Source organism: Pipistrellus hanaki (genome assembly GCF_964339955.1).
Source record: "Pipistrellus hanaki genome assembly, chromosome: 5".
Lineage (NCBI taxonomy): Eukaryota > Metazoa > Chordata > Mammalia > Chiroptera > Vespertilionidae > Pipistrellus > Pipistrellus hanaki.
The window spans coordinates 18,667,120-18,809,431 of record NC_140507.1 but is presented as its reverse complement, the minus strand read 5'-3'; the positions used below and the strand labels follow the sequence as shown (position 1 = coordinate 18,809,431).

The 142,312-nt window shown below is 45.9% G+C and overlaps 5 protein-coding genes and 1 long non-coding RNA gene across 11 annotated transcripts in view; 3 read left to right on the top strand and 3 right to left on the bottom strand.

Moving 5' to 3' along the window:
• SYNPO (synaptopodin) overlaps positions 1-33,027 on the top strand; it is a 34,446-nt gene extending 1,419 nt beyond the window's left edge. The window contains exons 1-3 of one of the 3 annotated variants that reach the window (XM_084884042.1): positions 4,503-4,634; positions 22,913-25,254; positions 30,356-33,027. In XM_084884042.1, the coding sequence (XP_084740168.1) occupies positions 23,245-25,254; positions 30,356-31,039 (2,694 nt within the window). In that variant the 5' untranslated portion in view covers positions 4,503-4,634; positions 22,913-23,244 and the 3' untranslated portion in view covers positions 31,040-33,027. Of the gene's footprint in view, positions 1-4,502; positions 4,635-17,667; positions 17,890-22,912; positions 25,255-30,355 lie in introns of those variants that run through there. The other 2 variants (XM_084884041.1, XM_084884040.1) reach the window with 2 other exon arrangements.
• Positions 33,028-33,595: 568 nt separating this feature from the next.
• On the bottom strand, positions 33,596-44,061 carry LOC311622763. The gene is made up of 3 exons (XR_014795021.1): positions 43,928-44,061; positions 41,145-41,290; positions 33,596-33,694 (listed from the first exon to the last, which is right to left on the bottom strand). It is a non-coding gene; the product is annotated as an uncharacterized lncRNA (long non-coding RNA).
• Positions 33,689-50,218, top strand: MYOZ3 (myozenin 3). 3 transcript variants are annotated; one of them, XM_084884078.1, is made up of 6 exons: positions 33,689-34,738; positions 36,643-36,704; positions 42,202-42,356; positions 43,438-43,512; positions 43,934-44,096; positions 47,227-50,218. In XM_084884078.1, the coding sequence occupies exons 2-6, from the start codon at positions 36,644-36,646 to the stop codon at positions 47,571-47,573; spliced, it is 801 nt and encodes a 266-aa protein (XP_084740204.1). In that variant the 5' UTR covers positions 33,689-34,738; position 36,643; the 3' UTR covers positions 47,574-50,218. The 3 variants fall into 3 exon arrangements, with proteins under 3 accessions (XP_084740204.1, XP_084740206.1, XP_084740205.1); XM_084884080.1 differs by having other exon boundaries at positions 43,383-43,512; XM_084884079.1 differs by having other exon boundaries at positions 33,689-35,074; positions 43,383-43,512.
• A 6,841-nt stretch (positions 50,219-57,059) lies between these two features.
• On the bottom strand, positions 57,060-66,977 carry RBM22 (RNA binding motif protein 22). Its single transcript, XM_084884065.1, has 11 exons — positions 66,818-66,977; positions 66,330-66,383; positions 65,535-65,564; positions 64,798-64,930; positions 63,245-63,345; positions 62,967-63,139; positions 61,964-62,164; positions 60,640-60,804; positions 59,655-59,743; positions 59,344-59,475; positions 57,060-58,150 (listed from the first exon to the last, which is right to left on the bottom strand). The coding sequence occupies exons 1-11, from the start codon at positions 66,869-66,871 to the stop codon at positions 58,020-58,022; spliced, it is 1,263 nt and encodes a 420-aa protein (XP_084740191.1). The 5' UTR covers positions 66,872-66,977; the 3' UTR covers positions 57,060-58,019.
• A 5,755-nt stretch (positions 66,978-72,732) lies between these two features.
• DCTN4 (dynactin subunit 4) lies at positions 72,733-106,630 on the bottom strand. 2 transcript variants are annotated; one of them, XM_084884756.1, is made up of 14 exons: positions 106,443-106,630; positions 103,673-103,743; positions 100,946-101,124; positions 93,710-93,753; positions 91,501-91,608; positions 89,636-89,656; positions 88,584-88,657; positions 88,237-88,349; positions 87,844-87,953; positions 84,960-85,033; positions 81,496-81,550; positions 80,185-80,292; positions 78,280-78,377; positions 72,733-75,290 (listed from the first exon to the last, which is right to left on the bottom strand). In XM_084884756.1, exons 1-14 carry the CDS (start codon positions 106,575-106,577, stop codon positions 75,077-75,079), a joined length of 1,404 nt encoding a protein of 467 aa, XP_084740882.1. In that variant the 5' UTR covers positions 106,578-106,630; the 3' UTR covers positions 72,733-75,076. The 2 variants fall into 2 exon arrangements, with proteins under 2 accessions (XP_084740882.1, XP_084740883.1); XM_084884757.1 differs by lacking the exon at positions 89,636-89,656 and having other exon boundaries at positions 106,443-106,629.
• An 11,883-nt stretch (positions 106,631-118,513) lies between these two features.
• SMIM3 (small integral membrane protein 3) lies at positions 118,514-138,902 on the top strand. Its single transcript, XM_084884084.1, has 2 exons — positions 118,514-118,751; positions 137,536-138,902. The coding sequence occupies exon 2, from the start codon at positions 137,547-137,549 to the stop codon at positions 137,727-137,729; it is 183 nt and encodes a 60-aa protein (XP_084740210.1). The 5' UTR covers positions 118,514-118,751; positions 137,536-137,546; the 3' UTR covers positions 137,730-138,902.
• The last annotated feature ends 3,410 nt before the right edge of the window (positions 138,903-142,312 follow it).

Below are 142,312 nucleotides of genomic sequence, written 5' to 3'. Positions count from 1 at the left end.
GTCAGAAAACCGAAGGAACACTTCATTTCTCTGCGGGCGTTGCTGACGCCCCGGTTGGCATCTCACCAGCCATCCTGCCCACTCTTTTTTTCTGAAATAATTCTTTCCGGGCTCTGATCACCCACCCCCGAGACCACCCCCCGCCACCTCCCACACTTGGGTCACACAGGGAGCTGGGCAAACACAAGGAGGGGCAGGAAGGAGGAGGGCACAGCAGCCTTGAACTTGCAGGTGGGCCCTCACACCAGAGTCAGCCCACATTCCCTTCCCCTGGAGCCTGAAAGCCAGGGCCTTGCTTCCTTCCCTCTCACAGACCAGGGATGGGAGCCAGGAGACTCGGGTGCTGGTCTGGAACCCAGGCCAACTAGCCAAGCCCCAGCAAACCCCTGCCCCTGGGTGAGCCTCAGTTTCCTCATCTGTGAAAGTATGTAAAGCTACGAGCCCTATCTACCTCATAGAGCTGCTGTGAGCTGCAATGATCTTAAATGGGGCAAGGTTTTGGAAATGTGAGAGCAATCTAGAAAAGCTTGTAAAGATGTTAATAATTAAAATGCTCATCATCGGCTCAACAATACAACAGCTATTATTTGTTAAGCCGTTATGAGCCAGGCCCTCTGCGCTAAGAGCTTTGCACATGTCATTTCATTTCTTCTCATGAGTACCCCAAGAGGGTCATACTGTTATTATCTCCCATACACACACGAGAGGACTGAGGATCAGAGAACATATGTGATTTGTCCTAGACTCATGGCTAGCAAGCAGCTAAGCCATGATCCAATCACAGCTTTTTTTTCTTTTTCTTTTTTTTAAATAAGGGTCTTTGGCCGTGGCCACCACTGTATTCTGATTTATAAGGGAGAAGTGTGGTGGAAGAGACCATAGAAGGAGAAGGGAGAGGAAGGGACTACATTTAACGAGTCCTGCTGGCTTCTCATATGGAGCTAGATCTGTAGTGTCTCCTCACTGACCTCACTACAGCCTCTCAGGGCAGGAATGTTCCCATTGTACAGGTGAGGCGACTGAGGCTCAGAGGCTGAGGCCCTTTGCCCAAGGTCACCAAGTCCGTGCTGGAGCTGAGACTAAGGTCGTGCTCTTGCCTCACAGTCTAGTTCATTCCTCTCTCAAACATCCAGCCAGATGGTCCTCCAGTTCTGCCCTGAACATTTCTGGGGACAGAGAAGACAGAATGGCCTCGGGAGGATGGAATGGGCAGGGAAGACTCCTCAGAGGTGGAGGCGGGAAGGGAGCTGGCTCTTGCAGGAGAGTAGGAACCGCATGCTCTGGGGCCAGAGCCACACTGGCCTTCTGCTCCCTGGGGAAAGGGAGTGGTCAGAGTCCCTTCTCTCGCCCAAAGATCCGGAGGGAAGAGGCCGATGGAGCTGCCAGGTTATTAGTGGATTAGGGCTTCCTTTTAAAGCTTCCTCCCATTCCCCTAGGGATTATAAGCATCTTCAGACAATTACACCCGTCCTCCCACCATTATAACTGCCTCTCTTGACAGCTTTAAGTATGGGTCGTGACATCTTCTGCCTTGGGTACCCACCACTTGGATGGGTGGGTACAGTGCCATTGCTCTAAGGCCTGAGTACCAGCTGAGCAGGGCAGAATGGGGTCCTTGGCTGGAGAGTCAGGGAGCACAGACAGATGAGGTGGGCAGCAGTTCAAGCCCCCAGCTGCTGCCAATGTGGGAGAACATGTGAGGAAGGAAAGTGGCATGTAGGGCTCATTATTAGGCCTCAGCCCGAACTTCTTAGTCCACAGCTCACCAACAGAGCCCCCTGAGGCAGAGAGGATGTCCTCTCTGCAAAGTCTCAGCCTGTCATAACTGGAAGGACTCATTGAGATTGCTGTGGAGATAATCTGGGGAGACTCTGAAGCCCAGAGATGGCAATCAACTTGCTCAAAGTCACCCAGTAAGTCGGTGGCAAAGCTGGAGCTAGAACCCAGGGCTTCTGCCTCCCAGCTCAGCTGCCAGGCTCTGGGCTAAATGCTTTGTATGGGTTACTTCTGTCATCCTCTAACTAAACCTAAAAAATTCATATTTTCTTATCTGTTTCACAGATGAGGAAACCAAGGTTAAAAAAAAAAAAATAACGAGTGGAAGGGTTACTTCATTTTACCCTCCAAATAGCCCTGAGGAGTTCATACATTTCTTATCTCTGTTTCATAGATAAGGAAACTAAGGCAAAGTCTCAGGCCTGAGGCTGGAGGAGCTAGGAGTTGAACCCCCCGGGAAGTGTGGAAAGCCCATGCTTTCCACTACCCTCTGCATCGCCTTGTCTCCATGGAGCTGAGGCAGCAGGCTGTGTTCTTCCACCCACTGGGCTGGGGAATGGCTGATCAGGCTCTGGGGGAGGGGAGGGGACTCTGTGAAGCCATCTTCCTCCCCCGGGGAGGCACCAAGACTCACACTGACCTCACATGTGGCTTTGGGAAAGTGACTCGCCCTCCTCTTCAGGCCACGTGGTATGGGGGTTTGGGGTACCTTCTGGGGTGAATCTGGGTTGTCAGATGAGCCCCGCCCCTGGCCATATCTATCTAGAGGAGGCAGAGGAACCCGTGCCCACGATAAGAGCTGACGTTGGTCACTGGCCAAGGACATGGCCCTGCTCCTCAGTCCTGTGGGGGAGAGGGCAGTCAGAGAGGCAGGGTGCCACCCACTTCTCCCGCTCCCCAACTCTACAGGGACCGTCATAGGAGGGTGATGGTGTAGGAACAGGGCTCACAGATTCCTATATGCTTCACATGTACACTAACACATACCCTCTCACACCCCCACAAACATGCATGTAAATACACATAGTGTATATATACCATGTGGTATGCAAACATGTGTATACTCACATCTGCACACGTGCATGCGCTCAGGCACCCACACACCCATGCATGGGTATACATCCATCAATATCCTCCCACAAACCCCCCCTGACCCATACATGCCTTTCACATGTATATGATTTGCATACTTAGCTACAGTCCCACCTGAAACATGTAAGCACACAGATTCCCTCCTCCCTTAGATACAGGTTAAATCATGATCTTTCCTCTATTTTCTCTTGCTCACACACCTACACTCTGCAACCTCTCTTACATATGCACACGTTTTCCTTCACAGGCATTTCCACTCTTGCACGCCCACTGCCACACACCCATGTACAGAACGAACCACTTTCTGTCCTCCTTCCTTTCCCCATCTCTTTCTCTTTCATACCCACCCACACAGTAATCCTAGCCTTTCTCTCTCCTCTCACCCACACAGTTTGTTTCCTGGTTTCCCACAGGCTGGGCTGTAGCCACTTTCTTAGCACACGCACTCCCAGGGCAGGCAATGTTCCCTGCCTCGTGCCAATCTCCAGGGCCCCTCTGTGCCTCCCGCCCCCACCCGGGGCAGCCCCAGCACAGGGGCGTCCACAGTGCCAGCGGGATTCTCTGTGACCCAGGAGGCAGAGTGGCCAGGGAGGGTTTGTCCTCTGTCACCGGACCTGCGCTCCGAGCCCGCCCACTGGGGCTGGGGAATGTCCCCAAACCGGGCCACCTGCAGCTCCGTGTTTGGGTGCACACCAGCACATTTCTGACTTCCTTCGGCAGAAATCTAAACACAGAAAGAACCTGACATAAAAGACAAATGAAAGTGGAACCACCCTGACTGCAGGACTGGGGTACATGGAACCCAGGGAAACTTGGGTGAAAACCCAGGCCAGCACCTTCCCAAGTGTGGTTTTGTTTCAAAATGGTTGGGAGAGGGAGGGGTGCTTGTTCTCAGTCCTGTTTCCAAGCCTCGGAAGTCCCCCCTTCACTGGGAAGGGGCGCCAGAATGTGGGAATCTCGGCTTTTAGCAGCATCCCATGTGATTCCCATGCACACTGATTGCTGCCGGCCACAGGGCTCTGCTGGGCTCAGTCCCAGTGGGGTTTAGCTCAATGAAAAGATGGGGAACTGAAGTCCAAGAGGCACGGGACTTTACTGCCCTTGTACTTGCTGGCCAACTGGTTAAGCCAGGGGATAGCCCCAGGCTGCAGGGAGGAGCGGAGAGGGTTGGGGGGGGGGGCGGTTGACAGCCCCCCTCAGTTCTCATCTGCCTAAGTTCTGCTCTAGTTCCTGGGGCTGGGGGGGGGGGGGGGTGGAGAGGACCCTGAACCTGGTCTGAAAGCGGGGAAGCGGGAGGTGGCACTGGTTATGGGGAAAGAATCACAAAGACAGATTTAAGTGGGGGTGGGGGAATGGGGAAAAAGGTGGAGATGAGATGGATGGGAAGTCTTGATGAAACTGGTGGAACAGAAAGCAGAAGGGGGTGACATGTGAAAATGAGAAGGAAACAGAGAAGCAGACAAGCAGACAGCAGAGAGGGAGGCAAAGGGGGAGGAAAGATGGAGAGACTGGAGACCCGCCGCGGACTGGGGGGCCTGGGACGGGAGGCCGGACCCAGTGGGGGTGGGGTAGGGGAACGACACACCTCGGAGGCTGGGTGGGGCGGGGCGGGGCGGGCGAGAGGCGGCGCTAGGGCCCGGGGGAGCGGCCTGCAGGAGCGCGGCTCCTCGCCGTCCAGCCCTCCGGCTCCGGTCCCGAGCCGCCCGCTAGTCTGTGGAGGCGGCTGCAGCGGCGGCGGTGGTGGCCAGCGGGGAAGGGGCGCCCAGGTAGGAGGGGTGAGGGTCTCGGGGCGCCCAGGCGGGAGGGGTGAGGGTCTCGGGCGGGGCGCCCTGACGGATGCGGCCAGGTGCGCAGAGCGGAGGCGCCCCGTGAGCCCGGGGAGCGGAGGCTGCAGGTGAGTGAGGGGAGCCGGCGGGGCAGGGGAGCCCGCGCCCAGCGCACCGCGCCCTCCCCACCTGCGCGGCTCGAGTGGCTGCTACCCTCTGGGCCTCAATTTCCCCTTCTAGTCTGTCCGGTGCGGCGGAGGGCGGGCAGGGGAGATCTCCGGGCTCTGGAGCAGCTCAGGAGCGGAGGAGGCTACTCCCGGGGCGGCGTGGGCGCCCCAGCCCTGCAGCCTCACCCCGCACTCAGGTCCGGACCCCGGGCGAGCAGCCCGGTCCCCCGGTGGGCAGCGCCGGAGGGGTGCTCCCCAGCCCCCCCGGGGGAAGGTGGCCAGCCGGGCGCGGGCAGACGCAGGCTGGGTTGACCAACGGGGCACGGGCGCCTGCGGGCAGCGGAACGGCGTGTGCTCAGCCTGGCCCCCTCCCCGCGGGCGGGGCAGCTGGCGGGTCCGGGCTGTGCGCGCCCAGGCCAGTGGCACCGGAGCAGAGGCCTGAGCTGTCTGACGCGGGGACCAAGGCCCGCGCCCCACCTGGGGAAACCGAGGCCCATCTGAACTCCTAAGGGAGAGGGGGAGCTGTCCTGTGGCTCCATGTCTAATGCGCACAGCATCACTGCTCTTGCTCCATCTGCCAGGTGAACACGGAGGCCCTAGCGGGGGCCCCACTCAGGGCCCTGACAAGACACCCCCACCCGCCCTGCCCCCTGTCTGCGTTGTCCACAAGGGACAGGAGTGAGCAAGGAAGCAGCACACGCCCCACTACCCACCCTTTCCCGAGTGGCAGGTGGCACTGGAAGGAATCAACTTGCTGTGTGATCCTGGGGCAAGACCCTGCCCTCTCTGGCTCCCAGGGAGAGGGTGGGAAGGGGGCCCCCAAGGGGAAAACTGCGGTGTTTGTGGGGGCTGTGGTGGTGGTCGGGGTGTGCCCCACCCCTGCCGTGTTGCAAGGTGTAGGATGAGAGAGGATGCTGATCAGAGGGACTAGGGTTCGCTGGCATAAGGGACTGGAATCTTTGCTGGAGCCAGCCTGCCTGTCACCAGCCTGAGGCCTGGCCCCATCCTGTGCTGGGGCAGAGCCTTACCATGTACCTCAGGCAGTGGGATGGGCCCCTTACGGGAGGGAAAATGGCCTGCTGCTTGAGGCGGGTCTCCATATGAGATCTTGGGTTGGTTCCTCCTCTGGTCCTCAGTTTCCCCAGTGAGGGGAATGGACTAGGACCACTTCGTCTGATACTCCGAGAACTTCCCAAAAGCAAGATGTTTGCTGCTGTGCCACCTGGTTCCCACTTTGCAGGCCCCTGCCCTCCGACCCCTACCCCACCACTCCCAAACTAGTACCCAAATTAAATGGTTGGAATCAGCATTTACATGGTTAAAATAAGTCTTTAACTCTTTCCCTCCCTTGTTAGCTGTTGCCCTTCCCCTACAGTGAACAGAAAGAAAAAGACCCTGCCCTAGCTGATTTGACTCAGTGGATAGATCTTCGGCCTGAGGACAGAAGAGTCCTGGGTCCAATTTCAGTCAAGGGCACATGCCCAGGTTGTGGGCTTGATCCTCAGTAAGGGGTGTGCAGGAGGCAGCGGATCAATGATTCTCTCTCATCATTGATGTTTATCTCTCTCTCTCTCTCTCTCTCTCTCTCCCTCTCCCTTCCTCCCTGAAAATCAACAACAACAAAATTTTTTTAAAGAAAAAGGCCCTGTGACACCAGGTGCCTGGTTCCCAACTGATCCCTAGCTCCTTCAGTCATCATTTTACCTAATCTCCCCATTTTAGAGTTGTGGAGACTGAGGCTGGAGAGGGGAGGAGATTTGTCCAGGGTGATTCTGTGAGTAGAGGGCAGCAGAGCTGCCTTTCCTTGGAACAGAGCTGCTTTTTTTTTTTTTTTTAATCTTTTTTAATTAAAAAAATGTTTTTATTGATTTTAGAGAGAAAGGAAAGGAGAGGGGGAGAGAGAGAAACATCAATGGGAGAGAGAAACATCTATCGGTTGCCTCCTGCATGCACCCTGATGGGGGATGGAACCACAGCCTGGGCATGTGCCCTGACCAGGAATCAGACCTGTGACCTTTTGGTGCACAGGACAATGCTCCAACCAACTGAGCCACCCAGCCAGGGCCGAGCTGCTGCTTGATAAGTGGGAGGGGGCACATATGGCAGAGGAGCCTTCTCTCCATCTCCTCTTCACCCCACCCCACCCCGAGGACCAGCTCCGTGGTGGGCATGCACCCCCAGGCCCTGCATCCATCCCCCTGAGCCCGCGTCACAGCTCTGGGAGGCAGGCTGAGCAGGGGTCAGCACGCTCCCTCCGCCTGCCAGGCTGTCACCCACAAGGCCCCGCTCACCTCCAGCCCAGGGGCCTGGCCCGGGAGGCACCTTTTCCTTCAGAGCAGCTCCCAGGCTTCCAGACATGAGCTCATCGGAGCTGCTGATGCCAGGAAGGGAGGGACTGAGGGGGAAGCAGATTGGGGCACTGCGGGCCCCCGGGGAAGTGGAGGGGTGCTGCTGTGGAGGACTTGCAGGCCCTGCCCCCCCCCCCCCAATGTAGTGTGGCAACAGGGAGTCAACAGGGATGGGGATGGGGACAGCCTTCAATGCAGCAACCTAGGTGCTAGCCACTTGCTTGCTGTTTGACCTTGGGTGAATCCCTTCCTCTCTACGGAACTCAGTGTCCCTGGCTGGGGGTGGGGGTGGGGGGTGGGGGGTGGGGTGGCGGTTAGGTGGTTAGGCAGGCATGGAGTTGCAGTCAGGCCCCTGCCCTCAGGAAGCTACATTTAAATTGGGGAGATGGTTAAGAAAAAGGGAAGCCAGGAAAAAGCAGCAAGGTGGTTTCAGACAGATACAAGAGGCACCATGCAGAGTAAGCCATGCCGCTGAGATGGAGAGGGGCTGCTTCGTGTTGGTGGTTAGAAGGGAAGGGCTCTCTCTGGAGGGGCGTCGGAGCAGAGGCCTGGGTGTTATCCGAAGGTGTGGTCGTGGCTGGCTCGTGGCGGAGGCAGGACCGGAACTTGGGTCTAGGAACGGGAGGGATTTGGTTGGGAGAAAGTGTTTCTGAGGGTGGTGAAAGGTCTGAGCTGGGAACTGCAGGTAGGAGGGGGCGGGGCATCGGCTGCGGCTGTGAAAAGCCTTCACTCCCCTGGGCTTCGGACTGCAGGCAGACCCCCCACCCAAAGGAGCCGGGGCCGCGATCTGGTCCCACGGGTGGCTGGGCCCTGTTGAGTTGGCCCAGTGTGTGTGTGAGCGCAGAGTCCTCTGTGAACTGTCCCGGAGGAGGAGGAGTCCATGTGGGGACAGCCTCCCGGCCCTGTAATTCCAGAGGCTTACAAAAGCCCTCTCTCTCCAGAATGAAATCTTTACCAACTGGCCCCGGCCTGAAATTCCACCATCCTCGCTTCATCTTTTCCACTCGGTGAGGCAGCGCTGCCGAGCAGTGTGTGACCCCACGCTACCCTGCCCTGCGGCCCCGGGCTGCTACCGAGGGGCCAGATTCCATCTGCTCCTGTTCCACCGGCTTCCCCCGCCACCGCGAGGCTCCCGCCTGACCCCGAGGGAGATGCGGGGAGACCGGGGCTTGTTATGTAACCTCTCAGCCTCCTGTTCTCTCATCTAGGAGATGCAAACAATAATTGATCTTATCTTGCACTGTTGCTCTGAAAATTAAATAAGTGAATACATGCTAAAAAAAAAAAAAAAAAAAAAGAGACCCACCCTATTACTTATTAAATAGTAGTATTATCATGTCTCGATCTCTGTTAAAATAGGAAGCCCTTGAGGAGATGGACACTCGCTCAAGACTCCTATCTCGGTTTAAATTACTTCTTGGCGCTGGGCCGGGAACAGGTTTTGCGGCTGGGAGGACGGGCAGGGCCCGTGGAGAGGGCCTGGCCCGCACTTCAGGAATGGCTGCCGAGCCTCGCCGTCTTCGCTCACTGGCTCGTGCTCTCGGACAAGTGGCTGTGCTTCCTCTGAGCCTCGGGCCTCTGCTCGGAGCCGCTGAGAAAGGGGCTAAGAAGGAGATGTGGGGGCCGTGGGGGTCAGCAGGAGGGGCCATCCAAGGGAGGCTGACGAGCCCCACAGGCAGGAGAGTGGGCTGAGCCGAGACTCGCATTCACCCTCTGGAGGAACGTCTCTTAGGGATGACGCGTGTTCGGAAGACAAGAGCCGGCGCTCTGGAACGATAGTTCATGGTTAGGGTAATGGACTTTGTGCCAGGGGTGTTCCAATTTCTTTACATGTCAACAACACGTGAGGTAAAGTCCTGGGGTTCTGAGCTCGGCCCTGGAGCCCGCCTCTCTCCCCCCTCTCCTCCTCCCTCAGGAGTGGGTCAGGGAGGATCAGGTGTGCCTGGCAGTGCTGTGGGCCTGGGAGGCCCTGCCAGGGCCTCATGAGTGGGCGTCATTGTTGTGGTGGAGCTTGGGTGGATCCCGTGGAGTCTGGCGAGCCTCCCGTCACTGTACCCATGGGGGAAACTGAGGTCAGAGAGTCCAGGGACAGGCCCGAGGTCATAAGCAGGAGGCACCCTTATTCTCTGGGTCCCCTGTCCTGCCCCCGGCTGCCATAGTACTTATGGGCACTATGGGGCGTGGGACTTGGGGACCCAGCCACCCATCCCCAAGGGGGGCCTGGCCTCAGTGAAGATTCCTACTGCGGTCCCGTTGGGAGGGCACATGGGTTGGGGGATGGGAAGGGTGCTGATGAAAAAATAGACTGTCACGCGCACGGAGAGCCAGCATGCTGCCACCCAGCCTGTGCCAGCTGGCTCCCCCGTGCCCAGCTGCCAGGTCCCACTCAGGGTTCCCGCTGGGGCCCCACCCACCCCACCCCATCCCACCCTGGCTCTGGGCCTGAGGCTAAATGCTCCCAGCCATCCTCTCCTCTGCCTCCCCCACCCCTGCCCAGCCTCCAGGCAGATGGTGCCCTCACCCAGCCTGGGTGGGCCCGAACCTCAGCTGTTGGCGTTAAGCTGTTCCCCGGGGGGTCTGGCATCACCACACACTGGCTGTATGGCCTTGAACGAGGCCCTTTCCCTCGCTGAGCCTCAAGCGAGGACAGAGGAACGCCACCAGTGAAAGCTCTCTACAGCGTTCAGAAGGTTTCTCCGGCCCCGCCTCTCACACAGACCCACCAGCAGGGCCTTAGCCGCAGTCAGAGAGGCCACGTGACCTGGGCCGCTCAGTGCAGGGTGGCAGGGCAGAGCGAGGGCTGTGTGCCCGGATAATCTTGCAAATCCAGGTCCTGTACAACTTCTCCTGGGAAAGCGAGGTCACTTGAAACCACAGAGGTGAGGGCTTTGCAGTAGTAACGTGAGCAGTGTTTTTATTCATTTATTCCCTTATTCAGCCAACAGGTATTTATTGAGGCCCAGCTACGGCGTGGGGGCAGAGACATAGCAGAGAAATGACGACCGAGGTCCCTGCCCTGTGGGGGCTGCTTAGGATCAGACGAGGCAGACGGATGCTAAAACAAATAACGATGGAATTACCACTCTGATGGGAGTCTGGAGGAGAGGCGGAGGGTGCGGTGGCAGAGGAATGTGGCCTCCGAGGGCAGACAAGCCCTCCCTAGACCTGGAGACAGACCAGAAGGGACAAACAGAGGGGTGAGGGGAGGAAGGGGCCTAGGCAAGAGCAGCAGCCAGTGCAAAGGCCCTGGGATGAGAGGTGCCTGGCCACTGTCTGAGCATTGGAAGGAAGGCCAGTGTGGCTGAGGGGGAAGCACCCTCAGAGGAGCAGGGATGGGGTGGGTTGTGTGTGTGTGTGTGTGTGTGTGTGTGTGTGTGTGTGTGTGTGAAGGAACAGTGGGCTGCACAGAAAAAAAAAATAGCATCAAAAGCTATAGAGTCTTCCCCTCTCTCCAAAGTTTTACTTATGAAACCCACTCTGTATGTATTCACCACCTGATGAGGGAGCAGGAGGAGGTGGAGGGGCGGGTTGGAGGATTGGGCTTCTTTAGAACGGGAGTCCGGAGGGAGGGGAAGATAAACCGCTCTAGTGGGAGAAGAGGGGGGCGGGCTCCATCTCCTCAGGCCCTGCCCTCGTCCCTTGAGAGCCCCTGACCACGAGCCTCGAAGAGCAGTTCAGCTCTGACCTGGTCCCCTGTCTCACGGGTTTGGGAAGATGAGCTTGGAGGGAGGTCCAGAGCCCAGCGACCGCCTTCCCTGCTTGTCCCTGACTCGATGTCCTGCTCTCTGCGCCGTGGGATCCCTGAAAGGGTAGCCAGGGCTATTCTTAGCGGAACGAGTGGCCGCGGGAGAACATTATTTATGCCTCTGAGTCACAGGATTACGTTCAGGGCTCCCGGACACAGCCTCCCCCGTCACGGCCTTGGCAGGTGCGGGCGCTTCCCCGGAGCCGCAGCCCCTCCCTTCCGGCCCCGACCGGCCCTGCGCAGTGCCTGCAGCCCCCACGCTGGGAAGTGGGTCACGAAATACAACGGTAAGCAGGACTAGCAGAGAGCGGCTTTGGCGATATCGTGTCTTCGTGCATCAGCACATTCTTATGGAGCATGTGTCACATGGGGTGGGTGTGGGAACACTGGTAAATGAGAGAGCACCCCTGCCTTCCAGGGGCTCGCTCCAGCCTGTGAGTTCGTGGTGTTCCATCGTCACAGAAGCGTGGGTGCTGGGCCTGACACCCACTGTGCTGGGTGCTTTGCACATGAGACCCGGTCCTCCCACTCACCCTGCGGGGTAGGAAGTAGGAGGCCCGTTTACAGAAGAGGAAACCGAGGCTGGCACAGAAGGAGCGTTTCGGATCAAATGGCAGATGTGGAGGTGGGGCTTTGGGAACGCCCTGCACTGCCCAGGGAGGGGGTCCTTAGGACTGAAAGGGCACTAACTGGGTGGGGTGGCCCCCGTTCTCTGAGAACCTTGAGTTGTTGAAGTCATGTGTGTGCAGATTTTTTGTAAACCTGGAGTGAAAGGTCAGGTACGCCCAGGGCAGGAAGTCAGAACCATATGGGATGAGGTGGTGAGGCCAGAGGGGGCACATCTCAGGCGGCCGAGCCAAAGACCTGCCTTCTGCAAGGCGCCCTGGGCCTGCTCTGCGTCAGCCTTCTGGTCTGGAAAGTTCTGTAACTATTCCTGCTCTGCTTCCGCCTCTGACGGATGTGTCGGTGCTATGAGACCATTAAAATGTCGTGCGTGTTGAAGGGCTAGTATATAATCAGTGGCTATATTTATGTACAAAATCTATTTTCAAGTGCATTTTTTGTTATGATTTGCTTACAAACACGTTTATAAAATCGTGGGCTCTAAAGCCCAGTGGTCCCCAACCTGACCACTTCAGAACCCTCCCGGGAGGCTGTGCACACGCGCATACCGAGGTGCTGGGTCTGGGGCGGAGCCCAGGAGTCTGCATTTGGGGCACACTCCCTGATGCATTCTGCGGGGTTCTGATTCGGGCTGGATCGGGAACGGCACTTGCCTGAGGCCTCACAACGAGTTGGAGACTTACATCCAGGCCTGCAGCTCCCAGTCCAGCCCTTTCCTCCTGCTCTTCAGCTGCCCCGAGCATCCAACGATGAAGCCAGAGATGACGGCAATGAGCAGTGATGGTGGGAGCAGCTGGGAGCATTTACAGTGCTGAGCTAGGCATGTTACATGGCTTATCCGTTTCATTGCAGGCGTGTTAGAAAAGGGGACATTTTCCACAGCAACAGGGACATCTGAGCATGAGGCGCAGATAGTAACGCACCCTGGGAAAAGGGAACCGTGCCTGAGGCACAAACATGCTGGAGAATCGCATATGAAACCACACCGTGGATCTCTCACCATCCTCCATAGCCTGTGCCCTCCAGGCAGGGGTGGTCCGGTAACTCATTCACCTGGAGACAGGGCAGTCTGGCAGGAGGGGGACAGCTGTGCCCGCCCACAAGGTGTGCACCTGCTGCGTGTGCATCCATGCCAGTCCGCCGCCTGAGCACCTGTGTGTCTCCACGTGCACACCTGTGGGTGCTCAGTGCACACACATTCGTGTGGTTATGTTCTGCGTGCGTGTGTGTGTGTGTGTGTGTGTGTGTGTGTGTGTGCACACTCTGCTTCGTGTAGTGCAGGGGGGAACCAAGCAGCACCTCTGTTTGTGGGCATGTGTGCAGGGGAGCATGTGCTGCCTCTGGCCAGCTCACGGCAGCATAGAGAAGCTACTGAGAATGCATGTGTGCTGCAGGTTGTGTGTGTATGTGTGTGTGTGTGTGTGTGTGTGTGTACAAATGGTAGCAATGCAGGCGATCCCTGAGATCCCAAAGGGCAGAGAGAGAAGGGCCATTCGAGAATCTGTTTTCCTCACTTGTGTCCGACCTCCACATGACGTGCACCATCCTCACACCTGCCCGGTGAGCGCCTGCCCCGGTACCTTAGCACCGGCTGTTCCCTCTGCCGGCTCTCCTCCCCTAGACGTGCATATGCTTCCTTCCCTCTCGCCTTCTTCACTTCTTCCCTCAGATGTGACGTCGCAGTGATGTGTTGCACACCACGCCTCCATTTACCGCCAGTCCCTGCTCCATCTTTCTTTATAGCATTTACCACCTGATTGTGTGTCAAATATTTATCTTGCTCCCCTAGTAGAGTGCAAGCAGGGATTGCCTGTCCCTCATCATGGCTGTGAGCAGTGCCCAGCTGGTGTGCGATAAGTAGTGGCCGATGACAGAGTCTGGGCACCACCTAACTTACTGGTTCTCTTTAGCTTGTCTAATGTTTGTTACTGAGAGATCCACGTTTACATCTCCCTGAGCAGCAATGTACCGTTCACAGGATCGGTGTGTTTATTATGCTCCTTTCCCAATACACAAGTGAAATCTACGTGACTAATAAGGTTTTCATGATCAGGGTACCTCCTGTGTCCTTCGCTTCCACTAGCGGTGTGGGAGCACCCCACTCCAGGAACCACTGGTCCAGGCCAGTCCCTTCTTAGAACGCTCGAACAAACGAAGCCCAAAGGCTCAGGAATCAGTCCAGGGTCGCACCCAGACTGTGGCAGGACGCACGCTGGAGCCAACTCTCCTGACCTCCAGTCTGCCTTCCCTTTGCCGCTGGAGGGCCGAGGGGCCGGTGGGGCCGGGTGAGTCAGCCTCTCCGCTGGCACAGACTTCTGCTGGAGGGGAGCCAGACATGCTGGTAATTAGTAAATGGCATGGGGCATGGCGGGGTCAGCAGCCTCCGCACGCCCTCTGGGCTGCAGGGCGGTGTACCCGGGGATGGGAGCCGACCTGGCCGCACCTTCCCTCCCAGGAGTCCTGGACCCGCACATCTAGCGGGAAGCAGACCTGGCATTCAAACCCTGTCCTCTCTGCCTCAGCATAGTGGGTGGACGGTGATGCTGGGGTCCCCTGGCAGAGAGGATTCTGGGGGATGAAGGGATGAGGATGAGGGTAGTTGTGCTGTGCCTGATTGGGCTGAGCAGGAAAGGGAGACCAGACCCAGAGAGGACTGGAGACAGACAGACAGACAGACAGACAGAGCCCTTCCCTGGTGTACAGAGCTATACAGAGGTGGGTTGTGCAAAAGGCTGAAGTGACATCCCTTTCAGGAGTGCACAGTGCTATACACTACAGAAATGTCTTCATTTAGTTTGCTCAGCAGTGGGTCTGACGAGCAGAGACTATCGCCCCTGTGTGCTGGCGAGGAAGCGGGGGCTCAGAGAGGGGAAGGGATTTACTAGCGGCTGCACAGCATGCCTTGGGAACAGGCTGCACTCTGGTTGGATGTAGTGATTGAGGGCTGTCGGGGGGAGGGCAGGCCCGCTGCATGGACATGGGAGGGAGAAATGGAGTGGAAACTGCCAACTACTCACTGGGCAAATAGCCTTGGTGAACCCCCAGATCTTCCTGCGCCCCCGTTTTCTCACCTGTGCAGTGAGTGTCACGGAACTCCCCTTTTACAAACTGTGAGACCGAACAACATGATACAGGAATGACAGCGCTGAGACAAACAGCCTGAGCATAAGCAGCATTCTGAGTAATACAAGTGACATTTGCCTGGCGCCTGACAAGTGTGCCTACCAAGGCCACCTGCCATGGCCGAGGGGCGGATTCCCGGCGAGCTGAGACCCCAAGAGAGTGAGCACAGCCTGGAGGAGCCTCCAGGGTCGGAGCTGGTGGGGGAGGAAGTAGACAGGGGAGGGGTTGCTGGTGAGGACACCTTCTGTGCAGAAGAGGCAGACACAGCCTCAGCCCAGGTCCGGTTCCCTCCACTGTTTACCCTGTGCTGGGCGCTGGGCGCTGCTGGGCACTACGACTCCAGCCAGCGTGCCTGGGGCTGGGGCGTCATTGCCATTCCTCCTGCGTTCTTCTCCCGGGCTATTTATTTTTCTGCGAGGAAGGAATGTGGGGAATTTACCACAGGGCGCTGGCCTCCGCTCTTGGCTGCTGGGAGGCTCTTCCCTAAGAGGGAAGCAGCCGAGACAGACGGCTAAGGCTGCGGAGGTGGAAGCAGAGGCGGCGGAGGGTCCCAGCTGAATCAGTGGCCCTGGGCGGTGGGGAGGTTATGTAACACGCCCCCCCCCCCCCCCAGAGTCTTGGGGCAGCCAGCTCAGTGCTTCTGGCCTCTGGGCACGATGAGCCCTAAAGTCAGAGCTCCCAGGGAACTCTGCGGGGCCCAACCCATTCACCCTCAGCCTCTGGCAACCCCCGGTGCGCTCCTCTGCAAGGGGCCCTTCTGTGCCCCTGGCCTTGGTTTGGGAGGTGGGAGACTCAAGGAGATTGCCTTGAGCCTTCCAGCCTCTGCTGGGCCGCCCCGTTATTGGGAATGCCTCTACATCTCCATCTTTCAAGACGGAGGGCATATGCCACCCCCTCCAGGAAGACCTCCCAGGTTGCTTCATCCTAACTCCTCTCACTCTTGAGGCTCTAGATTCTCCCAGCACTTAGTGGAATATTCTGCCTCTTAGGTCTAACACGGTGGTTTAAGGTCTCATCTCCCTCTTCACCCCACAGACGTGTTACTCCCCCGGTCTCTCCGCTTTCCCCATGAGCCACCCTCCAGATCTCTGATGTGGACTCTAGACAATCTGGGATCCAGATGAATCGAGGATTCATCTCCCCGGATGAGTGGATTTGGGCGGTGAGAGTGCTCATCCTCCAGTCATTTATCTAGTCAACACTTGGCTATTAAGCCCTCGCGGGGGGGACAGCCTCTGCCGAGCGCGGGGCGTTCAGAGAAGATGGAGCCCAGCTGCAGCCCAAGCTGCCCCAGGGCCCGGAGCGGGAGCTGCATCTTTGTACAGAGCCCAGCGTGTGCCAGGCCCTGGGCTGGGGGCGAGGCCCAGCGCTGCCCCTGGCAGAGGCAGGGTTTAAGGGCAAGCGTCCCTTCCCCTACCGCCACCCCTAGCCAGCTCACCGCCTCTTTTGTCTCCAGCTTAAGTGTTTCCTCTGGAAGGGAGGTGTGGCAGGGAGCGCCTGGGGCGGCTGGCTCAGCAGGGCTGGACTGGGAGGTGGGGGTGGGGGGGCCCAGGTTGGGCTCTGGGTGAACCAGCCCTTTCCAGTTTGCTGTGCACCTGGAGCTGGGCCTGCCTCTCTCTGCGGACCATTTCCAAGTCCCTGAGAATCGAATTGTAGATTAACGTTTAGGTCAGAGGGGAAGGCAGGAGGGCCATGGTGGGCCCCACAGCAGGGTCCTGATGGGCCACGGGGAACAGAGCGTGTGGCCCGTGGGGATAGCTGCCAGCCAAGGCCGCAGCCAGCGTGGGAGCCACTGTCTTCAGTTCCCCCCAAACCACCCACTGTCCGCAGAGAGGCATCGGGAGCTGGGCACAGCCTCCTTCCCCTCAGCCTTGGTTTTGGGCTTTCTCAACCTGTCGTTTCTGCCAGGGAGTCCTCCCGCTCTGAGGCCCATAGGCCAGGTGGAGCAGAAGAGCACTGGTCTAGGAATCGGAAAGGATTGACAAGGGCTTCCTGGAGGAAGTGGCAGTTGAGCTGGGCCTGGGGCAGTGGGTGAGGAGTGAGTGTGCCTCGCGGGCAGAACTCTTCAGGAGGAGGTGTCCAGGCTTGGGATCAGTGAGGTCCCTCGCTGGCTGCAGGGCCTGGGGTGAGTTTGCTAATTATCCGGACCTCGTTTCCTCCACTGTCCAATGGCGTAAGGGAGCTTCCCTTATGACCTGCAGTGACGACTCGATGAGAAAATACAGGCTCGACCCTTAGCTTGGCAGCAGCTGGTGCTCCCCACGCATTGGCTGTCGTCATCCTCATCTCTGGGAGCACCATGGAAGGTGGGGGGCAGGGGAGCAACAGCGGTGACACAGTGGGGGGGGCCCTGCAGTCTGTGGGCAAAATTAGATTCAGACCCAGATCGCTGCAAAGCCAGACATTGGAAGGAGGCAGCCTGGCCTGGACCTGACCCTGGGCCAGCCTGGGTTTGAATCCCTGGAGCAAGCTGCTGGCCGCCCTGAGCCGTTTCTCCTCTGGCCCAGGGATGGGGGCCTGGGACTCCATGGGTGGCTGGGAATGAAGCGAGGGCCTGGCCTGTGGTGAGCACACCCTGAAGGGCAGCTTTCCGTAAAATGAAGAATGTGCGAAGCGATGAGGTAACTGAGAGCTGCCGATAAAGCTCTGGGGGGCCAGGGGGAGTTTTGGGGAGGCTGGTGGCATTTGGGATGGGTGGGAAGGCCGGGGATGGAGCGAGGAGGATGAGACAGAGAAGGGCTCCCCGGGGAGGTGTCTGTGCAAACCCCGCGGCAGAGGCAGGGACTCCCGGGGCGGGTGTGGGAGCCACAGGCCATCGGACCGCTCCCGCCACTGCGAGGGCACCGGGAGCCAGGCACACGCTCCCGGCAGCTCTGACGTCAGGGGCTCTGCATGCCACCGGGAGGGCTTGCCACTGGATCCTCCGCGTCCTGGGGAGGCAGGAGAGAGCCGGGCGGGGAGCCGGGCGGGGGACGATGAATCTGGCCCGTGGAGTGGGTAGATTGACGGGGGAAGAGATTGGGGGTGGAGGGGCCGTTTAAAAGGCTGTTGCAAAATCGGTTTTCCTGATAAAGAGCGGGCTGAGTCATGTGTGGAGGAGAGAAGCACATCCAGCTCCTCCGCGCTGCTGGCGATGTGGGATCCTCTCCCCGGCAGCGAGGCCGTTGGCTGCCGTTCCCAGAGGCTGTGAGAGCCGAGGCCGGCTCCGCACCGGAGGGGAACCGGGCCGCAGGGAAGACCAGGCCACAGTGAGTAAGAGGAGCTCTCGGAGGGCCTTCGTGGTTTGGGGCGAGTGGGTTAGGGCATAGGGCACCCCTCTCTGGTCTCAGTTCCCCTCTGGGCACCCCTCTGGGAGAGGCCAGGCTGGAGCTGGCTCTGGGGCTCCCCACCCTTGTTCTAGGCATCTCTTCTGTCCTGGCAGTCCCTCCCTCCGTAGCATGAACTATCCTGAGCGGTCTGGCCGGCTGCCGGGACTGTCAGGTTGCACTCACCAGGGCTTTGGCAGGGATGGGGAACTCTCCAGAGGATGACGGCTGTGTCATTTCCTCCTTTCAGCGGGAGGATGTGGGGCAGGGGCTGGCAAGGTGGCCAGACCATTACTCAGCCCGGTTCATCTTCCTGCCCCCAGCGGAGCCAGAGGTGGTGCGGCGGCCAGCCATTGGTCCCTTCCGGACTCCGGCAGGGGGGCCGTTTACCCGGCCTGTTTACCTGTCCCCTTGCCAAGCCTCCCGGGCAGCCAGAGTGGGCTGCCTTCAGCCAGTCTCTGTTCCCACCTCCTGCGCCCGTCCCACCGGGGAGGATACTCCCATGGACGGCAGCATGTGAAGAGACATTTCCTTGAATTCTCTCCCTGTCCTGACCTTCTGCTCTGGCCTCCCTTCCCCTGCCCCACCTCCCTCCTTCGGGTCCTTTGTGCAGACAGGCCTGACAGTGGACAGAGCAGGCTGCTGTCTGCAGAGATGCCGAGGGGGGAGGGCATCGCCCTGCCTGAACACAGTTAGAACTCAGGACTCGGACCCCAACACACATCCTTCCCAACCTCGTCTCTCATGTCCCAGCAACCATTTCTGCCTCAGCTCTTCTCCCAAGAGGAAGAAGGGGGAGAAAGCCAGAGTCGTTCCTGGCAGCTGACCATGCAGGGGAGAGGGCACTGCCAGGGCACTGCTGGTGAGATGAGGAAACAGAGGGTTTGAGGGCCTGGAGCCTCTGCCCGCTCCTCCCCCTGCAGTCAGGGTCTGGAAGGCAGAGTGGTTAAGAAATGAGACTCAGCAGCCTGACTCTGAGTTCTGAATCTCAGCTCTACTCCTTACAAGCTGTATGACCCTGGGCAGGTCTCTCTGACCTCTGATTTCATCTGCAAACTGGGAAGAATAACAGTATTCTCTCTGGGGGACTGTGGGAAAGACTGAAAAGACGAGTACAAAGGGCATAGCACAGCACCTGGGCTGTAGGAAGGGCTCAGTAATGACAACCCCATTGCATCCTCATTCTCATGCGTGCTCAGGGCTTCCTGTTCGCCTCCCCAACTTGGGGTTTGAATCCTGGTGGATCCTGGTCCTTGCCCCCTGCTTCCCTCCGGCAGCCCTTCCTCATGCCTGCCCTCACCCCGTCCTCTCCTAAGGCCCGTCCTCAGAGCTCCTGCTCCATTGTCCAGGTGGGCCTTTCAGGGGCCAGTGCCCAGCCTGGCCGTGCAGAGCACAGAGAAGAGGGGAGGGCGCTGTTGTGATTCACACAGGTGCAGGTCTTACCGTACCAAGCAGATTGGGGGCTCAGTGAAGTGCCCTTCTGACACCAGGGAGCGCAGGCTTGGGCCCAGTGGCTGGGCACTGCCGGGGGTGGCTGTTCCCCGGTCTGAGGAATTCTGGATGGAGCTGCCTCCCTGGTGCCCTGCCCTGGGGACTCTGGGTGCCGGGAGCTGGCCTGGCCCCTTCTTTCAGCTTTGTTTATGCAGGGTGGCAAAACTCATCTGGATTGCTAGCTGGGTCTGGTTCAAGCCTTCTGCTACATTCCTTTTCCATGGAGTCACTGTGGGCTGGGGTGGAGGGCACGGGAGCTCATTAGAGGCTGGGCTTTCTCAGCCCCTGGCCTTGTCTGCCATGCTCCTCTTGTCCCGAGACAACGGGGGGGGGGGGGGGGGGGGGGGCCCTCTTCGTCTCCCTGGGGGCAGCCCAGGTCCTGGCCCACCGCCTGCTCTGCAGCCCTCCCCTCTCTAAGCCGCCCAGGCCAGCTTATCCCCCCGAGGGCCTTCCTGCCCCACCAGCTGAGGACTTTCTAAATCCATGGCCTTTGGAGCAGCCTGGGGACAGGACTGAAGCAGGGAAGTGGGAGGGGCGAGTTCAGGGTCGATTGGAGCCCCGGTTGTTCAAATTGACACGCTTTCTGAGCCTCGCCCTGAGGGAACCTGCCAGCCAGAAGGGCTGGTGCTCTCGGGAGTCACGCAGAGCCAGGGCTGAGCCAGCTCCCCTCCTTCCCGGCTCCCCTCGCTGAACCTCGTTTTCTCATCACTGAAGAGTGGGTAGCAATAGTTGGTGCTTCATAGGGTTGTCGTGGGAGTGAAATAGGTCAGCCCGTGTAAAGCACACGTGTAGGCACACAGGAAGAGCCGGTGTCAGTGACGGTGGCTGCCATTGTGTCCTAAGAAGCGTGAGTGGGACTGGACACGTTGACCGGACCCTGTCTGTGAACCTCTGCAGGGCTGGAGAGACGAAGCGTTGTCTCTGGGCTGCGTTCGGGGGCAGAAGTTAATGTGAGGAGCAGCTTTCCAGCTGAGGAGTATCTGTAGGCGGAAGGCACCTCTTCAGGGTAGTGAGCTCCATGTCCATTGAGTGTGTAAAGAGAGGTGTGTACCCTCAGGGGCATGGCTTTAGGGAAGCAGGAACTGGACCCGGTGACAGCCATCTCTGAGACTCTGTAATCTGGGGCAATAATCCCTGCCCCCTGCCCCGAGAATGCTGGAATCCCCTGCTGTGTGGCCTTAGGCCGCCGCCTCTCTCAGGACCCTGGTCTGTGGAGTAACTTTCCTTTGCTAGAACCACCTCTGACCCCTCCAGGGAGAAGAGTGGGTCCCCGATTCCACGTCATCCAGGGTAGCCCGAGCCCTCCCCCACACACCCTGGCTTTATCCCCTTCTCAGTGAGGAACTGGCTCCGAGAGGTGCAGTGACTTGCCTAGGTCACACAGCTAGCACGTGGCAGAGCCTGGATCTGGGCACGAGGCCTGGTTTCTAAGCAGAACAGAGGAGGTGGGCGCTGCATGAGCCGAGCAACCTCTCAGGGCCCACCTAACCTCCCCCAGGTGGGCGCAGGCGTGTGTGGGGGGGTGTCTGTTGGGGTGATGGTGGTGGTGGGGGACCACATCCTGATGGGAAGAGGAAAGCAGGTTGGGGCCGGACAGCCTGTGGCTGCTGGGCCTGGTCCCAGTGAAACTGCTGTCTGCAGCCACTGCTGTGTGTGGCGTCCCTGCTGGGGGTTCTCCCTGCACCCCTCATCTGTTAAAATGGGGGTGGGGTGAAACTGCCCCTCTGGAAGGGCCCTTCTAGCTCTGAGAGTCCCTGAGTTCTGGGCTTCGCTGGCAGGATACCTAGGAACACTGTCCCGGGACACTCACTCAGCATGTCACGGCCAGTACTAATGAGGGCAAGGGAGAGGAAAGGCCAGGTCACATTCCTCCAGAACTAATTAGCTCCCACAGTGGGGGTGGGGTGGGTGGGGAGGAATTTTCTCAGCCACTGAGTGAGCTGCTAATCCTGCCTGTCCCCTCCACCTGTCCATCGGCCCGTTTGTTCGTGCACCCATTTGTTTAGTCATTGTTCAAGAGCATAAATTGAGCACCGACTGTGTGCCAGGTGGGCAGTGGGGATATACAGAGAAATGGTTGCAGATTAATAGGGGTCTGACTACAGCCTGCCCCCTGACCTCAGGCCCTGGGCTCTAGCTCCAGATTGAACCTGAGCCCTGTTGACTGTGCTCCGACAATGTCCCAAAGGGACTTTTTCAAATAAGCATGGGCTGTGGACCCAAAGGGACCTGTTCTGACTCCAGCTCTGCCACCCTTTGCTGTGACTTTGGGTGAGTTATTTACAAGTCTCCAGACCTCACTTTCTGCTTCTGTAGAACAGGGGCCAGGAATGCTTGTCCCCTGGTGTTCCTGTGAGGATAACATGAAGCAATGCAATGTTCCATTCGAGTTGCTGCTGAAATTAGCCCCATTTATTACTTTTATATTACAGTATGAGAATTTAAAAATAATTGTTTACACGAAAGTGGGAAGAAACTGTGCAAGGACATAGAAGAAACCAATGACAGTTGTTACCTGACTTGTGATGGGGCGCTCGGGGTGGAGAGATGCTTTTCACTGTGTACTTTTTGTCTTTGAACACTATGTACTTTTTTATATTTTAATTTTTTTTTTTTTGGATCATGTGAATGTATTGCCTGTTCTAAAAGGAGAAGTGTTAGTGTTCATGCTAATGACTATGCTATGGGCTTGGCAGTGTAAAGGCCCTAAGAAAGGCACGAGAGCGTGTCCCGGGCTCATTGTGCATTCAGTCGTGCTTGCTGAGCGCCCAGGCTCTGTGCTAGGGGCAGGGTTAGAAAGCTGAACCAGCCAAGCAAGGTCACTGTCACCTTAGAGTTTAGTGGAAGGGGGGGAGGCAGACAGTAAACAAGGAAACAGATAAAGAAGATAATTGTGAATTGTGGTGAATGCCATGAAGAAAATAAAAAAGAGGTGGGATAGAAAAGGAGAGGGCTGGTTACAGGAAAAGGCCCCTCCAGAGAGGTGACAATAAGTCCTGAATAGTAAGAAGAAGCCCACCTGGAATGCCGCCTGGGAGAAGATCATTCCAAGCAGAGGGAACAGCAAGTGCAAAGGCCCTGGGGCAGGAACAAACTTGGCATTTTCAGCAAATAGAAAGCCAGCAGGGCAGAGCCTAGTGAGAGAGAGGGAGGAGTCAGGCTACAGAGGGGCCAGGACTGTTAGCGTGAAGCGTTCTCCCGAGTGTGCCTGAGAACTGGATCAGCAACCTGCGGGCTCCAACTGAGGGGCTGGCTGATCCTGATATGGTCCTCAGGGCAGGTTTACACAGCTGGTGGTGTGTGGGCTGGGCCAGGGATCTTTATGAGGAGAGAAACAGGGAGTAAAGATCAAGATGCCGGAGGAAGAGGTCATCTGTGGGAGGGGGTCACGGTGACTGTCTGTTCGTCTGTCTATTGTGCACCCCTGTGGCTCTGCATTCCCGTTTGCTAACCCGGCCTCCGTCCCTCCCCGCAGCGTTGGGCCGGAGCACAAGCCTCACCGAGAAGGACCTGAAAGAGGCCAAGGCGCGGAGCCAGCAGATCGCAGCCCAGCTGACCACCCCTCCCAGCTCTAACTCCCGAGGCGTCCAGCTCTTCAACAGGCGCCGGCAGAGGGTGAACGAGTTCACCTTGGAGAGCCACGGCCGGCGGGCACAGAAGCCCAGCCAGGAGTCCCCGAGAGCGCCCTCCCGCAGCCCCACAGGCCATGCCCCAGGGCTCAGCCTGAGTCCCGCCTCGCTTCCCGAGCCAGGCCCTCCGAGGAGCCCCCCCGGCCAGAGCCCTGACCCAGGGGTCCCCGGTCACAGCATGGAGGGGTGCTCAGAGGAAGCCAGCCTGCTGCGGCACCTGGAGAAGGTGGCCAGTGAGGAGGAAGAGGTGCCCCTGGTGGTCTATTTAAAGGAGAACGCAGCCTTGCTGACGGCCAATGGGCTCCACCTGTCCCAGAACCGAGAGACCCAGAAGAGTCCACCCACTCCGCCTCCAGCTGAGGTCCACAGCCCAGCTCCGGATGTCAACCAAAACCTGGCCTCCCCTAGTGCCACACTCATCACACCAGCTTCTAACGAGAGCCACAACCCGCCAGCCACAGATGTCAACCAGAACCCGGCAGCGGCCGGCACCCCTCAGAGCCTGCCGTTCTCTAGCCGTCAGCACAATTCCTCGGAGGCTCAGCTCCCAGCGCCCGGCACAGTGCCAGACTCTACACCCAGCACCCAGGGCGCCGGCGGGCAACCCCGGGAGCAGGTGAGACCCAGCACACTCCTAACCGACAAGGCGTCAGCGCCAGCCGCCAGCGGCACCTTCCCCAGAGACGCGGCTCCCAGCTCCGGGTCCCCGGGCCCAGGCTTCATGTCCAGCTCCCTGCTCGTCGATGTCCAGCCCGGCGCCCCAGAGGTGTCAGCAGGACAGGAGACACCGGGGCGGGCAGCGGCCACCACGCCCACCACGCCCACCAAGATGTACAGCGAGGTCCACCTCACGCTGGCCAAGCCCGCGTCCGTGGTCAACAGGACGGCCAGGCCCTTTGGGAGCCAGGCACCAGGAGGCACTGGCCCAATGGAGCGGAGCCCCATGGTGGAGAGAAGACATCTCGGGGGGAAGGCCCCGGCTTCCCAGCCCCCCAGCATGGCCGACAGGAGCCCTCGGCCTCAGAGACACGCCATGTCCCACAGCCCCATGGTGGAGAGGCGGCCTGTGGCACAGCGCAGCCCCGCCCTGGAGAGACGCCCCGTGGGGAACTTCACCCCACCCCCCACGTACGCCGAGACCTTGTCCACGGCCCCCCAGGCTTCCCGGGTGAGGTCTCCCCCCTCTTACTCCGCCTTGTACCCAAGCTCTGACTCCAAGCCTTCCCACGTGAAAGGCCAGGCGGTTCCCGCCGGCAAGACGGGGATTTTGGAGGAGTCCATGGCCCGGAGGGGCAGCCGGAAATCCATGTTCACCTTCGTGGAGAAGCCCAAGGTGACGCCAAACCCAGACCTGCTGGATCTGGTGCAGACAGCCGACGAGAAGCGGAGGCAGAGGGACCAGGGGGAGGCCGGCGGGGAGGAGGAGCCCTTCGCGCTGGGGGCCGAGGCCTCCAACTTCCAGCAGGAGCCGGCGGCACCCAGGGACAGGGACAGCCCCACCGCGGCCGAGAACGCTGTCCCCGAGTGGGCCTCCTGCCTCAAGTCCCCGCGCATACAGGCCAAGCCGAAGCCCAAACCCAACCAGAACCTGTCCGAGGCCTCGGGGAAAGGGGCAGAGCTCTACGCCCGCCGCCAGTCCCGCATGGAGAAGTACGTCATCGAGTCCTCGGGCCACGCCGAGCTGGCCCGCTGCCCTTCGCCCACCATGTCCCTGCCCTCGTCCTGGAAGTACTCCCCCGGCAGCCTCCGCGTGGCCTCCCGAAGCCCGGCGCGGACCCCGCCCGCCTCCCTCTACCACGGCTACCTGCCTGAGAACGGGGTCCTGCGCCCGGAGCCCACCAAGCAGCCGCCCTACCAGCTGCGGCCCTCGCTCTTTGTCCTCTCCCCCATCAAGGAGCCAACCAAGGCCTCGCCGAGAGCCGCCTCACCCGCCAAGCCGAGCTCTCTGGACCTGGCGCCCAGCCTGCCCAAGGCGACCGTCCCGCGGTCACCAGCCCTGCCCCGGCCCTCCCGCTCCTCGCCAGGCCTCTACACAGCCTCGGGCCAGGACGGCCTGCAGCCCACTGCCATGAGCCCCACCTACAGCAGCGACATCTCCCCCGTGTCTCCCTCCAGAGCCTGGTCTCCCCGCGCTAAGCAGGCCCCCAGGCCCTCCTTCAACACCCGGAATGTCGGGATCGAGGCTCAGGTGTGGAAGCCTTCCTTCTGCTTCAAGTAACGGACCCACAGGGATCCCACTGCCTGTCGGGGCCCCACCTCTGAGGGCAGGATGGAAAGCAGTGTGGCAGGAAATGGCACAGGGCTGAGAGTGAGGAGTACGGGGACTCGGGGCTCAAGGGCTGATGCTGCTACGGCCAGCTTTGTGACTGACGCTGGGCAAGTCCCTCCCCTCTCTGAGTTGCAGCTGCCAGTTCCCTGCTCGGAGGGTGGTTGGACTCCATGTCAGAGGGATAGGAAGCCTGCTGACGGGCGGGAGGAGGGTCGTGGAGGCAGGCGCCAATGAGGCTGGGGCTTCCTCTGGCCTCTGTGAGCTATCGGGACGCCGGCGTCTTGCTGGGGAATGGCCCGGAAGGGGACTTCACACGGGCTTCTGGAGCAAACACCCTGCCAGAGCCTGTGGGACAGCGGGGCCACCCTCATGTGGCCCAGCTCCTGGCACCTTTCTACCTGTTGCTGGATTCTTACTCCACGGTTCTGTCTCTTCCACCTCTGCCTTCTGGACACGGTTTCCTCTCCGCTGCTTCAGAGAGCTTTGCCTCGGCCTCCACATTCTCTCCTGCTGGATGAAGACTTAGCCCACTGCTGTCTGACGCTTTTCTCCTGCCCTCTGTCAGCTGCCTCCATGCCTCTCCAAACATCTGGCTCCACTTAAGGGACAGCTAAAGCAGCTCATCCCAGACCTCCACCCTGGTTCCACCTGGCTTGCCCTCACTGCTCTGGGGTAGGGGAGGTCCCAGGGAACCCCTGAGGGACAGAGAGCCCTGTAGAAGGCTGTGCAGCGAGGAGAGAGTCCCCTGGCAATGCATCTGATGGCTGTTTTGGCTGCAACCTCAGCCAAGATGTGCCTGACTGAAAGCAGCCATCTCCATTCAGTGGGAGAGAGGCAGGAGAGGAGGGTCTGGTCCATCTCAGCCTCTCATTTGCTGAGTGACTTTGGCCAAGTCACTTTCCCGCCCTGGGCCTCAGTTTTCTCAGTTACACAATGAAGGCTCCACCAGGTGTGTCTGTCTGTGTGGGCTGAGAGACAGGCTGGTGCTTTGGGAGAAAGGCCTTGTAAGTGATGACAGTGCCCTGGGAGGAGAGGGAAGGAGATGGGCAGTTGCTGTAGGACAGATGGAGATAGGACAGATGGAGATGAGATGTTTGCAAGGTGGTTCTGGGGAGGGTGTGGCTGGAATGAGCTGCTGGAGGAGCCGAGAGATCAGAAGCCTAGACTGGAATGGCTCAGGGGCAGGATTGCTGGGGCAAGGGCTGGGGCGGGAGCACACAGCTCAGGGAGATGGGACGGAGGAGACTTTAAGGATCTGAGGAAAAGGCTGGAACGTAAGAGTTGACTCCATGTGTACCTTTGGGTCTCAGTTTCCCCATAGTAGTATGAGCACTTTACCACCTCTGAAAGCTTTATGTGCTGCAGCTCCCCAACACCAGGCTTTGTGGGGGGTGAGAGAATACAGAGGCAAGAGGCAGAATTCAGATGGAAGATTCCCAAGGCTGGGGCCCGAGCACCACCCACTGACTCTTTTCCAGCCCTATTTCTGGGCTCCCCGTGGGGAGAGGGGTGGTGGAGGCGGTGCCCATGCTGGGCTGAGCCTGCCGTTTTCCTGAGCTCCGGGCTCATCTCCATGGGAACGGGGTGCCTTCCCAGTGAGTTCATTCTGCCCAGAATGCAGGGGCATGCATGGGGAGCCTTGAGTGAGCTCAGCAGCTCCATGCAGCCCCCTCTCAGGACAGAGTGAGGCGCCTGCCCTAGACCCGCTCCCTTGACCCTGGAAGAGCCCACCCTCCATCCTGCAACGCCTGCGGCCAGGCTGGCCAAGCTCTTACCCACTTTGTCTTCTCTCTTGTTCTCAATACACTCTGCCTCAACTCTGTCTCGCTTCCTTTCTTCCATGCTCTCCGGCTGGTGGTCAGGGTTGTCTCTCTCCTCCCTGATTCCGACCTGGGAAGTGGGATGGGACTGTTCAGTTATGTGTGAACATGTGGTGTGTCTCCTGTGCTGCCTGCATCTGCTGTGTGTCTGGATCAGCCATGGGCACACACAGATGTGTGCTGGCTTGGAAGCAAGGTGCCCTCTCTCTTCCCCAGAAGTCAGAACCCAATGGACAGCACATTCCTCTGTTTTCTCCTTCCTCAGAGTTTGGCTAAAAAGACTGTAGAACCTGGGGGAAATCCACAACCTCTTACAGTTCAGGTTGGTTTGAGCTCTTTAAAAGTGGAATTGAAATGCCAGAGCATACATTTTCCTGTTCCCTCGGGTCCCCTTCTCCTCTCCCTACAATGTAAATCTGGCCATTTCCCACGCTCACCACCACCTGCCTCCAGATAACACCAAATTTCTGCCCCTGGTGGAGAGGAACATCCTGCCATCGAGAGTCAGAACTGGATTCCAGTCCCAGATCTGCACCCGACTTGTGTGTGACCTTAGACAACCCTTCCTACCCCTGGGCCTCAGTTTCCCCTTCCATGCAATGGAAGAACCTCAGAAGGCAGTTTGGGAGCTAGGTCTGGTCTCAGTTCCTGTCTGACTTTGCTCTCCTCATGCCTGCACCCCACTCATGTGCCCTGCTTTGGGGCTGGTGCTGGGTTAAGTGATGCACTTTGTGAATTTCCACTCAAGTGCTTTTCAAAAGTAGTTTTGGTATATACAGAAATTCAGGGTGCATTGAGATCTTTGCCAGAAAGTGAACAGCTCTGATTTCCTGCAGCCTTTTTGTATTATGCATCTTCCCCCTCCGCCCAAACACACACACACACACACACACACACACACACACACACAGTCAGTCAGTATCCAGCCATGGCAATTCCGATGAGGTCAGGCTCTGGCCCACCTCCAAACGAGGAGGAGCTGCTCACCACTGCCCCCAACATTCCAATACAAGCCGTTATTCCTTCCACTTGCTGGCCCCAGCTTTCCCCCTGTGGCCACCAAAGGCAGAGACAACCCTTAGAGAGTTCAGACAATTACCTCAGCTCCCCCTGCCTCAGACTACTCTTCTGGCTAAAGAGCCCTGGTTGCTCGGCCTCAATGCGTGTTGATGGGCTTTGATCATGAACTCTTGGCCCCGCTTCCCTGAGCTGGGCTGACAGCAAGCTTCCTGGGATGTTGCACAGACAGAGCAGCTCCCAGCGTCTCTGGCTAATGTAAAAACAACTCTGATCCTGGGAGTATAAGGGGTGGATCCCATGCCGGGCTTTAACTTTCTTACTGGGTGACTGAGGCCCAGGGTCACTCCAGCATTACCATCCCATGAAGAACTGTTCAGACTGCTGTACAAACTGCCATCAAGAGTCAGAACTGGATTCTAGTTCCATATCTGCACCTGACTCCTATGTGACCTTAGACAACCCCTTCCCACCCCTGGGCCTTTTTCTCCTTCCACGCAAAAGGCTCAAATTCTAGCCGCTACATTGGGGAAAATCGATACTTTATGTCCATTGTTTGCTTTTGATTGGGATAAATTCGATTCTTGATCAGATGAGAGGTTGAAGGGCTTGGATGTGGCTGACAGAATTAGAGAATGGATGTATGAGATATTGAGTAGGAGGCACTGAATGGACTGGCTAGTTCTGGACTCTGAGGGATGATTGGTGGTGAATTTGGATTGGATTGAAGCCTGAGTGGACTGGTTTATTGCTGGGATCTGATTGGATGAACAAATTGATTTAGCAAATCCATGCTGGGGAAGGATCCCCACTCCCTACACTTTCGTATCAGTTCAGACTGTTTAAGCATGATATAGCCTTCAAGCAGCAGTTTCTCTCTCTCTCTCTCTCTCTCTCTCTCTCTCTCTCTCTCTCTCACACACACACACACACACACACACACACACACACTCTATCTAGTGGGCAGAACATACTGGATAGTTACTTACATCTTTGAACTTCATCTTCACCACTGGAAAATGGGTGTGATAATGCCAGCTATGTCACCAGTCTGTTGTGAGAATCTAATGAGAGACAAAAGATGAGACTGAGCCTTGTAGACTGGAAAGTCCCTAAGCAGGCAGGAAATAAATATGATAGTATAATTTATAAGCTTAAAGATGTCCACACTACCCACCTCATGTCAAAAGAAGTCCAGTGAGGGGAGCATGCTGTCTAGAAAGGAATGACACAACTTCCTTTTGTGTTTCCATCTGTCAGTGGGAACTTCCTTCCTGCTCAAGATGTTCAAGGAAAAATGAGAAGGCGACCATGGCAACATGGCAATGAGCTGGGGCTGAGAGAGTCTTTGCCTAAGCCCAACCTTAATAATAATAATAATAAATGTTTAATTTTAGAATAGATAATACATCCATATGGTTCAAAAATCTAAACTTACATAAAAAGTAGCACATAAAGCCTTATTCCCACCCCTGTGGCGGTGTGCTTTGCCCCACTCACCCCATTTCCTAACGAACCACTTTGGTTAGTTTCATGTGAATCCTCCCAGTATTTCTTTATGATGAATGACATCTAGTGAGCACTTTCTTTCTCCCAGGAAATCACATGTAATACTCTTTACATTGGTCATCTCATTTAATTCTCACAACAACCCTATGGGGTACATGCTAATATTAGACCCCCATTTTACAGAGAAGGAAACTGAAGTCCAGGTTTCCAGTTGCCCAAGTTCATTCAGTAAGTATAGGGGTCTGTCTCCAAAGGAGAGTTCCTAACCACTAGTCACCTGCCTCCCTGTTAAGTGCAGGGGCACGCAGTGTGGGCTTTTTCTTTTAAATAAATATATTTTTATTGAGTTCAGAGGAGAAAGGAGAGGGAGAGAGAAACATCAATGATAATGATTGATTGGCTGCCTCCTGCATGCCCCCCACTGGAGATCCAGCCAGCAACTCAGGCACGTGCCCTTGACTGGATTCGAACCTGGGACCCTTCAATCCGCAGGCTGGCGCAGGGCCAGCGTGGGCTTTTTCAAGCATCTGGGCTGAGAATGGGGGCATGTACGTTTTTAGTCGCTGGCTTTCCTAACTATAACACGGACAAATTAAACTCGGTCCCTTCCAAAATCCCGGCATGGAGGACCCCAACACTAACGCTTGCCCCCACCCTCTCTGCTCTCTTCACAGGACCGCCGCGAGAGCCTGCCCACCTCCCCGCCCTGGACGCCGAGTGCGTCCCGGCCCCCCAGCAGCCTGGACGGCTGGGTGAGCCCACGGCCCTGGGAGCCCGGCCGCGGGGGCAGCATGAGCAGCCCCCCGCCGCTGCCTCCGCCGCCGCCCATGTCCCCCTCGTGGAGCGAGCGCTCGGTATCCCCGCTGCGACTTGAGACACGACCTGAGACGGAGGTGCGGCCCCCCAGCCGCCAACTGCAGGCTCTGCTGGCCCGAAACATAATCAACGCGGCCCGGCGCAAGAGCGCCTCCCCGAGGCCGGCGGGCGCCGAGAGCCTGCGGCCCTTCTCCCCGCCCAGGGCGCCGCTGCCGCCGCCGCCACCACCGCGCATGCGCTCGCCGCAGCCTGCCCGGCCCGGCCCAGTGGCTACCTTTGGGGCCACGTTCGCCCCAATCCCGCGGAGCCCGCTGCTGGCCGGGCCCTCGCCCTGCGCCAGCCCCCGCAGCCCGCCCCCCGCACCGTCCAGGCCCTTCCCCTATCGCCGCTCGCCCACGGACTCTGATGTGTCCCTTGACTCCGAGGACTCCGGGGCGAAGTCGCCTGGCATCCTGGGCTACAACATCTGTCCCCGTGGGTGGAATGGGAGCCTGAGGCTCAAGCGTGGCAGCCTCCCCACTGAGGCCTCCTGCACCACCTAAAGCCTCCCGCTTCCCATCCCGGGAGGGCCGAGCTGGAAGAGATCTTAGGAGAGATCAACCTTAGGAGATCTCCGCACCACATCCCCAAAAGATCTGGCCTGTTTGGACAGCCCCCGAGGGGGTCAGGGGCCAGAGCTCTGGGCTTGGAGTAGTGATCCAAGCTTGAGTTCTAGCTCTAACAATATCATTCAATCCCTGTGCGAACCTGGGAAAGACCCTTCCTCTGACCCTCAGCTTTTCCAATGAGGCTTTGACCAAAGCAATCTCCAAAAGTCTAAATGCCACACACACACACACACCCCTTGGGCCCTGGAAGAGTTGCTGCGTTCCAGGGTTCCATACTCCTCCCTTCCTTCCTGGCTCTGCTCTTTGGAGTCAGGCAAATGAGCGGTATGTTCAGAAGGTCCTAGGCCTATGTTCCCTGTCCAGGTCCTGGCTTGACCATCCTCCTTCCTGGCTCCAAGTCCCAGGCAGTAGCAGCTGTTTTCCATCCCTGCCCAGACAAGCTCTATTTTTACCACCGTGACCTTTAGTGAGGTCTCTCAGGCCAGCTCAAGGTGCCCCGCTCCTCTGGAGAGAAAAGGCAGGAAGAGCCCTCCTCCCAGCCCCTCATGCTTTTCTCCATCCCAGCTTAAACTGCAGCCCAAGAAGAGAGCTCTACAGCCATGATTTCCCCCAGGCCCAGGTCTTAGGCCTCTAGGAATGCTATAGGTGCCTCCAACCCATCTATCCCTTCCGGGCCCTTTCACAGCAGCCCTTTCAAAGCTGAGCCCTTTCAGAATTGGCATGGAGCTCTCTGCTAGCCTGTGGCTTTACCTGAGAGCCCTGAGTTTGAGGTTGACCATGTGGAAAGAGGGAAGCAAAGATTTCCTTGTTAGAGGATGTATGCAAGCAGTGGCCAGGATGCACAAAGATTCTAGTAGAAAATGGATTGGCTCAGATGACCTCTGAAGGCTCTTCCAGTCCTGAAATGCATTCCACAGCATTAGAAAGGGAAGGAGAGTACGGGCGGAGAATTGGCTGGGCAGAATTCAGGGACAGGTGAGCTTGGGTGGGTGAGTGAGAAGTTAGACCAGAGCCAACCTGTTTCTGGTTTCTTAGGAAGCACCCACTCTTCAGTTCCAGGCCCCAGAATCCATATCATAGCCAGATGGGTGGGCACTGTTCTATCTATCTCTTTCCCATTGTACTCTGGCCTTGCTAGTACCCGGTGCCCAGTGACCTTGTGGAACCTGGCAGCAGGCTCTAGCATGCCCCTTAAATCCTGGTGGCTCTGATTCTAATCCCCAGAGAGAAATGGGGAGGAACTGGCTAAGTTCCATAGTTTCCAGAGCTGGCTGGTGATGCCCTCTAGAGGTTCAGGATATTTACTTTAGGATATTAAGGGTGGGGTGTTAGAATTGGCTGAAGATCAGAGATGTGTAGGTGAAAGGATACCAGGATGTTGCTAAAGATGAAGGATAGAGTGTAATTGTGAGTTAGGGGTAGACTTACCCTAACCCAAACTCACTTGTTAGACCTGGAACCCTTAAGTGAAGCTAGGAGAAGCCGGGGATCAGGATGTGACTAGGGTGCTCTACAATAAAGAAGTGATCCCAGAGGGTTCCTAGAGAATAAGGATTGGGAACACAAACTCTGTTGGTGGGAAGATGAGGAGGTCAATGATGAGTGACCACATTTACCAAAGTCGTCACCTGCTTCAGGGTCCCTTGTAACATAGAAGCCAAACTAAGGCCTGTTTCAAAGAAGAGACATTATTAGGCCACTGGCTGAGGAAGTGGCATAGAACATCTACTTCTCCCTGCATATACACAAAGAGCCAGCAGGAGGCAGCCTTGGAAAGCTGCAGTTCTGTCTGGTTCTTCCCTTGCTTCACTGCCTTCTCCCCCATCTTCTCCTCTAACCCACTAGAGATTGCCTGTGTCCCGTCTCTTGTCTCCTATAGAATTCAGCTCTGGCCCTAAATAAATGCTTCCTGAATCCTTTTGCCGCCTGGGTCATTTTCATCTGTGTCTAAAGCCCTTTCTCCCCAACCATGGGACAGTCCATGGGACTTAGGGTGGATGAGAATGTCTGATGCACATGGGATGGGAACTTGAGAAGTAGCATCCATGAGAAGAGGGAGGGAACAACATAAAAACTCCAGGCCATAGGAGATGTCACTAAGTTGAAGTCCTGGTTCTATTGTCACTAGCTAGGTGACGCAGGGTAAACCCATTCCTTTCTCTTTAGGCCTCAGCTTCCCTGTCTGTGCAATGCATGAGCTGGGCTAGCTGATGTCTCAGGGTGGTATTGCCCAGCCCTGACCACAGGCACTGTCACTGGAGTGTGCAGGGCCAAGCTGGGGCAGGGCCCAGTGCTCTGGGCTGCTTCCTCAGAAGCAGGTCAGAGCTCCAGGCAAGAGCAGGAGGTAATGTTCAAGTCCAGACAATCCTAGTGAGCGCAGGACAAACGATTAGGAGTGCTCCTGTCCTGATGGGGGCATCCTTGCCTAAAGAAGGGAACTGTGGTTCCACTCCCAGGTGAGGCCATGCCTGCCCTAGGAACATTCCTCACCTTCCTTTCTGGACGCTCAGGCCCTGCAGAGGCTGGGCGGAGGAACCCAAGTAGCGGAAGCCACGCTCAGGCCATCCACAGCAAAGTCCAGGCTTCTTCCTAAGAAGGTTGTCAGAAATCTGTCTTTAGTGTTTGTCACACAGGTACAGATATCCCTGCTCAGACCCTGCTGCTCCCAACCTTCCAGAGTGTTTCTCTTTAGCTGGACCCTTCCCTGAATGCAGTATCCCTCCTACCCAATCCGGTTACCTTCCCAGTCACCTAAGCCAGAGACACCGAAGTTGCCCTCTCCTCACCTCCTGCATTCTGTTTCTCACAAGGACCTAGTGATTCCCCAAATTCCCCTCAAGTTCCTCTCCTCCTATGGATGCCCGCTGTCACTGCCCATTAAGCCATCCCCATCCCTCCCCATCGTGAAGGCCTGCCTCCAGTATGACCCTTTCCTCCCCATTTTCCACATGACAGCCAGAGATATCTTTGGAAAAATGCCAATCTGACCACTCCATCCCACCACTTTAAACTCTTCACGGCTCTTTATAAAGCACACTTGCCTTTTGAAAAGCTTGCTGTGATCTGGCCTCTGCCCACCTGTCTCCCCATCTCTCAGCACTGCCCCACCCCCCAGTTCTGGCTCTGCTTGCCGACCTCCTACCATTTTTATACATGACCCGGCCTCTGCCTGCGATTCCTGTGTCCTCTCTCTGCCCAGTGTACTCCCACTCAGCCTTCAAGGCCCAGCTCAAATGTCTCTTCCTCTGGGAAGCCTCCCCTACCCCCAGGCTGAGCTGACGGTGCCCTCCCAGAGCATTTCCCATGATGCATCTCAGAGGCTTATTTACAGGTCTGGCTTGGGCCTGGCTGAGCTCCTTGAGCACGGAGTCTGCCTTGTTTATTTACAGTCCATAGAGGCTCAGAGAATGTGAGAAGTTGGAGGGAGGGAGAGAAGGAAGGAGGCAGAAAGAAGAAGAGGAGAGAGGAAAGAAAAAGTCAAACAAAGATATTAAAGGACAATTCATCCATCATCCATCCATCCATCCATCCATCCAAAATATATCTATGGCAATCCTATCAGGCTCCATTCTAGGCACTAAGGATACAATTAGCAAGCTCAAGTGACCGGAGACTGACTCTCAGCATTTCCAGGTGACTCTGGTGTGTGCATGTGTACGTGTGTGTGTTCATGTTTGTGCAAACCCTTCTGTCGGCAAGGGCCTGCTGCTGGGGCACCTGTCTTCCCTGGGGCCTGGTGCTTTTAGCATCTGTCCCTGGATCCAGTTGCAGCCCGAAATAAGGCTGTGAGCCACAACAAGGCAGGAACAATTCTCGTCAGCTGAAGCCAGAGCTGGCTGCAAGACGCACTCAGCTCTCTGACTGCCCTTCTGCTGCACGGACACTGACCACTCAACCTTCAGCTTCCCGACAGAGGTGTTAACCTTGAGAGTCTGATATTCTCTCTGCCCACCTGGTCCCAGCTCTCAGGTACCAGGATCCTAAGGGGATGTGAGGAGCTGTGGGGAGTGGGTGGAGGAGATGAACCAATTCCCAGAGCCCCTTCCTGTCCAAGAAGAGGAAGTGCCCTGCAGAGTCTGGGGAGTGTGGGGCCTCGTGGAAGCCTGAATCCTGACTTGGGAAGGGAGGGATTCTAAGCCTAGGTTACTCTAGGTTAAATGAGGAAGGGGTAGCTACGATTCATGGTGGGGCATAGCTAATGGCTCTGCTCAGAACTCCAAGATTTTTAGGGAGTAGAGGGAAGCAGGGTGCCTGTCTGGACAATGAGGGGCTCTTCCCAATGTCTGTGAATTTCTGAAAAGGGGGTGATTATCAAGAAATAGGTCTGCGGAATGTGAGTCCTCATTGGTCACAGCCGGAGCTCTCTCAATCATCTCGTGACCCTCACCCAAATGCACGCAGACGTGCTCATGTTTGTATCATTTTAGGGGGCTCGTGAATGCTCTTGAAGCCCATCCATGAATCTCCATGATCTAGCCCAACCTTTTATGTTACAGAGGGGGAAACTGAGTCACAGAGCTGAAGAGCAACTTGCTCACAGTTACAGAGGGAGTGAGAGACACCAATTAGCTGCCAAGCCACCAGTGACCACTGACCTAAGTGGGAGTGGGTTTGGGGGTACAAATGGAGGCAGATTGTGTTTCTAAAGAAGGAATATAGGAAAATCAGGAAGCAAAACAGAGGGGCACAGGGGTGTGTAATCTGTCAGGGGTTCAAAGGATCTGCCTTCTCTTTTGGGGGGCAAGTTCGGGGATTTGGACTTGGGGCTTGCATGGGCTTAGGGGGCGTTCTAAACCTCATTTTATTTGCAAATTTCCTAGAAAGTCATGAGATACAAATGGGGGAAGGGGGGGTTAGATGGAGGAGGAGAAAGAGAAGGGTGAGAAAGAAGAGAGCACCATGAGGTACCAGACTTATTGAGGTGATCACTTTATAAGTTATATAAATATCTGATCTCTATGTCACACACCTGAAACTATTATAATATAATGTTGTATGTCAATTGCAATTTTAAAATAAAAACATTATTAAAATAAAAGGAAACATCATGAAAGTCAGTTCTGGGATAAGGGTAGAGGAGGGGGTGATGGTTTTCTCAGCTTCCTTGGACCAGCCAGTGTCCTCAAGTCTTAGGGCCAAGTACTAGGGAAAGGAGGGGAGGGCCAGCCTTGCAGACCCCAGTGTTACCCCTATCTCTCCACCTATACCCCTTTTCCCCCTGATGTAAACCTCCAGCTTCTTTCAGCCGCTGATCAGAGCTCACCTACATCAGTGGATAAAAATAGTTTGAGACCCATACCTCCCACCCCTAATGTCCCAGAGTTGACCCCCTAAAGAGAGAGTGCTTCTCTAGCTGCATGGGAAGAACTGAGCATCTCCCTCATTCTCCCTGGACCTCAGTCTCCTCCTCTGTATGTAGAGACCCACCCAGCTCAGACAGCCCTTGCTTGAGACCTTGGGGTGGGCCAGGGACTTGAAGGAGGCCTGGAAGGGCAATGGAGGCGGTCTGGCCAATTTGTGGATCATCTCATCTACAGGATGATCCCCAAGGAGGAGAAGAAGCCAGAGATGGCTGCCATGGGGGACCAAGCTGGACCAGGTAAGGTGGACCCAGCCTGTGTGCATTCCTCAGACCCCATCCTTTCTTGGTCCCAGACTGCAGCCACTCAGGCCTGCTGGCCCCAGGCCTACAAAAACAGGTGTGAGTTCCAGGCCAGCCCCAAGGGAGAGCCTGTGGAATCTGCCACCTGGGCTGGAAGCTCCCCAAAGCATTGAGAAGGGCGTTGCCCTGCTGTCCTCACATCCAGAAGCTGGAGTTACACGCCCTAGACCAAGCCTGGCCCCAGCTAAGTCCTGCCTCAGTCTCAAATGGAACTCAGTGGGCTCTGATCCCAGATCCAGCCTTAACTGCAGCCCCAAGCTCCCCACACACTTGTCCTTGCTTGTTGAAACTCTGCATCTCACCAAGTCCCCATGGCTAGAGACAGGGGTTGGGAGTAAAGTGTGCAGGAAGTCCCCATGGCTAGAGACAGGGGTTGGGGGTAAAGTGTGCAGGAAGTCCCCATGGCTAGAGACAGGGTTTGGGGGTAAAGTGTGCAGGAAGTCCCCATGGCTAGAGACAGGGTTTGGGGGTAAAGTGTGCAGGAAGTCCCCATGGCTAGAGACAGGGGTTGGGGGTAAAGTGTGCAGGTGGGCAAGGCTACCCAGTTGGGACTCAAACCATTTCACTTAAAAACCGACTCATCTAGTGACTAAATCATCTAAAATACATGTTTATTAACTTTATAACACTTGGCATAATTTTATAGTCTATTTACTTGGCCTACTTTAGAGCATTTCAAGAATTTTATAAACAAATTCAACTAAGTCGGGCCTCTCAAACTTTCATGTTAATCATAGTGGCATGGTGTTGGTTAAAATGCAGATTGCCAGCATCCACCCAGGGATTCTGACTCAGTGGACCTGGGGAGGGGCCGTGCACTGCCTTTTAGACAACACCTGGGTTATTCCAACGCAGACTGACAGTGAGCTGAGCTCTGATAAACCCTGGCCTAAGACCACTGCTAGGTATTGCCTCCTAAGAAGTACTTAATCATATGTGTCGTCCTTTTAACCTGTTTTGTGTGTCCTTGCCTCCTTTTGTGGGAGTCAGGTTTTTCTTTTATTCCATGATTTCATGTGCTGAAACACACAGACTTTGTGAAGTGTTTGTTAGTGCTCTAACCAGGGGGACAGGGCCATGCATTCTCTCTTCTTATAACTAAGCAATTAATTTGACCCCAAATATTGGCACACATCATTTATGTCAGACAGGAAATATGTAAAATGTTGACAATTTTGAAACTAAAGAAAAATATAAAGTAAAAACAAAACAAAACATAACCACCTCATGGTTTTGCTACCAAGAGACACCCATTGCAGAGTAAGAATAATAAAAATACCATTACTGCTTACCATGTGTCAGATACTATGCTAAGAGCTTTGATGCTTTACGTTACATAAACTCTACAACAACTCTGTCAATTAGACATTATTATCACCATTCAGCAGATGAGAAACTGAGGCCCAGAGGAGATAGATGGTCACACTATATGTGTGACATAACCAAGATGTGTGACATAACCAAGATTTCACTCCATATCTGCTTCTTTACTATATAGTTACACAAATAACAAATCTATATACTGAGTGGCCAGATTATTATGATCTCTGAATGCATAATAATCTGGCCACTCAAGTGTGTGTGTGTGTGTGTGTGTGTGTGTGTGTGTGTGTGTGTGTATTAGAGGCCTGGTGCATGAATTTGTGCATGGGTGGGGTCTGGCCAACCTGGCCAAGGGGAAGGGACATGGATGGTTGGCCAGCCTACCTGCTGGTCAAACCTCTGATCAAGAGGACAATTTGCATATTAGCCTTTTATTATATAGGATATATACTGAGTGGCCAGATTATTATTCGTTCAGAGATCATAATAATCTGGCCACTCAGTGTATATATAAAAGCCTAAGCAACCGGCCAACTGGCCGACTGGCTGGTCGCTATGACACACAATGACCACGAGGGGCAGATGCTCTGACCGGTAGCTATGATGCACACTGACCACCCAGGGGCAGACACTCAACATAGGAGCTGCTGAGCTGCGGTGACTTGGCAGCTGTGGTTCTTGGATGATACACCTGGAACCAGAGAGGAGGGAGACTGATTCCAGACTATGTCACCCAAGAACTGCCCTCTTGTAATCCAGGACCCCTAGGGGGATGTTGGGGAGCTGGTTTTGGCCCGATCCCACAGGCCAGGCCAAGGGACCCCACTAGTGCACAAATCCATGCACCGGGCCTCTAATCATTTTAGAAAATATTCAGACCAAATAGACATGAAGGACTTTGAAAGTGTAAGTTCCTTCTAGTAGAACCATCTGGAGATAACCAATGTTCTAATATTTGTGTCGATCCTCTTTCTGTTCATATATAAACGTATTTATATAAATGCAAATATACACACATGGGCTAAAGACTACTAGTATACACTATGCTCTTCAACTTAAATTTCTTTTCACTTAGCAGCATACCACAGAATCCTTTCCATCCTCACCACCTCCCCCTGCTTCCCTAGCATGCCATATGTTATATGTATTTATACTCATTCAAACCTTCAAATGGTGTCATGAAGGCTCGTCTCAGGGTGGGACCTTTAGGAAAAGAGCCGAGGATTCTTGAGCAAGTGACTTATTGAGGTTGCACGCTCAGGAAAAGGGAAGCTGCTGAGCAAGGATGCGGGCTCAGCTGTAGCCCAGATTCAGTCTGACCCTGAGGGTGCCACAGAATTCATCCCATCTTCAGCAAGGACCATGACCCTTCTGTTCACCTGGGCAGTTCTCTGTAAAGGCGGCAGTTGTGGGCTGTCAACCTCAATAAAGGGCACTTTGGGAGCATCTACCACAGACTGATCCCAGGTTTCGTAATTTGAAACCTCACTGTAATAAAATTCTTGTATTTATATCTTTGGGCATGTTTATTCAATTTTTCTCCCCAAGAATGAATGCCAGAATTGCTTAGTCTAATAGGTTTTGTCTATAGCTTTTTTCTTTTTTTTTTTTTTTAAATATTAAGCTCTGTTCATCTGGATAATATTTGAGAATATGTCAGGAGACTCTTTGTTATATATTTATTTTTTATGTTTTTGTTTCTTTTTTCTTTTTATATTTTTAAGTGTGCAATACATTCTATTGTTTTAAAAAAATAACAGTGCAAACAATTACCATTCCTAGCCCTCCTTCTTCCTATGTCCCATAAGTCATCACTGCTAATATTCAGCATGTCCTTGGAGATTTTTCAATGCATGTATGAACATATATTTATTTTTTTAAATATAGTACAAGTGGGACCTTAGACTATAGATTCTTTTGAAACACACTTTTCCCCCTTCTAACTTAACTTACAATGAATTTCCTTATGCCCCTAACGTGTAGAAGGTGCTCTCTCTATATCTGCTGAAAGAAGGGAAAAATCAGCCTCCTTTTTAAAAAGGCTCTGTAGGAAGGAGTCCATTGAATGGAATGAGTCACAGCCCCTGACTGGCCTCAGTGCTGCCTGATGACCACATCCATCTCCCCGGCCCGCTCACCCACCCACTACTCTCAGACAACTTTGGCACCCTCTCTTCTCAAACCTCCAATGCCTCCTTCCCCATCTTCATTCTCAGTCAATGCCTTCTTATTTCATTGAGAAAAGTGAAGTCACCAGAAGAGAACAGCTGCACGCTACCTCCTCCACATTTGTCCATTGCTTGGCCTATGTCCACGTTCTCAGTTTTTCTTCCCGATGTGATGGATGAACTCTTCTTGCTAGTATGAAGCCAACCCTTTTAGTTGGGCACCGGATGCCTTCCCCTCCCTCTCTCTTACTCAAGGACAGATATTTCTTCAGTAATTCTCCACTCTCTCTATTGCACTGTCAAATTTTCCCATCAACTAACAAACATGCTGTTATTTCTCCCTCTTTAGAAACAAACAAATAAACAAGAAACCCCTCTTGATTGCACAGCTGCCTCCAACCATGGTCTAGATCTTCGGTCACCAACCTGTGGTCCATGGACCACCAGTGGTCCGTGAGGTCAGAAAGGTTGGCAACCGCTGGTCTAGAGCACAGCTCCCTCAAAGCAGTTGTCTCTATTTTCATCCCCTTCTTCTCTTCTAACATTTTACCAAGCCAATTTCCAAACACACATAAAAGTAGAGTGCAAATCCCCATGGCCCTCCTTTCATTCTTGGAATCCAAAGCAAATCCCGAAGAGTGTGTCACTTCATGCTCTAAATACTTCTGAATGCACAAAAATCATAAAAAGGACTTTTCCTTACACACCAAAGTTATCAGCACACAGAACAAAATTAGCAATACGTCTAATAACCAGTCCCATAGTCAACTTTCTCCAATCTTCTACTTTGTTATAATGAGGATTCAAATAAGGGCCATTGTTTCTATTTGGTTGCTATGTCCCTTAAATCTCCTTTCCCCCCGTTATTTTTTCCCATGTCACTCACTCTTTTGAAGAAATCAGGCCAGTTGCCCTGTAGAATGTTCCACATCCTAGATTTGGCTCATTGCTTCCTCGTGGTGTGGCCCAGCGGTTCCTCTGTCCATTTTCTCTTGAACCCTCTCCAATAAGGCTTTCACCCAGCAACTGCTTCTGTGAAGGTCACCAATACTAACTGCACATTACTAAATAATCATAGTAAATTTAGCCCTCATCTTACTTGACACATCAGCAGCATCTGACTGTTGATCAGCCCATCTTCCTTGAAATGCTTTAGTAATTTGGTTTCCAGGACAACCATGCTCTAGATTTCCTCCTGCCTCGCTGGCTGCTCTCCCCTTCACCGTCTCTAGGGCTCTGTCATTCCTCAGTCTAAATGTTGGAGCCCCAGACTATAAACTGGCTATTGTCTCAATTAGACATCACTTTATTTCTCTTCTTATGCATCAATCTTTATCTCAGGTCAGTTACCTCCCATCAACTCGAGTCTCTCCACCTGGATACATACAAGTCTCTTTAAACCTTATATGCCCAATTTTGAAGAAAATTAGGGTGCCTTAAATATGGAGTAAGCATTATATAAGACAGAAATTTGCTCACTTGAAAAGGTGGAGATCTTAAACTGAATTTCTCCTGCTCCGAACCTTCCACATCTCAGGGAGGCCGCTCCAACCTTCCAGTGACTCAGGCCAGAAAGCCTGCCGTCACCCTCCTCTCTACTCTCTCTTTCATATCCCTTACCCAGGGATTACCTTTAAAGATATCTAGGACCTGACCATTTCTCACTACCTCCATCACTGTTGGCAGAGAGCTGCACAGGAAATCCATGGGATATGTAAATACAAATGGCCAAAGGACATCTGAATCGATGCTCATTTCACTGTCAGACACATGCAAATTAAACTCTGAGATGTCATCTCTGCCCACCAGGTGGACAGAGTCCACTGAATGATGCACTCAGTGTTGGCAAGTGTGGGGAGAAGGCAGCATTCTCAACACCATGGGCCGTGCCATGAGGAGATCTCCTTAGAAGTGTCTCTGAGTGGCCTGGCCTCTCCCCACAGCCCCTTTGCTGGACCTGGGCAAGAAGCTGAGCGTGCCCCAGGACTTAATGATGGAGGAGCTATCGCTACGCAACAACCGAGGATCCCTCCTCTTCCAGAAGAGACAGCGCCGTGTGCAGAAATTCACCTTTGAGCTTGCTGCCAGCCAGCGGGAGGTAAGACGGCATTGTGCTCAGAGGGGAAACTAAAGCCCAGAGAAGGCCAGTGGTTTGCCTAAAACCAAATAGCCAGGAGAGGACCTCTGGCACCTGGGCAGTCCCTCAAGCTCCAGCTAGAGAATGCTGTGACGTTCCCACCAGACTGATGCCCTGCCTTGCAGTGTGAGCCTAGAAGTTTTGCATCTTCAATGCACATCTCTTTCCCAAAGCAAAATATAACATGGAGTGGGCAGGGGGAGCTGCAGAGTGAAGGGGCTCCAGCTCCTACAAATAGTGCTGAAAAATAGTCATGTGTGCTGGGCTGAATTTGCAGCAAGCTACATTTAGATTCGACCTGATCTAAGATGGAAAACACAGAATGCCTTTCTCTGCTTCCCACTGGAAGTAGGATAAGATAGCAGCCCAGGCAGCTGGTAGAGAAAAGAGGCAAAGATGCTTATTCTCAGGCTTCAAAAAGGCAGTGGGCAGTTTCGGCCACCCCAATGAACACAGGGCAGCTTATCTGTGCTCCACCCAATTTCTGGATGAGACAGAAGGCAACTGAGGAGTTTTATGGCAGAATAATAAAGATAACACCTTTGCCATGTATCTAAGACACCGCTAGCTAAGCACTTAAATGTTATCAGCTCATTTATCGCTCAAAAAGTGAGATTATCATCATTATCTCCATTTCACAGAGAGGAAACTGAGGTTTAGGGAGGTTATTTGCCCAGGGTTAATATTATAGTAGCAACTATTCTGTCTTGGGCACTGAATTTAGGGCATTGCACAATTCACTCATACCCTCCTCCCCAATATCTCCAGGAGGTGGGTGCTAGGATTGTGTGCCCCCCTTGTTTGTGGTGGGTGATCCCTGGCCCCTTGCCCATCCCTCATTCCCACTCCCCGACAGTGGCTAGAAGAGCACCTAGGGGACAGTGACTTGGAACTGGGGAACTAGGGACAGTGAGCATTGAGGGAGACCCAACAGGAGGGGACGCTGGGTGACGGGGTCTGGCAATGTCAAGGCTATCCATTGCCCAGGTTGCCATGAGCCCGGAGTTGCAGAACTGCCGCTCAGAGCTCCACATCTTCCCAGCCGGGGACCCTGAGGACGCCCAGCCTGAAGCTTCCCGGGTACAGCGCACCCCTAGCCCCAGCGCCCTGGCACCAGGTGAGTGGCCTCCCCAATTTGGACCAAAGAGGAAGGGCAGGGGTACGGGGTAGAAATCAGAGCGTGGGCATGCTGCTCCACAATGGGGCAGGAAGAGAACCCAGAGCATCTAGTCCAATCCACCCCCTTCCCTATCCAAACACACACACACCCCTCCATGGACCTAACCCAGGAGGTGCAGCAATGCACCCCAGATCACACAGCAAGTCAAGATTAGAAGATGAACCTCAACTGGTAATTGCCCTACACCAATCCTCCTTGTTTCCAGGGATGGGGAAGGTTACCTTTTGAGGGAACAACTTTTGGCATCACCCTCCCTGCCACACCCCACACACACTTCCCTCCCCCAACCCTTTCTGAGGTGGGTGTGGGTGTGGGGGCCCAAGGGAGAAGGGAACCCACATGCCCTGCTCACCTCCAGGCTATGCCGAGCCACTCAAGAGCATCCCGCCAGAGAAGTTCAACCACACGGTCATCCCCAAGGGCTACCACTGCCCGTGGCAGCAGTTTGTCAGCTACCGGGACTTCCAGAGCGATGGCCGAAGTCACACTCCCAGCCCTGCGCAGTATCGAAATTTCAACAAGTAAGGCAGGGTGGGCAGCTTGGGGAGAGCGGGAGGGGGCACAGGTGCCAGTCATAATCACAGCAGTAGCTGAATTTCCTGAGCACTTTCTACATGCCAAGCTGTAGAATGTTAGAACACGTCATAAACATTCACTGAGCTCTTGCTAGAACTGAATAGAACTCCTGCCTCAGCACATAGTACATCCTTAATAAATGTACAGGGAATGTGCCACACATCTCATTGGATCCTCCCCACAACGGGGTGCGGCTGGTGCTACAGTTTTCCCTATTCTGCCTGTGAAGAGACCTGCTCAGAAATATCAGCAACCGGCTCGAAGTCCCAAAACAAGGACATGCAGGGCAGGGCTGAGGTCCAAGTCTGGGCTGTCTGACTCCAGAGCTTGGTTTCTTGTTCTCCATCACTGCTGTGTGCCACCTCTTTGGCACGTCCTTCCTGGGTGGGGCCCCCAGATATCACCAGTCCTACATAGCTCAGCCTGTTCCTCATTTTCATCAATGCCTAGGAAGTGGCTTTGAGGCTGCACCAAAGCAGGGAGTAGCAGTGAGACATTGGACACTAGAAATGAGGGTCACAGAGGAGTGGTTTGTACTGTTTACAGCATGGGGCCTCAACGTGGGCTTAAATGCAGACTCCTTACCTGGCTGTGTGACCTTGGGAAAGTGACTTAACCTCTCTGAGCCTCCATTTCAATATCTGTAAAATGAGACTATTATTGCACCTACTTCATAAGATTGTTATGAGGAGAGCATAAGAAGCCATAGGCAACGTTTCTGGCAAGCAATAAGCTCTCAATAAACAAGAGCTGCTATTATTATCATTATTATTTATAGGTTGAAATGATAGTTGGAAAAGTTAATGGGGAATAAAAGGATATATTTAACATTCTGCCCGAAGGGCTCAGAAACAAATCATAGGGGTCAAGACAGGAGCTTGGCACTGGAGGAAGACCTTGGGCTAGGGGATGGATTTCAATTGCAATTGGCTTCCTCGGACTGATGCTATTTCTGAAAAACGCTCCTCTGGCTTGGACCACAGTAAGTGTGAAAGTGGAGGGTCTGGAGAGAGGAGGCTCCAGTCCAACTCTTCTGGCATCTGCTCAGACCACACGTGGAGGCTATGTCTGTCTGACAAAAATTGATGGGTGGTGCCAGGGCCTGGAGACCAGGCCCTCTGAGGGAGAGCTGAAGGAACTGGGGGTGATGAGCTTTGAGAGGAGACTGCTGAGGCGGCATGTGACTGCCCTTAAAGTCAGGGAGGGCCTTGATGGAAAGAATTCTACCAAACCGGTGCTGTGTGAGCCACAAGCCATTGGCAGATGTGCTGGGGTCTCTCGCCAGCCAGGCCTGTGCTCTCTCACCTCCTGGGGCCGTCAGACCCTGCCTGCCCAGCTATTTAAAACCCTCAGTAGACATTCAGTCCTGACAGCCAGCTTCCCAGCTGGCCAGCTCAGGTTGCAGCCCCATCCATCTAAACCTCGGGTATGAAAGACAGGCACATTCTCACCAGCAGCAGGGTCTTAGGGAGCCCTGAACCCGGGTCCTTCTGGGACAGAAGGACCAACCGAGGAAGAATGAAGAGGAACAGCAGTGTTGGTGGCCAAGCTGTGCCCAGGAGCCAGGTCTCTGGGCTCCTAGTCAAGGGCCCAGTTGTGAGGCTTGCATTGGCTTGGAAACATCCCAGCCTGTCCCCCAGGGGGCCTGGCTGTTGCTGCCACAGCTGGGGTAGTCTAAGCAGAAACCCAGTCTTGGCTGGAACCCAGGCCCTAACCCAAGTTTTGCCTTTCCACCCTAGGGGCAAGCACTCTCTTCTTCCCATTGTGCCCAGCCTGTGGAGAAAACAGCACATGATCAATGCTTTTTATTTCTCTTAGAATTAAAGAATAGTTTTCAAGTCACATACTTACATTCTCTTAAAAACTAATTATGCAACTACAAAAGAAGGGTTCCTTTGTTTACTGTCCTCGATCCCAAAGGTAACAAACACTGTTGTCAGGTTGGTGTGTAAGTTTTCAGAACATTTTCTAAGGGCAGCCACATACCTATAGGGGATATAGCCTTGTTGTATATGTATACATGTTTTAATACTTTGAATTTCTTTTTGTAACTTCTTGTTTTCACTCAACATTATGCTTTTAAAATCTACCCTACTTTATATCGATCTTTTCATTCCTTTTGAGCTACAGAATAATATTCCATCATGTGACTACACTACTTCTGTCGTGTCCGTTCCTCTGCCAATGGACCCTGGGTTGTTTATGGCTTGTCACTAATCCCTGCTCATATCTGCTTCCTTGTGCGTGTGTGCATGTGCTTCCCGAAGCCATATGCTTACAGGTAGTGTTGCTGGTGGCAGAATTTGCATATTTCCAGATTAAAATGATCCTGCTAAACTATCCTCCGAGGGAGCAGCACCAGTGTGCCCTCCAAACATTAGTATCTCAGTGAAGCTCTGCCCCGTTATCCAGTCATTTCTTCTTGCCAGTCTTATGGGTTAGAAACCAGGTCTGTTATAATCTGCACTTCCCTGATTCTCAATGCTCGTCCTCCCCTTTCACTTCAGTTTGTGGCATGTTTCTCTGAGGGGAAATGAAAAGACAAAGGAAACACCCTGTTCCAACTCTGCTGCTTTCTGGAGCTTGCTTATGGGGAACCTAGAGTTCTGCTTAGGACAAGCCAATCCCAACTCTGAAAACTTGGCTCCAATTTCTAAGCAATAAGCCATCCCAACTAGGGGCAGAGCTAGAGGATCCTGTTAAAGGTAGTGCAAAACCTGCCGAAACCAGTTTGGCTCGGTGGATAGAGTGTCGGCCTGCGGACTGAAAGGTCCCGGGTTCAATTCCGGTCAAGGGCATGTACCTTGGTTGCGGGCACATCCCCAGTAGGGCGTGTGCAAGAGGCAGCTGATCGATGATTCTCTCTCATCAATGTTTCTAACTCTCTATCCCTCTCTCTTCCTCTCTGTAAAATATATATATATATATATATAAAGTAGTGCAAAATCTTGCTGTACAGAAGGAGAAACTGAGTCCTGGAGAGAGGCAGAGAGAGGCCCCACACAGACCCACATGTCAGTGTGCTGCCATCTTGTTCCTTCCCAGCCCACCTCTCCTGCTCTCTTCTTCCCCTAGGACCCCCGTGCCCTTTGGAGGACTCCTGGTGGGAGAGACCACGTCCAGGGCAAGCACCCCCTTTCTCCCAGAGCTCATCAGTGGCTTGGAACTCCTCCGCCTCAGACCCAACTTTAACAGAGTGGCCCAGGGCTGGGTCCGCAACCTCCCAGAGTCTGAGGACCTGTAACCCCAGCCTTCAGTCCCCGGTCTCAGAATCTGGGGAATACCAGGAGCCAAGATTTGTGGACTGCACTTCACAGTTTACAAAGGGCCTTCACACACAAAACCTACTGCAAATGGCCTCAAAGGTCACAAAGTTTGGTAGTCCACTAATATGGGGTTTAGAAAGGTTTTCCTTTAACTGAGATGCAGTTAGTCTTTATTCATGCTCAAACATTTACCAAGCACCTACTATGTGCTAGACATTGTGAAAGCTCCATGCAGAGGAGTCCGGACCCTGACTTAGAGTAGGAAAAGATAGTAGGGAAGACAGATGTGTAAAGCAGTAAATTATCTTAATTTTGCCTAAAGCACCTAAGGAACAAAATGTAGTGAGACAAGGGAGGGCATCTCAAACTCTGGGTGTGTCTGGGGGAGAGGAAATCAATTACAGGATACTTCCCAAAGGATCTGAACAGGACTTCAGAGGAGGAGTGAGAGTCGATTAAGGGAAGAGGGTGCGGCTCCAGGGGAGGCACTGCAGGCCAGTGGATCAGCATAAGCTGGAAAGGTGGAGAACTGCCATAGAGCAGGGTGTTCCGGAGAAGGAAGAGGGCTGTGTTTGAGCAGTCGGTGACTCCTTAGAACAGCAGTTGCCAACTGGTGGTCCTTGAGGTCCGAAAGGCTGGTAACTGCTGGTTTAAGGAAACCTTTGGAGCAGCGTTGCCAACCGGTGGTCTGTGGACTACTGGTGTCCGTGAGATCCGAGAGGTTGGCGACCGCTGCTTTAGAAGGCCAGGTTGGAGTAAGCTGCACCAAGAAAATGGGGAAGGTTCTTAAGCAGGGGAGTCAGGGGTCTCAGTGGTTGTTATGTGGGCATAGATTGGAGTCAGGAAGCCTTCCAGGAACAAGGCCTGAACTAGAGAGGTGGCCATGGGGACGGAAAGAAGGGACACCTCTCTGGGCACCTTGCAGGACAGGTGCAAAGTGGAGTACCTATAAAGACTCCTTCTTCCCACCTCCTTCTGCTCACCACTCTGAGCAGGCCTTGGGTAGATCGTGCTTCGTTTCCAATAGGAGTCATTCAGGGCTCTACTCCGGCTCATTAGGAAGAAGAGAGAAAGGAATGCCTTAGTTCAAGTAGAGCTGATAATGTGATGATGATGATGGCGGCTTTTTATTGGGTGCCACAGTGTTTTGATCCATTTTACAGATGTGAATATCCAGGCTCAAAAGGCAGAAGGGGCTTGTAAAGGGACAGAGCCACAATGGATACTGACCTAGTCCAGTGGATGTCTTTTTGCACTGGGTGGCCAACCCATTGCCCGCTCACTCTGGAATCACCTCATAACAGTGCCCTGCCTCAGAGTTTAGAATTAAGAGTGTAGGCTGGGAAGTCAGACTGAATGGATGGTTCTAATTGCCACTTCCAGCCATTTCTGTGGGCCTCTGTTTCTCAACTTTAAGATGAGGACAAGAATAGTAGCCCTTGTAAGGGGTTGTTGCAAGCACAATGATGGACACATACATGATGAGCGCTAGATCATTACACTTCATGCAACTACTGCTCTTAACTGAACAGATGATCTTGCGGTGGATGCAGCTTGAGAAGCAGGCCTAGGATGAGACATGAGGTCAGTAGAGCTGAAGCCTGAAGGGAAGGAAGCTTCTGGTCACTGCAGGGCTCCCTTGGCCCATGAATCACCCCTTCCCCTTGTTCCATCGCCTCTCCCCCACCCCATTTCTCTTGAGATGAGAAGGCCAGGAATCCATCTGGTTCCCAGGGCATGTGGGATACCAGTTGCCTTTTCCTTTTGCTCTGGATTTTCCCTGTGTCCCACACGGTCTCCAGGGGAAGCAGCCTGACTTTTAGAATTGCTTGCAATCAATGTGTCTTGAATTCGGGCACTGCTGTTTAAAGCCACGCTTCCATGAGATGAAAACGTACCACTAAAGTGTCCTAAACAAAGCAGAGGATTAGGACCACCTTGGGCTGGCTCTGCTGTGCTCTGGAGGGTGACAGCAGCCACCAGAGCACAGCTGACAAGAGCCGGGTGGGGAGCCTGCCACACCCAAAGCAAATCCTCATTCCTTTCTTCTTTTGATAATATGCCTTTCACTGATGTTGTTTAAAAAAAAAGAGAGAAAGAATTCTTACTGTAAAGATTTATATACAAATAAAGGAAGAAGTAAAATGTGAAGGTAAAATCAGCCCACATAGCTCCTCCCCTGCAACACAGACCTTCCCGCCCTCCTGCACTCTGCCCCATTCCCACATACCATAGGTAACCACTGGCAGAAGCTTGGTGCTTCTAGAATTCTAGCATTATTTGAACAGCTAAATATGTACAATGTATAGTTGCATAAGTGCAAAGATATGTTTTTGTTTTCATGGGATCATACTGTATTATATTGTGTTTTGCTTCTTTGTTCAACAATAAGTAAAATGTGGATCCTGAAAAAGCCATGTCATTAACCTTTCATGTAATTTAGGGGCCCAACAAACCATCCATATAAAACTCTATACTTTTGCCTGTTTTGTTCTTTATGCAAATGAAATCACATAGTGATTTGGAAATGAAAAGGACCGAGAACAGCCACAGCCCTGGGAACCTGGCATGAGACATAGCAGCCCTGAACATAAATGAACTACAGTTCCATACAGCAATACAGAAACAAAATGGCAAGCAAAGGGAGACAGGTCCATATGTATATGTTAGCGATGCAATCCAGTGTTAAAGTCGGGGTAGTGGTAACTTTGGAGAAAAGAAAGGGTTGTGCTTGTGAGAGGACAAACTTCTAAGAGAGCTGGACATTTTCTATTTCTGTGATTGTGACACAGACATTGACTTTAAAATACTTAATTTAGTTGTAAATTTGTGTTTTATGCACTTTTTCTGTACATTTGTTATATTTTACTAAAATAATCCCTCCTTTTAAAAAAGTTAATAGATTACCAGCAGATTAGATGAACATGAAAAATTAGTGAACTAAAATCAGCATTAATATACTTCAAGAGTTTGCAAACCCTCACAATGGGATGAAATGGACAAATTCTTAGAAAAATACAATATCCCAAATCAAATCAGGAATTATCAGAAACCCTAATAGGCCAATAACAACTGATGGAATAGAAGCAGTAATCAAAAATGTCCCAGCAAACAAAAGCCCTGGTCCGGATGCATTCACAGAGGAGTTTTACCAAACATTCAAAAAAGCACTATTACCTATCCTCCTCAAACTATCCCAAAAAATCCAAGAGAAGGGAACACTTCTAAGCTTTTTTTATGAGACCAGAATTATCCTAATCCCAAAACCAAATAAAAACACTACACAAAGAAAGAGAATTACAGGCCAATATCACTAATGAACATACTATAGATGCTAAAATCCTCAACAAATATTAGCAAATTGGATCTAGCAATATATTAAAAAGATCATACACGAGGACCAAAGGGGATTTATTCCAGGATGCAAGGCTGGTACAATATTTGCAAGTCAATAAACGTGATACATCACATGAACAAATTGAAAGACAAAAATCACATGATCATATCAATAGATGCAGAAAAAGCATTCAATAAAACCCAACACCCATTTTTTATAAAATCGCTCAGCATAGTAGGCATAGAGGGAGCTTATCTTATTATAACAAAGGCCATATATGACAAACCTACAGCAAACATCATACTCGATGGGCAAAAAAACCATTTCCCCTAAGAACAGGAACAAGAGAGGGATGTCTGTTTTCACCACTCTTATTCAACATAGTTCTAGAAGTTCTAGCCACAGCTATCAGATAAGAAAAAATAAAAGGCACCCAAATTGGAAAAGAGGAAGTAAAACTCTCATTATTTGCTGATGACATGATATTGTATATATAGAAAACCCCAAAGACTCCACCAAAAAACTACTATATTTAATAAATGAATTTGCCAACATAGCAGGATACAAAATCAACACCCAAAAATTGATAGTTTTTTTAATACACCAATAATGAAATCTCAGAAAGAGAAACTAAACAAACAATCCCATTTATCATTGAAACAAAAAAATTAAGATACTTAGGAATTAACTTAACCAAAAAGGTAAAATACTTGTACTAGAAAAACTATAGGACTTCGTTGAAAAGAGATAGAGGAAGATATAAATAAGTGTAAGAATATATGGTGTTCATAGATTGTTAGAATTAACATCATTAAAGTGTCCATACTACCCAAGGCAATCTACAGATTCTATGCAATCCCTATTAAAATACCCATAACATATCTCACAGATCTAGAACAAATGCTCCAAAAATTTATATGGAACCAAAAAAAATCCCGAATAGCTGCAGCAATCTTGAGAAAGTTGGAGGAATCACAACACCAGATAATCAAGTTTTACTATAAAACCACCATAATCAAAACAGCCTGGTACTGGCACAAGAACAGGCATCTATTATAATAAAAACATAATATGCTAATTAGATTGATGTCCTTCTAGACAAAGCCACAGTGGCGGACAAAGCACTGAGGCAGAGGCAGCTGCCACAACGGGAGAGGGCCGAGCCCCTTGCACAGATTTTGTCTATATAATAAAAGTCTATATAATAAAAACCTAAGCCACCCTTATGGCAGAACAATCAGAAGGACTGGTCACTATGATGTGCACTGACCACCAAGGGGCAGATGCTCAATGCAGGAGCTGCCCCCTGGTGGTCAGTGCACCCCCACAGGGGAAGCACCGCTCAGCCAGAAGCCGTGCTCACAGCTGGTGAGCCCAGTGGTGGCAGCAGGAGCCTCTCCAGCCTCTGCAGCAGCTCTAAGGAGCATCAAGCAGGAGGTAAGGAACAAGGAGTTCCAGATTGCGAGAGGGATGTCCGCCTGCCAGCTTAGGCCAGCTCCCCCCAGAAAGAGACCCCAGAAATTGGCCCAAGGCATTAAGCTTAATTAATATTTGACAAAGGAGGCAAGAATATACAATGGAGTCAAGGCAGTCTCTTCAATAAATGGTGTAGAAAAATTGGACAGATATATGCAAAAAAAAAAATTAAACTAGACCACCAATTAACACTATACACAAAAATAAATTCAAAATGGATAAAAAACTTAAATGTAAGTTGTGAAACCATAAAAATCCCAGAAGAAACCATAGACAACAAAATATCAGGCATCTCTTGTAGCAATATTTTTATGGATACCAGGTATATCTCCTAGGGCAAAGGAAACTAAGGAGAAAATAAACAAATGGGACTACATCAAAATAAAAAGCTTTTGCACAGCAAAAGAAACCAACAAAACAAAAAGGGAGTCCACAGTATGATAGAACATAATTGGCAATGATACATCTGAACCTATATGCAAATATGCATACCCCATGGACACAGTCAATAGGGTGGTGAAGGCGTGGGGCAAAGTGGGATAGATGGCGTCAATGGGGGGAAGGGGAACATATGTAATACTTCCAACAATAAAGATTTTAAAAAATAAAAGTGCCCATAATGTATCATAGAGAAGTAAAGAAATGGAAAACATGAGAGAAAAGTTGAAAGACATGGAAAGTAAAATTAAAATGCCTAGCACTACTACATGGAAAGTAAAATTAAAATGCCCAGCAACCCTTCTGGAGTTCCAGAAGGATTGTACAAATGACTGGGGGTTTCTCAGACTTAATGAAACACATAAACTCACATAGTCCTCACCCTGTCCAAAGGATAAATTAAATCCATACTTCAGAAACACTGTACTAAAATTATACAACTCCAAAGTCACAGAGAAATGTGAAAGGCACCCAGACAAAAAAGTTAGATTACCTACAAAAGAAAACACTTAGAAGAATGAAAAAAAAAAATCTTTGAGAGCCACATAAATAATTTTCAGACAAATAAATACTGCAAGAACTAAAAAACAACAACATTGTTTTGGAAAGGATCCAGAAAGCAAGCATAGAATTAAGAATCAACATTAAGCAGAGAAATCAATTCCACAGACAGCAAAAGGATGCAAAAGAGCAAAGACAAATAAATAAAGTGATATAAATACATTCGACCACATCCGTTATCACAACAGATATAGACGGATAGGACTCACCAGTTTCAAGGCAGATTCACCGATCAGATAATAGGTAATTCCAGCTCCATGCTGTTCATAAGCAGCACTCCTAAAAATATAACACAGAAATAAAATAAAGAAATGGGTAAGGATAAACCAGTCACATACCATACCAAAGAAATGTGTTCCAGCCGGCCAGTTGTGCCCAGTGGATGAGCATTGACCTATGTACCAGTTCACAGTTCTATTCCCAGTCAGGACAGATGCCTGGGTTGCAGACTCCATCCCCAATGGGAGGCATGCAGGAAGTGGCTTACCAATCATTCTCTCTCATCAATGATGTTTTTATCTCTCCCTCTTTTTGAAATCAATAAAGATGTATTTTTTTTAAAAAAGAAATGTGTTCTACTCTCATACACTGTTGGAGAAATTATAAAATGGTACAGACGCTATGGAAAGCAGTATGGAGGCTCCTCAATTAAAAATAGAACTACCTTTTAATCCAGCAATTCCACTTCTTGGAAGAAATCCAAAACACAAATTCAAAGAGATATATGCACCCTTATGTTCATTGCAGCATTATTTACAATAGTCAATAAGTGTCCATCAATAAAGAAGTGAATAAAGAGCCGAATCCGGTTTGGCTCAGTGGTAGAGCGTCGGCCTGGAGACTGAAGGGTCCAGGGTTCAATTCTAGTCAAGGGCATGTACCTTGGTTGCGGGCACATCCCCGGTTGGGGGTGTGCAAGAGGCAGCTGATCGATGACTCTCTTTCATCGATGTTTCTAACTCTCTATCCCTCTCTCTTCCTCTCTGTGAAAAATCAATAAAATATATTAAAAAAAAGAAGTGAATAAAGAGGTGGTGCATATATATAAAACAGAATATTATTCAGCCATAAAAAAAGAATAAAATCTTGCCAATTGCAACAAAATGGGTGGACCGACCCAAAAGGTATTATGCTAAGTGAAACAAGTTAGACAGAGAAAGACAAATACCAGATGATTTCACGTTATGTGTAGAATCTATAAAAAAAAAAATAAAAAAAAATGGACAAACAAAACAAACTCCTAGCTAGAGGAAAATACTGATGTTAACCAAATAGGAAGAGGATTAGGTGGATGGGCAAAAGGTAAAAGGGACTAAGAACTACAAATTGCCGTTATAAAAATAATCATGGGGACATAAAGTACAGCATAAGGAATATATTCAATAATATTGTAATAACTATGTATTGTGCCAGATGATAATCAGCTTACGAGGTGATCTAGTTACTATGTTGTACACCTGAAACTAATATATATCAACTATACTTGAAAAATTTTTAAAAAATGTGTTCTAGCCATATTACTAGCAAAGTAAGAATTTCTCACAGAAAGAATTGTGATAGGATCTTTACATAATGATAAACCTATATTCATAGTGGAAGATATAATAGTTTTTAAGTTATTGACCAGTTATCAAACAGATGAGTAAAGATATAGAAAATTTGAACAAAATAAAAATGTAGACTCCTGTACCAGCAAATTAGAGAATACTTATTTTCAATTACCTATGAAACGTTTTTAAAAAATGAACACACAAAATTAAAAACTTTTGTGTATCAAAGGACACTGTCCAGAGAGCGAAAGGCAACTCACAGAATAGGATTATACCTGAGAATAAATATCCATGAATTCATAGGGATATGGCCCAATAAAGGGGGGAAAGGGACAGATTTCCAAATAATACAGGAGGGGGGTCGTAATTCCCATCCTACTGATTATAGACTGGGCTTGTGGTTTCCAAATAGAGCAGCAGAAGGGAAGATATGACCTTTACCGAGAAACCTCTAAGACAACACCTTAACCAAGTGATCAAGCCAGAGACCTGGGGACAGGGGTCACTCTAGACCCCCTCCTCTTTCACCTCTATTTCAGGTTCAATGTCTGACTATAAATTGCCTTCCAAAAATCTGTCACATCACACTTTGCCCCATGGGCAGTCACTTCAGTTGTCATGATGCTATTCCTTCTGTGTCTTCTCCATGAGGGAAGCAGCACAAAATACAGGTAGTGAAAAGGGTTAGGAGGTGAGACATTATGATTCGACAGAGATGACCAAGGTCACACATCTAGGTGCTGAAATGAGGATTTGAAATCAGGTAATCTGGCTCCAGAATCTGTTTCAATCATTACTTAGTATAAACAAAATGGTTTTGTGTGTTTTTTTTTTAATTTTTTATGATCAGGTTTGACTACATCTCAGTAGAGTAACACCAGCTGCTTTAACAGAAAAATCTCCAGGTCTCAATGGCTTACTACAACAGAATCCTCAGGCAACAGTGCTCTCCTCAAGGCAGTGACAGGGGAACCTACACCCTTCGCTGTGTGACTGCCACCTTCCAGAAATGGTCCTGCAGATTGGGGCGGGGGGACGCGGGGGGGGGCGGGGGGGGGAGCTCATAGGGTCATGTGAGATGTCACAGACCAGGTCTGGGAATGGCAAAGGTTACTTCTCACCATTGTACCCCCAGCTGTGTGCCCTAGAAGAGAAAGAAATGGAGTTTGGTAAGCACCTATTTTTGCCAAAATCTAATAGCTCATAATTCTGACTGACTTAAGAAACACTATTGAGCATCTATTCTACACTTCAACTTACACAGACTTTTTTCAAAAAACACGTATATATTGCCGGAACCGGTTTGGCTCAGTGGATAGAGCGTCAGCCTGCGGACTGAAAGGTCCCAGGTTCGATTCCGGTCAAGGGCATGTACCTTGGTTGTGGGCACATCCCCAGTAGTGGGTGTGCAAGAGGAAGCTGATTGATGTTTCTCTCTCATCGATGTTTCAAACTCTCTATCCCTCTCTCTTCCTCTCTGTAAAAAAAAAAAAAAAAAAAATCAATAAAAATAAAATATATATTTAAAAAAACCAAAAAACTAAAACCTGGCTCCTGCCTGAGGTGGCACCAAGAGCAGGTTCTTCCTTTAAAAAAAAAAAAAAAAAAAAAGTATATATCCATTGCCAGACAGTGCACAAAATTTAGAATCTCTTCCTTCTCAAAAAGGCAATAGACAATTGGATAGTCATACATTTATTTATGCATATATATATATATATATATATATATATATAAAATTTGGCAATTATTAAAACACTACATGATTCATCTTATTCACAAAGTTGTTAAAATCTTCTAAATGCTCAAAGTAGACAAAAAATCTCCCACAAATAAACCCAAAATCCTACCCAAAATGGTGTCAAAATACTTGAAATACCCTATATTACTAGAAATAAAATAAAATGTTTGAAATGTTTCTTTTATATCTTTTTTTTAAACCCTCTGGAGGAAAACAAAATTTCTTCAGTGAAGCTATAAAATGGTGTTTGTTATATAGAGTATGTCCATCCCATAAATACATATTTTACATAAAAGTGACATGGAATTTTGTCTTCAGGAAAAAGGGATTTGTAGATAAATTTGCATCTCTTTTTCAAGTACTTGTATAATATGAGAATGATTTTTTAAAGTTACCCTTTATCAACCACCTGCTGGCTGTGAGCCTTTTTATCAAGTCTAAAGCAAAAATTTACTTTTATATATAGCTTAACTTCCATTAACCTCAGTTCATCTACCAAAGGATAAAGAAAACAGAAATATAGAAATAAGCCTATGACATCTGGAAAACCAACCCGTTTTAATTTTTTTAAAAACAAAAAAACACAACACAACATCAAATTATGTTTTACCATCTACAATTCGGTTGTATCCAAACATTCTAAGACCAAACAGAATTCCCTGCCCAGAGCGGGGAATTAAAATGAGACACACGAAGTGAATGCTGAAGATCAAAGTTCCAGCTGAGGTCACAAGTCTTCCATTCAAACACACTCCAAAGCTTTTCGTTTCAGTCTGTTAAAAGTGTTTTACAGGAAGTTCTTTAAAATAATTTCATCCCAGACACCAGGTTTCTTCAATGATACACAGCTTCTTGACATTTGTTTCCATCCAAAAGGAATGCAAAGTATTGTAGTTTTTGTCTGTCTCTCTTGGTAGCGTAGAGAAGTAAAACTATTAGCCAGATTCCTTTAGTAATCAATGAGGGAAGGAGAGGTTAAGAAGAGACCTGGGCAGAGCTGCCTGCTGGATTCCACTTGTCTTTCTGAGGGTGTGACTTCAGAAGTGTTAAATCACACTTACGCCACTACAATGATTAGTACTAGTAATCTCTTTTTAGATGATAAAAAGGAAAATACCTAATGGACATAAAAATGGTCAAAAGATTCTTTCCGTAGGTTAATGCACCCCCCCTCCAAAATATTAATACAAAACAAACATATAATTGGGATGGTAACTCCATTGCATATTCCAATTCACCCCTTTGCTTGCTCCCCATAGAAGGGGAGCAGGCATTAAGTTTTATTAGTAACCTTATAGTAGTAATCAGATGTGTCAATGGCAGCTTATTTGAGGTCCATCAATCAAAGCATGGCTATTGTTTTCTGACTGCCCACATCTGAACACATTTAGCTACTATGGAAACTACAAAGGAAGAAAAAATATATTTATTCCAAGATTCGTTTACTGGGATTTTTAAGCGCCCTGTCTTCTGTAGAGCCCCAGAATGGTGATAATGTGCTAGGGGCTGCTGTGTTTCCCAGCATGAGCTCCCATTCTCTGAGGGTCCTGAGAAGGATAGTGGATTGGTCCTGGAGCCCTCATGAAAGGAGGTGGTGGTCCCATTGGGTGGAACATATGTGGCCCAAAACCTGCAGATGGGAGAACACATGTGTTAGGCTTGCAGTTCCCTGACAACCTTTTAAACCTCTGCATCTTTCTAAGGTCAACACCACTTGCACATAAACCAAATGACAAGGAGCTTCAGAAAATGTCAGTCCATAGGACTTGCTTAGGAATATCTCCCTGTATTACTTCCTCAGTTTGAGAATCCATTCCTTTCAGTCCAGGTTAACAGAAAATTCCACAGGGCTCAAGATATCTGATAATATGTCACCTAAGCCCCTACGAGCTGTTGAACATGCCGATCCTGCCAAGCAGGATTCCATCAGCATCTGGGAGGTGAAGAAGAAATCAGGATGATGGAAGACCCTGTCATCATTAACCTCAATGATTTATATTAGAATGGAGGGTGTTCTAAACCAGGACTTTCTTCAAAGAGTACGGAAACTCTGCCACAGGAGCACTGGCCACCCGTGACTTAGACTGTTCACACTGTCACTGACGTTTAAAAAATGTACTTTATTGATTTCAGCAAGGGAGAGGGAGAGAGCGATAGAAAAACCCTTGATGAGAATCACTGATCGACTGCTTCCTGCATGCCCCACAATGAGGATCAAACTCGCAACTCAGGCATGTGCCCTGACCAGGAATGTGACCTTCTGGTTCCTAGGTCGACTTAACCACTGGGCTACACCAGCTGGGCTGTCACTGACATTTCCTAGAGCAGCACTAACAAAGTGCTAGCCCTTCAATTGTGTACTACTGGCCACCAACAGGGTAAAGACTGTGAGCAGGGTGACTAATTACACAACCAAGCACAGTTTAATTTGTCTTATAATTCTTTGTATCAAGACTTTCATTTACATTCTGACACAAGCTCCTTATCTTTGTTGTAGACAGAAAACAACACTTTGTGAACTGCTGAACATCCACCGCCTGCACTCTAGGCAATGGTGCTTTAGGCATCAGGATTACATCAGAACAGGAAACAAACTGGCCATGTCACTGTAACCTATTAACTCCCATTCTGATTTTAAATATACTCAGATCTTTAGAAAACTGGTGCCTTTCCCCTCCTCAGCAGGCCAGGAAAAAAAAAAAAACAGGAATCCTAACAAATCAGATTTACTTGAGGATTCTATGGGGCAAACTCAAAGGATTTAGATCAATAGACATGACTTTCAAAGGAACTTTTGGGGGCTAAGAAGGAAGGTAGAGGTACCTGGAGGTGGGGGTGGGGCAATTCCAGGCGGTGGCGGCAGGGCGATGTTCACCACAGCTGGAGGGCCACTGGGGGGCAGGTTGAAGTAGTTGGCAGAGGCTTCTTCCTCTGCTGCAGGAGGAGGAGGAAGAGCTGGAGGAGAGAAAAGAGCCAACAGTTAGAAGGGAAGACAACTGTGCGATGTTGTTTCCACCGCCTTTAAATCTGGGAGTTCCTGAGAGGAGACAGAGCTGTTGCCAGAGTCAGGGACCTGGGTCTAACCCTCGGGGATCATCAGAGCATCTGTAGCTAACGAGAAAGCCTGCACTCACCCCCTGGCAGGCCTGGAACGGGCTCCAGCTTGATGCCAGAGTCTGTGGTTCCGTCTTTCTCTTTTTCTTTTCCTCGGGCTGCTTGGGACCTGAGAGACAGACACACACATCAGCACTGTATCCCTTCTCTCCACCTCTACTTCTCATGCTTCCTAGGCAAACAAAGTTTCTTCACTCCTTGCCTCACTTTTTCCCCCTTAAATGCCACAGTGCAGAGTGGATAAGATCAAAGGGTTTTAATTTTAGTTTTTTCTAAAATATATTTTTATTGACTTCAGAGAAAAAGGGAGAGGGAGAGATAGAAACATCAGTGACGAGAATCATTAATCGGCTGCCTCCTATATGCCCTACATTGGGGATTGAGTCCTCAACCTGGGCATGTGCCTTGACCGGAATCAAACCATGACCTCCTGGTTCATATAGGTTGATGCTCAAGCACTGAGCCATGCCAGCTTGGCATGACCAAATGTTTTGAAGCCAGAAAGACCTGGGTTCAAAGCTTGCTGGAACTATTGTAAGGACTGGAAGAGGCAATCTATGTAAGTTTAGTACACTAAATTAGCACCCGGGAAGCACTCCGTAAGGGTCGCTGCTGCTACTAGCAATCTTCTCCGGGGCTCCAGCAAACATGCTCCCCTTTGAGCTTTCAGCACATTTCAAACCTAAATTAGTTATTCTTTCCCACTGGACAGCCAGCCTCTAGAGGACAGAACCTGGGTCTAATTCATTTTCATACTCTCAAATCCACCTTCAGGCCCTGGCATTATTCTTGGTCTATTGTAACTGGTCACAAAATACACGAACCCTCAAAGATTACACCAAAACCCAGAATAAAAGTCCAAAACAGGATACTTTGACCAACCATAAGAATGAATGTTAGACAATGAAAAATTCTTTTTGACCTATTCACCAAAAGCTCACTAGCCCCAGGTAATAAAAGTTTTCTTGAAAATCTCAAAATTATTTTAAAATAGTTTATCCTCACCTTCCCCATTTCACATTAAGTCGACGGCCATTGACAATTAGCTTATTAAAGGACTTCTCCGCAGCCACTTCGGCAGCCTGCCTTGTAGCAAACTGGATGAAAGCACATTGCTGTCTCTGCACCACGGTGATCGTCCGAATCTCTCCAAACTGGTAGAAGTGATTTCTGAAGGGATACAGGCAGAGAAAAATGATAACACACAAGTTCCCAGGAGGGTGACAGCAGATAATTCACTCTTCTACTGACTCACCAAAAGGTACATGGCCACATGGTTATCTCCCTAACTACCTGCAGGTAGTTTTCCCAATACCTTACCTACTATGACGCTGTGTATTGAAAGGAAAAGAAAAATAACAAACAAATAAAAAGTTTATCCAACATCTCAGAGTCTTCCCCAGAAGAAAAGGTGGCCCAAGCTCCTTAAGGACCCTAAACCCTGTAGCCTTAAACCGTAGATAAGGGGATAGCCAACTATAGCCTCCAGGATCCAGGAGCCAAATATGCTTAAAGAAATTTTTTTAAAGATCATAAAACAGGAAGAGAAAGAGAAGTCTGCCACCCTTTGGGGACTGTCTAGCTCACTTAGGGTGTGGTTGAGACAGGCTACCAAGGCAGCTTATATTATAGGAGTTTCTTCTCCACTTTATCTCTCTTTTAAAAAAATATATTTTATTGATTTTTTTACAGAGAGGAAGGGAGAGGGATAGAGAGCCAAAAACATTAATGAGAGAAGCATCGATCAGCTGCCTCCTGCACACCCCCTACTGGGGATGTGCCCGCAACCAAGGTACATGCCCTTGACCGGAATCGAATCTGGGACCCTTTAGTCCCCAGGACAACACTCTATCCAGTGAGCCCAACCGGCCAGAGCTCCATTTTATCTCTTTTCGAGAGGTATTTCCACTTTCTGCCCAGATGCCTCATTTAGCTGACCAAAATATAAGCCAAGAATCATACAAATTTACCAAATGCCATTTCTTTAAAAAGACAATTTAAACCATAAGAATCTTAAAATGGCAAAACTTTCCTTCCCCTACATAAGTAAGCCTATTTGATTGTGTGCCCTATTCTAAAAACTCTATAAGCCAAATAGAATCTCCTGTGATTATCACCACATGCAAGGATGGCCTAAGCACTGTTGTTGAACATTACTACTCCAGCATCATAAAGAACAATTTTATAAAAATTCTAGTCAACATATTTACTGACTATAAAATAAAGAAAAATGTATTTTTAAAAGGTCATGCTTGCCTGTTATTGCCCCACACAAGTTATTCCAAGACAGTTAAAAGCAAAAAGAGCTCATAAAATTATATCCACAAACCTTAGATCTGTCTCAGTAATGGTATCACCCAGACCACCAACATAGAGTGTGGTGATAGTCTTGTCCTCTGGCGGGTCCAAACGAGGCATTGTTGAAGCCCGCTTTAGAAGCTTATCTGCCACAGGGTCATTGATTCCATAATATCGGTCTTTAATGTTCTGATCAGCAAGGGGGTCATCTGGATCTGTAGGCTTCTCATGTCTACGTTCAAGAAAGAACAATGCATAAAGATGAAACAAAAGAAACAATTTATAGATATCACCCAACAGTACTACACAAGTGCCAAAAATATACCCGGAAATAACTATTAAGCTAAAACCCTGGTCATACAAAAACAAAATTATTGACATAAAGCTGATATCAAGTGATTTACTGTATTACAAGGTCTTGCCAGCCTCCTGAAATCCATTGAAATGACCATCCAGGGGGACAGTAGAAATACTTTTGGCACAATCCACCCCCCAAAAAAGGGTAACCAAAACATTGTTATCCCTCTCAAGGTCAATGGTTCTTAACATATTTGAGGTCTTGCATTCCACTCAGAGTCTGATTAAAGCTATGGACCCAGACCTAGAAAACAGAATAATTTTTTTCATGAGAATGGGGTTAACCAACCCCAAGAGCTCCTAATCCAGATGCTTAGTAGTCTTGACGGAAACATACTCACACACCCTTATATGCCTGTCCTTAATATGACCTCATCGACCCACTGAGATTCAAGCCAGTGATACCATAATAGGAAGACTTACATCTCAGGGTAAACAAATGTGTTATACAGCACAGCAATTTAGCTTCCCAAGGCTCAGCTATTAGTAAAAGCTCCATTATACATAAAAACAATTAATCAAGCTTTCCTAAATTTAAGTCTTAAGATATGAGATATACCACACTAGTTGTATATACTTTTAGATTTTAAATCAGAAATTGTTTAAACTAGCACCTCCCACTTCTTACATGACTAATCATCTGAAAGCAAATACTGAAAATGCACTTCTGCTCTTACCTATATGGACATTCCTCTCCTCTCTTACACTCTCCTTTCACCCAGAAGGAGCAAATGTGGGGTCGATTCCTTTTGTAGTAGGGTGTGGTCCGGGCCAGTTTGAGCAGCATGTCACTGGTGGATGTGGCTTTCCCCAGCATGCCAACTGGCCGTGTTCCATCAGAGTTAGAAATCTACACACAGGGATGACAAATTCAAAAGATAAATTATATAAACTGTGTTAATTCACTAGGATTCTTTTACCAAATATAAGACTACATCAAGAAGTGGCAGCATACCTCCCTCTCCATATTCTGTGTGTAGTACTCTTTGTTGACATCTGATTTTGGCATGTCATCCTTAAAAGACAACCCTGCATCACGAACTTGGATGGGCAGGCCTGGTAAAGAAAAGGAGGAAAAACAGGCATATTTTAAAACATTACTGAATATACACACAGAATACAATATCATCCCTTCTCTACTTTATTTAGTACCAGAGGCTTTACTATATTTTTACTGAAAATCTTTAGCACTAGCAGGCAAATATTGCTATAAAGCATTCTAAGAAATTGTCCTAATTCCTGAGCTCTCATGATTCTGAACAAATGTTTTAGAAAATCTTTTAGATGAACAAATTTTGGGTATAGTCAGACTTGACCTGTAAATTAATAATGTATCTAGCTTTCATTATATCACAATTTATGTCAAATAAATGTAGCCTGACAATGTGGCTCAGTGGACTGAGCATCGCCCCAGGTACAAAGAGTGTCAAACCTAAGAGATCATGGGTTCAATGCAGGCTCGATCCTCAATAGGTGGCGTGCAGGAGGCCGCTGATAAATGTTCTCTCTCTTCGATGTTTCCTTCTCTCTCCCTTTCTTTCTCACTCTCAAAAATAAATAAATAAATAAATAAATAAATTAGAAAATAAATAAAAACATATTTTAAATAAATGTAAAAAGTGGTTCATTTTAGGTTAGTCTTACAGATTGTCTGGATAGTCATGGTCATATAACGGGTCACTGTATTATAGAACCAGAACCCCTCCTTAAAAAACATATAAATAGGTGACCTAGTTGGTTTGGCTCAGTAGATAGTGTCGGCCTGCAGATTAAAGGGTCCCAAATCCAGTCAAGAGCACATGCCCAGGTTGTGAGATCAATCCCCAGTAGGGAGTGTGCAGGAGGCAGCCAAACAATAATTCTGTCTCATCATTGATGTTTCACTCTCTCTCCCTCTCCCTGCCTTTCTGAAATCAATAAAAATATTTAAAAATAATATGTGACCAGTACTGAGCAGAGTAGCTTTCTGAATTTAAAATAAACTCATATTTTCCTTTTACTATATAGCAGAAACTCTTGTTGAAAAAAGTATTTTCTCATAAACAAAAAGTCACTTTCAGTTAAGAAAAAAAAAAGCATTTACTCTGAAACAGTGGCAGTTTATCAGTCCTAACAATACAGTTGAGGCAAAAACCTAAAGCAAGATTAGCCCATGAACTTCTGGTAGGAACTGTGGAAAAAAGCTTTGGATCTAGAAAGAAGCCCAAAGCAAAGAAATTACCTACCACAGGAACAAGGCCTTTACCTCCCCTTACCTACATGGATGCACAAGAGGGAGTTTTAGGCTAGTTCTAATTAATTCCCAACTTTTCTTTAAGTTCCAACCGTTGTTCAGGAGTTCACTAGGATGGCCTAGTATGGTTCTCCTCTTACAAGAAAAAGCAGAGCACAGCACACATTCCACACTAAGGTCAGAACCAGAGGTAGAGTAGACGTGGGAGATTAAAAGACTGGTTTGTTCTCTAGGGCACCTGTATACTTTCAGATTTATTTACTGGGCAAGCATACCATACTCCAGATCCAAGAGGCAAGTCTGACAGACATTCTTCAATTTACTACAGGTTTGGCACACTTCAGTCTTCTTGAAACGCATGCGGACTCCGGGGCACCAGCGAAACACTGTGAATGGCCTGGCACAGATCTTTAACACAAAATAAGAGCCACAGAGTATGAATAGTCCTGACCTAGACAATCAATCCAGGAGATTTACTAACAATGGGAGATTCAAAGAAAGGATCCCCAAATATAGGGTTATAAGAAACCTTAGCAATCATCTAGCCTAAATGCTATTTGATATTTCAATCATATTTACAACACCCTGCCCCAGTAAAAAAATTCACATTGCACAGAAAGAGGAATTTTCAGTCGTCTCCACCCCATTAATAATGTAACCCTTAATCCTTCTGGGGTGAGTGGGGAGTGTCATATACTCCTTTGAGAATCTTATGACAGCTGGGATCTTCCTCAGCAGCTAAAATTCTCATGTGCACAATCAGCACTTGGTATACAACCTCAGGGGGTTCAAAGCCCATCACAGACACCAGGTTAAGAACCCCTGGACTGAAGGGCTCATTTTCTTACCTCACACACTAAACAGTTAACAGCCAATGAGTATATAAGTGATATATGAAAGTTGCGTAGCACTGACTTTTACTGGAAGACCTCAAAGTTCAGCAAGTTGAAAGCTAGTTTGGTAGAAAAAAGGAAAATAAAATGACATAATTACTCTTAACAGACATACTTACTTTGCATTCCTTCCCATACTTTTCTTTGGTCTGAAATAGAAAAAACAGAAAAGAACTGGAGTTCCAGAAAACAAAACAAAACTAGATGTCTGCTTCTTCCCCAAATACAACCCAAGCAATGTGTGTGGCATCCTAAAGGAGGTGGGGGGGGGGGGGGTAGAGGGGGCGTGCACAGGTATAAATTCTAATCACCTACTATGATTGGAACCCAGAGAAGTCGCCATCTAACCACGGCCATAAGCTATTCAACATCTTGCACAAATCAACCTATCCACACCTGAGACTGATCACAATTATACAGTCCCGATCACTATTCAATGTTAACTAATTTAACCCTTATTTGTGACGATAGGGAACACCTGACGTTAAAGAGACAGACAAGGTGCAGTGACCAAAAGGCATTTGTTTAGGAGTAAGGAAACCTAGCTTCTAGTCCTGTTTCTCCTAACTTGCCGAGGTCCCTGAGTGAGACTACATGAATTTAAATCCCAGCCCCACTCATTACTTGCTATATGAAAAGAGATAAACTCAGTTCCGGGTTAACAGATCTATCTCCCAGGTAAATGCTTAACAAACCGGAGCTATTATTATGACTCCTACATCACACTACTGTCTGAGCTTCAAAGCGACAGAGTAATAAGCATGACAGTCCTTTGTAAACTGTCATACACCCTGAGTTAGCAAAGGAGAGTATCTTACTACTGCCTGGCTGAGAGAAACAGTTCACCGACAGCTTGCAAGTACCACCACGTTGACAGAATACAAATAATTCCCATTTCACACACCATCACTCACCATTCGGATATACGGGTTTTCTCCAAGACACGTCTGGCACAGGATGGGGAAGTCCTGGTGAAAATGGGAAATCTGGTTGAAGGCCAGGCTCCGAAGACCCTGCCATGTCAGCCACACTAGCGGGTAACGCGGAGATGGGGGATGGGGGAGGGACGAGGAGCGGGGGCGGGGAATCGCAGGGCAGGAACCCCAGGTCTAGCGCGGGCCGGGTCGCGGGAGGGGGCGCTGCAGGCGGCGAGAGGAGGCCAGCACGGAAAGAGTGGAGGAGGCAGGCATGCAAACAAAGCTGGTCTCGGACCCTGGCTGTGAGCCCCCTCCCTCCACGCCCGCAGCAGGGCCGCCCTCCGGCCTCCCGCTCCAGCCCAGCTAGGCCGCGGCGCTGGCTCCTCCCGGGAGTCCCCTCGGCGGCGCCGCAGCCACGCCGGGCCGGCCCGCGGGAGGCCCGGCCTCGCCGCCTCTTCCCGTCCTCCCCTGCCGGGCACACTCACCGCATCCTCCCAGTTCTGCCTGTTGTAGGTGTTGGAACCCAGAGAAGTCGCCATCTTGAGAGCGTCCGGAGGCAGCCGCTGCTTCCGAGTTGGAAGGATAGGACCGCCACAATCCCGTCAGGCCCCGCGGCTGCTTCCCGGCCTGTGACGTCTTATGTGTGCGTCTCGTGCGCCTTTGGGGGCGGGGCCTTGTACGCCTTGACGTCACCCTCCCGGAAATACTTCTCGCGTGTGTAGTGCTGATATGTTAAACGCTGGTGCCGCCCTCTGGGTTCCTGCTCGGGATGAAGAACCACAAGTACATCTGGCTTATTTAATAAATTGAGTGAAAGAATAAAGGAACAAGTAATGGAACAAGTAATGGATGAGGGGGTGGGATTAAAGCGCTGTGCCAGCCCATGTCTTATTTAATGCTCACAACCACTCCTGTAGGGTTGCCAGAATCAGCAAGCAACAACACAGAACGTCTAGTTAAATTTAAATTGCAGATAACAAAAGAACCATATTTTAGTATAAACATGTTTCAGACATTTATACCCAAAAAATGACTCATCTGAAAGCCAAATTTAACTAGATGCCATGTATTTTATCTGGTAACCACTACCCTCTGGGCAAGTATCCCTCTTTTACTAGTATAAGAAAGGAAACAGGTTGAGAGAAATGAAGTAACTTGCTCATGGTCTTGTAATAAGTGGTGAAGCCACAAATCCAAAAACAATAGTACTGTTTTTTCCAACTTATGAAAAGTGTCTTAAAGATAAATACAGGTATTTATTTGTTTATCGTTAGGGGACAACTTATAACCACTCTGCCAGTATTTTACTAATTTCAAGCATTCTGGTTCCAAGTTCATAATTTTTTTACATATCCTTATCATCGAACTACCTAAGACTTACCAACTAATTTTAAAATGAGATTAATAAAGTATAATTTCTGTACAGAAGTTTACCTTCTAGTTATATAGTTAGGAAATTTTTACATACATTCACCACAAATATAGCCTAGTTCCACCTCAAGAATTCCCCTGTGCCCAAATCAATCCACTTCCCACATACACTATCAGTGGCAATCACTGGTCTATGTTCTGTCTGTATAGTTTTGCCTTTTCCAAAATATTATTTCTGAGAATTTCATTGTATGGGTATACCAAGTGGGTTAAAAAATTTCATTTGCCAATTGATGGATATTTGAATTGTTCCAGATTTCCATGAATATAAATACAGCCATTAAAAACATTCATATACAGGTTGTTGTAAGTACCTAGTAGTGAGATTATTTGATCAAATGGGGTGTGTGTGTGTGTGTGTGTGTGTGTATACATATATATATATATATATATATATATATATATATATATATATATATATATATATATTTTTTTTTTTTTTTTTTTTTTTCCTGTATGAGAAAGCACTTGGGTTTATCTGAGCTTCTTGATCTGTGGTTTGTCTCTCATCATATTTTGAAAATTCTTAGAGGTCATTTGCTCAAATATTCTCCTGTCGTTTCTTCTCCATCTGGAACGCCAATTATACATATTAGACCATTTGAGATTGTTCCATAGATCTGGAAAATTTTGTTGTTTCACCCTTTGGGGGTGGGAATCAGTTTAGATAATTTCTATTTATCTGTCTCCAAGTTTCCTGATTATTCTTCAGCTATGTCAAGTCTGATGAGCCCATAGAAGATATTCTTCATGTCTGATCCTATATTTTTTATTTCAGTTTGTCTTACAGTTTCTACTTCTCTGCTGAAATCTGTTCACACATATTATCCATATTTTCAACTGATTCTTCAACATGTTAAGGAGAGTTTAAGTCTTCATTTGATAGTTCCAACATCTGTATAAGGTTTTGACTGGGTAAAGAGTAGTAATGCTTGGAAATGAACAAGCCTCTTCTTCTGTCAGGCTAATTGTGTAAGTTTGGTCAATTAGTCAGGAATTGAGCTGGGTTTGGGTTTTGTTGTTGCTATGGTTGCCTTCAATGTACCACAGCTTTCATATCCTCCAGCCTTATTTTGTGCTTTAGGTTAGAATTGAAGGACTTTTCTTAAGTGTTGATATTTCATCCTTAGCTTTCAGCTGTCCTGCATACCTGCACCATGTGGTTAAGTCTCTGCATTTGTTCATCCCCAGTAGCTGATGTTTGTTACTAGCTGCTTCCTAGGTGGTTAGTGGTGGAGGGGTCAGGGGTTCTTTGTTCTAATGCAGCCTCAGTTTTAAATAGGCCCCTTGTGGCCAGTTCTTGGGAACAGGTCTTTTCTTAGTATTTCTGCCCCTCCTCTCTGTGGCAACCAAACCCTGACCTGTATTTGCAGCTGGCCCTTCCTGTAGTGAGTGGTAGGAGACCTTTAATGGAATTGGTATAGAATCATGGGGCTCAGTCAGGACTGTCCCTCTCAAATTTGAGTTTCTTCTTACCTTGTTCCAGCAGCAACGGAGTCAGGATTTCTGTTTCACCCCGTGACTTAGGCCTTTATGCTCCTTATGAGGGAATGGTATAAGTGGGGAGGCAAGCTTTCGTGTCTTTCCTAAAGTGGCAGAAGGTCCCTCCTGCACGCCTCCAAACAAGGGAGGCTCCGAGAGCTCCAGCACCAGCCCCTGGCCCCGCGGGTCTTTCTTGTGAACACCTGGTGAAGGTCTTGGGAAGAGCTTGTGAATGCCTGCAAGCTTCCTTAGCATCTGAAGCTCTCTGGGGTTTTAAAATGCCACTTTAGCCCAGAGTTGGGCTTTAACAATTCATTTTGTTGTTGTTGTTGATTTCCTCTTACCTGCATTCAACACTTTTTCCTCTCACGCTCTGCTACAGGTGAGCCATTCTGTCTGATCTTTCTAGAGGATCTGTCCCTCCTTTAAATTCAGGGTATTTGACTGCTCTGCCACAACTCCAATAAAATGTATGATCTCACCATGTATTGACCTTTTGTTTTCAAGGTATCTGCATTATAGGCAGAAGTGGAACTCCTGAGTTCCACTTCTATTTTATTTATTTTTATTTTATTTACTTTTGAAATATATTTTTATTGATTTCAGAGAGGAAGGGAGAGGGAGAGATAGAAACATCAATGATGAGAATCATCAGTTGGCTGCCTCCTGCACACTCGCTACTAGGGGTCGAGCCCGCAACCAGGGCACATGACCCAACTGGGAATCAAACCATCACCTCCTGGTTCATAGCAACACTCAACCACTCAGCCACACAGGCTGCACTCCACTTCTATTTTAAAAGGAAAATTTGATCACGTCTGTAAATGTAAAATTAGTATCATGATTGGTTTTTTTAAAAATATATTTATTGATTTCAGAGAGGGAGAGTGAGATATAGAAACATCAATGATGAGAGGGAATCATTGATTGGTTGCTTCCTGCACTTCACACACACGGGATTGAGCCCACAACCCAGCCACGTGCCCTGACTTGGAATTGAACTATGACCTCCTGGTTTATAGTTTGAAGCTCAACCACTGAGCTATGCGAAACGGACTAGTATTATGTTTAGATGTAGTCTTAAAAACAACTACAGGGAAAATGAAACATTTTTTAGTAAGTAGCTACTGTTGTCTGCCAAAGGCTCTGAGCCAGAGGCCTGTTTAAAAACATAAGTGTTAAATGTGCCAAACTTCCTTTTTTAAGAAGTATGTTTTTATTGATTTAGGGAGAAACATGGATGAGAAACATTGATTGGCCATCTCCTGCATGCCCCATCCTAGGGATTGAACTGCAACCCAAACAGGTGCTCTGACTGGGAATTGAACCAGCAATCCCTTGGTGCATGGGATGATGCTCAATCCACTGGGACACACCAGCTGGACTTTCCTTGATTTAACAGAAGAAAGGGGGCTGGGAGACATGAGAGGAAACGACCTTCTCACTGTTTGATTCCATATTATTTAATGTTCCATTTCACTTAACACTTAGTCATTCTTATGTAGGTGTCTCACATCTAAAGTAAAATATATATTTCTCTACAGATGCCCCTGACCATAAGACAATGAGGATAAAGTACAGGAGTGCCCTCTTATCTGTGTGGGACACCTTCCAAGACCCCCAGCTGATGCCTGAGACCATTACAGTACTACATATACTATTTGTCCTATACACACATTCCTCTTCATGTCAAGGAAGCACTTTATGGTGTCTCCTTGGCATATCCCAATTGCCAACATTTTAGGGGCCGTTATGAAATAAAATAAAGGTGACTTGAACACAAGTACTGCAAAACCAGTAGTGGATCTGATAACCAAGACAGCTACTTGACTAATGGGTGTGCACAGCACCGATAGACAAAGGGATTATTCATGTCCCAGGAGGGAAACAGCATGAGGTTTTATCATGCTATTCAGAATGGCATGCTATTTAAAATTTATGAACTGCTTCTATCTGGAATTTTCCATTTAATATTTTTGGACCATGGTTGACTGCAGATAACTGAAATTCTGAAGAAGGGAAAACTACTATATTACAATTGAGCAATTGACTTAGTTCTGAGTTTTGTTTTTTAAGCAGAAATATTTTAAAATATATTTCCATTGGTTTCAGAGGGGAAGGGAGGAGAGATAGAAACATCAATGATGAGAATCATTGGTCGGCTGCCTCCTGCACGTTCCACACTGGAGATTCAGCCTGCCACCTGGGATGTGCCCTCACCAAAAATCACAATATGACCTCCTGATTCATAGTTCAGTGCTCAACCACCTAGCCATGCTGGCCTGGCTAGCTCTGAGTTTTTAAAAAAATATATTTTATTGATTTTTTATAGAGAGGGAGGGAGATAGTCAGAAACATCGATGAAAGAAACATCCATCAGCTGCCTCCTGCACACCCCCCTCTGGGGATGTGCCTGCAACCAAGGTAAATGCCCTTGACCGGAATTGAACCTGGGACCTTTCAGTCCATAGGCTGATGCTCTGTCCACTGAGCCAAACTGGTTTCGACTAGCTCTGAGGTTTTGAGTTTGCTCCAGGTTGCCCTTTGAATGGAATACATGAGAAACAGATGAGGGGGGCTGGATTTGGCCCTGATGGAGTTTGCAATCCAGCAAAGGAGCTACACATATACAAAACCCCATCATACAAGGAAGAGGTACTACAGATTAAGATCACACCTAGATGGAAGTAAGGGAGAGATGGGAGGAGGAAAGTAATTTTGGAGGTGCAATGAGGGAAAAGAGTATTCATAGGGAAAACACCAGAACAAGAAAGCTTAAGGCAAGTTAAGATATTTGGCTTATGACAAAGAGACATATGTAGATGAAAAAAAGATAAAAGATCAATTAGCTATATAAATAAGGATGATAGTATTACTCAATAAATAGTGGGTGCCTACTATTTGTCAGGCATTGTTCTAGGCTTCACAGATACAGTAATAAAAAAAAAACAAACCACCCTGCACTGTGGAGGGTATATTCTAGTATGAGTACTCAGAAAATAAAGAGCACACAATTAATGGGATGGTGCTTAATGCTATGGGGGTGGGGCCACAGAAGGGGATAGGAAATGTATTTAGTGGGGTGGGCAGTTTACATCATTCAATATGGCAGTGAGGGAAAAGCCTCACTTACAAGGAAATACAGGGAAGGGCAAAACAGATGAAGGGGGTTGAGTGGCTACTGGTTGCAATTGAGCCATTTTGTATACTTGAAAGGATGTCTTTGGGAGCAATGACCAAGGATAAAACCTGGTAGAAACCAGCAACCTAACACTTATATAATGGTTCGGAATGTGTTTATAAGGAGCTCAAGTAACGTCTACCCATACAACATTGAACCAACTTGATCTGAGGTTTGAGCTTAGTTCACATAAAGAAATGGACAAAGGAAGCATGCCCTATTGACTCTCATATTAACTCTCTGGACTCCACCCATCTTCTGACTGATGCATGCTATTCCAGTCTTCATGAAACCAAACCAAAGACATCCAAGCTTTGTCTGCTTTATTTCACTACATTACATTAAGCAATAAGGCAAAACAGGAACCTGCCATTCATAAAGATCAAGGAGTGCCCCTCATTCCCAAAAGGGACCAAAAAGAATGTTTCTTCACAAATATACATGACATTTAGCTCATTATGCTTACAAGAACAAAAGAAAACGTTGGTGGGATAATCAAATCACAAATCCAAATTCATTTTGCCTTACGTTTCCAAAAGTATAGTCTCTAGTGTTAATGACATCTAATTCACCTGCAGTGGTGCACACTGACTGGGCATTAAAAATCTAATCTAATATACAAAAGTAACAAGAATTCTGAATTCACCAGCTGCAGGTGGCGGACCATTTCTACTCCCACACAGAATACCAGCTTGCACTGAAAACTATTTTGAGGAAACATATCAATGGCTCTGTTATTCTCTAAGTTCATTTGGCTTATTAAAAAAATTCTATGATCAAAAGTGTTTTTGTGATTCTGTGTCATGGGGCGGGGGAGGAAGAGATGAGACCCATTACTTCAACCTTATTACTTTTGGGAATAAATATCAGCTATACGCCATGAATGTAAAACACACAACTGTGTGTAGTCTATGCAAATGTGTAAACTAAGAAAGCTATTCTCTTTCTTCGCTGGCAAATGGGAGCAGTGGCTTCACAGTAGGTTCCAGCAGGTAGTGAAATAAAAATTAATTTGACACTCTGTGGGGGTCACAACAAATTAAACTATTTTTATAGTTTGTACATTTGCTATTAACAACACTTGCCCCAACGTTTAAGAGGCTAAACTTTAATTATTATTGTCATAATATTAGGATGAGTATTTCTTCTTACACTGTAGCATATACTAGTATATTACTCTGTGGAATATTGTTTTGTAAAATTGGCTTGATCTTACAAGTACCACTTAGTGTCTTTTAAGGCTTCCTAAATATGGTTATTGTCCAGGGAGCTGGCAGGACAGTTGGTCTTGTCCATATCATTGATTTCTACATCTCATCCTTTTCTTCTAAACTAAAGGCTTGAACTGAAAATAAAACCAAGGTAAACAGAAAATTTCACTTTTTACCAAAAGTCTGCTGGCCATTTGCTAACAATGCATTTACAGAAAATGTGGTACAGCTCGTGGTTTACTGTCTCAAGTTTCATCGTAGAAAACCCACAGAAATTCGGGTTAACAACCCAACTCCAGGATACAGAACGGAAACAGAATGTGTGCTGTTAGGCAAGTGTTCTGGGCTGCTTGCTGAGCTATTTTACAATCAAAATAGTCTTATTTGACTTATCATGTGATGAAAGTCAAACTCAGGAAGGGGAAAGGTTCTTTCTTAATAAGCAGTTTGGGATTCAAGAGTTTATAACTATTAATCTCCCCTTAAAATCAATGGAAAGAACGTTAGTTCAGATCATGCTTACAATCTAACCTTTATGATGTTTTGTGCATTCCAGAAGTGAACTTGTCCACCAAGTTTTCTTTGGACTGTTTCCAGGTCCCAAATATTCAGAACAATCTATTGGGTTAAAGAGGCGGAGCAGAGAAGAGGTAGGGAGACATATAAAGACTGCCTCCCTATGAAGTATTAATCCCTGGGTATTGTAGCAAAATTTAAAGTGAATAGAATTTGCCAACCTCTTGATGGAACATGTAAGTGCCTTCTTCTCAAATTCTTTTTTTTTTTTTTTTTTAAAGTTCCATATTCTACTGGGAAAATTTTTAAAGAGCAACCAATAAATAAGTATCCTATATTCACTAAGAGAGCAAATGAGAGTGCTTAAGAATTTCCAATCATCACAGAACTGAAGGCAATGTGACAATTCCATTTTTCTGTCAAATGGAAATCTATGGCACGATGGTAGCCATGACGGCAAGTGAAGAAGTATGCTAGACTGCTAGGTTATATCTAATGGAATGCAGAAAGCAGTTGGTACACTGAGACCAATGTCGGTTCGTGGCCAACAGGCCTACTTTTTAGTTACCATTTTCAGTTCATGTGTGATTACGATCCTGTGCGACAGTATGTCAGAATCTCTCAAGTGGTAAATCTAATGCCACTCCGAGGAACAGCCATCTTTTCCTCAGATGGAGTTATGCTGTTGTAGTCAACGTGCAGGGTTCGGTGAGGGAGACACAGACTTTCTGGTGTTAACAGAGTAAGAGGAACAGCAGTTGCCCTGTGTTCCTAACGCCTTGTCTATGCCCCACCCTCCTAGGACAGGACTCAGTAGTGTGTGGGTACATTGTTATAAACAGGGCTGATGAAGCAGCGGCTTCCGTGTTTTCGCGGGGATCTGTGGTGACACTGTCCGTTGGGCTCTGCCCACCAGTGAACATTTAAGGAAGGAGTGGGCCCAGGCTGAGCTCCACGTGCTGAGTGAGCCAGATGACTTCCGTGCCCTGGTCACTTTCCTCGATGGGGCGGATGGGCGCAGCCAGGTTTTTAAAATCATGCTTCATCTTAAAGCACACGGTCACTTCGCCCTCCTCACGCTGTGGGGTCACTTTGATGAAAATGCCGACTTTGTTGGCCTTCCTGAACGCTATAATGCTATGGAAGGAAATAAGCACAGCGTTAGGCAGGTCTCAAGTCAGCCAAGCCACTAAGACCTACAGTCATTTTATGGCCCTACAGGAAATCTGATGACAAGATAGAACCCCCAGCATGTTATCAGCAATGAAGAGTTTCTTCAGCAAAATGTTGATCACCTTATTTTTTAAGCATTACAAAAGTAAAATATAATCAAATTCAAATGGTAAAAAGTAAAAGCCTTTCCCCTTATTATTTCCTTCTGCATGAGGGAAAAACTGCAAACACTTTGGTTTTTAACCAACCAGATACTTTTCTGTATTTATAATTTTCTGCTTTTTTTAACCAACACAAAAGGTTGTTTTTTCCCCCCCCACTCTGTTTAACAGAAACACTTTTCCATATTGGTATATAAAGATCTTCTCCATTCTCCTTAGTAGTTTCCTAGTATCCTTTTTAAAAATATATATATATTTTATTGATTTGTTACAGAGAGGAAGGGAGAGAGATAGTTAGAAACATCGATGAGAGAGAGTCATCGATCAGCTGCCTCTTGCACACCCCCTACTGGGGATATGCCCGCAACCAAGGTACATGCCTTTGACCAGAATTGAACCGGGGACCCTTCAGTCCCCAAGCCACCGCTCTATCCATTGAGCCAAACTGGTTTCGGCAGTTTCCTAGTATTCTATTCTATATTACCATAACTGTCATACACTGAGATTGTTGTCAACATTCCTATTATAAACAAGGGTGCTTCGAAAGCCCCTTTTTTACGTTCATCTTTGTGCATATGTGGTAATGTTTCTATAGAATATACAGTGATCATAACTCAGAGTTAAAGAAATTTCTGGAACACCATAAATCAGTGTTTTTGTAAATAACTTCTATAAATTAGGAATTTTCAGAATAGAAAAAATTCTCTCTAGTTGAAGTTTCCATTTCAGTTTTTTCTGATATGCACTTGGAGTTTATGATTTAATAACTTAGCTTCAGCCCTAGCTGGTTTGGCTCAGTGGACAGAGCGTTGGCCTACGGACTGAAGCGTCCTGGGCTCGATTCCATTTAAGGGCACATACCCAGGTTGCTGGCTCAATCCCCAGTAGGGGGCATGAAGGAGGCAGCCAATCAATGATTCTCTCTCATCATTGATGTTTCTATCTCTCTCTCCCTCTCACTTCCTCTCTGAAATCAATAAAAATACATTTAAAAAAATAACTTCAAAAAGTAATTAAATAAACAGAATTTGAGATACTGCCCAAATGATACTCAGTCACTCTCAGAAAAGTTATTGGAATTAAACATTTACATATTTAAACAGTACTGCATAACTTCCATTTCCAGATATCTAAAAGTCCTATAAAGAATAGTAATGTGAAATATAATTAATTCAATTTTGTCAATCTGTCATGTAATTACTCTGTCTGGAATTTACTACCTCAGAGAATGAATAATTTGCACTGGCTTAACAAATTTATGTACCTAATGAATGTAACTTAAGGACCCACATAAAACAAAAGATTAAAGAGAATGCATTTCATATTGTAGTTAATAAACTTTTGATTGTATCAGATTCATTTTTTAAATTCAGTTAAAAATAAAAAAAGGAAAAAATCTGTCTTTCTATCCTTAACCCCCCAGGCAAGCACTGCCATCTGGGAAGCTTAAAAAAAATTCAGATGTCTGGTGCCCCCCTAAACCTGTTGAAAAGAATCTCTGGGGTGGAGCCCAGGACTATACAGAACAATGAAACAAAACAAACCACGTGCCCTGGTGCTTTCTCAACTTAACCCATAATCACTGTACTAATCTCACCTTTGCTCTCACTTTATTTTTCCAACCCATCCTATGTCCTCTCTTCTTTCCAATATCTTGCTTTTGATTATTCTGATTATTCTGTTACAAAACCTTAAATGTTCCCTGTGCCAGTCTATTAGGCCACTGCTTCTCAGCTCTAGGCCCACCTTCTACGTCTTGGTTTGTGATCCAGGACTCTGCTAACCACATTTCGGCTCTGTAAGCTGGCTTCCTGTCAGGTTCCCGTTAGGGAGACTCTAAAGGGAGACTAGAGCCTGCGGGAAGGAGGGGCTTGCTCCTCTCTGGGAGCTTGCTGTTTGTGTGCGGTCCCCATGGGCATCACTCCATGAACGCTCCATCACCCAGAAAGTGTCAAGAGCCAGCTAGTGTTCCAACTCTTGCATAACCAGCTGCATCGTGCAGGCCTCTGCTGCCACCAAGATGCCAGCTCCTGTAAAGCGTGTCCCCTCTCACTGCCCACAGGTCTGAATTTCTGCTCCACCAGGGCCTTCCTTCAAGTTTCTACATTTTAACAATTTTAACCATTTCCCTGTGTTCCCTCAGCCCTGGGGTGGTAGCTCTTTCATAAAATTGCCATCTCTGGGATACTTCAGAGTTATTTTAACCTTTGAAGTTACCCAGTTAACAATTCTTTATATTAAATCCTCTCTGTTCAAATAACTGATATGATTTCTGTCTTCAGACTGGATGCTGATGATGCACTCCCCATTCTGGAAAAGGTTTGGTCTTTCCCTTTTCAGTTATTAGGTCTGAGAGAATTAAAACTATTAATTACTCTAAGAGAGTGAGGGTAGGAGTGGACAAATCCAGGGATAAATCTACAGGGATAGTAGTGTATTCTGTTAGCAACCTGTATTCTGTCCACAACCATTATACATGCACTTGAAATGTTTTTAACATGGGAAAATGTATTTATGAGAAGAAAAAAAAAACAAAGATTGAAACAACGTGCTTACAGAATGATACCAATGATGAAAGGACCAACACCAAAATGTAGATGATGCTTATCTCTGGTGGTTAGATTTTATTTTCTTCTTCATGGTTGATATGTATTTTCAAAATATCTATAGTGATTATTTTTATAAGAAGGAAAACTTGTTTTTTAAAATGCGGGTAAAATATGTAGAATCTCTAAGTGGGCCTCCTGTATCAGCCAATGTGGGGCGAGGGGTGTCAGCGAAAGCTCACTCACTCGGGATCATCCTGGAAGTCCTGGGGCTCTGCCAGCTCGTCGTACTCTGCGGCCGCGTCCTTGCCGGCCAGCACCAGCTCTTTGGGCGGCACCGCCACCTGCAAAACGCGAGAGAGGCCTTCCTTAGAAGGAATGTGTCGTAGGACATTCATTCAACAGAATACAGCGAAGTATTACAGTGATGCGGACATTTAGAAATAACTAGCAAGACTCAAGAAACAGTGTGATAGCACTTGCATGAAGTTTAGAATCACTGTTTAAAAAACAGACATTTCCAGTAAAAATATAAGGACAAAAAAATTCAAGGGAATGATAAAGTCAAGGGAGTGTTTATTTCATTGTGGCTGCATTGGGAAGTTCAAGTGGGAAGGGCGTAGAGGTTTTAATTGTGTCTTTAATATTCTATTTCTTAAGGGGATGGAAGTACATGGATTTTTGCTACATTAGTCTTCAAACTTTATGGTATATCTGAAGCAGTTCATCTTTTTTTTTAAGGAACACAAAAAGGAGAAACACTGGTTGAAACAGTATTTTCTGAAACAGGGATGTTGGGTATGTTTATGGTCATGGAAAACAAGCATTCTTCAGACTTATCCTTCTGTTGTAACTAGGCTTCAACTTTGCTATGTCAGAGGTTAACAGGTAACATCAACCACATTTCTAATTATGGATACAAATGTGGCTGAGGAGTGTAAAGAGAAAGAAATACAGCAAATTCACCAGCTGGGTATGTGCATAGGCAGTTATTTCTGTTTCTACCATTACTGGTTATTTTTGTTATTTAACAAAAAGAAAAAGAAACAAGGAGGGAGGTGTGTCATCTCTCTTTGGGAGTAATGCTAGCAAGTGAAATAATAAGTCCTCCACTTAAGAACTAAAAGGAAGAAAGCCCTCATACATAAAGCACAGGAAGGAAAAAAGGGATAGGATCAAGACATTCCCTACTAAGAAGGATTATTTGAATAACAGCTAATTACAGACAGAGGTATCCTTTCTACCAATCTCTATTAATAAATATCACGCTGAATTATGAGTCAGTAATAGATGGTCTATAGAGAAAGGTCTTGATCTAAAATACCAAGTACTAGATGAATCACCAAATAGCAAAATGGAGAAAGGCCACATTTCATTAACTCACCTAACACTGAGTCAAAAATCACCTGTTTTACTATTTATTTAGTGCTATGCATTCTCTATATAAGCAGAACGCATCTAGAGGAGGCATACCAAATTTTAAAGGAGATGCTAATTCCTATGAGTCTTGCAGAATGAGCATTCATTACACTGAAGGAGTGGTGTGGGCATGTATGCCAGGGGAGAGGGGGCAGGAGAGGCATTCTAGATAAAACAAACAGCATATGCAATTCTCTAGGGTGAAAGTTCACAAGCCATGAGATTTGCCTGGATCTCAACCATAAATATGTATAATTTGGAGAATGCTAGATTTGGAGATCTGGCGTAAAATCATCTGAAGAACAGAGAGAAGTGAGGACATTAAGAACAGAAAGAAGTAAGGACATTAAGGAGCTCTTCTGCTATGTCAAGGAATTTGAATTTTATCTCAGAGTCAGAGGAATAGCAAGTAATCAGCATGTCAAGATCAAAATCAGATTTTGGAAAGATCATCCTGGTGACAAGACAGAAGGTGGACTGGAATGGAGGCGGGGTGTACTGAAAACAGTGAGGTCAGTTAGGAAACTACTACAGTCCAGGTAAGAAAAGATGAATCTTTCAAACAGGGCAGTGGCAGTGTCTGCAGAGAAAGTAAAACCTTCGGAGGTAGAATCAGAAGAACCGATGATACCTTGGATATAGAAATGAGAGACAGTACAGAGTCCTGTAAGCCAGGTAAAATGAGGTCATTCCAGGAAAAATCAGGGTCAGAACAAGGCAAAATGCTCCCACCTTAGCAGTGCTGTTGACATTATCAGGGTCCCCTTCGTCGCATTCCAGCAGTGTCACATGGGTGAGGTTCTCCACTGGATTCGTAAGAGTCAGGAGAACTTGGCTCTCCTGTGAAATAGGAAAAGCATCTTAGACGTGTTCCACTATTGCCACCCAGGTCTACTTTCTTAGCTGCTATAGCAAATATTTCACAAAATCAACTATCTTCCCCAATCAGTTCTGAGAAATAACACCACCCATACCTCTCCATTACTGCATTCTCCAAATGCTCACTCATCCCTACTCTATTATTTATATGTTAGGCCATATACTCTCTAGAGTTATTTCACTGAGGAAATGGGACAGATCAAATAGAAAGGGCAAGTTACTAGTTCCAGAAATTCTAAGAAATGTATTTAATCTAAGTGATTATTTAAAGTTTACAACTCTTGCTCCACTCAGTCCTCCACTTAAGGACTAAAAGGAAGGAAGCCCTCAAAATAAAATATGGGAGCCACAGACTCTTCAGATATAATAATAGAAAAAAATGGCATATCAAGACTGTAAGATTTTTAAGATTTTTGAACCATAGTTTGTCCTTGCGTACTCTCTTGAGATTAGCAAATAATATTAAAATGAACAGGGACTTTATAAATGTCTTCATGGGCACCATGAAAGGAAAACTAAACTAAAACTAAAGAGGCTAGCTAGTTTGGCTCAGTGGATAGAGGGTCGGCCTGTGAACTGAAGGGTCCCAGGTTTGAGACCAGCCAAGGGCACATGCTGGGGTTGCAGGCTCGATCCCCAGTAGGGGGCATGCAGGAGGCAGCCAATCAATGATTGTCTCATTATTGATATTTCTATCTCTCTCTCCCTCTTCCTTCCTCTCTGAAATCGATAAAAATATATTAGAAAAAAGTAAAGAGGCTGCGGCAGAATGTTCTTCAATTCATAATGGGGTGTAAGGGGGAGGAAAGGGCATAGATAAGGGCCTCAAATCTAGATGCTTCCTGTTATCTGCTGCATACGCACACAGGAGATGATGGAAAATAGCTAAAAATGCCTATGGGATTCAAAGTCTTTCTTTCCCCACCCGCTTCCATCTCTCTGTATGTGCACACTGCTCCTTCTGGATACATTCATAGATGCTATTGTTAAGAATCTCAGCTAAAGAACTTTAAAATCTCAATCCCTTTATTATTCCAAACTTTCTTCTCTTTTATCCCTTGCTCACTGTGTCCATGCCAAATACACAGAGCCACCCACCCACACATGCACACATCTTCAGTCAAGGAATTCTTTCTTTTCCTGTTAATAAAGCAAAGTACTAACCTTCATGTAGCGAAGATTGGGAATCGACATGATTCTCACTTCTGGGATGTAATTGCTGTGAATGAGTAAAAAAAGCATTAACAGTCACTGGAGCCTCATAAAATTACTTTTTTTTTTTTTTTTTAGATAGTGCAGCAAAAATATGATTTCTTCATGTTAATTAGAACATGTCAAATGAAAAGAATTTTAGAGAATCATATCTTCACTATAGTAAGAACCTAAGACATTAGACCAAATTGGTAATGAGTTCTTTCTAAAATCTTATGTACCCTTCTACTTTAGAGCCAATAGTTGTGTGGGTATCATGGAAGATATATATTTTTGAGATTTTATTAGTTCATTTCTATAAATCTAAAAGCTAATTATAGGATCCAAAAATGACTAAATATCATATTGCAGCAGTGTAAAAACACTAGCACACACTTTTATACAGTACTTACTATGTGCCAGTCAATCTTTTAAGTACTTTTCAAATATGAACTCCTGTACCCTTCACTGCAACTGCATGAGCTAGTCATTATTATTACCCCCATTATAAAGACGAAGCAGCTAGGCTTGGTAAGTGCGCAGGATTCAAACCCAGGCAGTCCAGGTCCAGGGTCCTTGCTCTTACCCACTATCTTATACTGCCTTTCAAAAATAAGACCACAAAATTGTACTCATATGTGTTTATTCTGAACTCAAACTGTCCAGGTTCAAATCCCAGTTCAATATTTATATACCAAAGTATTTCTCTGTCAAAACCCCAGGACAAGATATTTACCTCTTTTGCTTTGTTTTCTCAATTTTAAAATGAGAAGGATAATAGTATCTATGTCTTGAGGTTATTGTGAAGAATACATTAAATAATGCATATGAAAGTGCCTGGAACAAAGTACTCATAAATGTTAGTAATTGTGCATATTCTATACAATAAAAGGCTAATATGTAAATGGACCAAATGGCAGAATGACCGGTCGCTATGACATGCACTGAGCCCCAGGGGGCAGATGCTCTATGCTCCCCACAGGGGGAGCACCACTCAGCCAGAAGCTAGGCTCACATTGATGAGTACAGTGGTGGTGGCAGGAACCTCTCTCGCCTCTATCTGCAGGGAGCAGGCCTAAGTCAGCAGGCAGACATCCCCTAAAGGGTCCCCGACTGTGAGAAGGTACAGGCCAGGCTGAGGGATCCCCCGACCCTGCCCCAGTGTCATGAATGTCGTGCACCAAGCCACACTAAAAATGTGTGTGCATGTGGGGCAGGTTAAGGGGAAGTGAACCTTAAAATAGAGGTAAAAAGGTATTTTAACTTCAGACTAGATATTTTCTCTTCTGGTCGTCAGATCTCTCTGAGTAACTTAATACAAATTCAAGGGCCCCATTATCAAGGATTTGGATTTAGCATGTGTGACATGCAGTGTGGCCAGAGTACATACATGTATTAAGATTCCCAGGCAAATACTGCCATGATGTCAGAAAAAAAAGCATTTTTGCTCAAAGCAAGCTTAAGAAATCAACACTAGGAACATCCTGCCATTCAGGATTTCTGTAATGTGTGTAATTGTAATTCTTAATTAAGAAAGATGTGCAGCCCTAACCGCTTTGGCTCAGTGGATAGAGCGTTAGCCTGTGGACTCAATGGTCCCAGGTTTGATTCTGGTCAAGGACATGTACCTTGGTTGCAGGCACATCCCCAGTAGGGAGTGTAGGTAGCTGATGGATGTTTCTCTCTCATCGGTGTTTCTAACTCTCTCTAAAAAATCAATATATATTTAAAAAAGAAAAGAAAGATGTGCGTACAAAACATCACATATACCATTTTTATAGTTTTCTTCTTTGCTAACCAATCATGTAAATAATAGGAAAATAGAACATATTTTATGGTGATTTACATTTATAAAGCATTTGCAAACATAATAGCTCAAATGATTCTTCTCACAACCCTTAGAGGGAGGCGGGATTGGTATTCCCATATCAGAGACAAGGGAAATAAGTTTAGACAGAGTAACAGAACCCATACGAGGCCCTTTTAGTGCCTTTCTCCTAACTCACCAGATCAGCACTTCTCAACCTTTTGACTGGCACTGGCTTTTTAATTGCTGCATAATATTCTATAGCACTAGTGTATGTCAATTTAATCAACTATTTCTTTGATAGTGGTTAATCAGCTTGACACTGAAATTATTTCAAGCTTTTGTCATTAAAATGTTACAATATACATCCTTATAAATGTATCTTTAGATATTGGTACTTTTGTTTCTACAGAATAGATTCCTGAGATGGTACTGATGGGTTAAAAAGTCTATGTAATTTCATCTTGGTATTCCAGACTATTCTCCAAAAAAGACTAGCAAATTGCCAGCCTGCCATCAATGAAAGAAAATATTCACCTTAATTCTCAGCACCAGATGCTTTTTTATTTTTTTAGATTTTCTAACAAGTCTCAGCATATTTCCATTTGGTATTGATTGGCCATTGGAATTCCTTTTTTGTGAGCTGCCTGTTCAAATCCTTTCCAATTTGTGAGGAATTCTGCAGTCCACGGTATTAAACTTATTTGTCAAGAATGGCAAGTACTTTTTTCTTTCTTTTTTTTTTTTTTTAATTTTTAAAACATTTATTTTATTGATTTTACAGAGAGGAAAAAACATTTGTAGAAACATCGATGAGAGTGAAATATCATTCAGCTGCCTCCTGTGCGCCACCTACGGAGGATTGAGCCTACCACAACCAAGATACATGTCCTTGACCAGAATTGAACCTGGGACCCTTCAGTCTGCTGGCTGCTGCTCTATCCAGAGCCAAACTGGTTAGGGTGGCAAATACTCTTTTCTGTTCTACTGTCTCAAGACTTTGTTATTGTTGATTTTGTTTTGACAATTCGTGTTATTGTTTTTTGCTAAGGTCAAAGCTGTCTATTTTTTCCTTAGTGGCTTCTGAGTTTCATGCATTACTTAGGACAAACTCTCTCACCCTAAAGTCAAGACAATATTTTTCTCATTTATCAAAATATTCTTCTTGTTTGACAAGTGATTTTCATACACAAAAATTTCCTTCTACTAATAAGTCCCAGTGAGTTAAAACTAACTTAAATCACTTTTATCACATTCAGTGAAGCATTATTGGAACACAGTTAAATAAATGAACATTGTTACGGGGTACTCTTCAACCTGCTATATTTTATTATTATTTTTTACTTTAATTTTTAAAAGATCATTTCCAAACTTTGGTACTTTGTAATTTGTAATGAATGATGAGTGACTCTCTACCCAACAATCCACCTATCACTGTGTCACTAATACAAACACACCCTGGATTCTGTCTATAGATTTGCCTTAAACTTCCTGGTGTATAATTCAAAATATAAAAAGGAACAGAACAAGATTATTTTGATGTAGTTTTTCTTTTTTAAGAAAAAAAAACAAAAACAAAAACAAAAAAAAACACCCATACACCCAAAAACACCCATCCTAAAATACTCACACAGCAACCAGCTGGATTTTAAATTTGATAGATGTTGGATTAAATTCTGGCTTGCTCAAGTTATGTTCACATTTCTAAAAAAAGTAAAAAATATATTTATCAGAGAAAAACAAGAACACATTCTGCTGATCCAGGGAGCTACTAAGTTTAGAAGTATAGCATTTACTAGAGTTTTGTTTTACTAGTATTTTTCTGCAAAACCACATGTTTTGAAATAGCGTGTATTACAGATAACTTCTGGATACAGCAACCACACTATCAAAAATTATACTTTTGCAATGCAAACTACTGAAATAGTAAAACTAACATACTGAGCATTTACTTTATATGCTAAACAATGTAGATTTTGTTGATTTTTCTTCTTTCTTGCTTTCTTTTATATTATTTTTTAGTCCTTTTTATTTCCTCTCTACTAGCCTAGAAAGTATACATTCTTGGTTTAAGTAGATTTAAACATCACATCAACTTATGAGATAGGGGTATTGTTGTCCCCATTTCATAGATGATGAAAATGGGGGACAGGAAGAATACATAATCTGTGCAACTTCACGGAGCCAGTAAGAATTGGAGCTGGGATTTAAATGCCCATAGTATGATTCTAGATATCATACTTTAAAATACAGTAACAATTATTTCCTTATATATTGAATGGGTACTACGTGCACCTGGTTAAAAATTGTTTTAACAATATAAAAAAGGTACACTGAAAAGATACCTATTACCTGTCCCCTTGTACCTCTCCCCTGAGCCAACCAGTTTCTCATATGTTTTTTCACAGCCTATGCATATAAAAGTATACAAATACATCAACTTTCTTTTTCACAATAACATAAAAGGACCATTATTTTACCCTTTGATCCCCCCCATCTGTCTTGGAATTCCATACCAGCGCACACAGAGGTGCCTCTGTGTCCTTCTGTAACGATTCCTATTACTTCCTTAGCTATACCCAAATTGATGTTTCTATGATTTTGCTTCTACAAATAATGCTGCTATAAATATTCTTATACATCAATCATTTTCCACATGTGTAAATGTTTATATAGAACATTTTATTAAAAGTGGATCAATGGGTATGTGCATTTGTTATTTTGATAGACACTGCCAAACTGCTAACTTCTGCCAACCTGGTAATCTATAAAATGGTATCTCACTGTAGTTTCAATGTACAATTCTCTGATTACTGTCTAAGTCTGAGCATCTTTCCTAATTATTGGGTTTTGGGATTTCCTCTGCCATGATTTGTATGTTATATCTACTGGTTATTTTATATATATATATATATATATATATATATATATATATATATATATATATATATTTTATTGATTTTTTACAGAGAGGAAGGAAGAGGGATAGAGAGCTAGAAACATCGATGAGAGAGAAACATCGAACAGCTACCTCCTGCACACCCCCTACCGGGGATGTGCCCGCAGCCAATGTACTTGCCTTTGACCAGAATCGAACCCGGAACCCTTGAGTCCGCAGGCCGACACTCTATCCACTGAGCCAAACCGATGCCGGCTCTATTGGTTGTTTTTATACTAAGATACCTTTTCCTTACTGATGTGCTAAAGTTCTTTACATATTCTGGATACTAATCCTTTAATTATATACCTTTCAAATTACTTTTCTCAGTCTATGGTCTTTTTTTCATTTCATTATGGGTTTTCTCTAAAGAGAGGGTTATCAAAATGATAACCCCCCCCCTTCCTCTCTCAAATCAATAAATATATCCTCAGGTGAGGATAAAAATACTATTATTATACCTAAAAAATGAACAATTCTTTTAATAGCATAAAAATATACAGACAGCCGGAACCAGTTTGGCTCAATGGATAGAGCACCGGCCTGCGGACTGAAAGGTCCCAGGTTCAATTCTGGTCAAGGGCATGTACCTGGGTTGCGGGCACATCCCCATTAGGGGGTGTGCAAGAGGCAGCTGATTGATGATTCTCTTTCATCAATGTTTCTAACTCTCTGTCCCTCTCTTCCTCTCTGTGAAAAATCAATTATATATATATATATATATATATATATATATATATATATATATATATATATTATATATATATATATAAATACAGACAGTGTTTAAATTTCCCCAAAATTTCATAAATTTTCTTTCCTCCTCCTTCTTCTCCTTCCTTCTCTGGTTCCCTTCTTTTTTCTGTTGTTTACATCAGGAATTAGATAAAGTCTACACAATGTGTTTGATATGCCTCGTAGGTCTCTTCCAATTTCATGCTGTTTTATTTGGTAACAGTAGCCACTACTGACATGTAGTTATTTAAATGAATTTAAGATGAAAGATTTAGTACCTCAGTTGCACTATCACATTTCAACTGCTGTAGCCATATGTGACTAGTGGCAGCCATGCTGGACTGTGAGATACAGAACATTTTCATCATCAAAGGGAGTTCTCTTGGATAGGACTGATACAAAAGGTTTCATTTCTGTGGGGGTTTTTTCTTTTACAACTTATTTATTGAAGTAACTCTGTTGCTTCTTCTCTATATTCCCAGAGCCTGGATTTTTCTTCTTTCTTACTTTATTTTAAATTGATTATTTATTATCAGTCCTCTTTGTTTCCACTCTACTAAACTAATAGCTAAATATTCTTTCACTAATCTTTTAGGGGTTAGTACAATGAACTTAACCTTCCGATACCTCAGGTTCCACATCTGTAAAACAAGGGTAACAATAGTACCTACACCTCACAGAGTTGTAAGGATTGAATTTATGTTGAAAGTATTTAAAATGTGCCTGGACACCTATACAGTCTTTATATTTACTATCTTCCAGAGATTTTTATATTGGCCAGACACCAATCACGTTGACTTTATTTTTGCTTTTCCCCAATACAAATGGCAACTCTACTTACCCGGCAGCGCAGGGACCGTTTGATCAGAAGGTGTTTGTGACGAGGATAGAGCTGAGAAGCACAGACTGGCTGGAAGTCAGGCTGTAAGAGGCGCTGCTGAAGGGTGGTTACTAGCATGAAAAGGCAGAAACCAGCCTCAGTTTAGTGACCTGCTCAATATCAGACTTATACAAAATAATTACATAAAATAATACTGCTTTTGTGAATAGTGTTCTTCAAAAAACTACCATTTAAAGTTCAAATGTTTATTTCTATTATATCTACTTTATTTTCTACGATTCATTTTACTTCTAACAACTATGCTATTAAAAATCTCAAATCACACGGCATAAGAGTAACAAAATTAGAATTACTTGTAAAATATAAACCAAGTAGAATCATGTATAAAATTACCCTCTGTTAAATTGACTGGTCTTGTGTAATAGTCTTCAGGTAGAGGCTCCACTTCATCTACAGCTTGAGCGGGCTCAATCTTTATCTCTTTCTGGTCCTCTCCTTCTTTAAGGCTAAAAGAGGAAAGGTAGTAATTTCTCAAGGGTCCACCTGATTATCTTCAAATTCTATGATAACAAAAATTGAAGTATTCCTCTATTATAGAATATCTTTCTGTTTAGGTCTCTTCTAAGTATGAGAATCTTCTTCACCATTGGCAACTGTTATTTATCTAAAAATCACACTCCTTCAATATTCATTTTGATACCTGCTTTTTCTCCTCAAAGCCACTTAATGTCCAAACTTACGAAAGTCCAGCCAGGGTACTGATGGTTGCACCAGCTCGTGGTCGCTGAAGTCTGGTTCCAAGACCATATTTGTCCTAAACAGAGTTCAGAAATTCCTATTAGAAGTTCCACCTTTAAACATTCTATTTATCAAAAGAATTTTGGGTGGGACAGCATGAGAAGCTCAGGGAAATAAGCAAAAAACAAGCAAACAAAAACAAACTAAGTTGAAAGTGTCTTTTAAAGAGAGAAATCTGTAGCCCCCACATCAACTTATCCTATAGAATAAAAGGTTAATATGCAAATCGACCAAACAGTGGAATGACCGTTCACTATGATGTGCACTGACCACCAGAGGGCAGATGGTCAACGCAGGAGCTGCCCCCTGGTGGTCAGTGCGCTCCCACAGGGGGAGGGCTGCTCAGCCAGAAGCCAGGCTCATGGCTAGTGAATGCAGCAATGGTGGCAAGAGCCTCTCCTGCCTCTGCAGCAGTGCTAAGGATGTCCGACTAAAGGCTTAGGCCCCCTGGGGAGTGGGCCTAAGCCGTCAGTCAGACATCCCCTGAGGGCTGCTGGACTGCAAGAGAGCACAAGCCAGGCTGAGGGAACCCCTTTCTCCAGTGTGCACAAATTTCATGCACTGGGCCGCTAGTTTTTAAAATAGTTAAAGTACCAACATGGAGACTGAAAATACATTAACATAGTAAAATTGAACAAAATGTGATTTTTAAAAAATAATCTAAATATCTAAACTATGATTTAGACCCATGGTCGGCAAACTGCAGCTCGCAAGCCAGATGAGGCTCTTTGGCCCATTGAATGTGGCTCTTCCACAAAATACCATGGCCTGGGTGAATCTATTTTGAAGAAGTGGTGTTAGAAGAAGTTTAAGTTTAAAAAATTTGGCTCTCAAAAGAAATTTCAATCGTTGTACTGTTGATATTTGGCTCTGTTGACTAATGAGTTTGCTGACCACTGGTTTAGACCAGAGCTATATGGAATGTCTTCTTGGAACACCAGTGATCATCTACTAGCTTCTTCAGGGCTAGCAAGAATTATAAAAGAGAACTTACCACTACATGAATAGTATGTTGCTGTAGGCCCCAAAATAGCAGCAGGTTGCAACAGAGATAAAAAAAAAAAAAAATGCAGCATAAGATAAGCAAACTCATACAGCAGGCAGGTTATATGGGAAAGTTGGAAGAATGATGCATTTAATTCAAATCCCTCTCCTAAATACACTAGTGCATATGCTGTTTATACCACTGGACTATGTAGAAAAACTCATTAAGATTCCATTAAGTCTTTGGCAAATGTAAATGCCTTGTGAGTTTTTTATTTTTATTGATTAAAAAAATTTTTTTTTTTAGACAGAGAGGAAGGGAGAAGGAGAGAGAGAGAGAGAAACATTGATGAGAGAGGAACATCATCAATCAGCTGTCTCCTGCATGGCCCCTACTAGAGACTGAGCCTGCAACTGCGGTACGTGCCCTTGACTGGAATCGAACCCGAGACCCTTTAGTTTGCAGACCAATGCTCTATTTAGTCAAACCAGCTAGGACTGCCTTGTGAGTTTTAATGCTTTATTAAATTCTAGGTATTTTTATATAGATCTTACCAATTTGTAGGATTTTGATAGCTTAACTAATTCTCATGTAGAAGCAGTATGACAAATTATTTAACCTATACAGATCACATTTCCTCAACTGTAAAATGAGGATATGCCATCTATTCCACAAGATTATGATGATGATTTAATAAAATAATATGAGTAAAGTGCCTAGCACAGTGCTTAACACATCATTCATTGCCATTCAACAAATGGTATTTATTAAATGCCAACCTGCGTAGCTCTAAGCAAACACACAGAAAACAAATTGTTCTATGACAGCAAATAAAACTTGGGAACAATAATAAAGCTCCAAATCTTAATCTCTTCTTTCTGATGGGTAGCATGGAAACTAGTAAAGAATGACTTCCATAAATACTTCCTATCAAAAATTACACTTACGCCCTGACCGGTTTGGCTCAGTGGATAGAGCATCGGCCTGTGGACTCAAGGGTGCCAGGTTCGATTCCGATCGGAGGCATGTACCTTGGTTGCAGGCACATACCCAGTGGGGGCTGTGCAGGAGGCAGCTGATTGATGTTTCTCTCTCTTTGATGTTTCTAACTCTCCCTCTTAACTTCCTTTCTGTAAAAAATCAACAAAATATATATTTTAAAATATTACTATCTATTTAACCACATAAATACTCAGTGTTTTTTTATACTGGAGAAATATGGGAAGGTGTCCCCCAAATTACAACTAGAGCCAGAAAACCACCACTCCGAGGATATCAAAGGTGGGCTATGTGGTAATATGAATAAAATCTACCACTTCTGAGTTTCTGTAATATCCCAAAGTTGTTACAGTTCTGTGGTGCCTACAGAATTAAACAGTAGCCTCTTTGGAGAATAATCAGAAGAGAAACACAAATGTCCTTAAAACTCAGAGAACTAATGATGTGGTAAAAGCATAACTGCTGGACTTAAACAAACACCTATAATTTGAGGAACCTTTCTGTTACCCATCCTTTAGGAATCTAGGGACAATGGCCACTTTCTGAAAGAGTCACAGTCCTCACATCACAGAAGTCTTTTTTTTAAAAAAAAAAATTTTAATTTTAAATATATATTTTATTGATTTTTTACAGAGAGGAGGAGAGAGGGACAGAGAGCCAGAAACGTCGATGAGAGAGAAACATCGACCAGCTGCCTCTTGCACACCCCCTACTAGGGATGCGCCCGCAACCAATGTACATGCCCTTGACCGGAATCGAACCTGGGACCTTTCAGTCCACAGATCGACCCTCTACCACTGAGCCAAACCGGTTTCAGCATGTCACAGAAGTCTTGATCAATGAACTGCAATCTCCTTTTTGTGCTAAGTGCTCACCGAAAAAGCCAAAGGCATATAGTTTCTACGTCGTGCCAGTTTCTTGCGATCTCGTTCAACCTTCTCTTTCTGAGCAAGCTGCTGGTAATATTCAATCAGTTTGTTCATCTGTAACAAATCAATGACTCAGTATTTTGGTTTCATGAAAAAGCTAACAGGAAACATACGAAATTAATCATTTACACTAGCTAGACACATAATAGAGAAAACAAATTATTAAGGTGGCAGGTTTGCTCTTTTCTTAATTTATCTTCAGTACATGATCTATTTCGGAATTGAGATGGAACCCTCAAGGTGAACAACGGGAAGAAATGGGCAATGAGAAGGCTTGGAAATTGCATGTTCTCTCTTCACTATTCTTTTACTTCATTACTTATTTCTCTCACAAATGCTCCTGTTTTTTCTGCATGCCCACAGGACCATCTATTTCTAAGAATGTGACATTTCATACTCTATTTTCTCCTACACTGCATCCCATATTTTCATTTTTAAAATGTATTTTAATAATAAAAACAATGTTATGTTAATTGGAAAAAATTTAAACAATGTATAAAAAAAAATACGTGAAACTTCTCTTTTATCTCTTATGCCCAAATCTACACTGCCCTCACCAGAGGTATCCATTATTAGAGTTTAGATAGCTTTCTTACACATTTACAGGCACAGGTAAGACATTGAAAAAAACTCGTGTATAGACGTACAGCTTTTATACGTATAAAATAAATACAGGTCTTTTTATTTTTCATGTAAGAAAAAAAGTTGTAACATTTTTTCCATTGAAAGTATCATAAACTTCCCATCCAGTACAAATACATCTGCCTCATTCTTTTTAAAAGCTGCATCTTAATTACACAGGACAGATGTATTTAACATCTGTATCAGGTATTTATTATGTATTAGGTATTTAACCATTTCCTATGATAGGACCTAACGGTCTCCTGGTACTCACACTTGTCCTCTCACTTCAGTAGCAATTATGTTTTAGAAACACTAACCTGATCCTGGCAAGTCTTAGCTTAAAACCTTCGAAGACTTTTCAGACTCCTTACCTCGGTCTACACAGTCTGACAGCAAGTACTCCTCTCCAGTCGCTCGATGCTAAGCTCCACTCATCACCCTCACCTTGTCTACAACTTGCTTTGCTTCTTTCACTTGTAAACTCCTTGCATATGCTGTTCCCCTGCTTTCAATTCTTTCCCTTCTGTGCCTGCTGTCCTAAAATCTTAGAAACATCCTCAGATATAGATCTAACTAGATGAAATTCCCCCTAAATGTCCACATAACACAATTTCTCTTCATATTACTTAGTTTTTCCTGTACCTGAGGATTATTTGATTGATTTTATTTTCCTATTAGACTTAAGCTCTATGAAGGTAAAAACCATGTATTCTTATTGTTCAGGACAATCCCTGACATATAGTAAGTGCTCAATAAATGTATGATGAATGAATATATATTTTTGTGTATAAGTGTAAATACTTCTATAGGTCAGAGTTCAGAAAGCAGATACTGCTGAGAGCTCAAGAAATTTGTACTAATTTAAACTTACAACAGTATATGTAAAAAGGTCCAATTCCCCACACGATCATCCAGGATATTTTTAGTATTTCTAATTTCTGCTAATGTCATAAGTGAATAATTATAACTTGTGTTTAAACTGCAGTTTGTACATACTTCATTTCAATAGTATTTCATTATCTTTTTCACATTCTAGTTCCAGGGGCAAAAAAATCAGCTCTAATGTATACGATAGAGATCAATCCTGCATGAACTGTTAAAGGAAGCTCCAGTCATGATTCTATAAGCAACCACTACTGAGTCAAAGGGCATCTTCTAAATTTGTGGTGTTTCCAGGAACTGAGATGTCTATATGCTGATGATACTTCCAAGAACATTTGAGAAAAAATGGAAATTCAACTTAGTTGGTGGGCTATGTGAAAAACAAAAGCATATTGTTTCCTTTGCAATTCGCACTCACGTACAGAAAGAACTAAAACTATACCAAAAATGTTCTATTAACTTAATGGCGAAAAACTGCCATTGTGAGTTAATGTCTTACAATGAGAAGCACTTTCTATGTGTAATAGACACCAAAATACGTGTCGTGGGCTTCAAAGCACAGGCCATATCCACTGATAAAATGGAAGATCCTGAGTCTTTCTCTCCATCCTCCCTTATTTCATCCTCTCTCTAATGACCCTTTACTTACCCGTTGAGTGTGAGGATTTTCAGGTTCCTGCCAACCACCACTAGCTGCAAAATAAAGGAAGATTAAACAAGAATATTATAATTTTATTTTCACAAAAATAGGTCATTCTGCAGGCTACAAAATAAAACTTAAAAAACATAAAATCACAGAAATTCCAAGAATGAGTCCTAGAAATGATATAGACCAGAATGCTCAGAATAAAATTTTTTCTTTAAATATAATAATGGTGATAATAACTACCACCACAGCTAACATATGTATAGCCAGGCACATTGTATTCTCATAATAATACAGTGAAGTGGGGACTCTTATTATTAGCATTATTTTACAAATGAGGAAATTGAGGTTCAGAAAGTTATATAACTTGCCCAAGTCACAAAGATAGTAAGTGGTAAAGCGAGGATTCAAAGCCTGACTCCAGAGACCCTGCTCTTATCTGCAACACTGCAATTTCTATTTTATGGCTTTGGTTTGGAAAATAAGTTCTTATATAAGAAACAAATTGTACAAATCATAATAGAAAAGATTATTCCAGAAAGCTAAAAATAAAACCATAATGAATACTTTCAACAAATGGTGCTGCAACAACTAGATACCCATCTACAAAAAAAATGAACCTTTATCTTACCTCACATCACATACACAACTTACTCTGAAATAGACAATAGACTTACATGTAAGAGCTAAAACTATAATCTTTCTAGAAGAAAACATCAGTGAAAATCTTAGTGACCTTGGGTTAGCCTAAGTTTCTTCACTAGGATACAAAAGGCACAAACTATAAAATAAATTGATAAATAGGACCTCATCAAAATTAGAAATTTGTGTTTTTCAAGATACTGGTAAGAAAATAAAAAGGCAGGCCACAGACTGGGAGAAAATATTTGCAAAACATATATTGAACAAAGGACTTGTACCCAGAATACATAACTGTTACAACTCAATAAAAAGACAAAAACTCAACTGAAAAATAGGCAAAAGATTTGTACAATCACTTCACCAAAGAAAACATATGGATGGCAAAAAAAGCACATTAAGACAATGCAAAGTAAAACCACAATGAGGTATTGCTACACACTCACTGGAATGGCTAAAATGAAAAAGACTGACAATATGAAAGGTTGTTGAGGAACTGGAATTCTCCTTACATTGCTGGCGAGGATCCACATGGTATAGACACTCTGGAAAATAGTTTGGCAGTTTCTAGTCATTAAATGTACACTCACCCTACAATTCAGCAATTCCACTCCTTTTATGTAAGAAATATGAAAACATATCCACACCAAGACTTGTAGGCAAAAGTTCATAGCAGCTTTATTTATAAGACAAAAACTAGAAAAAATCCAAATGTCCATCAACTAGAAATTGAATAAACAAACTGGTATAACCATACAACAGATATACTACACATAAATAAAAAGCAAAAATATGGGTGAATCTCAAAAGCATTATGCTAAATGAAAGAAGACACACACAAAGACTATGTACAAGACTTCAATTATATAAACCTCCAGAATAGGCAAAATTACAGTGAAAGAAAGCCTATCAATGGGGCAGGAGCCAGGTCAGGACAAAAAACTGACAGCAAAGGAGCATGAGGAAACCTTTTTTGGGTGATGGAATTTCTGTTACATGACTGTGGTGTGGCTATATGAGTATACACATTTGTCAAAAATCATAGAAGTCTACAATTAAAATTGGTGAGTTCATTGTACGTAAGTTATATGTCAATAAAGTTAATTAAAAAAGTGAAAAAAATGAACTACAATGAGATACCATTTTACAACCATCCTTTCGGAAAAACAATACTAAGACATGCCAAGGGCCCTGGACCGTGTTGCTCAGCGTTAGCGTGTCAGCCTGCATACCAAAGGGTGGTGAGTTTGATTCCCAGTCAAGGGCCCATACCTGGGTGATACCTGGCCCCAGTCACAGCATGTGCAGGAGGCAACCAATTGATGTATCTCTCTCACATGGATGTTTCTGTTTCCCTCTTTCCCGCTATCTCTCTGTCTCTCGCTCTCCCACTCTCTCTCTCTCTCTCTTTCCCTCTCTCTCTCTCTCTCCCTCTTTCCCCCACTATCTTTCTTCCTCCCTCCCCTCCACACTCTCTAAAAAAAAAAAAAGAAAAAAAAATCAATGGCATCTTCAGATGAGGATTAAAAACACACACAACACAAATAAGAACTGTCAAGGATCTAGATTCTAGAACATGGGCTAATTTACTTTTATATATTACTAGGAGGAGAAAAAACTGGTAAGCCATTTTAGAGAGCTAAAGATGTACATAACTTAAAACCAGCAGTTTTACTTTTAGTTATGCAGAGAAATCCTTACTCTTATTACTTAAGAAATACATACAGGAATTTTTCTAACAATACTGTGTCCAAAGGAAAAAACTGACAACAACATAAATGTCAATTAGGAGGAAACTGAGTAAGTGAACTGTGGTAAGCCATGCATGAAATCAACTACTATTATAAATATAACATCGATAGAGAGAAGTCGTAGCAGGATACATATAGATTTCCATTTGTTCCACACTGATAAACATGATTCGCTAGTGGCCATACATATAGAGAAGTATAAAGACAGGCCTGGACACCGAAACACACTGACTTCAGGATGGTGATGACTACTTCTCTCTAAGAGGCAGGGGGAGGCAACACAGCAGTTTAAACTGTTTGGGTTGTATTTATTTTGTTAAGCTGGGGGATAAATATATGCACGTGTATTATTTGTATAAGTTAAAATAACTCTTTCCAAAACAAAGAGGACTCTTGCTGAAGGTGTCACTATGCTCCCTTGCAAGAAATGGCAGCAATAACAGCCTTTAGTACATTACTCATAATTTAAAGGCTGCCTACTTAAGGCAATCACAACAAAGAATTATTTAAAAGAAATGTTTTAGAAGTAATATTTTTAAAAATCTAAATGTTCTACCCAATTGCTTCTTTAGAACTGGTAATTTATTCTAAACAACAATTTGGGAGACATAACAATGTCATTATGAGTTTTTCTCTGCACATTACTGACACAATGGCTTACTCAGAAACCAGACAGTTCCAACTACAGTGATTTCAGAGCTCCTGAGACACCAATGACAACATGGAAAAATGAAATTATCTCTACTCTTTTAAGAGCTCCAAGAACTCAATTATCACTGTCAAGATACCCTAGAAGAGAGAGATTTTCAGAAGCAAGCACAGGTTTTAAATTTTGAAAAAAATAAAAAATAAAAAATAAAAAAAAATAAAAAAATAATCTCTAATCTTAATGGCTCACAATAAACATTCAGAGGAACAAATTGAAAAATCTACTTGGATTTGTGTACTTTGTTTCTTTAGTTTGCTAAAAAGAAACAGAATACAAACACGGAAAAATACTTTAACTCAATGAGGCATATATTATACCATTTTGAGGTGGGGTTTTTTAACATTTAACACAAACAAATTCAAACAACTTGCTTGCTACATTGAAATTAAAACATATACTAGGTGTACCAGTTAATAATGCGGATTTTTTTTTTCAATAGATGGAGGTACATATATGTTGATATGTATGCTATTTTGTTGTATTGACAGCAAGCTTCTAAACTTCATGTCAAATTTGCTGAAGGTGTTAACATCATAGATATTTTTATGCTTAAAAATGTCGAATTTTGTGCCAAAAAAAGAGCTGCTGAAAGTTATTATATACTTTGGGAAGCTTATGGTGAACATGCTCCATCTCAAGATACTTGTAAACGCTGGTTTAAATGTTTTAAAAATGATGCTTTTGATGTGCAAAACAAAGAATGTCCAGGTCAACCAAAAAAGTTTGAAGACTGATAATTACAAGCATTATTGGATGAAGATACGTGTCAAACTCAAAAACAACCTGCAGGAAGATTAAATGTTGCTCAGTAAACAATTTCCAATCATTTACAAGCAATGGGAAAGATTTTAAAGGAAGGAAAATGGGTGCCATATCAACTATATGAAAGACAAATGGAAAACTGAAAAGTCATCAGTAAAATGTTGCTTCAACGGCATGAAAGAAGTCTTTTTTGCATCGAATTGTGATGACAATGAAAAGTGAATTTATTTTGAGAATCCCAAATGCACAAAATCATGGGTTAATCCAGGTCAACTGTCAACATCAACTGCAAGGCCAAATCGTTTCGGAAAGAAGACAATGCTCTGTGTTTGGTGGGATCAGGAAGGTGTGGTGCATTATGAGCTTCTAAAACCAGGTGAAACTGTTAATGCTGACCGCTACCAACAACAAATAATCAATTTGAACTAGGCTTTGATCGTGACATGACCAGAATGTGCTAGATCACACAGCAAAGTAATTTTGCATCATGATGATGTGCCATCACACACTTCAAAACCAGTTACAGACATGTTAAAAGATCTTGCCTGGGAAGTATTAACCCATCCACCATATTCACCAGACCTTGCTCCTTCAGATTACCACTTGTTCTGATCAATGGCACAAGCACTTTCTGAATAGCACTTCAAAATGTATGAAGTGGCGGCAAATTGGGTCTCTGAATGGTTTGCCTCAAAACAAGAAAAGTTCTATTGGGACGGTATCCACAAATACCTGAAAGATGGGCAAATGTGTAGCTTGCTATGGACATGACTTTGAATAAAGCACTTTTGATGTTTCTCTTGAAATTATCATGTTTTTCCTTAGTTACAAAATCCGCCATTATTAACCAGTACACCTAGAATACACAAATATTTACTCAAGGTCTAATGAGATGCTATAGAATCATCTATAATAATAAAAGCATAATATGCTAATTAGACCAGGCATCTGAATGACCTTTTTGGATGTCCTTCCTTCTGGGTGAAGCAGGGGCTGCGAGGGCTGAACCCCTTGCACAAATTCCTGCGTTATTTAGGCCTCTAGTTCTAATATAAATCACATTTCAGGAAATATCTACCCTCTGAGCATTTTTAAGAAAATAAGATATACTTATTTAGTTAACATTTTTGTTTTTGTAGAATATTTTAACAACTTAATGTACAATGTAAAAAAAGATAAGAGCTCAAGCATTCTCAACCAAGAGGCAAAGTAAATAGATTCAAAGATTAAATTTTTAACTACAGAGTTGAATCTAAAGAAATGTCACCCATATTTACTTCCAAATTGTGTAGAAATTGTCCAACTTCATTTTAGTTATCACAAATGACATAATGAATGTTATGAGCTTCTTTGTATGTTAGTAAGTGAAAATCTTTTATGAAAATTCAAAATTGGGAATTTTTTACAAGTCTAAAAAGTTTTCAGATAATTAAGTGAAAATTCAGAGAAATAAGAGACAATGGAGAGTTAGAAATACTACTGTTTGTATAAAAATTAAATAGCAACTCAAGATTTTGAACTGTCTAAACAACTTTCTGATGTTAACCAGGAAGTATAGGAAATGTAAAAATAAAGCAAGTTTCCTAATATAGATAACTGCAACCTCCACTATGAAATGCTCAAATGATGGACAGGTAATCAATGAATGCTGTAGGTAGGTAGTTTTAAGTTCATATACACATAATTTTTGTTTCACTGATAAACGTGTGTGTATATGTGTATACACATGTATACATAGACATACATGTATCATTGAGCACATGTTTGAATGCTCCAATATAGAAACTTGGGACATGGAATTGCTGGGCAGAAGAAAAAAAGCCATTTAAAATTGTAGCCCGGCTGGTGTGGCTCATTGGTTAAGCGTGGACCCATGAACCAAGAGGTTGCGGTTCGATTCCTAATTCCCATTCAGGGCACATGCACAGGTTGCAGGCTCGATCGCCAGTAGGGGACATGTAGGAGGTAGGCTATCGGTGATGGCTCTCTCACTGATGTTTTCTCTATCCCTCTCTTGTCCTCTCTCTCTAAAAACAATAAAAAAGTAAAACTTTAATAGATGTTGTTAAACTGCTTTTCAAGGTGGTTGTGTATGAAAGAACTATTTTCCTACATTCTTGCTAACACCTGATTATTACCAGATATAAAATATTTTATCAAATCAATGAAACTTTAATTTAGATTTCCCTGACTACTTGTGAAGTTGAACATATCTTTCTATATATTTACTGACTTTTAAAAAATATATTGCCTCAACAGTTGTGAAAACAAAAATCCAACTAACTAGACAATGAAAACTAAATGAAGAATTCACACATTCAATACAGGTCTTTGTTCCCAGAGAACTCATATTAGAGTTGAAAACACTTGAAAAATTCACATATAAACAATAATAACAGTACAAGGTATTTAATGATAGCCAAAGAAAGAGTACAGATAAAAAGAAAGGTCTGTAAAATTTTAGAGGAAGGAAACATGAAAGGCTGGAATATGAGTTATGACTTCAAAAAAGGTTAAGAGTCTGCCCCACCAATGAACTAGGAGGTCATGGTTGGATTCCTGGTCAGGGCACATACCTAGGTTGTGGGTTTGGTCCCCATTTGGGGCATGTATGAGAGGCTCTCTCATACTCTCTCTTCCTCTTTCTAAAAATAAATGAGCATGTCCTCGGGTAAGAACTGAAAAAAATAAGAGTGTAAGGCAAAGACCTATCATTTTAATCCTACTGTGGCCCCTTCAGTATGCACATTTTGGTTACTGATCATTTTTATTTCCACTGTGAGACCTGCTGTTCATATCTATTGCCTACTTTTCTATTGAGTCTCTTTCTTATTTATTTGTAAGTATTCCTCGTTTTTGGTTATCTTTAGTCTCTTGTATACGATCCAAATACTTTTCTTAATTTGTCACTTTTATTTTTAATTTTGCTTATGGTGTGTTTTGTCATCAGGAGCATTTATTTATAATAAAGAGCATCAATATTTTAACTCTAAGAAGGTATTAGATTTATAAAAGCTATCTGACAAACTCTAAGAAAACTAAATAGCCCTGGCAGGTTTGCTCAGTTGTTAGTATCTGTCTGTGAACCTAAGGGTCTCAGGTTCAATTCCCGGTCAAGGGCACATCTCTGGGTTGCAGGTTTGATCCCTGTGCCCTGATAAGGGCACATGCAGGAAGCAACCAATCAATGTCTCTCTCTCACATTGATGTTTCCCTCTCTCCTCTCCACCTTCCTCTCTCTAAAAATATCAATGGAAAAAAATTATCCTCGGGTGAGAATGAACACAGCAAAAGAAACAAAACTACTTAACATAGCCTGTGGGCAATTACAGCACTGCCAATTTCACAAAATCTCATGTGGAAGTCTATCTCACTCACCCACAGATTTGTCCGCCATGCCCACATCTCTAGATGTCCAGCGACAAAATCCACAGGCCAGGTAATAGGCTTTCTTCATGGTGGTCTTGGCTGGGTCATCTGGAAGCTGTGTGGAGATGCTTGTGGCCCGGGTGGAGAGGGTGTGCATGCAGCCGGGACAGTCAAAGCAGTTGGCACATCTATCATACAAAAAATACAACCATTCATTCACTCCACAAATGTTACCACGCACCTACCAACACCAGACATTGTTCCAGGTGTTAGGAATTCAAGAGAACTGTAAGGGAGGATTGTCTCTCAACCAAAAAGAAATAATCAAGTACTCCTGAGACTCTTACAAACTTTGTTTAAAATTTCAAAAGTATTATTATGTTCATTATTAAAAAAAATAAAAAGTTAAATAGATAAATAAATAGAAAAATAAAAAGCAATCATCACAAAAGTTCCTGAAGAATTAGAGCCTGACCCAATCCTACTCTATAGAGAGAATCAGTGTTAACAGTCTCAGGTTAAGTATTTCCAGACTTATTTCATGCTTGTACAGACCACAAAGAGTTCTGAGGAACACAGACATGTCAGACCAACTGCACAATGGAAAACTGAGAGGCAACAATACAGCGATAGGGAAATTGGTTTGGAAAATAACTTCTTATTTGCTGTGCCAGAGAGCTGACACAGATACCAAACAAAGCTATCAAACTGGAAAGCTTCAGAAGTGTTGCATTTTCAGCTTCCTGGCACTATTCTCCTAGTGCTCAGCCAACATTTCCTCTTCAGGAGCCCCTGTACCTTGCTGCTTTTATGTTTTCCACAACCAGAGATTACCAAGATTTCACCATCAGTCCTAGATTTGGTCTGAAGTTCCATGTCATAACTCCAATCAGCTGTGATATTTTGCCATCTGGACAATATCCTCAAATAAAGATAATAGTATCCACCTCACAGGGGTTATTTTGAGGATTAAATGTTAAAATTAATGTGTGGACAGCATACAAAAGTGTCTGGCTTCTCAGAAGGTATTTCTCAGAGACAGGAAAGACAAATAACAGTGGTTTACATCCATGGAAGCAGGTGAGTGGTCACAAAGAACTTTGACATCAAGCACAAAACCAAATGGCTCCCAGGAGCAACAAGCATACCTACTATCCAGATCTTGGTTTTTGTTTTTTTAAATACGTTTTACTAATTTTTAGAGAGAGAAAGGGAGAGGGATAGATAGAAACATCAATGAATAAGAGAGAAATATCATAGATTGGCTGCCTCTTGCACACCCAATACTAGGGATTGAGCCCACAACTTGGGCATGTGCCCTAACGGGGAATGGAACTGGTGACCTCTTTGTTCCTGGGTCAGTCTCAACTGCTGAGCCACACTAGCCAGGCCAGATCTTGGTTTTTAATATAATTCTTCAGTAAAAAAAGAACCAGGGTTCCTTGGAGAAATGGCTAATTCTAGGAGGCAAAAATACACGGGATGAGCCTAGAGTATTTTGTAGTACCAGAAAGTAATAAAGTACTCTAATGAATAAACAAACAATGACTGGGGTTAAGTCAAAGGAGTCTAGTTACCAATAGCCAAAGGTAGAAAATTTGAGCAAAAAAAGTAGTCCTGGATTATAACCTAAGGTATAAAATAAATATCCAGGAGCCTGTTCTTCTTTAACCCTTTGCACTCCGAACCATTCTGGACATTGGCTACCAGCTACTCGACGCTAACGGCGGAAATGTGCGTTGAATTAACTCAATTCCCCGTAATCACTAATAAACTGCAATGTCCCCTGAGAGGGGACATCCGAGTGATATGTTAGAATTCCGATGTCCCCTGAGAGGGGACAGCAGAGTGCAAAGGGTTAAGTAAATGATTAACTAAATAAGTGGGGAAGAAGAGAAATGTATTTCATGCAAAAGAATTCCAAATAATTTATGTAGACAACCCTCACAGAGGGGGAACATAATTTCCTACTATTTAAGTGTGGGCTGTGATAGTTTTCCTTCTAAAGAGTACAGCATGGAAAAGGAAGGGGGAGGAGGGAAGAGAGAGTAACTTTCCATGGAGAAACCTGACAAGCACTAGATAAAGCCAGGTAATCAAGGTTAACATCAACAGTTGATAGTCATATTGAAAGTATGTTTCCTTGATATGCTGAAAGATACACTTTACTTCAGTGATCCTCCTCCCCAAAAATACATTCTAGCTGATGAGAAAAACAGACACATTCCAACTGAGGGGCATTCTATAATATATCTGACCACTATTCAAAACTTTTAAGGTCATCAAAACCAAGGAAAGTCTAAGAGGATGTCACAACAATGGGAACCTAAGGAGACATAACTATTAAATATAACATGGATATCCTGAATAGGATCCTGGAACAGAAAAGGAGATTATAAAAAAAAAAAAAAAAAAACTAATATGAATAAAATGTGGAGTTTATTTAACAATAATGTATCAGTATTGTTCACTAATTGAGACAAATACACCATTCTAATGTAAGATGTTAACAGTAGGGGACACTGGGTAACATGGAAAGACGATTCTCTATCATCTCCACAATAATTCTTAAGTCTAAAATTGTTCTAAAATGTAAAGTTTATTTAAAGGATAGTTTATCTTTGGCAGAAGTGATGCAAAAAAATGAAAAGAGCTAGTTAAAAAATAGTTCCATGTGTTTTCTTACCAGCTATTACAAAAATAATTGAGAAAACAAAAAATGAATCCTGGTCTTACCTGTTCTTTTTTAGTTTAGCTTCAGCTGATGGCATATTTTCTAAGCAACTGGGGCAATAATGAGAGTCCACCTAGAAAGAAACAAAAAATGAAAAAATCAGAGGAAAGGAAACTCAGTTTAGCTTGTCTCTGCCAAACAGTAAAATGTGAAGTATATTATACGGAAGCAGAAGGTGAGAAACCACTCATCTGGCAGAGAACCTAAATTGTTTTCAGCTTAGGATTTATTCCTCAATCACCTGTTTGTTTTTTCAAACCATCCAGATTTTGTAGGTTTTCTATTTTTCCTTTCTGATCTCTTCTGTGCCCTTTCATCAGGGTTTATGAGTTAGATGTGTTAAAAATTGTTTATGTAAAAGAAGAACTCTATAATATCATAAACCATAGATTAATAATTAAAATAACCTAATTTGTAATAATGTGATCAATTAGTCTTCTACCTGGTTTAGCTTTATTGGATTATTGTAATTTGACCACACTTAAATTATGAGAGACTTTAAAAGTTTTCTCATTACTGAAGCAATACATGTTCACCGAAGAACAGTATAAATTATCATTTACAAAGTCAGCTACAGCCAATCAATTAGAGATATTTAAACAACAAATTAAACTATTAAGCTAAACTATTGTATTTAACTCAAAAACACAATATAAAAATTAAATTCATTGTATATTTAAGGTCTGAATTATTATTTTCTTAAATGTAGGTAGATTCTATTTGACAATTCTAGAACTTTAGTCACCTGCAGATGGAAAGACAAATTCACTTGAACATAAATACTATAGAAACCGGCTTCTCTTTTCATCATCGGCTATAAACAGGACCATCTTTGAAAAGATTAATGCAATTGCTGCTCAAATAACCTCCCAGAACATAAGCTATAGTCTTGCTAACAAATATTTGCAGTGACTCATCATAAAAGGCAAACTGTCAGTCATTCCTTTGTGCCCCCTTTCCAAAGTATGCTTGTCCCTTCATGTGCAGCTCCAATCCAGGTTCTCCATTAGAACTTTCTGGACTGCTCACTGGTATTATCCTTCCCCAGTCCCAAATGGCCTCTCTCTCACAGGTACATACCAGTCTGTAAAAGATGCAGATACAGACTGAGTGTCATAGCTGAAGACATCCTTGGAGATCATGAAATCTGAGCTCCCTAGTAACCACCAAAGGAGAATCTAATCCAATAAATTGTAAGAGTGGAGCTGGAACAGGGAAGTATCTAAATGAGGAAGGACCTGCCAAGGAGATACACACAGGTACACAGGCATGTGTGTACACACACACACACACACACACACACACACCAGTGTTAATGGAGAAGAAACCCATGAGAAATCAATGCCATGTAAAATACATGAAAAACCAATACCATATTACACATATATGGCATTTTTCTTCTATTATTTAAATACTTCCCCTGACCATGCCTCTCTAATATATTTTTATTGATTTCAGAGAGGAAGAGAGGGGGGAGAGAGATATAAACATCAGTGATGAGAGAGAATAATTGATTGGATGCCTCCTGAATGCCGCACACTAGGGATGGAACCCATAACCCGGGCATGTGCCCTGACTGGGAATCGAACTGGGAATCAAACAGTGACCTCTGGGTTTGAGGTCAACCACTGAGCCACACCAGCCGAGTCTAACCATTCTTAATATTGTGAAAAATATCCCTCCAAAGTAATTATTAATATGTAAAATGGCATATGGGATAAGATAAATTTTTTATATGCGTTTCTTAATAGTCCAGGGATTTTTACTGAAGTTCTAAGTCAGGATGCTCGTTTTCAAATCTTGGTCCTCCCAGTGTAATTTAGGGCTAACATTATGTGTCTGTTCCTTTACCTGTAAAATGACTTTTTTTTTAAAGGTATCCACTCCATTGGGTTGTAGAAAGATAAGGAGATTATGTAAAGCATATGACATAGTAAACTGTATCTATTATTACTATTAACTCTTCCTTCATGCGACTGTTACTTAACGGCAGGATTTACGTCTTCTCATTTTTTAACCCCCAAAGATTACTGAACAAAAGAGATGTGTCAAGCGCTGCACGATGGGGTGATTTTTTTACGGGGTGGGATCTTTTACCTTCGGACAATCCCACCACCAACGTCCATGTGTTGTGAAAGACGACAGCACCCTACTCTCAGGGGAAGCGTATTAATATAGAACTCTCAGCTTCTTACAGGGCATGCCCTACTCCACACGCTTTCTGGCCGTCGCCCCCCATCCCTGCAGCAGGCCTGGGCCTGGGCCTGGGCCAGGACAGAGGGGCCAGCTTCCGGCCAAAGCAGAGGCAGACCTTCCAGGACGGGAGGGGGGGGGGGCGTGGATGACAATGCCTGCGTCCACTCCACGCAAATCAATCGTGGAGAGACAGTGTCCAACCGCTCAAGTGGCGCGAACGAAGCACGTCCACACCTTTCTCCCCCAGACCCACCCGGGAACCAAACGCCCCGGAGACAGCCCGGGCTCCCGGAGCCAAGTTCGTCCAATCAGAGGGCGCCCTGGAACCAGACGACCCGCTCGGCCCCACCCAAGACCGCTCCTTCTTTCCCAGTGACAGATTAGGAGCACAATAAAGCTCGGGCAAACATGAGTGACGGAAAACGGGCCAATCAGCAAGGTAGAAAAATGGTTACCCGCCTCCAGCCGGTGGGACTTCCCCGCCCCGTCGGGGTGACTAATATGAAAGCCTCTCCCTCCCCCTTCCCCCATTCTCCCTTCTCCAGACCCATCCTCTTCCTGGGACGACGGCGTTACCTCGTGAGACACACATTCCAGCGACCGCAGCTCGCTGCAATAGCGGCAGAAGTAAAGCTGAGAGAGAGGGGCCCGGACCTTCTTTTCTCCCTGGACGAGGTAGAGGACCCGCTCCGACTGCAGCAAGGACGCCATCTTGGGGAGGGAGGAGCCGATGGCGCTCCTGTCGCGTCACGTGACCCGAGAGCCGGCGTAGGCCGCGCCGCCTTCCCCACGTCTTCCTACGTAGACTGTGACGTCAGGTTCCCGACCCAGTGGGGCTTTGCGCCGCGAGAGTCCGAATGCGCCTGCGCAGCAGGGATTCCCTGGTTTCTACCCGACCGCAGGCCCGCCCTCCTCAGCCTCTCAGGGAGCGTCAGTGGCTTGTCTACGGTTAAGAACAGAATCTCAGATCCAATCTAGACAAGCTCAGTGCCTTCCTTTTGTTTCTTGCAGAGAGGAAGGCAGCTGCTCTTTTGTTTTATTTACAGCTGCCTCTCCTGTCCTCACCTTCCAGGCAAACACATACGGAAGGTGAATGGAAGGTTTCAGGGATAGAGTTCCATGGGAATTAGAAAGCCGAGAGTCACTCCAGCACTTTCTTCTGATAGTCTCGTCACTGGCCTGTATCCCTACTTTCACAGACTTTATCTCATAATGATACAGTAGGCAATTAAGACAAACATGAGCAGAGTAGGAACAATAGGCCAGGTATCAGCAGAAAGCCCTAGGTATCTAGAAGGGCAAAACTGGAAGGGGACCTCACCCCCAGGGTAACCTTTCTTACTCTAGCATGTCACTGATCATGTGATTCTGACCCCCTGACTGCCTTATCGCTGGTCATGCAGTTCTGATCCTCCCCTGACCTTTCCTCCCCTGGCATGTCTAGTCATGTGGTAGACCCCTTTGGAAGAGGAACAGGGGGCAGGAGAATAGCCTCATGTGACTCCCATACAAGCCCTTGCAGGACCACTCCCTTAAGCATTAAGCCCTAGAGGTAACAAATAGACCTCAGTTGTGTTTCAGCTCCAGGCCTGAAAAAGCAACAACGCCAGGCAGAGTGACACCATGGCAGAGTGATGTCAAGACCAGCTGCAAGGACTTAAGACCCTCTACCCTAGTACCAACCAATCAGTGGAGACCAGGACCCTGAGGAGACACACCTGGAAAGCTGATAAATATTCTATTGAGATCCTCCCCTGAAACCTCCAGATTAGGGGTGTCGAACTCAATCAGAGAAGGGGCCAAAATCTAAAATCCAGCCTAAATCGCGGGCCGAATGGTTTATTGAACAGTCATAAACTGACAATGTCATAAACTGACAGCGGAGTGCAGTGATGACAGCGCGGTGCGGGCCACATTGCAAGGCCTGGCGGGCTGGATTTGGCCCTCGGGCCTTGTGTTTGACACATGTGCTCCAGATAAAGCTCTTAAAACAGAGAACTCAGTGGCTCTCTCCCTCTTCGCCCTCCCCCTCTGTCTTTCCATGAGCCAAAGCTCTATCCACTGAGCCAAACCAGCTAGGGTGGCTCTTTCTCTCTTGAGCACCTTTTTTTTTTTTTTTTTTTTTTTTAATATATTTTATTGATTTTGTACAGAGAGGAAGGGAGAGAGATAGAGAGTTAGAAACATCGATGAGAGTCATCGATCAGCTGCCTCTTGCACACCCCCTACTGGGGATATGCCCGCAACCAAGGTACATGTCCTTGACCGGAATCGAACCCGGGACCCTTCAGTCCCCAAGCCGACGCTCTATCCATTGAGCCAAACCGGTCTCGGCTCTCTTGAGCACCTTTCTTCCTTGATCCTTCCCTCAAGGCACTTAACCTTTACTTTCTTATTCATATGCTCCAAGTATCTTCTTTTGCCTCTGTAATTGTTTCCTGAACCCACACAGTCCTACTGGCTCACTTGTTTCACAAACTTTTGCTTATACTTGAGTCTTGGCCCTGAATTCATTCTTAACCAACACTCAAGGACCTTGGTCTAACATCTAGTGCTATTTCTCTGTTAACAATTTGAAATTTCTTAAACTGTGAGCTCTTCTAAAACTCATTCATTTACAGGTTTCAAGTACTTATCATTAGGAGTAAGTCTACAGTAGACCCCTTACCTGCAGTTCCCTTTCTGTGTTTCAACCTTGGTCAGAACATATTAAATGTGAAATTCTAGAATTAAGCAATTCATAATTTTTGAATCATGAGCTGTTCCGAGTAGCTCGATGTAATCTCATTCCATCCCATTCTATCTCACAAAGGAAGTGAATCATCCCTTTATCCATCATACCCAAACTGTATACTAGTACACTACCAGCTCATTAGTCACTTAGACTTTGTTATCAGATCAACTGACATCACAGTTGTGGTATTGCAGTGCTTGTGTTCAAGTCACCCTTGTTTTACTTAGTAATGACCCCAAAAGTGGAAGAGTAGTGATCCTGGCAGTTCAGATATGCTAAAGAAAAGCCGTAAAGTGCTTACTTTTAAGTGCAAATGTAGGGAAAAAACAGTACTGTATATATAGGGTTCAGTATTATCTGTGGTTTCAGGCATTCACTGGGGGTCTTGAAATGTATTCTCCATGGATAAGGGAGAACTACTGTATGGTGGATGTTCAATAGGTATTGATTAATGATGGAATGATACTAATAAACAAACCTAGGTGTCATTTATGTTTTTATAATGCATAAACTAAAGTTTAGCTATGTAAAGTGATCACTTGGAACTGACCTAGCAGAGATGAGCCCATATTACTTTCCAGCAGTTCTATGCTTTTCTTGCTGTATTAGTGCTGTATCATCACAACACTGTCTGATATTTGAGTTAGTGATTGAGAAGAAATGGAACTGAATATTTTCTGAGCTCTTATTGAGTGCAGGACACTGTGTCAAAACTTTACATATATTATCTCATTCAGTTTTCACAAACACTCCAATGGCAGTTATTATCATCATCTCTATTCTATAGTGCAGGAAACGGAGGCTCGAAGAATTGCAATGACTGGTCTAAGGCTTCATAAATAATGCAGAATGCTGTTCTGCCTGAGCCCACAGTTTACATGCATTACCCCGATGCATACTGCCTCCAGCAAATTTTCTTTCATTTTTCTCTAGCTTTATTGAAGAAATAAACATTTTTATTTTATTTATTACTTTTTAATTTAAATTCTTTATTGTTTAAAGTATTGCATATGTCTCTTTTCCCCTCCATTGACCTCGCCCCAGTCCCTCCCATTCCCCACCCCACCCCAAATTTTTATTAACAATTAAAATTTATTTAAGGTGTATGCCTTGGTGATTAGATATACATTGCAAAATAATCAGGATTATCAAGCCAATTAACATATCTATCATCTCACATAGTTACCATTTTCTTTTCTTTTTTCTGGTAAGAACAGAAAAGATCAGCAAATTTCAAGTACTACTATATAATACAGTACTGTTAACTATAGTCACATTGTTGTACACTAGATTTCCAGAATTTATCTTGCATAACTGAAACTTTGTACCCTTAGACCAAGATTTCTCCATTTCCTCTCTCTGTCAGGCCTTGGCAACCACCATTCCATGAGTTTGGCTATTTTGGATTCCATATGTTAGTGAACTTATGCAGCATTTGTTTTTCTGGGCCTGGTGTATTTCACTTAGCATAATGTCCTTTAGATTCATCCATGTTGTTGCAAATGGCAGGATTTCCTTCTTTTTTTAAGTTGAATGAGATTCCGCTGCCCAGTGACCAGCCGTCGCCAGCAGCACAACCCCAAAGTGTACGTGACGACTAGCATGGGCCCTGGGCAACAGCAACACACAGACACTGGCATGGAAGGCAGGCATTAGGAACAGAGGGAGAACAAGGTAACAAAGGAGGATACCAGGCTTGGTTCCCAAGGTGCACAGTGCCAGTCTGCTTAACTGGTGCTTGCAGGCTTACAAAAACAGCAGCCATGGGTTGGAGTTTGTTGATGCCTGCCATAATATCCTGATGTACTAGACTGGGTGGCTTACAATCACCATGTACTATAAATATTCTAATTCAACGCTTGTATTTTTCAGATGGAAAAAATGAGGTCCAGAGAGTCAAAGGAACATGTCCACAGGTTTTCTCACTCCTAGTTTATCATATTCTGTTCTCTAATTCTGTAAATGCTATTCCCTGCCCAGCACATCAGTTCATTCATACCCATAGCAAAGTAAGAAACTTGTTTCTCTTTTAACAACACTTAAAAAGAAAAGAAAGTTGCCTGGCTATATACTAGTGGTTAATCATCGGCCTATGAACCATTGGTGCACATGCCTGGTTGCAGGCTCAATCCCCAGTGTGGGGCATGCAGGAGGCAGCCAATTGATGATTCTCTCTCATCACCGATGTTTCTATCTCTTCCTCCCTCTCCCTTCCTCTCTAAAATAAAAATAAAAATATATTAAAAAGAGAAAAGAAAGTAAATGCAAGAAATACTAATGGATAGCCTATTCAATTGGCCCTGGAAGTTTGGTGGAATTGTGTCATTTTGGGCACATGAGTTTCAACATCTCTGGAATGTTCTCTCTTGGCTTTAATGAGATTTATCAAGAGTACGTCAAGCCTAACCAAAGCTTGTTCTCATGCTCCCTTCTCTGCATGTAATGGACTAACTGGAAGCTAATGTCAATTCTGTGGCACCAAAGTAACACTCCCTCTGTGCTCTACTGAGGATACAGAGGCATGAGATGGGCATCCTATTTTGGCTGGAGGATGCACAGGGTGACCTTGGGTTAACCACTACAGGTGTTACCCAATGGCTGCTAATGCTTAAGGAAGACCTCTGGCCCCAAAAGTGCTGACTCATAATAGACAATTCATGGCCATACACTTATTCTTCTCATCTCCACCGCCTGCTTGTTTGCCCATTCACTCCTGGGATTCACAACCAATACAAGAGACCATAGTTTTTAGTGAAATAAGAGTAAAATCATGAAACAATAAAGCCAGAAGTAACCTTAGAGATTTCCTAGTCTACTCCCTTTATTTTAAAGACTAGAGGCCCAGTGCATGAAATTTGTGCATGGGAGATGGGGGGAAATCCCTCAGCCCAGCCTGCACCCTCTCGCAATCCAGGACCCCTCGGGGGATGTCCGACTGCTGGTTTAGGCCTGATCCCATTGGACATTCTTCTCACAATCCAGGACCGCTGGCTCCTAACCGCTCACCTTCCTGCCTACCTGATCAACCCTAACCTCCTCTGCCTCAGCCCCCACTGCCGTGGCTTTGTCCAGAAGGACGTCCAGAAGCTCTTTCGGCTGTAGGGTCTAATTAGCATATTACACTTTTATTATTATAGATGGAGAACTGATGCCCCAAAAAGGAAAGGACTTTCCCAAGGCCACTGAGGAAGTGAAAGGTGAAACTAGGGTTTAAACACAGGTCTTCCTGTCAAGTTTATTGTCTTCACTAACTTGGTTGAAGCTCCATCTTGACATAATTCCCCACCCAACCCAAAGGCTTGTTCCTGAAGACCACCCATACAATTCTTGTTGAGTTGAATAAAATAGAACTAAAGATTGAATTCCTGCCTCACTCAGGGCCTGACACAAAGCAGACACTCAGTAACTATCAGTTGAATGGGTGAATGCCATCTTCATCTATCTGAAATTTGCTGGCAGATGGAAGATGGTAACTGGAAAGTATTTTTCTTTTGATTTTTAAGCAGTGCCTTCTTTTACTTATTTATTTATTTATTTATTTATTTATTTATTTTAATATATTTTATTGATTTTTTACAGAGAGGAAGGGAGAGGGATAGGAAGTTAGAAACATCGATGAGAGAGAATCATCGATCAGCTGCCTCTTGCACACCCTCCACTGGGGATGTGCCCGCAACCAAGGTACATTCCCTTGATCGGAATTGAACCCAGGATCCTTCAGTCCACAGGCCAACGCTCTATCCACTGAGCCAAACCAGTTTTGGCAACAGTGCCTTCTTTTAGAAGAATCAAGGGAAGGGAGGCAGATCACAATTTTAAATAGGGTGATCAGGATAGGCCTTGTGAGAAGGAAAGATTTGAGGGAAGAGTTGGAGGAGGAGGGGAGTGGGCCTAGTAGATGTGGGGGAAGAGCCCTTCAGGCAGAGGCTGAGCAAAGTCTCTAAGGCTTAAGTAAGGAACAGCAAGGAGGCAGGGAAGCCACTAAAGAGTGAGCAAGGGGCAGAGGTAGGTATGGGTGATGAAGTCTCAGAGGCAAAGGAGTGGGGAGTACACTCATGTAATGTCTTCAAGGGCATTTTAAGGATGTTGGATTTGCTGTGAAGGAACTGGGGAGCCATCACAGGATTTCAAGCATTGCAGTGACATGATCCAACGTCCAGTTAACAAGGGTCACCCGGGACGCTGTTTTGAGAATGGACTGCAGAGAGACAAGAACAGAAGCAGGGGGTCAGTTGGGAGATTACAGCAGTGATCCAGGCAGGAGGTGACAGTGCCAGGAACCAGGCATTCTGACTCTATTTTGAAGGTAGAGCCTGATGCCCAACTCTGGGGGGTCATGTACACAGACTGCCATGTGAAGGATCGTTTGGAGCCACACACCAAGGAGGCCCTTAATGGGCCAGAGGATAATCCATTTCACGGTTTGGTCCAATGCAGCCTCTGGGAATTTGCTCAGAAATTATCAAGACTATTTGTTCCCTCTCTCCGAGGTAAAAAAGAAAGCATCATGGAAAGAAGGCGATGGAGCTAACTTTGTGAAGTCTCTAGTTTACTTGGTTCCAAATCACAAAGCATTCTGATTACCACACAGGAAAGCCTATTTCACAAGAGGCTCAGAGAAAAAAGCCCAGTCCTTCGCTAAACACATTAATCGCATGGTTAGAGCTCCAGCCCGGGCTGAGGAGAAACTGATGTGGGACAGAGCCCAGCCTGTTTGGAATGGTGCCAAGGGCTCTAACAAACAGGCTTTGTCCATTGCTGTGAAGGCAAAATGAGTTAATAAAAGTTAATGTGGGTAAAGCATAGAACATCATAAGTTGCTATGTAAGTATTTGTTTTTAGGCCACAGCGATTAGTCAGTATTACAAGTGGGAAAACAGGTTCGGAGAGAGGAAGTGGTTCGCCTAAAGTTACACTGGATCTCCAACTTAGTGAGCACTAAATTGTTTTCTTTTATTATGTTTGAACGAGAGGCCCAATGCACGAAGATTCGTGCAAGAATAGGCCTTCCTTTCCCTGGTGCAGCCACTGACTTCCTTCAGCACCCAGTTCCCGGGCTGCTTCGCTCCAGCTGCTGCCAGGCACCCAGGCCGCTGCCAGGCATCTGGGACTGTGGCTGCTTCGCTCCAGCTGCTGCCGCCACCCACTGGGGGTGGAAAACGCCCCCACCCCTGGTGTGTGTCGGCTGGGGCTGGGGGTGGCATGCAGCTCCTCCTAAACCAGTCGTGACACCTGGCTAATTTGCATATATATATATATATGAATGATTGGAATTTCCAGTCTTTCCCACTCTCCCATCTTGGGTGCCTCTTACAGTTCATTTCTGGGAAGCTCTTTTAGACTTCGAGCTGTCTGTGCCTCATCTGAAGATCTTTCTGCCCTCACAGGGAAGGAAGCTCAATGGGATATGTTGTTACTCTTGAGCACCTGTGCAGACCAGCCTCCACATCTGCCCTCAGTGGTATTCCTACCCCTGTGTACACTCCTTCCACATTACGCCAGGGTTGTGACCCATAGCATACAACAGAAGTAGTAGTATGACACGTCCGAGATTATACAAGTCTATAGCTCCTGGGTTGGGTGCTTGTTTTTGGGCAGCTCTGTGGCCACGTTGCAGGGAACTAAAGCCTCCAGCAATAGCCAGTGAGGATTGAGGTCTGCCAACAACTAGTACATATGCTTAGAAGTGGATTCTCAGCTCCAGTCAAGTATTGAGTACAGAACCAGCTGGCAGCCTGACTGCAATCTCATGAGAGACCCTGAGCCAGTACTACCTTGGTAAGCAGCTCCTGACTCCTGGCCCCTGACCCCTAGACTGAGGTCATCAATGTGTGCTTTAAGCTGCTAAATTTTGAGATACTTTGTTACACAGCAATATATATATATATATATATATATATATATATATATATATACCCACCTTGCCTTACCAGTTAGCCTTTGTTGCACTATGCACTTGTCTCTCCATCTCTGCTCCCTCCACCATTCTTGTGGTCACCTGTGTACCCTCCATAATAGCCTCATCACCAACTATCTGAGACCAGATCCAGAAGTTGTCAAACCTGCTGAATCACTGGTGATACCGATAGGAGCAGATGGTGGGCTAACATCAGAATTTGAGAAATGTTTAATAAAGGGATTATTGAGTGGGTGGAGAGCGATCACAAGGAATACTGCAGTATCCCAGGATAGTGAAGGTGGATGCTGCTTATTGCCTGAAAGCGTCAAGGGAGGGAGCGCTTCCTGGAACCAGAAGAGAGAGAACTGTGTGAAGAGGGCCCCTGACAGGAGCACTGGCAGCCCCGGGAGTGGAGGGTACAAATGCATCATGTCTCAGCTCTTGCTGGCACTTCCCTCTTAGCTGAACCCAACAGGAAGCCAGACCTTAGGGAAGTTATTTTAGTCTGTGTTCCCTCAGAAGCAGACTATGTTTAAATGAAAGTCTATTTGAGTGAAAACTCATATAAGAAGTTCAGAGTAGATGAGTAGAGGAGTGAGGGAGTGATACAGGAAAGAGAAGGTAACCAATAAGATTGTGTTACTAAGCCAGCTATAATAGGGGTTTAGTCCCACAGAGAAACTCTGGGAAACAATGTAAGCATATGCCCCAGACTAATTCCTCTAAAAAGTGAGGGCTTTGGAACATTTATACCCCTGGTGTCTGGTTGAGGGCTGCTCCTGGAGTTGGGTTATTTCTTGGGTACTTCTGGATTGCCAGACTGGCAGACTGGCCTTCTTGTGGGTCTGGGGACAGTCCTCAGACACAAAGATGCAGATCTTGGCAGTTGGAAATCTGGAGAGAGCTGAAGTGGGTGAGGTCCAACGAATTTGGACAAGCATTGACCGTGCCTGCCACAGGGCTCCTTGATGGGGTTAGAGGTGATACCACCCCATGCACAAAGCAGGAGAGAGAAGTGTGTGGAGGGTGAATCTGGAGGGACAAAGAAACTTGCCTTCATATTTAAAGTAAATAAGTAATATTTACCGACAATCTAAATTTAGTGTCACTGTGTAGATGTCAAAACAATTTTTCCGCTTGATTCCCACAATTATTGTCATCTACTGTCTATCACAGTCGTGCATCTAATGGTCTGCTTGTGCTTCTGGATTTTGCATTGTGCACTAGCTAGGGCAGGAGTCACCCCATTTCATAGAATAAAAGACAGAGGGGCAGAGAGGATTTGGTTCAGTAGGCATCAGTTAGGTGTAGAACATTTAGAATCAGTGTGCCACTTACTGGCTAGCTAATCTTACACAATTTAACTGACCTTTTTTGGGCCTCTGTGTTCTCATGTATAAAATGGGGGTTAATAACATTTTCACTATAGAATTGTAGCAAGGACTAAATGCTATGATATACGTGAAACACTTTACATGTTAGATGCTCAAGAAGTGTTCTTAAAGGAAATCTTATTTATTTATTTATTTATTTATTTATTTAAAATATATTTTATTGATTTTTTTACAGAGAGGAAGAGAGAGGGACAGAGAGCCAGAAACATCGATGAGAGAGAGTCATCGATCAGCTGCCTCCTGCACACCCCCTACTGGGGATGTGCCTGCAACCAAGGTACATGCCCTTGACTGGAATCGAACCTGGGACCTTTCAGTCCGCAGGCTGACACTCTATCCACTGAGCCAAACCGGTTTCGGTTTTTTTGTTTGTTTGTTTGTTTGTTTGTTTTAAAGGCAGAGGCTTTTATTATACAGGGTGGGGCAAGAGGGTTTACAGTTCTGAGTACATGAAACACAGAGTTTATTCTTGTATTATTATTTATTGAGTTATTTTCCATAAGACTTTTTTCCCACCCAGTATATTTTTTCTTGAGACCACATTTACTTCAAAAATTGGACTGATTGGACTGACGGTATCTGCCAGTAATAGGCAATCTTTTGTCTCTCAGCTACATGACTGTAATAATTGAACACTTTGGAATTAAGCCATGAGAATGGATTCAAATAATTATAACCGCACTAATGAGACCGCATGACTGTTGCTCCACTTCAAAGCCAGAAAATGCAACCCTTCCATTTCCCTTTCTTTCTTCCTGTCTGCTCATTTTGTTTTATCTCAAATTCCACATGTTTGGAAAATTCCACCATTTTACCTCCTTGCCCAATCATTAGCTCCATTAGGTCTTTCAGCTACAATTTTAAAAGATGTAATTAAAAATAAAATTTCCTACATCAGTTTTCAAACTAAAAGCATATTTCTTTTGAGAGTTAGCAAGCAAGCAGGGCTTCCTCAAAGAATAGAGGTATTTTGGCGAAGGATATGTAGAGCAAAAAGAACCTCAGGAATTTCTCCAGAGGGAGGGGAAGAAGAGAGGGAGAGAGAAAGGGGAGTCTCAGTGCCTGCCTTCTCGGGGAGAACTGAGCTGTCTATGGGTCTGTAAGGAGGGAGCTGATATCTCAGCCAGAACCTGTCCATCAGTGGAACAAGAAATATCACCTCACACAGACTGCTTTTAACTCAAAACTAATAATCTTAAGATCTTTGAGCCTTCGCTCTTTGGAAGTATAAGTGACTTCAGAGAACAGCTAATTCAACTCCCTTCCTTTCATTTTTGGACAAACTGGTGATAGAACTAGGGCAAGAGGGCACGGTTTAACGCTGTTTCATGTAGGCTTAGGGCCCTTTACATGGTCCCAGAGTTCTGAACTTCAGGCCTTGATAAAATCAGACCCTGCCCCAAATCGTTAGTGCAGAGTGTATAGAGTTTAAGCTCTGTATCAGACAGTCCTAGTCTGGTGACCTTGGGGAATCACTCCACCTTCCTGAGCCTCGGTTTAGATTTTCCATCTATAAAAGGAGGCATTTTGGATGAGATGCTCTTCAATTTCCCCTTTTATTTTGAACATGCTCCTGCTTTTCAGGAGAGTAAGCCTGGTGAACACTGGACTACTGAATTACCATTTGTGGGTGCCGAGATAGGACCCACAGTCCTGCCATGCCCTACTAGTCCCCGCCCAGCCTCCACACAGGACAAAGGCAGCGGGCAGGAGATGGAAGCGCTGGCTTTCCCTGTGTGGAGGCTGGGCGGGGACCAGTAGGGCATGGCGGGCCTCTCTGAGGCTAAGCTCTAATGGGCCTTTGATCACCTTAGATTGGGCTATTTCACTGTTATCAGAAAATAAACAGGATGTCAGAGATATGTTACAGCAGACAACCAACCAGCTTCCTTTCCCCTGATCCTCTCAGTCAGCAATGTTCAGCCGGAATGTTTAAAGCATGCAATATCTGACTGTTTATTCAAGGGCCCTGGCCCCTTTCCCTTGTCAAATAAACGAATGACGACAGCCAGCACAATAGCCATCCAGTTCGAAAGAATAAAAATTATACCTTTTTTTTGTCAACATATAACATATTTGGTGTGCCACCGAATGTTAGTAATTCATGTGTCATGAGATGAAAATGGTTGAAATCGCTGCTCTAGGCCAATCCTCTCAACAGGGGTGGGAGACAGTCGCTGGTACCTTCACTTAACTGAGAAGGGAAGTCCACAAGGCGAAGTTTCTTGTTGAGGATCCTACACTCAGCACATTGCAAAGCAGCAGCTCCGAGTCCGGTTCCTCCATCCGAATCCATGGGCTTCTCCCTGCTCTGCCTACACCTGGAAGGCTCTGGGAGGACACATTTTGGGTCAGCCCTGTAGGGCTACATACAATACAGAGAGCAGACACCCCTCCGGTCACACACACACACACACACACACACACACACACACACGGGCCAAGTAACTCTCAGGGCCTCAAGGCTGTTGCGTGACGAGGCTGCGAGGGGCACCAGGGGACTCCTCACTGTCCTGTCTCGGGGCTGGCTCATTTCTCACCCGCAGCCCCGGGAGCACGGGGAGCAAGGGGAGGAGCTGAGCGGGGGCGGGCCGGCTTTCCGGGGGGCGGTCCCTGGCGGCCGTGAATTCCTGAGCCTGTAGATTGGAGTGTCCGCTGCCAGCTGCTTCCCAGCCGCTGCTGCCGCCACCTCCGCGCGCGCCTGCCTCCCCAGCGCAGAGATCCAGGGCCGGGCCGCGTCCCGCTGCGGGGACTCGGGGAAGGCTGGGGCCGCTCCTGTCCCAGGAACTTTCTCAGACCCAGACCCCGGCCATCCAGCTGCGGCGGCCGCGCGTTTTGAAGGCAGCCGTGCGGACCCGGTGAGTGGGGCCGTCGGGGGTCGTGCGTGGGGCTCCGGTCCTCACGCTGCCCCTGTCCCAGTGCCCTCCCAACTCCCCTCTTCTTTCCTCTCCGCTCCCTCGTTCCCCCACTTGAGCATTTCCCCTTTTTCCTCCGCTCACCCTAAGTTCCAGCTGCCTTCCTGACACACAGGCGATCTTGGGCCCCAGGCGAGGCCAGACCTCGGGCGGGTGAGCTCCAGCCTCCCAGGAGACAGGCTTGTGTCCGGGGGTCGGTCCCCTTTGTCTCACAGCCCCCGACTCCCCTCCCCCCTGCCGCCCCCCGCGGAAGGCGCTGGGAGTTTGGAGTCAGGGGTGATGGGTGGCCGCCCTGGGAGGAAAGAGCCTTTGCGTTACAGGAGTCCGGAGAGAGGGGTGTGCAAACATCTTGGGGAGAAGGCTTCCTTTCAGGCTCCCTCCTTAGCTTCTTGCCTTCGTGGGGACTTGGTTGTTCCGGTGGCCGGTTCCCTTGCATCCGTGTCCCTTCCACAAATTCCTTGAGGGTAGGGACTGTCTCTCTAGGCGCATCCCTGAGACATTCTCAGCACCTGGCACGGGGCCTGGCACAATACTGTTTATTGAGGGGAAGAATGAGAGGAGCCATAGGAACCTGTTCCCGGGCAGAGGTTCTGATGCTGAAGGAACAGCCAGGCTGGGCTTACTCACAGGGACGGTACCAGGGTGTCCCCTGCAGCTCCTCTGGGTGCTTCCTGACAGCGCCGGTCCCCCTGGCCCCGTGGGCTCACACATTCCCCCCTGTCTATAGATTCCTCAAAGCGCTAGACTGCAGGTGTAAAAATGGCTCAGTCATTCAAGTATCAGAGATTCAGTGCACATCTGCCACAAACTGTGCCACCATTGCAGTGCCCACGGAGTCAGAAGGGGTTTGGGTGCCTGAATGGGGTCAAGAGTGGGGGGTGGAGGTGGAAAGAACAGTTCCCGGGGGGTCAGGAGACGCTCAGAGCTACCTTCCACTGTCTGCACGGCACCTTCCCATCTGTCGGATGAGGAAGTGGGAGTTAAACAGATGGGCAGTTGTGGTTGCATCACGTGTTCTTTGGGTTATGAAGGCCACTTAGCCACCCTCTGAGCACATTCAGGAAAGCCCGTCTGAGCTCAGGACAGCATGCACGTTTGCAGTCACAACTGAAAAGGCCGAGGACAAGCGCTTCTCTGCACCAGCAGGCACCTCCTGTTTCCAGCTGTCCCGGGCCGTGAATCATGCTGTGGGAGATTACAAGTCATGCTCCATCAAATTTTCCCAACACTGACCTCTCAGGCGTCAGGACTGTGGGCTCCATTGCATAAAAGGCCTGGGGGATTCCCCCTTTCTAGCACAGCCTGAGAATCACCGAGCTGTGAGAGACAAAATGGATGAGAGCCGGGGCAGGAGGGATGGGCCTGACGTGGTCGGGTTGTATTCTGAGCCCAGGGGTGACAGACCGAGGGGTAAAGAGGCAGTCACAGCTCCCAGCTTTCCCCAGCCATATGCTCATCCGTCTCTGCACTTCGGTTTCCTCTCCATGGATGAAATCTACACAGGAAACATCTCTAAGGAAAGAGGATCTTTATCTGAGTTGATCGTACACTGCCGCTATTGACTGTAGTATCAAAAATAGATAAATGTACGTACTCACACTCACAGTTTATAGGAGCAAATGTTGATATTACCACACCCTGCAGGCCCCCACCCTGATTGGCCAGGTAAGACGAATGATGTAGTCAAGCTTGGCACTTATTGAGTGCTATGAGCTAGACATTATTCTAAGCATTTTATATGGAGTAATTCATTTAGTCTACCTCAATCCTATGAGGTAGAGATCATCATTACATCCATACGTCCAGAGAGAGTATGTCACGCGCCCACGGTCACTCACGAACTAAGTGGCAGAGCTGTACCTTGAACCCAGGCAGTGTGGCTCCAGGGCCCATATTCTTAATTGCATTGAAATTGGGGGCTATGAGGTTAGATCTTGCCTCGGTCACTTACTTGAGTTGTAAGGTACCAGGGTCCCTAGTAATTCACTAGTCCAGGGAGAAGTTAAATGACAGCCACTGGACTAGTGAATTACTAGGGACCCTGGTACCTTACAACTCACAGGAATAGACAAGGAGTGTCAAGTGAGAATGGTGTATTTCCAGAAGTTAGGTGGCCAGAAAGGGGAACAAGTCAGAGTTATAGCTGCCTGACACATTGGACAAAAGCAAACCAGATTCAGTACGAAACCATGTTGCTTTAAGTTGCTTAGCTGTGTATAGATATAGCTTCCATATTTGAGCTGATTTGGCCTTTGACTGGGCAATTGGGCGTGTAAATTGCTGGTGACCCATTATGTATTATAGGATCAGGGGAAATGGAATGGGAGAGAGAGAAGGAAAGACAGACAAAACTAAACTAGTTTTGTTTCAATTAGTGATGACACATATCTGACACACATGTCCCTACTCCCCCATCCCGGGCCCCAGGCAGACATTGATAATCAGGACCTTGTACATAACCCCCACAAGGCCAGGAAATCCTTCTCTCTCTCTCTTTTTTTATTGATTAAGAAAGGGAGAGGGAGAGAAACATCCATGATGAGAGATAATCATTGATCAGCTGCCTCCCGCATGCCCTGCATTGGGATTGAGCCCACAACCTGGACATATGCCCTGACTGAGAATTGAACCATGACCCCCTGGTTCATAGGTAGATGCCCAACCACTGAGCTACACCTGGTAGGCTAGGAAATCCTTCTGAACTCAGTGCTCTGGACAACCTCTACCAGTTGACTGTGAAGCTTTTATCTTGCTCTCCCAGACTTCCCACTTCATTCCCTTGCGGGACAGTCAAGTAAGTACCGAATCTCCTTCTGAGTGCCCAGTTGCCTCTTGAGACTCCTTGGGGCTTTTTAAAGATTAATCTTTTCTCCCCATCATTCCTTTCCATTTTTTCCTTAATGGTTTCAAATGAAGAGGTCCGGGACTTGGGGCAGGGTTCTCGGGGAGGTGAATGTCAGGGGAGCAGAGGCAGTCTTTGAGAGCCAGCCAGACCCTTAGAGTTAGATCACTTTGTCCATCCTTTCCAGTTGACTGACAGGAAACTAAGGCCCAGTTTGAAAAAAAGGTATTATTTAGGATCACACAGTAGTATTGGTTTTCTAATGCTACCATATCACAAGTTACCACAGATTTAATGGCTTAGAGCCACATGCGGCTCTTTGACCCTTTGACTGTGGCTCTTCCACAAAATACCACTGCCTGGGAGAGTCTATTTTGAAGAAGTGGCATTAGAAGAAGTTTCAGTTTAAAAAATCTGGCTCTCAAAAGAAATTTCAATAGTTGTACTGTTGATATTTGGCTCTGTTGATGAATGAGTTTGGCGACCACTGGCTTAAAGAAATCAAATGTATTAATCTATTACAATTCTGTGGGTCCGAAGCTTCCCTAGGCGTGTTTCTTTCTGGAGTCTTTAAGGGAGAATTGGTTCCCTGCTTTTTCTGAGTTGTTGACAGAATCCAGTTCCTCTGGTTGTAGGACCACGGTCACTGTTTTCTCATTGCCTAGAAGGGGCCCTCCTCTGCTCTAAGAGGCCACTGCATTCCTTGGCTCATAGCCGCCTTTCAGCATCTTCACAGCACGCAACCGAGAGTCGGGTCCGCCTCATGGTGAAACTTCTGCTTTCCTCTTCCCTTTTAAGGACTCGTGATTAGATTGGGCCCACTTTGTATCTCCCTACCCAAAAGTCCTTAACTTTAATCACATGGTTCCACCATCTGAGTCATGTTTCCTTTTTCGTATTCAAGGTTGAGGGGCATGGACATGGACACCTTCAAGGGGCTATTATTTCACCTATCAGATGCAGCGAGGCAGGGGGTTAGTGCCACACTAGTGCCCTTGCAGCTGCCACTGAGCCCCGCTGACAGCCCACCTTATGGACAGTCTCCAGTCAGGCCAGCATGCGGCAAACACTTAGTCACCGGCACGTCACAATGATGGATGGTAGAGGTTTAAACAGGATGCTGTGGATTTTGCCCGGGTTTCTCCTCTGCTGGCTCCCTGTTGGTTTCCAAGACTCTGTGATTGGCTGGGTCTGATGGTACATTCAGTCTTGTGCAGCTCTGCCTGCTTGTTGATCTCTTTGAAGTATTCTGGTGTTTTTCCATTTTCCAGCCACGGAGGAACAGATAGAAGCTCGGACACAGAACAAGTCTTTATTGTTAAGAATTTTGGAGGAGACAGAAGCCAAATGGGGTAAAATGAGAACAGAGCTCTCCTCTGGGACATCGGGTCATCAGAGAAATGCCTCCGATTTGATTTATTTCACATTTTTGATAGTTGTGTGTCCCGGCCATTCCTCCCTCCGGACCCTTTCTGTGGAACAAAAGTCCCTGGTGAAATGGACTCTGTGCTGGGTTGGTAAATGCTTGGGTCTAACTCTTACATTATTGGAGGGGAACTTTATTTAATATGAATGTGAGCTGGGATGCCCTTTTCACACTGATCCTGGCATGGGAAATCTCCTCCCCTTTTATCAGCCTCCCTGTCCTCTTCTAAGAACAAAGAAAGGAAGGTTCAGACCCTGGGCAGCAACTCTCACATCTCTTCACCAACCTCAATGCCCAGCATCTCAGCACAGGGGATCAAAACACTAATATGAGCTCACCAGCCCCAGCAAATGAGTAAAAGCAAATTCTAGAAGGCATTATTCTGAAAGTCCAGTCCTCCTCTGCCTGGTAAGTACAGGGAGGGCTGGGAAACAAAGAGACCTCCATAATCCTTCCTGGATGTGCAGAGAGCCCAGAGAATGATCCAATCAGAGATTATCATTTATTTTAGAGATAGGGTTCTGACTTTTAGGGTCATTGGACTTTCTGTGGGGTTGAGAAGCCTCTCTGGACTTCTACCACAGAGGTTCCAGGAGTTGAGCTCAAATCTAAAGTTCCCCAGCTAGCCCATATTCATCCCTTCATCGGTCTCAAAGATATTGGGCATTTACTGTGTGCCAGGGCAGGTGATAGGTGCTGAGGGTACAGCAGCGAACAAGAGCTGAGGCTTCTGATCTTGGGCTTGTATTGGAGCAGGTAAAGATGGCCAATAAAAACAAATAAACAAGCAAATAAACAGGCTTTATATTGTGAAAAGTGTATAAAGAAAATAAACAAGGTCAGAGAGAATCTGGATTTTTCCTAAGAGGTAACATCTAAGTTGAGATTGTGGACATTGAGACACTGGATGTTGAAAGGGAAGATCTGGCCCGGCCAGGCGTGGCTCAGTGATTGAGCATCAACCTATGAACCAGGAGGTCACGGTTTGATTCCAAGTCAGGGCACATGCCCGGGTTGTGGGCTTGATCCCCAGTGTAGGGAGTGTAGGATGCAGCTGATCAATGATTCTTTCTCACCTCTCTCTCCTTCTTCCTTCCTCTCTGAAATAAATAAAAATATATTAAAAACAGAAAAGGAAGATCTGGGGGGAAGAGCATTCTAAGAAGAGGGAACAGCATGAACAGAGGTCTCAAAGTGACACCAGCATTTGGGACACAGGTCATGAGGTTACCCAGGCTCCATCCTGGTACTTGGGTTGTCTTCTCTGTCTTGTCTAAATGCTCCAGCCCTCGATGGTTTAGCTCAGTGGATAGAGCATTGGCCTATGGACTGAAGGGTCCTAGGTTCTATTCTGGTCAAGGTCACATGCCCGGGTTGTGGGCTTGATCCCCAGGAGGGGGTATGTAGGAGGTAGTCAATCAATGATTCTCTCTCATCATTGATATTTCTCTCTCCCTATTCCTCTCCCTTCCTGAAACCAATAAAAATACATTTAAAAATAAATAAATAAATGCTCTATTCTTCTCTGACAGTCTCACCAGCTCCCGAGAGGTCCCATAAGCTGTGTGATGCTGGTAAACTCCCAAGTGTATTGCCTTGGGAACCATCAGCCTCATTGTTCACATTCTGCAAGATGCTTGAAGAGATGCCGCCAGCATCAGTGACTCACAGCGGGTTCTAGCTGCCTCCTCTCTGGCCCCTGTGTCTGGTGGGAATGAAGCAGCAGCAGCAGCAGCACTGTCTGTGAGCTCTGGCAGTGACACCTGCAGGAAGCCACCTGCCTTTCTCTGCCTTTTCTCCCACTTTGGGATAATTAAGCTCGCCTGCCAGCAGGAAGTCATTTCTTTTATTGCCTTTTTTCTCAGTCAACTCCTTAGTGATAAAACTGGTTGGATAACCTTGGCAACCTCTCAAAAAAGTTAACTGTGAGCAGCAGCTAAGAGGTGGAGGGTGTGCGTTTCTGGTGGAAGGTCAAAGCTGGGACAGACCATAAAAGGGTATTGGTTTATGAAACTATCACTGTGGTTTCCTAGACCAGATTCAGAGCAGTCACGGCACCCAAACGAAGGGTGAGTCCTCTGACCTCTTTGAATGTAGGAGCTATGCTGTGTTCACTAGCTCAGTTGAATTTATATGAAGCCCTCACTGTGTACCAGCCATTGTCCTAAGTGCTTTATGTGTATCCGCTCATTCAACTTCTCTGGCATTGCAATGAAGTGGTTACTATCATTAGGTGTTATGATTTCCATTTTACAAATGAAACTGAAGCTTACAGAGGCAAGCCTCTTGCCAAAACCACAAGGACTACATATGCTCCCAACACACCAGGTAGCTCACCACCTCTGGCCTTATTCTGCTTATCCTGCCTTTCCCCTTATTTCTTCTTTTTTGAGCTCCTACTTCTCTTTGAAGCCCGTGTCCAAAGGCCTCCTTCCTTGTAAAGGCTTTTATTTTACTTAGACAAAAACAAAGCAATGAGAATGATATTTTACGTTCAAGGGCTTTATATATTTCACCTCACTTTATTCTCACAATAGGATGGTGCAAGGCAATGCTTTTAGGATTCCTACTGTACAGATCAGAAGATTGAGGTTTGGAGATTTTCAATAACTTTTCCAAAGTCGCACCTCCAGTAAGGGTGGAAAGCAGCATTCAAATTAAGATCCTCTTAACTCCAGAGTCAATGCTCTTTCTACTTCTTCCCTCTTCTCAGTAGCATGTGGTTTGTACCTTCAGGTAGCATTTCTTTATCTTCTATTACAACTAATGTCTTTTTTCCTCCATAAGAGAGTGAACTTCTTAAGGACAAATACTATTTTATTGATCTCTGTCTCTACACCACTCCTTGATCTCCAGTGTTGATTATAGTGCCGTAAATGTGTCTTGAATTAGATTAAATTGCTACTCTACCAGTTTCATACTTGAACTGGAGGGATAGGTCAAGTAAATTGAGCATGCTGCCGGTTGATTTTTAAAAATCATTAATATAGATTAATCATCTATTGTTTCCATTGTTAAAGATATGATCCAAGTTAGTGATTCTAACAAACTAGCTGAAGGAGGGTGGAATATTTGCTTGGATCAATGAATCCCTTCATAAGGCCAGGAATAATTAATCAGAGAACAAACATTCACAGAGTACTTATTGAGTGTGTTGGAACACTGCTAAGAACTATCATATTTTCCGCGTATAAGATGACACTGTGTTCTAGTAAAAAGCCTGCTCAGATTGGCCAGAGTCAGAGAGGCGGTCCATTAAAAAAAGAACTGGTGTTGCCTCGGAAGTGGGGGGTAATCTTATACAGCGAATATAGGCCTAAACCTATGTTTTAACTGTAAAATTAGGGGGTCGTCTTATACGCCGGAAAATACTGTATGTGTGATTGTCCCATGGAATTCTCCGAACCCTATGGGGTAGATACCATTATTTCCTCACTTTTGTTTTTGTTTTCAGCTGAGGGTATAAAAGCATTATGAAATGTAAGTTGTGCAAGGTTGGTCAGCTAGAAAGTGGTGGAACCAGATTTAAATCCAAGCCCCTGGCCTCTAAGCCTGGGCATTTAACACAACTTTTCAGTGTGAGTGTGAGTATGAGTGGGAGTGGGAGTTGGAGTGTAAAGGACAGGTTTTCCTGCCATTTCCCAGGATTCCCTCCACCTATTACTCTCCCCAATACAGGAGCTTGGGGATGGTGGATTTAAGAATTGTTCTTTCAGTATCAACACCACAGAGGAGAGAGGAAAGGCATTCAGTGAGGAAAAGTGAGGTCGGTTGGGTGAAGTCTGCCAGGGCAGAATGGAATCCAGACCAAGTTACCCATTGCTCTCCTTATGCTTCATCCCATATGCATGTGAGCTTTCCCCCCAATTTGGTGGAATCTCCCCCTACAAGTAGGATTCCAGTGTCTTCTCTAATGTTCTTACCCAGAGTCAGGGATAAATAAGTTACAAGATTTGGCTATTACCTTCTTCACTAGATTTAATTGCCTTTGGGCCTTAAGTTAAAGGGATGGAATGTAAAGGACTGATTCTGACAGAACATTTCTCTGTGTGTGTGTGTGTGTGTGTGTGTGTGTGTGTGTGTCAGGACATTTCTGTGTGTGTCTGTGTGTGTGTGTGTGTGTGTGTGTGTGTGTATGTGGTTTTTCCTGGAAAACAATCTCACCTGCTTCACCAATGGTGAAGTTGCTTAGGGCTCTGGGCCTCAAGGTCCTCTGTCACCGTTTACAAGTAAAAAGGTGAAATCAAGGAGCCTGACTAGTGATGGAAGTGAAAAGAGTATGCACACCAGGAGGCCTGAGTTCTCCCCTCTGTCCTGCCATTGATTTGCTCTGAGATTCGGGGGAGTCATTGTCTTCAATCTGTGAAGTGTAAAGTAGGTTATGTGGTTAAAGTAGGTTATGTGGCTTAAACTAGACAGTGTCTATATTCTGTGTAGATTTCCAGAATTCTATTAGTTTGTAGTAGTTTTATCTGCACAGGACAAACCCCGTATTGCAATATTTGTTTTCTAATGTTGCCATTACAAATTAATACAAATTTAGTGGCTTAAAACATACATTCATGATCTCACAATTTCCATTATTTCTATTATTATGTTTTCCAGTTTTAGAATTTCTATTTGGTTCTTTAAAAATATCTGTTGTGTTTTTTCTCATAGTTTCCAGTTCTCTCTCAAATTTCTTAATCTTCTATTTTTTTTCTCCTTGACCGTAGTGGGCAAGGTTATTTCAAGCCTGACCATTCCAATATCTGGAGTCCTACAGATCTTTTTTCTGTTGTCTCTTGTTTCTGATGGTTCTGTACATATCATCTTGCCCTTTTGCATTCCTGCTTATTTTTTGGTTAGTACTGAACATTATGTTTGAGGAGGGAAAAATTGAAGTCTATTGGGATGTTATCTCCTTGAGAGAGGATAAAGGTTTGCTTCTGCCAGGCACCTCGCAATCTGGAACAACCTTAATTCAGTTTCTGGGACTGTGATGATTCAAAGCTGCTTGATATACGTCTAGTTCACGCTTAGCACTAAAAATGCTCATTTAAATCCAACCTCAAAATGCAAGGGGTTAAGTTTCCCTGTTTGGCTGGCTTGAACTCCTGAGTCTGTCAGAAACACTGCTTAGTTTCCACTCCCCGCCAGTGGAAATACCGCTTCAAATGCCAAACTCAGTGCCCTGGATTTCTGTCCTCCCAGATCTTACTGTGGTAATTCACTATTTTGCTACTTGCTAGTGCCTTCAAGCATATTTTTTTGGTCCAATTTTTCTAGTTGTCCTCAGTGAGTATTGCTCAAAATGGTTTAGTTTGGCATTTGGTCTAGTATTGGAAATAAAAGTCCTAATCTTTGTAGATTGCATATCTCTTCTTAATTCTCTAAATCTAAAATGGCTTTGGCCAAAAGCGGTAACAGATTGACCTGGACTTAGAAGAGAACTGTGGATCTGCCATACTCCATGCTCGCACATTTGGGGTCCATGTGGATGCTTTGGAGGTAGCTGTGGGTAGTGGTGATGACAGGGTCAGGAGACCTGAGTTTGAATCCAGTTTACTTAGCTTTATGATCACTAGCCAGTTTCCACATCTGTAAAATAACACATCCCGCACAGGATTATTGTGAAGGTTGAGTACGTTAATGTCTGGGACAAGGCCAAGCACAGTGCTTAGCACTTGTCCCATGCATTTGTTAAAGAAATGCCGGCTTGTGGGATTTCATGTTTAAGGGTATAAAGGAGAGGGGTTCTTCTCTGTGCTCCTTGGAAGTAAAAGAGCTATATCTTCTGAATAAATAATGGTAGTTTCTAAAAGAGTGACTTCTATATCATAAGTACTTGCCAAGTACTTGCCAAGTGAGTGAATGAATGAACGAATGAATGAACAAATACCCTGGACAAAGTTACTTGCTCTGATAAGTGTCAACCAAAAACAATATTGCTCTATCAGAGGTACAGTAGCTGTTGGGAATGAGCCTCATCATTAAAAGGTGGGTAGGTAGCACAGATTATTCACCTTGTTATTCAGTTATTCTAAAATTCTGACTTGTAGGAAATTTTAATGTAGAAAATTTATATATTGTTTATTAGAACTAAAAATTTTGCCATATGATGGAATTGGCTGGAACTTGTTTGTTTGCAAAAGGATTTTTAGTTAGTTGCTTAGAAAAATGGTCTCAGAATAAAACTTGGTGTTTCCCCAAGCAGGAGACGGGGCACCCATCCCCTTTCCTCCCTAGGCTGGACCATGTACGGTACTTGGTAGATGGGATGGATTTTCCACCTTTGGAGAAGGTACAATGTTTTTCTTCCTTTGGAGGAGCTACAGTTTTTCATCCTTACACTTAATCTTGTTAATGGACACAAAAACAGTCATTTGGGATTATTAACTTTTGCACTCCAACTCAGGGCAGGTGTAGGGCCTGGTGGTGTCAGTGGTTGAGAACAGTGGCTTCCCTGCTTATCAGCTCAGGGTGGTGTCAATTCAGTTCCTTAGACAAACTTCTATTAAACACTTGTCAAGTTTATTACTCATGAGTGAGGTCAGCAGATAAAGGATGCTGGCTTAAAAACACAGGAGTTTAGGATTGACTGCTGTTTTACCTCCCACGGTCATAAAAACATCACGTTTTTATCAGTAATAAGGTTAAGTTTGTGACGTGAATGGTTTGGGCCATATTCTGACAGGACCCATTCATTAATTAGAAATAATAAGGAATATTATTTGATAATATTATCAAAGCAAATGATAAGCAGATCAATCTTTGGTTATTAATTAAATGTGCCGAGAAGCAGGGCTTCATGCATTCACAAGGAGCCAGAGCACCCAGATGCCAAACAGAGGTCAAACAGAAGTCAGCTAGCAGCAGCTCAGAGCCCTGCTTTTTCTCAAGCGGATGTTTCCCGCACGCCATTAAGGATGCTGAACGTTTGCGGAGCTCTTATTTTGGGGACAAAATTTTCCTTTTACGATGAGTGGAATCCCTATTACCTGGGAAGGAACAGCCCACAAAAGGACATGAGCTCAAGGATTGGGGAGGTTGACACAGGCAGATGGTGCTCCCTGTGCCCTCTGTCGTCTGGCTACGTGGATGGCCAGCCTTGGAGCCCTGGGACCTAGAGGTCAAGGGGAAGCTGAACAGCTGTGCTAAGCAGACACCAACAAAATAACTGGGAAAAGTGATTAGTGACTTTAACGTCATTGTCATTGTAACATGTACATTTTTGTGTTGTGGTGTAGTATTACTTTTATTTTGAGTTGTATACGTGAAGGGGGTGAGCTCTCTAATCTCTAGGGCTTAGGGCCTCTAAGGATATTTATCTAGCCCTGTTGACTGAGTAGGCCCCCAAACCCCCTCCCTTTGCTCCTCCCTGGCATTCTAGAGCAGCTGCACTTTTATCTGTGTGGTGTGTGTGTGTGTGTGTGTGTGTGTGTGTGTGAGAGAGAGAGAGAGAGAGAGAGAGAGAGAGAGAGAGAGAGAGAGAGGGAGGGAGATGGGGGTTTTAAACAATCTTGTATGCAAAAGAATAATATTAGTATGATAAGTTGAGAATACACTTTACAGATAAAGTTTCATTCACTCATTTACTTGTTCTGTTTAAGGTGGGACAGTGACTTGATCAGATTTATAACTTTGAATGATTCTTCCGGAAGGCCGTGGGGTTGAAGTGGGGGAACCTCGGGCCTCAGCGTTGCCATCTGGGAAACAACGTTGGCTCTGGCTTCAGTGTTCTTTGTGTCTTGGTTGTGGATGAGCCCGAAGCCTGAGTTCCTGTAAATGACAGGTTTTGCTTACGAAAACCAGCCAGGGAGATGACGTGTTCCTGGCATCTGGACTCATGTTAATGGGTTTACCAGAAAGAGCTTTGTGGGGATCTTTTGGCCCAAAGCAGGCTAGCTGCTGATGTAGTCAGGAGACCACAGAGTAAGTTCTCCCGCCCCCGTACCTCCTGAGCACTGTGCGGGAGTCCCTGTGACTCAGGCTTCCATGCTGCAGACCTTAGAGCGGTGACCACATTTCCAAGGCTGAGGCAGGGCCAGCCCATGCTCTCCCTCCTCCGCAGGCCTGAGGGAGCCTCGACAGAGGCTTCTCCTTAACCTCAGACTTGCCCAGATCCAACCAGACAGGCAGCGGAGCACCTCGGAATCAATTCTCAAATCCTAGTGCGAGGAAGAGTTGCAGAGGCCTTAGAGATGATTGAGTTCGGGGGTTCCCAAACCTGGTTGCACATTCAAATCACCTGGGAAATGAGGAGAAAAGGCCCCTTCCATCTCCTCTTGAGTCTAATTCTCTAAGTTTGGAATAGGACCCAGAAATTCGTGTTTTTTATACTGTTCAAAGGTAGTTCTCACAGAGCACTCTCTATAACACGTGGTGACCACTGATCTAGTTTCAGACTTGAATCTTATTTGACTTAAAAATCATAAATATATGTATTTACTTTTTACTTTATTTTAAAAAATATATATTTTATTGAATTTTTTTCAGAGAGGAAGGGAGAGGGATAGAGAGTTAAAACATTGATGAGAGAGAAACATCGATCAGCTGCCTCCTGCACGCCCACTACTGGGAATGTGCCCACAGCCAAGGTACATGCCCTTGACCGGGACCCTTCAGTCCGCAGGCCAACACTCTATCCACTGAGCCAAACCAGTTTTGGCTATTTACTCTTTTTATTTTATTTATTTTTTTAAAAATTTTTTTTAATAAATCTTTATTGTTCAGATTATTACAAATGTGATCCTCTTCCCCCCCTCAATTGCTCCCCTCCACCAGGTTCCCACCCCACCCTCTGTCCTTTCCCCATCCCCCATTGTCCTCATCCATAGGTGCACAGTTTTTGTTCAATCTCTTCCCGCACCCCCACTTCCCTTTTCCCTGAGAATCGTCAGTCCACTCCCCTTCCATACCTCTGATTCTATTATATTCACCAGTTAATATTGTTCATCAATTTTTTTTTAATTCCCTTGGTTTTTAGATTCACTTGTTGATAGTTACGTATTTGTTGTTCATAATTTTTATATTTATCTTCTTCCTCTTCCTAAATAACCCCCTTCAGCAATTCATATAATTCTGGTTTGGCAGTGATGAACTCTTTTAGCTTTTTTTTATTAGTGAAGCTCTTTATCTGGTCTTCAATTCTGAGTGTTAGCTTTGCTGGGTAGAGTATTTTTGGCTGTAGGTTCTTGCTATTCATCACCTTGAATATTTCTTGCCATTCCCGTCTGGCCTGCATGGTTTCTGTTGAGAAATCAGCTGACAATTGTATGGGTGCTCCTTTATAGGTAACTACCTGCTTTGCTCTTGCTGCTTTTAATATTCTCTCTTTGTCTTTTGCCCTTGGAATTTTAATTATGATGTGTCTTGGTGTGGTCCTCCTTGGATTCCTTTTGTTTGGGGTTCTGTGGGCTTCCTGGACTTGTAAGTCTATTTCTTTCCCCAGGTGGGGGAAGTTTTCTGTCACTATTTCTTCCAGTATTTTTTCGGTATCTTGCTCTCTCTCTTCTTCTGGAATCCCCATAATTCTGATGTTGGTTCACTTGAAATTGTCCCAAAGGTTTCTTACACTATCTTCAACTTTCTGGATTCTCTTATCTTCTCGCTTCTGCAGAAGAGTGTCCTCTGGCTCTTTGTGTTCTAAATCTTTGTCTTGATTCTTGCAATCTTCCAGTCTGTTTTTAGGACTCTGTGTAATATTTTTTATTTCAGACAATGTTTTCTTTATTTCTAGTTGATCCCTTTTCATATCCTCATTGGTCTCGTTTATTTTATCGGCCTTTTTTAGAATATTGTTGAATAACCTTATAACTGTAGTTTTGAACTCAATGTCCAATCTTTTCTTTTCCTCCATCTCCTTCCTTTGTGTCCTTCCTCTTGTCTGCATTTTAGTTGTTTTTCCCTGATTTGATGGAATAGCTTTGTGTGCTAGGTGTTCTGGTAGAGCCCAGTAGCACAGCCTTCCCAGTTACCTGTGGTGGACAGTCTTGGTGTAGCCCTGTGGGCTGTGTGTGCAGTCTTGTTGTTAAGCCTTGCTTATTGTTGGTATCACTGGGATGCGTTGATCTCCAAGCCAATTGGCTGTGAGAATCAACAGTGTCTCAGCTAGGAGGGCTTCTGTATTCCGCTTGGATAGGGCGGGGTCTCGGGGTGGCGCAGACAAGCTTTGGTTCCCTGACAGTCTCGCTTTAGAAAAGTCCTGTTCGCAGAGAGTTTTGGAAGCTATTTACTCTTTTTAATACAGAGAATTATAAAGACACCTCCCAAGCCCTCCACCCCCCCACCCCCCTTTTCCATTTTCCCCTCCATCCAGTTGATGTAAAAAAATGAAAAGTAAAGAAGACATACAGTTGGCCAATATTTACATGAAAAGATGCTCAACATCACTAATCATCAGGGAAACGCAAGTCAAAACCACCATGAGATATCGCCTTACACCTGTCAGAATGGCTCTTATCAAAAAGAAATAGCAAGTGTTGGTGAGGATGTGGAGAAAAGGGAAGTATCATGCACTGTTGGGAATGTAGTTGGTGCAACCACAGAAGGAAACAGTATGGAGGTTCCTCAAATATTAAAAATAGAACGGCCATATGACTTAGCAATTCCACATTTAGTTATTTATCTGAAGAAAATGAAAACACTGCTTTGAAAAGATATCTGCACTCTCATGTTCAGTGCAGCATTATTTACAATAGCCAGGACATGGAAACAACCCAAGTGCCTGTCAATAGGGGAATGGATAAAGAAAACGTGGTATATAAATACGGAATATTGTTCAAAAATAATGAAATATTGCCATTTGCAACAACATGGGTAGACCTTTAGGGCATTGTGCTAAGTGAAATTAGGCAGAGAAAGAGAAATACCATATCATCTTACCTATAAGGGGAATATAAAGTAAAATAAAACTGGAGCTCATAGATTCAGTTAACAGATTAGTGGTCACCAGAAGCAGGTGGTGGGGGCTCGGTGAAATGGGTGAAGGGGGTAAAAGGTACAAACTTCCAATTATAAAATCAATCAATCATGAGGATGTAATGTGTAGCATGGTGACTACAGTTAATAATACTGTATTGCATATCTGAACATTGATGAGAGTAAATCTTAGAAGTTATCATCACAAGAAAAAACATTTTTAACTCTGTGTGGTGATGCTAACTAGACATATTGTGGTGATCATTTTGCAATATATATATAAATTCAAATCATTACATTATGCACCCCAAAGTAATATAATGTTATATGTCACTTATACTTCGATTTTTAAAAAAGAACAAAAAAATCCAGAAAAGAAAGAAAATGGGGTTGCTTCTTTGATAATATCAAATTCTTCAGCCCTGGGGATTCCTCATCTATGCTGCTTACAGTGACTAGAAAACCTATGTCCATCCCCATGAATCTTAGAATATTCTAAACAATTAGCAGATGTTCTATAAACACCAATAACAATTGCAATAAATTTTCAGTAATTCAAAAAAAGCAAAACATGCTCATGTTTAGAAAATTCACACTGTAAAGACATGAAGAATGAAAAGCAAAAACTTCCACTCCCAGTGTAACACGCAAAAGCAATCACTATTAACACTCATAAAAGAGATTTTGCTCATAAAAGATTTTTCATTTTTATACCCTTACCTATCTATCTACTTAATTCTATGAAATCCAAACCAAAGGAATGATCCTATTCATATTATCCTGCGCTTAATTTCCCTCCACAGACCATCATTATTTTTAATAACTGTTAAATAAGTTAATATTGTAACATATTGGAACAATGCTTGGTGTGTGACAAGCATTTCATATTTGCTAAATGAAGGAATGAAATTGCAGTATGGTATTCCATTATATGGATATGCCCTACTTTATTTTACTATTTATGGACACTTCAGTTATGTTGGTTGCTATAACAAACGATGCAGAAATAAACATTCTTGTATGTACATCTTGGGGACTCTATAATCAGTAGCAAAGTATGGTAATCAGTACTGTACTTAGTGTGGCAACAGTGGGCATGGAGCCAAAGGGACTAGAAAGGAAAAGTTACTAATTACATAAAAGCAGGAAATAGGACTGGAATTGGGAATTTTGTCTGGGACCCAGAATCATCAGGATTAAAAACCTTAGATCTAGTCTGACTGGTGTTGCTCAGTGGTTGAGTGTCGATCTGTGAACCAGGAGGTCAGGGTTCAAGTCCCGTTCAGGGCACATGCCGAGTTTTGGGCTTAATCCCCAATGCGAGGTATGCAGGAGGCAGCTGATCAATGATTCTCTCTCATCTTTGATGTTTTTTTTCCTCTGTCTCTCTTCCTTCCTCTCTCTATAGTCAATAAAATAAAAAAGATCTTAGATTTAAAAGGAACCTTGGGTGTTTTTTTGTTTTGTTTTTTAATATATTTTATTGAATTTTTACAGAGAAGAAGGAAAAGGGATAGAAAGCTAGAAACATCAATGAGAGAGAAACATCAATCAGCTGCCTCCTGCACCCCCCCACACTGGGGATGTGCCCACAACCAAGGTACATGCCCTTGACCGGAATCGAACCTGGGACCTTTCAGTCTGCAGGCCGACACTCTATCCACTGAGCCAAACCGGTTTCGGCATGGGTGGTTGTTTATACCAGCCTCTGAACAGGGAATGTGGTTCCCAAGCTGTGCACTGGGTCCTGGGGAGCCACAGTGAACTCACTGAAAAGTTGGCTGTATAGGGATTGCAAGATCTTTAATATTTTTGACAAGAATAGTGATATTTGACATCTCTCAGACCCTGTGTAAACTGATGGAAGAGAGCTTACAGTTTAACATTAATCATACTACATTCCTTTTGATTATGCTATAATTTGTGGAACTGAGCTTTGGGTGGTTGCTATGATACAGCAAATACTGCACACCAATGAATGCAGACTAGGAAGTGAGCACCTCGTTGTCCAGTCTGACTCTGAAGTTTAAAAAATTATGCAGAGTCCAAATGTTGCACACATGCCATTACTCAGTAACTACTTAAGAATTAAAAACATATTTTTTTCTTTCAATTTGTGTCTATTACTTTTTTCAAATAGTTACTATTTTAGTTTGAACATAATGTTTATTAAGTTTCTTGACCTTAACTACATAATAAACAGAACTGCTAGCTATTTCTTTGGGCCTGGAGTGCTGTAAAGAAATTACTAAGACATTAAGGGGGCTGTGAATCGAAAATGCTTGGGAACAACTTATTTATATATTTTATCTATCAGAACTCTTTTAGCTCCAAATCAGAGAAACCAAGCTGGCAATGCTTAAGCAAAACCCAGAAACCATCCTATAAAATAAAAAGCTACTATGCAAATCGACCTAACGGCAGAATGACCGGTAGCTATGATGCGCACTGACCACCAGGGGGCAGGTGCTCAATTCAGGAGCTGCCCCTGGTGGTCAGTGTGCTCCCACAGGGGGAGTGCTGCTCAGCCAGAAGTGGGCTCACAGTGCTAAGGATATCCGACTGACGGCTTAGGCCTGCGGGAAGTGGGTGTAAACTGTCAGTCGGACATCCCCTAAGGGCTCCTGGACTGCAAGAGGGTGAGGCCAGGCTGAGGCCCCCCACCCCCAGTGCACGAATTTTGTGCACTGAGCCTCTAATTGGTTTATAATCTGGGATGTCTTGTTTTGCAGATGGCGTCAGACTGGGCTGGATTATTCAAAACAGGCAGCTCTATTTTTCTTTCCATCTCTAGCACAGGCTCTCCACATATGGGCAAGATAGCCCACACCCGCCCTTCCAGACTCACACCCTTCAGTTTAGCATCCCAGCAGAAAGGGTCATCTTTTCCAACAGCTTGTGCATAGGAGCCCTGAGAGGACTTTGGTTGATCTGGCCTGGGTTGCCCACTATGAATTGAGGCTATGGAGATTTTTAATGACCAAGCCCAAGTCACATATCCACCCTTGTGCTAAGCGAGCATGCTAAGACATGGAGTGTGTAGGTTCTTCACAGAAAAGAGGGGGTTCTGTTACCAGGGGAATGGGAGAAGGGACCAAAAGCAATGAATCTCCCATTTTATAGAAGAAATACACTGGGAATTTGGTGGTTTAATAGTTAAACATCGAGGTGCTGTAATCCCACCCAGCTGGCTTCACTTCCTTGGGCAAATTAGCTATATCTAAACTTTGTAAGGCTTTAGAGTCCTCATCTTTAAAATGGGAATAACTGCAGGTAAAGGCCAACAAACAAAAAAGCCCCAAGGGTCCCCACCCCCTAGGGTTGGTGGTTGAAGTGAGAACTATGTAAGTTAGTGCCTGTAAGTGCCTAGCACGGTGCCTGGCACACAGGAAGCCCTCGGTGAATGAGGCCATTGTAATTATTGATCAAGCAACTTTAAAGATCACACAGCTCATAAGTGACTCAAGTTTCTGACTCCTGGAGCAGGTTTTCTCCCCGCCAGGGAGGCAGGGAGAAGGTGCCAAAGAGTGATTCCCCCCCTTCGCTGTCTGTTACAGAGTGACGCAGCATGGATGCCGGCAGCGAGGTCCCCGCGGAGGCCGTACTTCCCAAGCACATCCTGGATGTCTGGGTCATTGTCCTCATCATCCTGGCCACCATCGTCATTATGACCTCCTTGTTGCTGTGCCCGGCCACTGCGGTCATCATCTATCGCATGCGGACTCATCCTGTCCTCAACGGGGCTGTCTGAGAGCCTGCCACGAGGGGGCAGGGGAGGGATGAGGGCAGCATCCCCTCCCCCAGGCTCCTCCCCTTTCTCAGAGAAGCAGCAGGAGGGACTTTGGAGGAGAGACTCTGAAGCTTGCTTGATACGGGAGGGGAGACCTGAGTTCTGGTTTTGATTCTGCCACTGGCCAGTTGCATGCGTCCGCTGGGGGACCTAGTTCTGTGAGCTCCAGGTTCCTCATCTTTCATATGGGGACTGCGACCCCTGCCCTTCCTACCTCATAGGGTTGTGAGAACCCATGACATCGTGGTGGGAGTTGAGGCTGTTTGTGAGCAACGAAGCCAACCCCGGTACACAGGGGTTACTGCTGGATGCTGAGAAGCTTGGAAGAACCAAAGAACCCAATTACTGATGTGGCCTTCAAGATGGCAAGGGAGACAGTGGGGCCAGAACAGCCTTTGCCAGTGCCCCTCAGCTCAAACCACACAAAGGCACTCTGTCCTCATTCCAAGGAGCCAGCCGTGCACTGGCTCAAAGGGATTTTCTTTGATGTGTTACAGCCTCAAGTTGTCTGATTTGGGAGGGAATTCATCATGGTAGTGGGGGAGGGGGAGGGTAAAGGGGGGAACTTTCCAGGACTTGGTCTGTGCCAGAATCTCTCCTTCTACAATCTGAAGGAGGGCTCTGCCACGTGCTGGCAATGCCAAGGGAGCTGGGGCAACTCCTTCTTTCTGCTCTGGAGTCTCTTAGCTTGGACTCTCTAGCAATGTTGGAAAATGCAGGGTAGTCGAGTTCCCGGCCAGCTTTCATTATCTCCAGTCCCCAGCTCCTCGTACCCCCTCACCCCCACTCCTGCTAGATTTAGCTCCGTAGTATATGTACCCCCTTCATTCACTCCCACCAGCACTGCAAACAATTCAAGGTACTGACTAATGTGTTAAGAGCTGTTCCCAGGACTTTGGAAACTAGCTCAAAACAATGATGGTTATTTTAGATGCTATGATTTATATTTATATAAAGAGATTTCTGGACCACTCAAGCTCTTTGACCCAAATCAGGAGCCTCATTGGACATGCAAATTATATAAAAAGATAGCACAGATATCAGGATATTATTGTGTGGAAATGATGCTTTTACTTTGATCTGATCTCATTGGTGTACACAACCAACTTCCAATAAAGTTCTAGAACGAGCATGGCTGTGGTCTTTCTTTAAAGAGAACATATTAAACTTAGGAACTTGGGTCAAAGGACTCCACTGAATTTATGGATATAATCTGGGATGTCTTGGTTTGCAGATGGTGTCAGACTGGGTTGGATTATTCAAAACACAGAGACACAGTTTGAATGCAGGAATAGAATTGGAAAGAGAAGAATCAAATAGATTTCTAGGGTTCTAGCTTTGGCAGGTCTGTTCATTGGGATAGATCTTATGGTTGGAGATAGGTTTTGGGGGGGTCACCTGCACAGGGCAGATATGGCACAAAACTGGACAGGAACACCCAGGCAGAGGGTAAGACTGAGGGGGGGGGGGAGATGGTAAATCCAGGACTTGGAGACCACTACATAGTAATGGAAAGGGTCTAGAGAGAACAAAGCAAAGCCAGGAGATTGAGAAGGCGAGGTGGTAAGAGGTGTATGAGGGATCATATCATACTTTGAGAATTAAGGAACAAGTGGGAGCACAGACAACTCTTCCCAGGAACAGGACTGTTGCACAGAAGCAGGAGTTAGAAGAGGGAATTGGGACAAGTGGTCCAGGGTATGAGGTGGCTGCCAGCATAAGATGGCACAGTGGTTTACAGCAAACTTTTTCTTATGAGTGGAGAGGACACTTTAAAGGTTCCAGACCCTCATTCCCTCGGGGACACACTGATTCAACAACACACAGACCAATTCCATTTCTGAGGAACCTTACGATCCATTCTGAGGATCCTGTACCCAGCGTGAGTGCAAAGCCAGCTGTCCTGCAGCTGGTTGGAACATCTGTGGCTCTGTCTTGCCATCATCCCTTCCCCCAGCACAGCGGCACATGGCCACAAGAAAACCCTCAGCTCCCAGCTTCTCCCTGGGGAGGAAGGGAGAGGAGTGGACCAACAACACTCAACATTCTGACCTATTTAGGGGCTGCAGGGGGGTGGGGGGGAAGAGAGAGAAAGCTGGTTTCTGTCTTGCCTGAATCTAAGCACTTGACAGGAAAGGACCTCAAGTTGGGAGCCACTGAGAACTAAAGCAACAGTTTGGACTAATACACACTCATTTTCTTTTTGGCTAGCCATACATTTTAGGCCTTACTTTAATTTTGTTTAATTAAAGTAAGTTCTGAAGGCAGTAATAATCCGGAATGGGCCTTCATGTAGCCCAGCGGGCAAACGGGCGGGTATTGCTAAAGAACTCCATTGAATCACTGCTCTTTGGACAGTTTTATCTTGACTCCCCTGCCCCCAATAACACACTATAAAAGAACTTAAAACACCAGAACCAGTCACGGAGACCAGCCAGGTGAGACCTTGAGTCATATTGCTGGTGACTCACAGCAGAGGCACCTGTCCAATACATTCAGAAGATGACAGTCTAGGGAAATAACATGATACTACATGGGTTTTAAAAATCAATACGGAGGATGTGGCTGGTGTGTGGGGCACTCTGGGCCTGGGCCCTGCCCTTGGCGTGGTCCTTGGGGGTGCGGGCCTGCAGTGGGGCTGGGGGCGTTGCCTACACTCAGAGCCAGAGCCCGGTGCCCCGCACCTGCGAGTACTTTTACTACGTGGACCACCAGGGCCAGCTTTTCCTGGATGACTGCAAAATTAAGAACTTCATCACCTCTTTCAAAGAGAGAGATGAAGGGAAAGGGAGAGAAAAAGAAACATCCATCAGCTGCCTCCTGCATGCACCCCAACCAGGGATGGAATCTGAAACTTGGGCACGTGCCCTGATGGAATCAAACCAGCAACCTTTTGTACGTGGGACAGCGCTCCACCAACTGAGCCTCACTGGCCACAACAGCAGTGTGGACACAGACCTACTTCCTGATTTACCTGGTGGAATAGTTCACCTCGGCGGGATCATACAATGTATGACTTCCTGTGTCTGATTTTTTAAACTTAGCACCATGTTTTTGAGGTTCATATGGTGATTTGTTTGTGTGTTGTTTTTTTAAAAGTTTTTTTTTAAATATATATTTTATTGATTTTTCACAAAGAGGAAGAGAGAGGAATAGAGAGTTAGAAACATCGATGAGAGAGAATCATAGATCAGCTGCCTCTCACACATCCCCTACTGGGGATGTGCCCGCAACCAAGGTACATGTCCTTGACCGGAATCGAACCCGGGACCTTTCAGTCTGCAGACCGACGCTCTATCCACTGAGCCAAACCGGTTTTGGCTCATATGGTGGTTTTAACAACAATCACCACCACGATGATAATGATTAGGATTAGAATGACTGAACAGCAGCAAATTCCGAAATTGCAGCGCATGCGATTCTGCTGTGCGGGAGCACAAATACTCCCTTAGTGGGAGCCCTGGACTATACTCTTTCCCAGGCAGTCGGTGTTCACGCATGGACTCTTAGCCCATGGGGGCTCAGGAAACCAGGGTTTGTGCACTGCCTCTCCTTTCTTCACCCCAGAACCCCCTGTCACTGTATCCACTATGGTGCTACTCCTCGTGAGAGAAGGTTTATAGACGGGGACCCACAGGTAGGTGTGCTGCGTGTGGGAAGTGAAGGGGACGCTTACCTTCTGCAGTGACAAAAGCCCAGGAGACACGCCTCATAACTGTCAGTGTCATGTGGCCTTTCAGGAGAGATGTCCTTGATTGCAGGAATCGCCTCCATTGACTTAAATCCTTCTTGACAGCATTTCTTCAGAATTCGGAACATCAGGTTGTTCAGGATCCTTGAGACGTCCTCTTCCGTGAATTCTGGAACATCAAATGGAGGCTCAGAGCACCTCTGACATCTCTGGGCAAAGATGCTCATCTTCACTGGCCCGTGGATTCCCTCTTACTCGAGTGCATGTGGAAAAGGGCTTACACGTGGGCAGAGGCCCACCGGCGAGAGCACCAGGAGCACGTGAACCTGTGGAGGCAGAAAATGAGGCCCTCAGCTTCGACTGAACCCTGGGCTGTGCCAGAGTGAACGTTACAGGGACACGGCTGATTGGGGTCCTGGATCAGCGGGGGAAGAAGTGACCGAGTCCCTCGTTTCAAGTCCCATTGTGTGCCAATAAGCTCGTGACTCACAGGTGTCTATCATTACGACAGCGGGTCCCACGCTCTCAGAACCGATGGTATCTCGGGCAGCTTCTAAGTCCCGTGGGGTCATGTGAGAGATGAGGCTCGCACCGGGAACTTGTCAGGCCCAGGGACTCGTGTGTGTAACAGGCAGGGCATGAACGGATTCCTGACTCCAAACCAAGGCTTCTCCAAATGTAGATTGAAGTGGGTCAAAGGCTACAAGGGAAGCAGCTGCCATTCAATCAGCCCCGACCCACAAGTAAATACAGGTGGGTGTTGATATATCTGGGATGTTAACGCTTGCAACCTCCCTGCAGGGTAATAGAATGACATAGCCACAGTTACAGATGCACAGAGGACCCGGCAGCC

What these genes read in the sequence shown, in the direction of transcription:
- MYOZ3 (XM_084884078.1), top strand. Translation starts at nt 36,644, where the DNA reads ATGATCCCCAAGGAGGAGAAGAAGCCAGAGATGGCTGCCATGGGGGAC. An exon ending in GGGGGACCAAGCTGGACCAG is followed by an intron (nt 36,705 to 42,201) that starts GTAAGGTGGACC and finishes CTCTCCCCACAG; the next exon opens with CCCCTTTGCTGGACCTGGGC. An exon ending in CAGTATCGAAATTTCAACAA is followed by an intron (nt 44,097 to 47,226) that starts GTAAGGCAGGGT and finishes TTCTTCCCCTAG; the next exon opens with GACCCCCGTGCCCTTTGGAG.
- RBM22 (XM_084884065.1), bottom strand. Translation starts at nt 66,871, where the DNA reads ATGGCGACTTCTCTGGGTTCCAACACCTACAACAGGCAGAACTGGGAG. An exon ending in CACAGAATATGGAGAGGGAG is followed by an intron (nt 63,140 to 63,244) that starts GTATGCTGCCAC and finishes CCCTGTGTGTAG; the next exon opens with ATTTCTAACTCTGATGGAAC. An exon ending in ATTACTGAGACAGATCTAAG is followed by an intron (nt 60,805 to 61,963) that starts GTTTGTGGATAT and finishes GTATCCCTTCAG; the next exon opens with AAATCACTTCTACCAGTTTG.
- DCTN4 (XM_084884756.1), bottom strand. Translation starts at nt 106,577, where the DNA reads ATGGCGTCCTTGCTGCAGTCGGAGCGGGTCCTCTACCTCGTCCAGGGA. An exon ending in AACATACTATTCATGTAGTG is followed by an intron (nt 88,658 to 89,635) that starts GTAAGTTCTCTT and finishes AACTCTGTTTAG; the next exon opens with GACAAATATGGTCTTGGAAC. An exon ending in AACGGTCCCTGCGCTGCCGG is followed by an intron (nt 85,034 to 87,843) that starts GTAAGTAGAGTT and finishes TACTTTTTTTAG; the next exon opens with AAATGTGAACATAACTTGAG.
- SMIM3 (XM_084884084.1), top strand. Translation starts at nt 137,547, where the DNA reads ATGGATGCCGGCAGCGAGGTCCCCGCGGAGGCCGTACTTCCCAAGCAC.